The sequence below is a fragment of the Diprion similis genome, chromosome 3 (genome assembly GCF_021155765.1).
Source record: "Diprion similis isolate iyDipSimi1 chromosome 3, iyDipSimi1.1, whole genome shotgun sequence".
Taxonomy (NCBI): domain Eukaryota; kingdom Metazoa; phylum Arthropoda; class Insecta; order Hymenoptera; family Diprionidae; genus Diprion; species Diprion similis.
Window position 1 is genome coordinate 16,207,970 of NC_060107.1, and position 140,139 is coordinate 16,348,108.

General features: G+C 35.8%; 18 protein-coding genes and 1 long non-coding RNA gene across 26 annotated transcripts in view; 10 read left to right on the forward strand and 9 right to left on the reverse strand.

The window, feature by feature from the left end:
- The first annotated feature begins 406 nt into the window (after window positions 1-406).
- Window positions 407-4,984, forward strand: LOC124403999 (voltage-dependent anion-selective channel-like). The gene is made up of 6 exons (XM_046877794.1): window positions 407-544; window positions 1,926-2,248; window positions 2,528-2,649; window positions 2,753-2,861; window positions 3,121-3,329; window positions 4,250-4,984. The coding sequence occupies exons 2-6, from the start codon at window positions 1,929-1,931 to the stop codon at window positions 4,339-4,341; spliced, it is 852 nt and encodes a 283-aa protein (XP_046733750.1). The 5' UTR covers window positions 407-544; window positions 1,926-1,928; the 3' UTR covers window positions 4,342-4,984.
- A 646-nt stretch (window positions 4,985-5,630) lies between these two features.
- Window positions 5,631-9,442, reverse strand: LOC124403998 (COP9 signalosome complex subunit 4). Its single transcript, XM_046877793.1, has 8 exons — window positions 9,182-9,442; window positions 9,038-9,117; window positions 8,782-8,900; window positions 7,969-8,105; window positions 7,782-7,896; window positions 7,363-7,552; window positions 6,887-7,264; window positions 5,631-6,527 (listed from the first exon to the last, which is right to left on the reverse strand). The coding sequence occupies exons 1-8, from the start codon at window positions 9,298-9,300 to the stop codon at window positions 6,394-6,396; spliced, it is 1,272 nt and encodes a 423-aa protein (XP_046733749.1). The 5' UTR covers window positions 9,301-9,442; the 3' UTR covers window positions 5,631-6,393.
- A 723-nt stretch (window positions 9,443-10,165) lies between these two features.
- On the forward strand, window positions 10,166-18,089 carry LOC124404306 (protein lin-54 homolog). The gene is made up of 12 exons (XM_046878338.1): window positions 10,166-10,264; window positions 11,159-11,579; window positions 11,937-12,257; window positions 12,435-12,674; window positions 13,234-13,455; window positions 14,094-14,210; window positions 14,527-14,664; window positions 14,981-15,220; window positions 15,717-15,916; window positions 16,968-17,211; window positions 17,404-17,603; window positions 17,712-18,089. Exons 2-12 carry the CDS (start codon window positions 11,187-11,189, stop codon window positions 17,893-17,895), a joined length of 2,499 nt encoding a protein of 832 aa, XP_046734294.1. The 5' UTR covers window positions 10,166-10,264; window positions 11,159-11,186; the 3' UTR covers window positions 17,896-18,089.
- Window positions 18,090-20,745: 2,656 nt separating this feature from the next.
- Window positions 20,746-23,564, forward strand: LOC124404305 (erlin-1-like). 2 transcript variants are annotated; one of them, XM_046878337.1, is made up of 5 exons: window positions 20,746-20,801; window positions 21,064-21,179; window positions 22,033-22,222; window positions 22,322-22,580; window positions 22,719-23,564. In XM_046878337.1, the coding sequence occupies exons 2-5, from the start codon at window positions 21,072-21,074 to the stop codon at window positions 23,188-23,190; spliced, it is 1,029 nt and encodes a 342-aa protein (XP_046734293.1). In that variant the 5' UTR covers window positions 20,746-20,801; window positions 21,064-21,071; the 3' UTR covers window positions 23,191-23,564. The 2 variants fall into 2 exon arrangements, with proteins under 2 accessions (XP_046734293.1, XP_046734292.1); XM_046878336.1 differs by having other exon boundaries at window positions 20,772-20,898.
- Window positions 23,565-24,260: 696 nt separating this feature from the next.
- On the reverse strand, window positions 24,261-28,319 carry LOC124416832 (SET domain-containing protein SmydA-8-like). 3 transcript variants are annotated; one of them, XM_046877750.1, is made up of 8 exons: window positions 27,881-28,312; window positions 27,535-27,636; window positions 27,244-27,436; window positions 26,968-27,192; window positions 26,304-26,591; window positions 25,747-26,034; window positions 25,143-25,353; window positions 24,261-24,683 (listed from the first exon to the last, which is right to left on the reverse strand). In XM_046877750.1, exons 2-8 carry the CDS (start codon window positions 27,615-27,617, stop codon window positions 24,400-24,402), a joined length of 1,572 nt encoding a protein of 523 aa, XP_046733706.1. In that variant the 5' UTR covers window positions 27,618-27,636; window positions 27,881-28,312; the 3' UTR covers window positions 24,261-24,399. The 3 variants fall into 3 exon arrangements, with proteins under 3 accessions (XP_046733706.1, XP_046733708.1, XP_046733707.1); XM_046877752.1 differs by lacking the exon at window positions 26,968-27,192 and having other exon boundaries at window positions 27,881-28,319; XM_046877751.1 differs by lacking the exon at window positions 27,535-27,636 and having other exon boundaries at window positions 27,881-28,310.
- A 995-nt stretch (window positions 28,320-29,314) lies between these two features.
- LOC124416830 (SET domain-containing protein SmydA-8-like) lies at window positions 29,315-35,737 on the forward strand. Its single transcript, XM_046898186.1, has 9 exons — window positions 29,315-29,546; window positions 29,644-29,825; window positions 30,402-30,630; window positions 30,816-31,066; window positions 31,440-31,607; window positions 32,041-32,267; window positions 33,737-33,947; window positions 34,048-34,193; window positions 34,995-35,737. Exons 1-9 carry the CDS (start codon window positions 29,526-29,528, stop codon window positions 35,225-35,227), a joined length of 1,668 nt encoding a protein of 555 aa, XP_046754142.1. The 5' UTR covers window positions 29,315-29,525; the 3' UTR covers window positions 35,228-35,737.
- A 2,411-nt stretch (window positions 35,738-38,148) lies between these two features.
- On the reverse strand, window positions 38,149-42,674 carry LOC124416831 (tudor and KH domain-containing protein homolog). Of its 2 annotated transcripts, XM_046898187.1 has the most exons (9): window positions 42,433-42,674; window positions 42,066-42,168; window positions 41,582-41,987; window positions 41,258-41,482; window positions 40,555-40,718; window positions 40,182-40,402; window positions 39,861-40,041; window positions 39,279-39,542; window positions 38,149-38,969 (listed from the first exon to the last, which is right to left on the reverse strand). In XM_046898187.1, the coding sequence occupies exons 2-9, from the start codon at window positions 42,159-42,161 to the stop codon at window positions 38,880-38,882; spliced, it is 1,647 nt and encodes a 548-aa protein (XP_046754143.1). In that variant the 5' UTR covers window positions 42,162-42,168; window positions 42,433-42,674; the 3' UTR covers window positions 38,149-38,879. The 2 variants fall into 2 exon arrangements, with proteins under 2 accessions (XP_046754143.1, XP_046754144.1); XM_046898188.1 differs by lacking the exon at window positions 42,433-42,674 and having other exon boundaries at window positions 42,066-42,240.
- Window positions 42,675-42,777: 103 nt separating this feature from the next.
- On the forward strand, window positions 42,778-43,940 carry LOC124403978 (COMM domain-containing protein 2). The gene is made up of 5 exons (XM_046877753.1): window positions 42,778-42,985; window positions 43,072-43,149; window positions 43,238-43,320; window positions 43,429-43,602; window positions 43,666-43,940. Exons 1-5 carry the CDS (start codon window positions 42,922-42,924, stop codon window positions 43,867-43,869), a joined length of 603 nt encoding a protein of 200 aa, XP_046733709.1. The 5' UTR covers window positions 42,778-42,921; the 3' UTR covers window positions 43,870-43,940.
- A 2,253-nt stretch (window positions 43,941-46,193) lies between these two features.
- Window positions 46,194-50,389, forward strand: LOC124404798 (rhodopsin). Its single transcript, XM_046879195.1, has 6 exons — window positions 46,194-46,408; window positions 47,698-48,033; window positions 48,147-48,394; window positions 49,095-49,353; window positions 49,426-49,592; window positions 49,999-50,389. Exons 2-6 carry the CDS (start codon window positions 47,704-47,706, stop codon window positions 50,135-50,137), a joined length of 1,143 nt encoding a protein of 380 aa, XP_046735151.1. The 5' UTR covers window positions 46,194-46,408; window positions 47,698-47,703; the 3' UTR covers window positions 50,138-50,389.
- Window positions 50,390-50,611: 222 nt separating this feature from the next.
- Window positions 50,612-51,316, reverse strand: LOC124404799. Its single transcript, XR_006929029.1, has 2 exons — window positions 51,133-51,316; window positions 50,612-51,098 (listed from the first exon to the last, which is right to left on the reverse strand). It is a non-coding gene; the product is annotated as an uncharacterized LOC124404799 (long non-coding RNA).
- A 3-nt stretch (window positions 51,317-51,319) lies between these two features.
- LOC124404797 (rhodopsin-like) lies at window positions 51,320-55,222 on the reverse strand. 2 transcript variants are annotated; one of them, XM_046879193.1, is made up of 9 exons: window positions 55,076-55,222; window positions 54,706-54,920; window positions 54,163-54,401; window positions 54,001-54,107; window positions 53,527-53,633; window positions 53,285-53,432; window positions 53,062-53,172; window positions 52,525-52,691; window positions 51,320-51,464 (listed from the first exon to the last, which is right to left on the reverse strand). In XM_046879193.1, the coding sequence occupies exons 2-9, from the start codon at window positions 54,918-54,920 to the stop codon at window positions 51,320-51,322; spliced, it is 1,239 nt and encodes a 412-aa protein (XP_046735149.1). In that variant the 5' UTR covers window positions 55,076-55,222. The 2 variants fall into 2 exon arrangements, with proteins under 2 accessions (XP_046735149.1, XP_046735148.1); XM_046879192.1 differs by having other exon boundaries at window positions 54,706-54,938.
- A 1,613-nt stretch (window positions 55,223-56,835) lies between these two features.
- On the reverse strand, window positions 56,836-58,452 carry LOC124404403 (DNA replication complex GINS protein SLD5). The gene has a single exon (XM_046878499.1). It carries the CDS (start codon window positions 58,303-58,305, stop codon window positions 57,652-57,654), a length of 654 nt encoding a protein of 217 aa, XP_046734455.1. The 5' UTR covers window positions 58,306-58,452; the 3' UTR covers window positions 56,836-57,651.
- Window positions 58,453-61,254: 2,802 nt separating this feature from the next.
- Window positions 61,255-66,972, forward strand: LOC124404143 (transient receptor potential channel pyrexia-like). The gene is made up of 7 exons (XM_046878041.1): window positions 61,255-61,542; window positions 62,488-62,812; window positions 62,914-63,101; window positions 63,181-63,658; window positions 63,733-64,755; window positions 65,459-65,707; window positions 66,037-66,972. Exons 1-7 carry the CDS (start codon window positions 61,283-61,285, stop codon window positions 66,877-66,879), a joined length of 3,366 nt encoding a protein of 1,121 aa, XP_046733997.1. The 5' UTR covers window positions 61,255-61,282; the 3' UTR covers window positions 66,880-66,972.
- Window positions 66,973-67,769: 797 nt separating this feature from the next.
- On the reverse strand, window positions 67,770-72,121 carry LOC124404144. The gene is made up of 4 exons (XM_046878043.1): window positions 71,840-72,121; window positions 71,168-71,668; window positions 68,198-68,462; window positions 67,770-68,004 (listed from the first exon to the last, which is right to left on the reverse strand). Exons 1-4 carry the CDS (start codon window positions 71,919-71,921, stop codon window positions 67,800-67,802), a joined length of 1,053 nt encoding a protein of 350 aa, XP_046733999.1. The 5' UTR covers window positions 71,922-72,121; the 3' UTR covers window positions 67,770-67,799.
- A 2,885-nt stretch (window positions 72,122-75,006) lies between these two features.
- On the reverse strand, window positions 75,007-76,168 carry LOC124404690 (small proline-rich protein 2H-like). The gene is made up of 2 exons (XM_046879022.1): window positions 76,010-76,168; window positions 75,007-75,237 (listed from the first exon to the last, which is right to left on the reverse strand). The coding sequence occupies exons 1-2, from the start codon at window positions 76,166-76,168 to the stop codon at window positions 75,007-75,009; spliced, it is 390 nt and encodes a 129-aa protein (XP_046734978.1).
- A 7,585-nt stretch (window positions 76,169-83,753) lies between these two features.
- Window positions 83,754-140,139, reverse strand: part of LOC124416793 (protein numb) — an 87,644-nt gene continuing 31,258 nt past the window's right edge. For 2 of the 3 annotated variants that reach the window (XM_046898126.1, XM_046898125.1), the window contains exons 3-10: window positions 92,653-92,817; window positions 91,803-91,874; window positions 90,153-90,371; window positions 89,517-89,703; window positions 88,994-89,251; window positions 86,655-86,837; window positions 85,841-86,280; window positions 83,754-85,526 (exon numbers count right to left, since the gene is read on the reverse strand). In XM_046898126.1, coding sequence (XP_046754082.1) covers window positions 85,236-85,526; window positions 85,841-86,280; window positions 86,655-86,837; window positions 88,994-89,251; window positions 89,517-89,703; window positions 90,153-90,371; window positions 91,803-91,874; window positions 92,653-92,790 — 1,788 coding nt within the window. In that variant the 5' untranslated portion in view covers window positions 92,791-92,817 and the 3' untranslated portion in view covers window positions 83,754-85,235. Of the gene's footprint in view, window positions 85,527-85,840; window positions 86,281-86,654; window positions 86,838-88,993; window positions 89,252-89,516; window positions 89,704-90,152; window positions 90,372-91,802; window positions 91,875-92,652; window positions 92,818-114,875; window positions 115,570-140,139 lie in introns of those variants that run through there. The other variant, XM_046898124.1, reaches the window with a different exon arrangement.
- On the forward strand, window positions 122,423-124,209 carry LOC124416797. Its single transcript, XM_046898131.1, has 4 exons — window positions 122,423-122,467; window positions 122,565-122,747; window positions 123,302-123,571; window positions 123,994-124,209. The coding sequence occupies exons 1-4, from the start codon at window positions 122,423-122,425 to the stop codon at window positions 124,186-124,188; spliced, it is 693 nt and encodes a 230-aa protein (XP_046754087.1). The 3' UTR covers window positions 124,189-124,209.
- Window positions 131,200-134,016, forward strand: LOC124404692. The gene is made up of 3 exons (XM_046879023.1): window positions 131,200-131,244; window positions 132,289-132,564; window positions 133,742-134,016. The coding sequence occupies exons 1-3, from the start codon at window positions 131,200-131,202 to the stop codon at window positions 133,940-133,942; spliced, it is 522 nt and encodes a 173-aa protein (XP_046734979.1). The 3' UTR covers window positions 133,943-134,016.
- Window positions 137,722-140,139, forward strand: part of LOC124416796 — a 2,854-nt gene continuing 436 nt past the window's right edge. The window contains exons 1-3 of the mRNA XM_046898130.1: window positions 137,722-137,811; window positions 138,989-139,048; window positions 139,206-139,478. Of these exons, the coding sequence (XP_046754086.1) occupies window positions 137,767-137,811; window positions 138,989-139,048; window positions 139,206-139,478 (378 nt within the window). The 5' untranslated portion in view covers window positions 137,722-137,766. The remainder of the gene's footprint in view (window positions 137,812-138,988; window positions 139,049-139,205; window positions 139,479-140,139) is intronic.

Consider the following 140,139-nt stretch of genomic DNA (forward strand, 5'->3'; position numbering starts at 1 on the left):
CATAATGAGTTTGAAAAGTGCCGGTATCACCCGCTAATGTTCCACCATAGTCAAATCACAACTAACACATTCGCAATTGAATAATACAAAGGCTCGTGTACACGACAAAGTTATCCATCGAATAGCCAGATTGTTAAAAACGTATAAGAAACGTCCTATCATTGATAAACAATCAAACAAGGCATGACTGTAAAATTCTTGCCCCCTGCCGGAACTGAATACAACCGTCACGCGACGAGTGAGCAGAAACATCTACTTCGAGACTATGGAAGACTCGATGAAAAAAATATAGTCTTACTTAGAATGAAAGTCGATAAAAAAAAAATTGTAAGATTTCTACACGCAATTGGAAATTTTTATGTTTATTATTATCGATAAAAAAAATATCGAGAAAATCGCAGTGCACCGGTTGTGCGAAGTAGGCGTGATCACGCGCACGCGCTCCGCCAATATCCCCCCTGCCTACTGCTTGGTCCGCTGAAAGTATCTCATCCCGATACAGAGTTCGATATTTTTCCCGGTTCCACGCTCTGATTCCAGACTTGTAAGTACTTGCAATATGTATAATTAGCCGCTATTTGGGTGCGGAAAATCTGTTATTCTTTACGGCTGTTAGCAAAGTGCAAAACTTCGATTTCAAACTCTTTTCCGTTTTCGAATTCGTTCCAATTCGCAGCTCTCGACGTCGTCTGCCGTGTGTTCGCTTCGCCGACAGAAACTCTGTCGAAGGCAGACGGCAAAGATGCTCCGACGTCAATTTCGTATGACTGGTTAATTCGAAAGTTGACTACCGTCGTCAATGTGTCTCTTTCGTTATGCTTCACGATCAATCGCAGCCTAATTTCATTCTTGGATATCAATTCCCGTTCGGCTCAGGCTTAGGTTAGGGGGTCGTCCGTCTTACGTACGTCAGGCATTGGCGACTTACGTATTACGTAACACGTAGGTATATTTCAGAGATGGTCAATAGCCAGATTCGCACCGCGCTGAACCGGTACAATGCTGCCAGTCAAATTAAAATTGCGATATTACAAGTAGCGACCAAGAAGAGCTGATAATAGACCAAATTAGACCTGGTTAAATTGTATGTAGCTTATGCTTATTGGCTAATTTGGTTACTGCAACCGTTCAACATTTCAAAACTTCTTATCTTGTAGTGGATTTTTTTTTTTCTGTTATAGCAATCTATCAGCTATCAATAAATTAAATATTATCAAATACCCAAATTTCGTTGCCACTTTTTACTGTATCGTATTGAGAATGCTTAAATCTTATCTTGCTTAATGAGGGAAGATATTTCAAACTTAGTTTGCTAAACAATTTTCCTTCCGAAGAGAAGAGCATCATATATTTTGGATAACTGCCACAAGATCATCTTGAGTTAGACATGCCAGAAGAAAATTTAACTCACTCTTTGGCACTCGTTGTAAAGACCAGAAAAATCAAAATCTAAGCTACTTTTTATAATTAGTTTTACGACTGCTCACCAAAGTTTTTCCGAAAAAATATGGTGTTCCATTTTAACGCAAATCGCTTACCTTGAATCTTGTGCCAATAAATTTTTTCCAGTTTTTAGTCCAAGTTAAGTTGTATGCAAAGAAAAAAAACAAATTCTCCCATCCAGAGCAAATTGAATTCCTCCAATCAAGTTCTTCTAGAGAATTTCACTGAAATTCCAAAGTTGTTAAATTTGTCAATATTTTATAATTTTTTGCCATTATTTTCCTCAAGAACTATAAGACATTCTAGAAATGGGAACTTAGCAGATTAAATTACCAAATTACTGTGAAATTTGTGGGAAATGTTTAATTTCATCTTCGTCACCGAAATAAAAATCTCTCATTCTCGATATGTATAGAATGAAGAAAATACTTTTGACTAAATTGCAATACCGTGTATAAAAAAAACTATGATTTCTCCTGCAGAAAATGTCTCCTCCTACATACGGTGACCTGGGCAAAAGTGCCCGTGATATTTTTGGTCAAGGATATCACTTTGGCCTTATCAAGTTAGATGTAAAGACAAAGACTGAGTCTGGAGTCGAGTTCTCCAGCGGAGGAGTGTCTAATCAGGATACCGGCAAAGTCTTTGGTACTCTTGAAACTAAATACAAAGTCAAGGAATATGGTCTGACCTTCACTGAGAAGTGGAACACGGACAACACTCTTAGCACGGACATCAGCCTGGCAGACAAACTTCTTCAGGGATTAACGCTCGGCTACAGCTGTACTTTCTCACCTCAGACTGGGTAAAATTATTTCTCTTTATTTTCCGAATTCGAACCAAATACAGATTTTTGAACTCTTGCTGTGTGTCATTTCAAAACCACATATCTCTAAATAAATATTTGTCTAATTCTATTTGAGAATCAGTGTTTCAAACTAAATTCTGTATGATCAAGATACACTTCATAAGACTAAGATAACTATAATAATTAAATCACTTTTAAAAATTGCTCTTAATTAAGTCCAGAATGATCAAGTTCCAAGCAAAAATTTATTAAATCCATCTATATTTTATATTACAGGAGCAAGACTGGCAAGTTTAAGACCGCGTATAAACAGGAGAATGTCTCGGTAAATGCTGACTTTGACCTAAGCCTTTCCAGTGGACCGCTTGTCCATGCGTCAACAGTTGTCGGGTACCAAGGTAATTTTGTTCAGATGTAAAAACCATCCTCCCATATTGAATTTGGATATCAATGAAAAATAATGGAATTCGGAGTGTTCAATAATTCATTTTTTATTTGCAGGTTGGCTGGCTGGTTACCAAGCTAGCTTTGATTCTAAGCGAAGCAAACTATCCAAGAACAATTTCGCTCTTGGATTTACTGCCTCTGATTTTGCTGTTCACACTACTGTGTAAGTTTAAATTTCATAACCACCATCTATTTCATAGAAAAGTTCTCAAAAGTTTCTGTACGAAAACTTTTTCGATTCAAAAAAAGTATGGAGGATTCAATAACCAACTCTATTTTAATCACCAATTTTTTAATAAACCGATAGAAAAACCTGAAGTAATATTTTACATTTTCAAGATTTCTAAAAAATTACGTCATCTTCAATTCAGCTTTGTAAAATTTTTAATTCTGTGTAACAAAATGAAAAATTGTTTTCTCAGGAATAACGGTCGTGAATTCGGAGGATCTATTTACCATAAGGTGAAGCCTGGTCTTGAGGGCGCGGTTAATCTCGCCTGGAACTCCAGCGACAATGCAACTCAGTTTGGCCTCGGCGCCAAGTATGAGCTGGATCGTACCGCCAGTGTGAGAGCTAAGTTGAACTCCCATCTCCAAATTGGTTTGGGATATCAGCAAAAATTGCGCAATGGTAAGAAATGGATCATTCATTACACCACATCAAACAATCTAATATTCCGAATTCATTTATCTCAATTTTGTAACATACATCGTGACCAAAGGACGAATGAGCTGCATCATCTAAATTAAAATTAGAAAAAGAGAGGAAACCTTTGAAAAAATCGCCGGCAAGGTTATTTTGTGTCAATGATAGTGAACGCGAATGAAAGAACATCCCTCCTATATGATAGAACTAAATCTGAGCAAATTAGAACAGCACAAGCTATCGTCAATTCACAAATATGTTTGTGATTAGATTCTAATGTTTTTGAACTTTTATTTCATTCACCGTGGAGATTTCCAGAGATCCGGAGAATGCTGGAAAGAATTTTTACTAATACTTATCTCTGGAGTGGATGAAGATATATTGGTTCAAGTAACGTCATAATTAGACCAACACTTGTCAACACTTATATTTGCCCCAGTTATAACTGTCATAATTAATCAATTATCTCGCGAAAGTTCTATGAACAATTTTTGAGGGTCTATTCAGTGAGCGAAATGAGCCCGAAACAGTAAAATTCGATGAAAAACGCCAGCGTTTGATGAATTTAATGTTTTAATTATAAAACCTTTTCCCAAATTGTGGGTATCTTAGCTTGTATTCATACGAAAATCTTCAAATTCAATTATATTTTATAGCAGGGATGTTGTTTCATTCTTATTTACTATCATTAGCAGGAATATCTTCATTGGAGAATTTTTAAACAGTTTTTGTTTTTTTCCTGGTTAAGATTCTAACAGCCGGGCCGAATAGGAGAAATGATATAAATTCTTCAACATTTTTCCAAATTGCGTAACAATCTTGTTATCACACGTACATTTTATAAATGACACGAATTTTGTTGATGAAGATGGAACCCTGTATGCCTAATTTTTTTCACATTTCAGGTGTTACTTTAACGTTATCCTCAAACATTGACGGAAAGAACTTTGGCTCAGGTGGGCACAAGATTGGCTTCGCATTAAATCTCGAGGCTTAAGACAGGTGCAGAACGACGAACTCTGTTTGATTAGTGTATACCATGCCTGTATTTCTCGTGTCGTTTACGAACTACAACCGAGTAGTGCCAGCTTATCAGAAAAAAACAAATATTATCATTATAATATTGTAATGTAGATAGAAAGTTTTATTTGTTAAAACCGGAGCCCAGCGGTATCATCACGTTCATGTTTATTTGCATACTGTAAATTAAACAGCAATAACTATCACGAGCAGGATGATCATTGAAGCACTCTTAAACTATACAATATTGTTGTTCCAGTTATGAAAATAAACATCACTATTCTAGAATTTTCAAGTTATGATTCACCGTTTCGACTCTGTGATTAAATCAAACCCTGCCGAAGGCGAAAATTTTAATTTGTTGAGTAGACGATGTTTGAATTTGTCGCATCATAATTTACTGCCACTATAGTAGTATGACCAAACACAGTCACATTCAAATCACAGCTTTACAAGTTATGGCGTTTCAGTAATAGCGTGTACGTAACAATGACGATATTTAATTAAGTTACAAATCTTGTAATAATAAATTATGAGAACAAATGTTAAAAGACAGCAGCTATTAAAGTATGCCGCAGTATTCATAGTAATCGTCAATAAAATGAATTGATTCAATTCAACATAGTTTTCAGTTAATTGTGATTGTCATTATAACTAATTGTGAGAGTGTTGAAAGCTCAAGTCGGAATGCAGGACAGGAAGACAGATAAAAAAAAATAATAACATTCACTACTAAATAACGCAACAAAATACGAATCATTGATTATGTTCGGAAAAATTACTATTTTATTTACAATAATAACGTGATGGCCAACATCCTTCTTTCAAAATGCGAATGGTTTAAACAAATTTTGGTATCGAGTAACGCTTCCTTACAATAGTGAATTGCTATTGATATAAATTGTGAAATTCACAATATACATATATATGGTGTACCAAAAAAAAAATCGACATTTTTTTTATCGCCCTCCGCTCAAAATATCACAGAAAATGACCACACAAACATCCTGTCCAAAGCGAAGCCCATAATTTTAATTTTCAGAGTTCTTACATCGAACCTAAAATTTTCCTATTGAAATAATACAGAAAAGACGAATTTTCAACATGATTTCCTCCTGCAAGCCATGAAGAAATGCGGACCGTATTGAGCATTAAATTTTAGATAGAAAATATCATTGAGCCAAATTTCTTTGGACATGTTTTGTCCAAAATTCAAGACTGAATACGGTCCATTTAGTAAATTTATGAGAAAAAAATTTCCGCATGGGTTTCAGGGGAAAATAATTTTGAAAAATCCTCTTTTGTGTGTTAATTCAATAAGAAAATTTTAGGTTCGATGTAAGAACTCTGAAAATTGAAATTATGGGCTTCGCTTTGGACAGGATGTCCACATGGTGATATTTTGAGCAAAGAATAAAAAAAAAAATCTTTTTTTTTTTGCTCACCCTTGTGTATATATATATGTAGTATTACATGTGGCGAAAGACTTGCTTTTCCATAACCAAAAGACAAGGGTAGTTGTTGTTGGTTTGAAAGTAACACACATTATTTACCACCAATTGTTATTTCCATACAGAAATTCGATCCGATCGTCGTCATTTTCACGGATGACACTGTAATTATTTAAGAAGTCATCTATATTTTTCGTGATTAGTGAAACTTTGTTTGTACAATGGCAGCTGCTGAGACAATTTGTGTTTTTAATGATATTACGGTATTGTTCGGAGTATAAATTGAGCCCACATAAAAGACGACCCCAAATTCTGAGATAGTATTTCAGAGTGTTTTCTTAGTTACCAGTACATAAAAAGGGAGAACTGTTAACGGCCAAAAACCTCTGCTTATGTTCGGAGCAATATGGTAATTTGACGCACAGCGCGTTTCTACCAAATCACGGCACCGGGAACAATTTTTCACATCACATTACCCCCGCTTATGTTTTATTTTTAATTTTTTGTTGTGTGGTATGTGACAAGCTGTGCAAGATTACTCGCTCAGACACTGGATAATCGGCGGACACAATTTAATATTAGTGTACCATCTGGTCTTCTGTAGCTTTGGCTATCCATTCAGGTTCAGTCTGAGCTATTTTCTCTATTATTTGATTCACCTGGTAACAAAGAGACTGTATTTGCTTGTCCCAAGTTGGCAAGATTTCACGGGCTGTAAAATAGAAAAAAAAAAGAGTATTTTTAATGAGACTAATTTCTTACAAGTCTGAAATCCATTGCTAGAAAGTAAACGATGTTATTGTAAAGCTGCTATAACTGTGTTTCGATCAATAGAATCGTAAAAAAGATAGCAATAATTAGAAATTATCAGAAATCATGTGAGTTAGTTAAATTTCAGGACTTGGAAAGCAATTTCACAAGTCAAATTTACCCGAATTACAACGTTTAAGAAGTTGCCAATTCACCTCATCTGACGGATTTTCAATTAGCCGCAAAATAGATTTGTATAACAAACCATGAAAATGAAGTAACAATTTATGATTACAGTGTGCAGTTGATGAAAAAACTTACTTTCAAAGTGTACGATTGAATCGATTTGATCAATGTATCCGTTCATTCGGCTCTCTGTAATCATTTGACTGGCAATTTTTTCTGCATTCGTCGGAGGAATTTCGAGCAGAGCCCCCAACTCCTCAAAGGTGATGTTATTGTAGAGTTTGCTGGCAGATAAGAGATTGTGTTCGATGACAGCTCGGTCTAAAATTGTTGAACCCAAGCCGTCTATGGTACAGGCTTTCTGATGGGGCTGCAAGAGCGCCTCGAAACCCTGTAGCTCGGTGCGTCGAATGATACGATCCAAGTACATCTTTTCAAGAATCGAATATGCCGGCAGCTGTTGGCAACGTTCATCTTTGAACAGGGTAGCCAACATGCGACTTCTCTGTTGGCCTGTAAAGAAAATGGTAATTTTGGATTTTCACGATTTTTCAAAGCTTGAAAACAAATTTTAAAGTATAAAGAAATTTTTTCTTGAATCTTGTATATACCTGCGGATGCAAGTACAGTACATATCAATGCATTTCTAAGCGCGGTCATACGCTCATCTTCGTGTATAATCGATCTGTACGAGAGTTCGTTGTACCGCTGAGCAGCTTCGATGAACTTTCTTCTGTAATCCAACACCCTAGCGTAGCAAACTTTGTAGTAAATTTGCAATTGCTCATTTTTTGACTCTGCCTATAAATTGGAAAGATTTAGAACATGATTAGCATTAATCACAGTAAATTAGTTTTATTTGACATCCTTAGAGTTGTTTCAAATATACTGTCAAGTCTTTAGTTAATATCTAAAATTATGAAAGGGTTCTTCAGAAATTACCACCATGTGGTACTAATTAAAGGGCTCAAATATCAAATATCGATTATTAAATTACTAATAAAATTTTTTGCACCTATTGTACCAGTACCTGTAAAAGTGATGCTCTGTTTATAAATGCTTCTGCCTGAACCGGATCGTCATCTTCTAAATAGAGCCGCGCAATTTTGAGGTAAGTATCGAGCTTGTAGTCGACAGTATATTGCCTGAAATTGGTAATATATTTGTTAAATTTGCCACATTAAAAGTTGAAAACTAAATTGTCTGTGCAATCTTACTTTTGTCCAGTTTCTAACGGTATACCAACGAGAACATTTGCCGCCTCTCGCCAATTTTGATTGCGCTCATAGATGTCAGCCAAATGCTGCCTGATACTGGCAACCTGTTCCTCGAATGATATAACACGCGGTTGAACCTGTATTGAAGAAAACAATATTCTAGATAATTTACAATTTATAAGCGACTAAATTAACAAGTTCAGTAAGTTTGCAATATTGCCATAATTTCCAACAAAAAAGATCAAAGATAACAATATTTGCATTTCTTCAAATGACTCAGAAATAGCTTGATCGGTTTTGCTTAAAATTCAACCAGTTTTAAGCCAGAAGCAAACAAATCAATTAACACTAAAATCAATATCTGTTCACACGTTCTAGAGATATATTCAGTTAAATAAAATATCACAATATCTAAATCAGTCACAAAGGGCTTGACAAATGTCGCTCAAAATTTAACCAGTTCCAAGCTACAAGACCATGATCATTGAAATTAGTTTGTTTGTTTTCAAAACATCGTTGGACAAAAAGTTCACCACGCAAATACATTCACTAGGCTGGTTCATTTTAAATTTGTATATTTTTGTTTTGCCTCCCACCTGACACAATGATCCCTAATAGTCAGAACGAAATTCTCCTGAAAGACAGCGCTATAAACAGTTTATTATAAGGTTGCTACCGATGGTTAAATATCAATAGGGATAAAGTCATTTCTGTGAATTACTAAACTAACTAAATTAGCCATAATGTACATTTTTCATAATCATTAAGTCCAATGCCGAATATATAATAGTGAGAAGAAGAAAAGAAACAAACCTTATCGAGGGTGTAATGAGAAACAGCCTTTGAAATTTCATCAGGTAAGGCAAGCAGCCGACTACTAACCTCTGTCAAAACTTGTCGCGATATAACCAAACTTACGTTCTCATTGACGACTGAAAATAAAAATGATTCATCGTTAGTTTCTTTAACCATAATAGTTTGTTTTTGACTATGGAATGATTGCGTGACAGTAGTTTTGCAGAAAGGAATCGGTTGTAAATAATTGGTACGTTGATTAATGTGTACATACTCGCTTCGATAAAGACTTTCAACGCGTCAACCAACTCCTCGCCCGACGACGTTAGCAGAGCATCCAATATCGCTCGGTACCTGAAAAACCATTCGGAATTAATATCCAGACGACATGAGACAGCATGTCAGCAGAGAAACGTACCTTTCTGCCTGGTCCTTGTGAGAACCCCCCGAATGAGCTAGATTACTCAGCTGTTGCCGAACCGAGGCCATCATCAAGACCACGTTTTCTCCCAAATTTACAGTAATTCGTCTTTGCATCAATTTCAATCTCTTTCGATCGGGTTCTTCAATTTTTGCAATGACCACAGACGCGTTGAACACGCGGCGAAGACGGTAGACGTCGTTTCCAAATCGAGCAAATTGAAGGGTGCTGTGAAACACGCAGGATGAGAGTTCATTCCTGCGTTCCGAAATTAGATACCAGTATCGACGGTTAGACTACATCTCTGTTTCACTATCGAATTCATGGTAAGCGCTGTCTTTATTTGATGGAATTTTCAGCGGGTGTAGTGTGCATCCTGTCTATTCTTTCGAAAAATAAAATAACCGCGTGTCAACGTCTGTCAAATATATTTTCAATAATACAATACGATATTTTGTATGTGTTATTCATAATTATATTATGCTAAATAAATTGTAAATTGCATTACATTTAATAATGGAAATAATTAACAATTGCAATTTCGTAAGAACCATGCCATTTCTTTATTTCTGCGTCAAATGAAAATGTATTGGAGTGTTTTGTTGAGAATTGTGTATACAATGAGATGCGCGGCTTGGATATTTGGAGATATATACTTCAACGTCGAAATCGACTAGGGAACCTTCTTGAATCTAAAATTTGTACATACATACATCTGTATCTTGGGAAATATACAATAATATACTATCAACTATAAATACAATTTGGCCTATCACGTTTGTTATTATAATTTTATGCCGTGCACTGGTTTAAAAACGAAAAATTCCCTAGGACTGAGACATTCATCGATCAAATAGTGCAACAAAGATAAGAAATTGCTGTGAGTGGTGCCAGAACATTACGGAACATATCCCAAAAAGCAATGCAGCAAGTGAACGGTTGGAATTTCTTCCACGTATAGCGCGACGTTAATGACTTAAGGTCTGTTCGTATATGGAATAGAAGCGCGTGGTGCATCTTGGGATAGTAATGGTGGGCGCGTGATTTTGAACAAATTCGGGATGCCAGAAAAGTACACAGGTGAGTTCAGAACATTCGGCGGTACTAATTTAGAGCACGTTCGAATCGCGATTATTCAAACCTGTGCTTCAGTTGGAAAGTGATTAGAGTCGTTGCTCAGTCAGAATGTCAACCATCGTATTCGCGCAGCACGAACTTTCTGCCAACAACCGAGTTCTAGGTTAACTTCAACTTTCTGTAATTTTGAGTTTCTTTCGTGTGAATATTTCGATCTCAGGGGCGTTGAATAATCCTCACGCATTAAACTCACAAACTAGGTAAAATCTACCACTATTCACTTAATTTAAATAGACTTGAATCCACGTCGAATACTGTTTGTGTTAAAATGGCGCGTTGATGTAACAAATGGCGCTAATGCGACCGTCTGTCGTCCAGGCTTCGAAACATTTAGCATTGAGATTCAAATTTGTTCGTTCTATTTTTCAAATTTCGAATCCCTGCTCGTTATTGCTCCACCGATTAACGCTCGATTCCACGCCTTCGCTTGTTTATCGCTCCTAAAACACTCGAATCATTAACAAGTATTTGAATTTTTGAATTTTTAAAATCACGCCTATCTTCAGTATTGAACTATAGTACAAGCAACGTCAACAAACTATACTGCTATAGTGACTACAATCATTTCGTTCTTCTCCTATCCCAATGAAATCTTCAGCTGCCCAATTTGAGATGACGTTTTTTGAAAAAATGTCCAACTACGACACTTTGCTGCTTATTTATCTTCTGCAAGTATATAAAGCACAGTTATTTTAGATCCATCAACTGTGCAAGTAATAAAAGTCTACTTCTAATCGCTAGGTGATCATGCCTGTAAAACAATTGGACCTTTCGATATGTAAACTTATTGCTTTACAAAACTGGCTTATAAATCTATCTTCAATTTGGTAATTTCAGATAAGGAATAACAAATTTTTAGCAGAGTATGGCTGCAAGTAATAAAAGTCCAGGGGCACGAGCCTTGGTTGAGCCCTTGGCGTTGGATTCACGAACGTTGAGCGATGGGGATTTCAGCGCTTTAAGTTTGTCGCACAGTTCAGAACAGTATTCGAACAACGACTTTGAGGCCCTGGCAAGCATTCAGGCTGAATTTGAATGCATGAACGCCGAGGAGGTAATGACAACTGATGACGAAACTATGCTTCTTGATCGAAGCATTGAGTCTACAACTACGGCATCTGACATTGAAATGACCGATCTATCGGACAACGCTCAACCTGAGCAGATAACTTACTCGTCGTCAGCTAATCAGAATAGCCAGAATATTGTATTCCAGACTAAACCGACGCTGCAAAGAGTGCCTGTGTCAGCAATACAGGTAATCTCTCGATTTTATTATTTCTGAGATTGAGGGAGCTAGTGAGATGAAAATCAACACATTTTGTTAATTTAATTATAAGGTATCTGTACCTTAAGTACTTCAGAAATTGATATATTTGTAAACTCCGATATTTTCCCAGAAAGGCTTGTGATCTTGGAATTTGCTCCGATCTATTTCCATCAAGTGTTAGGAAAGTTGTTTTATTTGTACTCACGATCAGTTACAAAAATAACATTGCATTTAGTTATTGAAATGTTTTTCTCTCTTGCTTTCTACCTTTCGATTCAGACGGTAAAGCCCATCACCCTTAAACTTGAACATCGCTACTTACACTAGGGTAAAACTTTTTTTCAGGTCAAGCCAACCGTGCCACAAGTATCTCAAAGCCAGTCAATAATGATTGTGTCACCTGCAGGTGGCCAAGGAACAAGTCAAATACTGAAAATATCTCACCCATCAACAGCATCACCTGGTCAGCTACAGTCGCTGGCTCAGACTTTGATAACAGCCAAGTCTGCGGACGGCAATATAGTACAGCTGAGATCGGCACAGGGCTCAAGACCCATCGTGACGACTAGCCAATCTGGGACAATCACTCTGAGCAATATACAGAACGTCAAACCCACTCAGTCGGCGATAAAAAGGCCCGCTCAGTCTGTACAGCAAAACAGAAACGTGAGTCTCACTTCTTGAATCATGAGCTATTGAATAGTGGTATTTATCACCTGAATAAGAAATAGAAATCGAATTATTTCACACTTTGCTAGTGTAGTAACTGTTTGTTATTGAATTCTCATCGATTATCGTTCCATTTACTGCAAATTCCTAATGCAATTTGAACGAAATAAACAGGTTTACACGAAAATGATTCTGACCGGTAATCAGAGCCAGACAGGTCAACAGGTTCTGCTTGCCAGCACCCAACATGATAATCAGCAGCCGCAGACTATCAAGTTTATCACAAGCAGCGGAGCCAGTCCGAGCATCGCAAGCCCAACAAAAACTATAACTTTTGCACAAGCTCAGCAGATGGGACTTCTCTCCTCTGGGAAGATACAGCAGATATTGCCATCGTCACCGCACAAACAGCAGGTATCGCTACTTCACAGAAAGATTGGTCAGACTATTGCGGCTCATACTCGTTTCATTTATTCTACTAATATTCAACAGATTTAACAGATGTTGTTAAGAATGTCTGGGAATTACTCATATTTTTTTAAAACTTCCATTCGAACTGAATGTAGTACCAGGCATCTGGAATAATTTTAGATTTGGTGTTTCTATGTATTATTAACTGGTATTGCGTACAAGAAAATTGTGATGAACATCTGAGAGAGATTTGAAATTTTTAATTCAACAGCTGAATCACATATCTGAAGCAGAATATTTTCGGTAAAACTAGAATTATAAAAAGTTAAAAAAAAATTTTAAGAACTGTGCTGAAATTAATTTTCTGCTGTGGAATTAAGATATTTCTATTAAACTTCTATAAATGATTAGAAACGGTGAGAGATTAAAAAAAAAAAAAAACCTGGGGAACTCAGAAATTTACATTCTGAGTGAATTCGTGCAAATTTCTAAACTTTCCTACACATAATTTTTGCCAGGGGTAACGTGACTTAGTGTATTAAGTGTTTAAATGTTCATACAGGGTATAATTGTGAATAAGTTGGTCACATCAACTTCAGCTCAACCGTCCAAAATGACAATTCTCCCAGCTACGACTGTGAAGCCCCCTGCAAAGATATTACCAGCCCCTACTTCTATGACTAGCCACGCCAAGTCATCGATAGTCTCCAACCCCCAAACGACAACTTTCTCCAGCACTGGAAAAAACATGCAGCAGAATTCACAAAAAGTCATCATAAGACAGGTAAAAGCCTGTAAAAGTATTTTATTTTTCCATAAGTAACATGCATAAATATTATTCTCTGGATAGATAGAAAATGCACGTTTGCAGAACAAAAAATGAGCGTCTGCAGATTTTTTTTCTTCTCAAATATCATTTCAATAACTGAAATCTAGAAAATGTTTAATGGAAATCCAAAGATTCCGAGTATTTTTGCTCGTAATCTTTCTTCGAGTATTCAAACTATTGGTAAAACGGTATGCAAAAAAAAAAGAATCAACACAGCTAAGGATTTTTGCAGTAACCTTTATTTTGCACCGGATTTTTCTTGACATTTATTTCTTTTCTTTCTTTTGAGTAAATTTTCAACTGGCACATTAAGCGGCAAAAACTCGTCTAGCCATATTAGAAATTCATTTAAATGAGTTTGTCACATGTTTTAACATAGAGCATATCCTCCCGATGATGGTGATGTGTGGAAAGCATGAGGCACTGACTGGCCAAGAAACTTCCGACAAGCTCTATTCAAAACTTTGAAGATAATTTGGGATGAAAGCAAAAGTACCGTAGCAATGGAGGGCCAAAGGAGTAATTTGCAGATAATCTTGCGAATTCTGTTCTGTCCTTCATTCGTATATTTTTCGTTCTCTTTTTTGTTGCAGAGTTCGCTGAAGCCAGGCACGCTTCTTGGTAACAGTCAAGTAATCAGAATACCTGCCAATCAAAATATTGTTAGTGGTCCGAACCAAGTACATCAGATACAAATGCCTGGCCGACAGGTAATCAAACCCTATAACTCGATTCTTTTACCATTAATGTAAGAAGTTTCAATTCTGTTTATCGAACAACATTTTTTTCACACGGTTGAATCACAGAAATTCGTTGTTATCACGATTGCGAGATAAAATTAACACTGGTCTAAGTAGCAAGAGAAGATAACGTGCATATAGATGATACAATTGATGAATAAATACTATACGCAGAGACAAAGGAGAGAGGAATGAAATTGAGAGAAAACACCAATGAAAATACAGATGTATTCGCTGTACAGCGATTGCCAAAACACTTGTGATAATTTGTATTAAAAATTTTCAGGTTCAATACGTCCGATTGGTAAGTACACCCTCGTCTGGGACGAGCAACGTGGTGACTGTTGGGAAACCAAAGTCTCAAACAACACTTCAGACTGTAGGAATGACGCATAAGCTTGGAACTCAACAGCAAATTGTCAAGGTATGGAAAGCACTGCTATCGGAAAGCGCTAAGGAGTCTCTGGTGAAAAAATTAGCAGCATGTCTTTATATAGTTCTGAGAAATCTTATAACTTCTTAGCGATTTCAAGAAACTCTTAGAGAGTTTTTGCAAAGAACTCATATTCTGTTGGGGCGTTTTATAGAATTTTGAAAAATCTAGGGTTCTTAAGTTACTGACTGTACTCGATTAATTCTCATCATTTCTTAGGGACTTGTCGGAAAAATTCTCAGAAATTCACATTCGAAGTAATTTCCAAAATATTTCTGAAAATTTCTAAATTCGTTCCCATGATCAGGTATTACCGTTGAACACGAGCAGTCAGCCGTTGAGAACTGTTGTGCCAAAAACTACGTTGTCTACGAGTAATCAAAGGCTGTTGATTCCTGCAACGGCAGCAGTCAGCGGGCAGTCAAAAAGCGCCGTTGCCATACCCGCATCGGCTTTGAATCAGCTCGCCACTGGTCAGGCTGTTTTGTCTGCAAATTCTAACGTTGGAAACATTGTTGTACTTCCAGCGCAGTACATTCAACAACAGGTAAATATTATATAAGTTTCTAGTACCCTTAAAGAGAAAATTTGGCTTAATGTTGATCGAATTTATAAGAGTTTTAGAATTTACGACCCTCTAAGTGTATTTGGAATACCATTCGAAGAATATTTACTGAATAATAATGCTCCTACATGTGTAGATTCAATTCATATAAAATTTTCACGAGCAAAATATGTCACATAAGCGTCACGAATTTTATTCATTCATCTTCTCTTTGGATTCATAACTATTTTTAATAATTAGCTCGAATTTTCGGCCAAATGTAACTACTGGAATCAGTCTAATAAGGCATTCACCAGATAGACAAATTTTCTTCCATTTCGCGGCAAATGAAACTAGAAAAAATCTGCAGCTTTGTTAAAATAATTTGATTGTGAAATCAAGAGATATTCTTAATTTTAGCTTGAAAGTGAAACGAAAATGACAACTAAAGAATCAAAATCGAGTACGCAATTTCAACTACATACTAAAAATGTTTCAGCAACAATCAGAAGAGGCTAAGGGAAAATCTCAGCAATCTACCCCAAGTTTACTTACCACTTCTCAAGGTTCTACTGGGAACTTGTCGATCGGATCTCTTTCCGAAGGTAAAAGTTCTCAGAGGACTTCATCTAGCCTGGAACCCAACGGTATACGTCCAAGGAAACCATGTAATTGTACCAAATCGCAATGTCTCAAACTGTAAGTGAAGCCAAGTTTCATCTACATTACAAAACAAGCAGAAATATAATGTTTCGGAAATAACTCAGAAATGATTTGGCAGATTTTTGTCAAAATCTATTCAGTTCTAAATGGAATTAGGCTAAACCAATAGACCAAATCTCATCTCAATTGGTCCTTTCGTTTTGGAGTTATCGTCGTCCAAAATCTGTTAAATACATACACACAGACGCATCCACAAATCCATTTCAATATGATCAGACATGATTTATTTTATTTCTGAGCGAAAAGTTGATAAATACTGGTGAAGTTAAATTCTTCTCTTTCAGGCAGAAATGATATGAAATAAATTGAATTAGTTGATAGCTTATGAGAAATACGATAAAAATATTTCTTTCCCCTTCCACAAAGAATATACAATGGTTTTTGTTTTTTTGTAGATACAGATTGAATCTTGTTTAGTAAGTTCTTCTGACTTGAACATTATATTTTATTTTCAAAATAAATTAGACGAAGGGTAAGCCACAGAATTCTGAAAACAAAAGCTGAATGCGCACCAAAATGAGTACATATTTTTTACAACTGAATATAAAAACATATGAATTTTCATTATTTTGTAATATCCGAAAATTTGTTGAAGCTTTCTAACTAATAAACACGTTTGAAATGCGAAAATATCAGTTACCGCAAATTAATAAAATTTAAAATGATAGGACAGTTTAACACGTAATAAAAAACAAAAGATCAAAACGAAATAGAAAACAAATGAAAAGCTTAGTACTTAATAGTTCAGAATCACTATTCAGAATATACGTGAGGAATACAATATTCTGCTGATTTTTATGAATATTGTAGAAGGCATTGATCTCTGCTGTTGCTCTCTTGTTAACATTCTATTTGAAACAAATGAAAGTCTGATATCCTTCTAGAAAATTGTAGCAAAAGAATAAATCAGATTTAGTCAATAAATATCGAGATATTGACATAATTCTATTGAAGATTGTGGTGTTTGTAGTATAAATAAAATTCAAACTGTTCCCTGTTTGATTGTATTTAAAAAAAATTTCTCCAGCTATTGCGATTGCTTTGCAAATGGTGAATTTTGCCACATGTGCAATTGCAACAACTGTTCTAACAACCTCGAAAACGAAGAGGAACGCCAGCGAGCAATCAAGTCTTGCTTGGAGCGCAATCCCAACGCCTTTCGCCCCAAGATTGGAAAAGGACGTGAAACTGGCGATGACATACGAAGGCATAATAAGGGATGCAATTGCAAGCGCAGCGGCTGTTTGAAAAACTATTGCGAGTGCTACGAGGTAAGAATGACAGATTCCACTGAGGTAACAATAGAATCAAGTAAATCTATATTAGACTGCGAAAGTTGTTTCATAATTCCAATCACGTAGAGTCACAGTTGGAAAACGTAAAGAACAAGTAGTCAGGTTTTTAAAATGATGAATTGAAACAGTTTTTCATGAATGAGCTAATTACCTGTCTCTTTCTCTTAGGCAAAAATACCTTGTTCTGCTAACTGCAAATGTATGGGTTGTCGTAATGTGGAAGAACCAAATTTGGAAAAAAAATCGTTGAAGGACTTGGCAGAAGCGGCCGAAGTCAGAACAGCCCAGCTTACTCTAAACAAGACGAAGCTGCAACAATTGTCTGACATGGCATTCAGGCCACCAGCGATGTCAAATACAGGAGCGAGGTAAAGATCATGCGCTGCATTATGGCGAAGTTTATATTTTTCGACAATTTTATTTTACCCTGAACGATTCGTCTTTACGAACTTTTATTTTAAAATCCTATTTTTTAGGCAACCGTTCAACTTTTTGACTGACAAAGTTGTTGAGATTACATGTCAGTGTTTAATGGCACAGGCTGAAGAGGCTGAACGCAGCATGCTAGACGATGAAACATCGCAGCGATTAATCATCGAAGAGTTTGGCCGATGCTTAAAGGAAATAATTGAATCTGCTCATAAGGCTGAAACTACCTAGCAATCTTGCGTACGTTTGGTATATGCTGCGAATACCAGAATGTTACAAATATATTTATATATTGCTGTGGCAAGAGAGAAAGTTGCCCTGTGGGTACAACAATACAGAAAAAAAATATTGTACATATACATATAGATATAGATATCTATTACAGAAAAGGGCGTTAAATACCAAATTTATATGCATACATATATGTATTTTTGCATATATATGTAGATGTATACCAAATTTATATGTATACATATATGTATATTTGCACATATGTGTATATGTATACCAAATATATATGCATACGTATATGTATATGTACAGGCGTTTCAGTTTAATTCAACTGTTGCAATATTTTTAAACGTGAAATAGGCACGGAAAATTTACAATTTTGAATCCCGTGATGTTGGTATCAGGTTTGATCAATCGAGGGAAAAAAAACTTGTTAGGGATTCAGCTAAAGAAAACAAATTAGTTAATTTTAAAAAGTCAAAACCGAAGAATATTGAGTTTCACTGAGAGATTGCCTTTATTTTCAACACCCCCGAAGCAAAACCCTGTCTGTACACCATTTTTCATATCTCTACTGGTATTTCTTTTGGGATATTGTGGTCAATATTGTACTGTGGTTATAGATAATTCACCAAAAACTGTTTATTTACAGAAAAGGCGAATAACCAGTTTTGTTTGTATATTCAAGCAGACGGAGTACTGAATTTGAATCGCAGGCAATTTCAACACCAGGTTGTCGATGTAATGACTAAAACATTGCGCGATCATTATCTGAATCCGTGTTTTAACTACTCCATGCTGTCCACCACATGTAAATTTATATACGCTGGTAAATTTGAACTTCGGTATATAATTCCAAGCTTATCAATGTAATAGTGTGTCAGATTTTCATTTTATAAAGTGTATTCGGTGTTTTGTTAAAAGTTATCAACATCTTCTGAGTTGCAGAAATGACAGAGCTCAATTTTGCAGAATATACTGCAAACTTTAGAATACACCCCTTGAAAACTATCCAGAGTAGACTACCCGAGAATACATTTGACTAAAAATTGAGTAACAATAAGAAAGTATATAATAAGTTTCGTTGTGCATTGAAATTTTATTCTGTTTATTCTTACTCATGTGAGTTCCGGTTATGTACTTGTGAATCGATGAAGTGTCACTCTGCTGTGAGATGAGTAAAAATGTGCTATATTTGCAAAGATGCCAGAAATAATTACTGCAAAAAATATGAGTTATATATTTTTAAAAAGCAGCATTACACTAATTGTAAGGCAGAAAACGAGTAGACTTATGGAAGATGTGTTCATGTACAAATGATATTTCATTAATTTATTTTTAAACTATGGAAGTACTGTGTTACTTAATATTTTTCTGCATCTAAAATGTAAAAAATTTAACTTCGATACACACGCTACAATGTTGCAGCAGCTAAATCCGAAGTTCATGATAAAAACTTATTTGAAATAGCAAAATCTTGGAGAGAATCATATTCGATCAATTACCTGGCCACTATTCAAGATTCTGGTGCAATTATTTGCCCTAATTGCTAATACTTCTTGAATAAATTTAAGAATTGCACATCCGAACTCTGTGTTCGTCCTACAGAATTCTAGCCTAGTCCCATTACGGCGTACACTTATGTCGAATTTGCATTTTTACCACACTATAAGTGAGATATTGAATATCATATGGTTCCAGACACAATTTCAATGATCATAGGTAATGATAATTACAACACTGGCCAAGTGAAATCAGGATAACTCTCAATATATACATATATATATAGGTATATATAATATACATATATATATATAAACTAATATAAACATAATAATAAGTAGGACTTATAAATCTATACTATTGTAAAGATAAGTGTAAAGTAAGTAATTGAAAATACAAATACATGTTATATATTCATAGATTTGTAGTTTATTAAGAGTGAAACATAGGCGTAGGCGATTTCTTTTCACTCCCCCTGGTAGAAAAAAAATTGTCAGATAATTCTTACAAAATTTTTTTTTGAATTTTCTCAGAAATATGCAATGTTGCCGAACAGTTCTGCGATGTATTCCGTATTAGTTCTGGACAAATTTGAATTATTCTGATAATATCTGGGGAATTTTTCAAAAACTCATGACATTCTGAAATAATCAGAGTTTTCAAAACTCTGATTATTTGTGTCGGAGTCTGATACCAGATAAAAATCGAATGAATTTCCGGGAACAACTCAAAACCCTTTTCAAACTTGTTTTCCTAATAAAAATGTGAAAAACTCCAATTTTTTTCCTTTCTCTCTATTATCATTCAATAGAGGTAAAAATCGCACTGATTTCACGAAAAGAATTCCATATTTTTCTTAGGGTCAGTGGTTCTGTGTATTTATGTGACGTCCTGTCTAGAACCAAGCCATGCCCGCGATATTGCGTGATATTACCTTCCATTCTTGTACCATGGCAACGTGGTGTGAGTGTGTGAGTATATACATAGTGTGCCTAGACTCCTACGACACGCCCCTTGCTTCGAGGTTAAAGCCTTTAAGTAAGATGTGTGCCAACTGTCTAAAGAAATTCCCACATCATTAGGGAATTATTTTTCTGGCGAACGCAACCCTGCTCGCTAATACCATCATGTGTTGTCACTGTGTGTGTGGTGTGAGTTATTTAAAGTTCCGCTCATTTTTTCCCCACACAGATACAACGTCACAAAAATTAATTACCACAGATCTAGGGTATTTTTGCGCTGTTGGTACACATCTTCCTTAACTCCTATCCAGCGAGAGAGCAACTTTTTTTTGGAGAAAGAAACTGCACTCCTAGGCACACCGTGTATATTCACACCACGCGTGGCACTCATCATAGTAGCCATGGATAGGACATTTGTAAACACGAAAGGGTGAATGTAGCGTTAGCTGGATATTCCATAAAAATCACCTTAAACCCGATTTCCATCCTTGTAAATGTAATTAGTGAAAATTATTCAATCCGAAATAATCAATATAAGGTGAGAATGTTCGAGATTATGTTCACTTTGTCACATAACCTATTTTCATTTGCTTTAAGGTTGCCAGTGTACGCAAACACATCGATACATTCAATGTTATTGAATCTTAATTTCATTAAATAATTCATTATTCCGTCGTATTATAAACGACTCTTTCGTTTATAGGTAAGGAAATGTCCGATCAAAATATTATCGGAATATGTATACTAGTCTGCTTGGCTGTAGTGTTTAATTTTTCACTTCATCGAATTGAAGAGGGTCATGTTGGTGTATATTTTCGGGTAAGTCTTTATTATTGTACTCTGTAATAAGATTGTTAATGGCGAATGAACCGAACAACCGAAATTCAAAGTTAAGGAAGGAGAAAAATCTGTCGAAATAATTTGCAGCAATGTTATTAGCTGCAATGAAAGTGAATTCGAATACATCAACATGCCTATTATGCAATAGAAATAATTTCGGATAACACAAGTTAAAATATCAACAATTTAAAAAGAAGTGCACGAATTGGACTGTTCAAAATTCTTCAACTTTGGTGTTTTTTTTTACCCCGTTCTAATATCCTTCGTTCTAGTGGTTTGCTTAGTAGAACCATGAAATTCAATTATCTGGAAAAAATTCAAGTAATAGTACATCAAAATATGATTACAATGCTCAAATATCATTGTTGACAAACATCTGTTCTACCGTATTTATGAATATCTATTTGTATCCTCTCTGTAGTTGTAAAATTTTTCTCGAGTGATCTCTAGAGATTTCTATGATGAATTGAATAAGTCAAAAAACGTTGAAAACAGATGAAGGTAAGACCAGGCTTTCATCATTTTGAACGTTCTATTTGTGAAACCTAATCTTAAATTGTTAGTAACTTAACTAGTGTTATTCGAATTTGTTCCCAATCGTTTTCATTACACAGAAGACATATTGTTTCACTAGTTTTTACTGTCACTGGTATTAATAACAGTCCCAAAGATTTTTTAAACTGTTTTTTCTCTTTTCCTTAACTGTTGGTTCAGGTGATGAAGCGTATTCATCCTTAATTTTGATGTTAATGTAACAAATGCCTAGAAATAATTTTATTAGTAATTCAAACACATTACTGTACAATTTTGATAACAGGGTTGTCAATTTTAGGGTGGCGCGTTGCTTTCACACGTCAGTAGTCCAGGATTTCATATGATGGTCCCGCTTTTAACTTCCTATCGTTCGGTCCAGGTAACTTTACAAACAGACGAGGTCAAAAATGTTCCCTGCGGAACAAGCGGCGGTGTTATGATTTATTTTGATCGAATAGAAGTTGTGAACATTCTGGATGCAAACAGTGGTAAAGAAATGAATGATACTAAGATATTGTCCACATATTTTGTCTCCGCAGGTACCTAAGATGGAGAGGTATGTTAAAAAATGTGCTTATTTTTTTCAGTTTACAACATGGTGAAAAACTTTACCGCAGATTACGACAGGACTTTAATATTCAACAAAGTTCATCATGAATTAAATCAATTCTGTTCTATGCATAGTCTTCACGAAGTTTACATAGATTTATTTGATCAAATCGACGAAAATTTAAAGTCTGCTCTACAGACTGATCTCAATGAATTGGCTCCAGGGCTCAGCATCCAAGCAGTTCGCGTTACAAAGCCAAAAATACCAGAGACTATTAGGAAAAATTACGAGTTAATGTGAGTATCAAGGGTTGAAGAATTATTCGAAACCTAAATCAACTAATATTTTTACAGTCATCATGAAAAAAGTGAGAAAATTTTAAATTTCAAATAATCAAACATTTATGGTAACATTGTAAATAATATGCTTCACAGGGAAGCAGAGAAGACGAAGTTACTTATATCGATACAGCATCAAAAAGTGGTGGAAAAAGATGCAGAGACAGATCGCAAAAAGGCGATAATCGAAGCAGAAAAAGAAGCTCAAGTGGCAAAAATTCAGTACGATCAAAAGATCATGGAGAAAGAATCACTGCAGCGAATGGCGTCTATTGAAGATGAGATGCATTTAGCTCGACAGAAGAGTCGGTCAGATGCTGATTTTTATCAAATGGAACGGCAAGCCGAGGCAAATAAGTTACTCTTATCCAAAGAGTTTCTGGAGCTCAAGAAATACGAATCTCTAGCTCAAAATGCCAAAGTGTATTACGGAGCTGACATTCCAAAAATGTTTACACTTGGAGGCTGTTCCAGTGATCCCACTTTGGGCTCTGATGCAAATACCTCGAAAAAAGACGCGACCATTGGAAAATCGAGTTCATATGGTGATTTCGAACAGACAAAATAATTTTATTTAAAGTTAGGAAGAATGAGTGATTATTCGCAAGTGCGCTTGTACATACCTATATATATATAATATACTAATTACTGATTTTTCGAATACAAATAAATCACAGTAACTTACCTCGATAAAAAGTGATGTGGTATAAAAAAAATGTGTACGTTTTGAGTATTGTCTATATTGCATGGATGGTGACGCTCATCTTATGAACAGTGTTCAAGAATATTATTCATTATTTCACCATTTTCATATTGAATGGGGCCACGCCGTCCGAGTCAAAGGTTAGGAAAAGAGTATCAAAGAACACGTGTGAAACTAAGTTTAAACTATGCAGGTAATAGTAATAAATCTGCACAAATTCGAACATTTCAAGCTAAGGTGTCAACAATTTGAGAAAAGGTTCTGTAATTAAAATGACCAGAACGAATGAAATCTGATGTTTTTTATTATCCTATTCTAATGTACTGGGCTTATTTTTTTGTTCATTTTGTTCACCATAGAAATCTTCAAAGATTGGCTGAGAAAAATGTTATAGTTTCATCCAGATGAATGAAAATACGTTTTACGGTATAACAGACATTCATCAACAATTACATTTGTGCGTTATAAATACACTGTAACGTAAGATTTCTTGAATATTTTTCCGGAACGTTTTTACAAAAACATTAGAATTAGACTAAAAAACGCCAGAGATTATTTGTTTTTACTGTTAAAAATGATTGTGAATTTACGAAATCAGGTTACAAATTTACAAATTCGGTGCAGTGATGTAAATTACTAATGAAATTTCTTGATTTCACGTAAATTTATTGGAAAAACACAAAAAGTAATTCAAATTATCTGAATTCTGTAGTAAATTTATTGTATTTGTAAATTGAATAAACAGTAAATGTATGGTGAATTCACTGTTGCGTATAGAATAAAACTTTCGATACAGTATAGGAAGTTTCATACAGAAATTTTTTACAGTGTTAAACGTTCTAATTACAAAAACTATGCAATATCATGAAATGAAAGTTAGACTGCTGGCGCCGATTTTTTCGATGCTTATATATAATTTTAGAAGTGCAAATTGTTTGTATATTTTAGTATATTCGTATTACATTTAGATCAAAGCACAATCAGCAATGTATGTCTCGCTTCCATCAATACTCCAGGTTATGGTTGAACAAAAGTGATTGCTCTCTTGGAATTAATCTCTACTATACACAAACATCATTGTTTCCTTGTGCGAGTCTTCGGCTTTTGACCTGGTGTAGCTAGAGCCTTGGCATCGGTTATATTTTCCCGTAAAAGTTTCATTTGCTGCAAGGCAAGCTTTGCTAATTGGCCCTCCGGGGTTCCAGTTGGTTCCAAAAGTAGATTTGACAATGCCTTTTGCAGCAGATCTTGAGCTTCCTTTAATTTGGAAGCCAATTCTAACGGTGATATTTCACGTGCGGCGTAATTTTTTTTCGCTATCAATGCCGTTGCCAAATACATTTCGTACAGTCGTATTCCTGCAATAAAATATCGACATAATTAAATAGATTACAATAAAAAACATAAATCTGCATTAACCTGCCGGAAATAAAAACTTAAGTAACTTCAAGGAATCTTTAAGTGACTGCTTTTCAAAATGGTTTACGATCGTTCTAGTCTTGGTTTCAGCTAATTTGGACGAACATAAAGGGCCAGAAGACTTTGTACAAGCAGTTGCACCTTTTTTTTTATATATCAAGCCAATAATAATTAAAATACTCGTGGAAATACAGGTCTTGTAATGAAATACGTTGAAGTAAATTTAATTAGTATGTTTTCTGCCGCTAGATGAGATGATTTGACATTTTGACGTCCATACTTTGGATCGTAGCAGGTTGATTACAAAAAAGATTACGCCGGTAAATTTCTGCAATATTATTATGAATAAGGCTTCATTGAGTAAGTGAATACCGTACATCATTGGGAATGAAATTGACCTTTTTGACGTGAAATTCCTGGTTCGACGATATCGAGAACGGCCAGACCTTCTTTGTGAAGGTCCAGTATGCGCTCCAAAATCTTTTTTTTCGGGTTAATAGATGACATCTCTTTTCTGTAGTTGACCAGTAATTTTTCCTTCAAATCCAAGGCTAAGTAATGATTGGTGTGAACAGTGAGTAATAATTTCTTTAGCAAAGATTCAAGTGCCTGTAACCGTAATATGATGAATTGTACTTTTCGTTGAATCAATCGTTATCTATACTTGTGTATTCAACGATACTGAATGAACTCATTTATCACAGTTCACTCATTCTAAATCTGTATAACAGCTACGTGTTCAACGTCTTATAAGTAAAATTGAGCAAATTGAGAAATTAATTTTAATTGATGAAGTCGGAAGTACAAGTCGACAGCATGATTGATTATATGTTTATACAATAGTCATTTAAAAAAGATAAAACACGAATTGCAAATGGTGAGGGTCAGTGGCCAGTCGATTTCGCATAAAATAGTTCGATTCATAATGATATCGGAGTACTAAATTTCCAAAGAGCAATACACTTTTTGGAACTTCTACAGAAACGATAGCTCGCCAAGTACCTTTGTATCGAAGTTTTCAGTGTTCTCAATGAGAAAGCGTGTTAAATCCAACGTGGTCTTGATCATTTTGCCGCTAAGGAGTGATTTGCATCGTTCGCATTGCCATTTTGTTTTAAGACCATACGGATTCGATGTTAAAGGATTTTGAATCCCAACGTATCCCTGACGACATCGAGGACAAATTATTGAACTCAAGTTGGACTTTAACTCAAAAGGATCCCTACATAATGTACATTCACATTCGAAGTATTTCCCTTCTCGAAGATTCTCACGTCGCTTTGCGCTGCCCTGAAAGTACAAGTTACGAGTAAAACTTTTTATCCTTAATTTAGGGGTTGTAAGGGCAATATATGTGATCAACTCATCGGTTTTGATAAATTCAGTGAATATCACTCCACAGAAAACCTCGCGCTAGCTGTTGGACCCTCGTATAAGGTGACATTTTGTAAAAGTGTCAAATATGCGACAAAAGATCGCTTTTTCAATTGAACAGGATCCAGTCGGTGCGTTATGTATTCATTGTCTCGAGATGACGTCTACCGAATTTGAAAACTTACCAGTAAAGAACCTGTGTAATTGAAATAAATAGTTGCCCCTTTCTTGATGTCAACGCTAGCGTAAATTGCTAGCTCATCGCGTTCGTCCACTGTGAGATGCGTGTTGCCTAGACAGTTATGAGCCATGAGTGCAGCGTTCGTGTAGAGCCCTCTCAAAAGGTGGCTTTCTAATTCTGAGACGCCTGAGGACCTCAATTCAAAAGTGTTTACGTCCAAAATCCCGCAGATTCGTTGCATCAACTCTGAAGTTTCACTATCATCCGGCACCAATCGAAGGTTTTGCAAAACCTATCGTAAAACGGATTCAAAACCGTACTTAGTCTTGAGATTCTTTCGTGCTTCAAAAGGAAACGTTGAAACGACAAGGATAATCTTATTAATCATACATACGATCGTGTTATTTAAATGTGAATTCGGCCGACATGATGGCCTTGAAAATGATAATCAGTTGATCAGGTTGGGTAAATTTCATGAATACAAAAATACAGAACTCGGCTTGCGAACTGTTGAACTTTCATTTTTTGACATTGAGTCAATGTAGCTCAGAATATACCAAAATTAATAACTATTACAATTGAATACGATGGTCAGGACAGTTAGTGTAGTATTATCACTGCGACAAGGTGGTGTCTTCTGAATTTAATAGTCCAATATTATCACTTACTTGAACAACAGTCTTTTCTCTAATACTCCAAATATGGGTTCCCCTTCTTTCTTTCAAGTGATTTTCCATTAGGTCAATATGTTTCCATAATTCTGGCTCAGTTTCCCTGAGAAGCCAGAGACGTAGTGGTAGCAGTACCGTCGAATGAATCGAGATTTCGGATGAAGACAATTGATTTGAGCGAAAAAGTGAACATTCGGCGTTTTTGTGATACCCTGGAACGAGCTACAACAATTTAACAAAGTCACGGAATTTCAGTAATCAATGTAGGCTTACCTCGCAAGCAGGTTGGCAGAGTGGAGCAGCCTTACACTTCGTACAATTGTAAGGTTTGGACTCTGTTTGCCCGATTGGTTTGTGACAATTAAAACAAAGTGAACCTTCGAAGAAAGCGGTTGGACCAACGCTCACTGGACTTTCGCGATGAATTACTTCTCCAGCAAGCAAATCTTTCTCGGCTATCATATACCTGGAATTCAATCATCCAATTCCTGATTTCGCCAAACATTTTAACGCTCCAGGATCATTTTTACAAAATATCGTGTATAGTATGAAAAGTTATGGTACCTTCCGAGTTTCTCAGATTTTGCAATTCGATATTTCACAGAAACTCGCGCAGGCGCATCCGGCGATTTTCCATCGTTCACCATCCTATTTTTTATGCTGCAGCTCGGAATTACATTCAAATAAGATACTGTAACTGTATATCTTAATTTCAATCTTTATGATTCGCATTGTTTACCGAATTTGCTAGTCACACAATTGCTTACTTGCTCTTACTATTCTGAGTATATGGCGACAAAAGTAATTTCCTTGTAAAGTTCACCATTACCCTGATATTCAAGAGCCAATATATAAATAACCAAGATGCAAAATAATATTTTCAAATGTATGGGATAATTACTGTACACACCAATGATGCCAAAACCGGATCTCTCGAGGGAATGCGAAACTATCCAATCCGATTTTAAATAGTTTAAGTGTAGTCCTTTTCAAATTTTGTGCGCAATCAATGAAGCGTTTCAAGATGAAATTTACGAATGCTCAGAATGAGTTGATATTACAAATGAAGCTTACTTTCAGCTTCTCGTATCCACCAACTGTACAATCGCACAATTACACACCATTTCAACACATGCAGTAATAATTGTGTAAAAACTCAACTGTCATATGCGAAAAATGCTCAAATCGACAATCGTATTTTAGTTCTCGAATCAAACTGACTGGATTGTAAGCTATTATAGCGCCAAGCTAAGCTTCGGCCTAACAATAAGCCTAGAGTTCTCGAGATCGACTTCGCGGTGCGGGGCTCGAGTTGAACTTACTTAGTCTATAAGGTGTCTGGATTTTGTGCCGAAATAATCCGATGGGGAGTTTATTTTAGGCAAATCATACTCTGTGCTTTTGCATGTACATATGTATAGCTATTAGCTATGCATTCTAAACAGGCTAGATTCTTTTTCTTATTTCTAATTTTTTTTTTTCATTCGACACAACAACATACATATATATTCAAAGATTAGAGTTCAAAACTTTATTCAACCATAAAATACATTACATTACTGGTCGTTTGCTAAAATTAGACCTCTTATGATAAAACTTTTTCCGAGGTCTCGAATGGTTCTATTTTTTCCACAGCAATAGTATTAACCGCGAGGTCGAAGAAAGGAGAAAAGAAAAACGGGAATAACTTGTTCCCTATTTCTGTCAGCACCATCTCATAACTGTTGCGGCAATCTCTTAACACAATCTTTAACCTGTTCGCGCTTCTTGTCACATGTCGTCACAGATTCCGGGTGTTCTTGAGCAAAGCACGGTTTATATAAGATGTTTACTGCACGGAATCGTCTATATAATGTCGTTACAATGCGCAAATATCTGCGAAGTTAAATTGACTTATTTTTCAGGAACATTTTAAGAAATCAAAATCCAATAAAGCTCAAAGTTAATTTTAAACCTAATAGTGATAATCAAATTAGCCTATATAAGGGATAGAATTTTTTCCGATTGGCCAAGTTTACGTATGAGAAAATCTAATTGGCGTAAAATAAGAAAGTTTCTATCTGTATAGATAAAAAATGTATAAAATATAAAATAAAAACTAATTTAACAAATATATATATATATTTATCAATGTTGGTCTAAACAAATAATTTATTTGTCATACGGATTACACACGGGTTACTATAAATAATACGATACACATAAATGTGTGTTCACTATTGATTCTGCAAGCTTCTTATTGTTACTGTACAGACTGATGATGTCTATGTAGTCTAAAATTAACCCGCGACAGTTCATCAGTCGCTTCTGAACTACTACAGATGCTTCTAGAGACCGACATCTCGAGATGTAACGAGATTTAGCTGCACTGTTCTTTGGCAGGGATAGCGCGAATATATTTAAGATGTAGATTCAAAAGAGCGTGGAGTGTGCTTCGTTCGAACAGTACCGAGTTTTCCACGGCAAGAGTCGCAACAAGTAGCGCAACTTACAGTTGACACTTCGTTTACTGTTCCTTACAAATTTTTCGCTTCGAAATTTTTTGGCGCCAAATAATGTCTTCGCCACCTGAACTCGTAAGTTCTTTTCTTTGTAGACGTTTTCACGCATGGTTGTTACATGGCAAATATTTTAATGGATACATAACATCGTCCCCCATGTGATCAACTACAGGTAGCAGCCGGAGGCTCTGGAGGACCATGTGCAAGTTGTGGGGCAGCAAACTCCAAGTTTAAATGTTCCGGTTGTTTCAAAGTATGGTACTGTTCTGAAGATCATAGAGCCGGTGATTATGAGAATCACAAAAAACTATGCGATAAGCTATATAAAATTCTAAAGAACGACGAATTTGGAAGGTAAGTACGACTGTTTATCGAAGTTCAGGTCAAAGTCATTGTCTCTACTTACGCTTGTAATGCGCAATTGATCTTATCAGAATCATTAAATATAGAAAACGCCAACTTGTGGTAGTGAATACTCTACAGTAACAATCACGGTTGTTGTATTTATAAAAGCGGTTTTCTCGAGCATATTTTACGCCTAATTCACTCAATATCACCAGACCAAAATCCGAAACCCCGTAAGACTTTTTATGTCCCTTATTAATGTGAAATTTCACTCAAAACAATCATCTGATTCCGGAACGTGCGATACACTGTTGCTCAAACTACGCCCACATTCAGAATCCTAGTACTGTTGCTATTAGACTGCATCACTATTATACACAACATATATGTATACATCTTAATTGCGTATAATTCATATTATAACTTGGTGAATTTTGCACATATATTCAAATCGGCAAAGGTTTGATAATATCTTTGAAACTTAAAGTGGAATAATTGTTTTGATAACAGATGAGCCTATTTATGAAAGTCTGAACAGGATAATGAAATGCACTCGAGAGGCGGAAATATAATCTGATATTGCAGGTACGTTGTGGCTAATCGTGATTTGGAACCTGGCGAAGAGTTGTGGTCTGAAACACCTTTTGTCGTTGGCCCGAAGGCGTTTAGCTACCCGCTTTGCCTTGGATGTTATTCGCCCTGGCCACCTACGGGTCTCGAATCAACGGAGCGACCACTTTGCTCAAAATGTGGATGGCCAGTCTGCGGGACGAATTGCGAACTTCTGGCTTGTCACAAAGATTACGAGTGTCAAGTGAGCATCACTTGATTTTTTCATTCAATTATTTATCGATATTTTTTTTCTGTAGAAAAAACCTTTTTCTTCCTTTTGTTGAGCAAGTGATTCTGTTTTTTCTTAAATATTTGCCCTACATGCCATTGCCTTTGAAATCTCCATTTTCGATTTTTCCGATTCTGTAAACGGAGACATTTTCGCAGGTTTTCGCAGCCTCGGGGGAGAAATTTAATATCACCGCAGCAATTGATAATGACACCATTAATGCATCCCCTCAGCTAGACTGCGTGACTCCATTGAGGCTGCTTATTGCTTCTGAGAAAGACCCGATAAGATGGAGGACCGAGGTGAAAGATATGGAAGCACACAATTTGAAAAGGTCACAGCAACTCGACTGGAAAAGATCTCAGGTTAACGTAGTCGAATACCTTCGTTCTCGCTGTAAACTTGACAGGTAAAATACACACTTTTGTAATTTATAAAATGTATGTATCAGTGGTGAACAATAATAGGTATATGACCCTTTAAAAAGTTGAACATAGAGAGAACAATGTATTGAGCACAGTTGCTTATCCCAATAAACCAAAATGAATTGAATAGAATTGCATGTGTCCAAAAACGGAATTAACTTGAATTGAAGCAAATTGAAAAGATTTGCGGGGCAATTCTTTTGAATTTGTTTTAAATTGTTTTAACCCGTGTTAATTCCGTTTTTGCCGTTCTCAATTCGATTTGGGTTACTGGAATTTAAAAATGATGACTGCTTTCGGGATCTACAGATGCCCATGGAGATGAGGTTTTTAATACTTATGGAAAATTGATTACAGATTTTCAGAGGACGAAATTCACACCGCTTGTGGTATCCTCGAGATTAACAGTCACGAGGTCAGATGCCCGTCAGGCTACAGTGCCAAGGCGTTGTACCCGATCACGGCCATGATGAATCACTCTTGTGTTTCTAATACCAGTCACAGCATTTCGCCTGATAATTACAGGTAATTATCGATAATGAATATTAATTACATTAATGAATATTGTAATTAAGGAAGTAGTAATAGAATGCAAAATTTGGAGTTATTGGTACCTGACGCACATTTTTCTGCCGTTTTGCGACCTAAAACATTAGAAGATAACATCTGGCGGCACAAAAGTCTATATGAGACTAATCATGTTGTATTTAATTATGAAATTAATCTTTTAACCGACGTCTCACTCGTTATTAATTCAATGTAATACATTAAAAGTGTATTACCCTCTGTATGTGTCAACATTACGTAAAACCGAGGGTGGAACTGCAACCAGCTGATCACCAAGTGCCCCGCCATATTGCACAGTTGCGGCCATATTTTGAAAGCTATAGAAAATTATAATTAGCGATTCCTCATTTAAAAACCTGTCAATTTTCAACAATTCTCTTTCTGCCCGTAGAATTTGCGTTAGAGCAATGACGAAGGTACAACGAGGAAGTGAATTGTATGGCAGCTACACGCATAGCTTATTACCGACAATTTTGCGCCGTGAGCAACTCCGCGAGAGCAAGTACTTTGACTGTGCCTGCAGAAGGTGTTCTGATCCGACGGAGCTCGGTACTCACATGTCGTCGTTGAAATGCAACAAATGTGATAATGGAGTGATTTTGTCCCTCGATCCACTGGGTGAGTTTACAGGATCCCTCAATTCAGAAAACTTCGTATTTACATGCTGGCAAAAATTATTTTCAGAAACTTTCAGCAGCTATTACGAATTTACTCAGAAAATGAATTATAGTTTCCAGTTGATTTAATAAATATCAGACAAATTCTAATAACTCTTAGGAATTATCTGAGCTTATCTCAATTTCTTATCATTATACATCGATAAACGTTGATATTTCTTTAACATTTCTAAAAAGATGTCGTAATTCTAGAAGTATTGAAAATATTTTTCTAGTGAAATACCCATATTTTTTAATAGCATTTTCGAAAAATTAATCACAACTGATTCCTAAAAATCTTTGATATCTCTCAGAAATCCCCATCCCTGCAGTTTTTCATTACGCGGTACAGTAAAAAAAAATATGCAAAAACACCAGAATTTTGATTTGTTCAGATCTGGACACCGTAGAAAATGTACAATAGAAAATGAGTACCTACTTACCAGAACCTGTCTAGAATTTCTGGAAATCTCTCTGGCATTGTTAGAATAATTCGAACTCTTACAGTAATAATTCAAAATTTATCCCAGAATTATCAGAAAAATGGAATACTCTTTGAAAGTTTCTGAAAAAAAAAACACATGCAAAACTTCTGAGCATTTTTTTTGTACCAGATTCGATATTCTGCACCAACTGGCATATTTAATTATAAAAGGGAATTAAACAGAGGAAGTGAAATTAAAGTCCCACAGTTTATGCACGGTGTTTTGCGTGCTTTAATAATTATTGTAAAATTCATCCAACACTGTCAGCTATAATCAGCTTTGTTAACTCGAGCCTCACATCTTTTGTTTTTGACGAAATTTTAGTTGATGTGGCAAGACCTCAAGATTACCTAAATACACTTTTTTAAAGCATTTTTTTGAAAAATGCTCTGCAAGCAATGATTGTTGAAACTTGTGGAAAAATATGTTATCGAAGATTCCGAAAAAATACTAAAAACGCTACATTTATTCTGATTACTTTGGCATGAGTTTCACGATGGTAAATGATCTCCTTCTCGATTGATAGTCACTTACAACATTCTTTATTCGACCAATACTTGAAAAGTGTTATTTTGTATGTGAATTATCAAAATTAGGTCTTAAATTTTTTTGGTCAGCAAAAAATCTTGAAAATTTCCTTGAAAAGTGAAGTTTCTGTTTTTTATATTTTCAAACGAGAAGTTTATCGACTTTTTAAACTGTTTTAAGAAATCTAAAAATTATAAAACTTCGCGTAACAATAAAAGTGGAAAAACATAATAATTTCATGCTAGAACGACTTTCAACAGTCATGGCTCGCAGGTAATTCTCCAAGGAAATGTAATATAAATTAATTCAAGTGCTTTCGAGGCCCTATTACCGATACCCTCACGATAAATTTCGGAAAAAAAAAAACAAATATGAGTGTCAGCCTATCCATTGACTAATGCTAGGGTACTTTGTACAGATCCCGAAAGTGCATGGAAATGCACGCATTGTCCGTTCACGACGGGAGGACAAGCGATTCGGCGAGTGTTGAGTATTATTCAGGCGGAAGTGGACGAAGTTGAACAGACAACTGGTAGTGACGGCGGTTCTGCGATCGAAGCAAGAGAGTCACTCTTCAGAAAGTATCGCTCTGTTCTGCATCCGCAACACGCGTTTAACATGATTTTAAGGTAAATATCCTCATAGTAGTAAAAGAACATCGGTAAAGTGTTTGCCTGCTATACCGTTAGACATAGCATGATGCAAGCTGGACGTTCCAACTATTTACAGGTATTCTTTGAACCAACTTTACGGACGATGCGAAGGATATGAATTTGACGATCTACCAGATGTTGTTTTGGAACACAAGGTAGATATATGCAGATCTCTTCTACGGGTATTGGATGTCATAGAACCAGGTTACTCTCGATTTAGAGGTCAGTATAAGCAGCGTAATTTTGTAGTATGTACACTTTGCTGGAAAGCAGGATACGAAAACTTGTGAATTAGATTCATGATTCCAGAAGATATATTATTATTCATTGACATAACAAGTTGATTTGATCACGATCAAGCTCGAGATAAAACGTAAAACAAGATTAAGAAGCACTGATCGTGTCAGAGATTTTTTCTGCCTCCATTGAATAAAATTTGAATAAGGGGTAAATAAGAAACGGTTTGTTAGTGGAATATGTGGATTTTTTGATACCCTGAAATGCTAAATCGCTATTATTTTTTTTCCAAAACCTACTTGGAAAGTTCGATTTTCAGAGCCGGTGCAGCGTGCGGGTATTGCCCGATTTTCGAATAGTTCAGTAAAACGACGTTGACGTAAGCGTGTGATTAAAATACAAACTATATTGTTAAATAATGGCGCGCTTCACACGTGCAGATGGGCAATATCTAACACATACAGAATAATTCTAGAATAAATTGAATTATTTTCTTTCCTCAAACAACTGCTATCTTTTACTCGATTCACTTCCAATTAACAATCCTAAATTTTTAAATTTTTGAAGCAAATTATAATTGGGATCCGCTGACTCAATTTTATAGGTTTTGACGCGCAGCATTTTGTCGTGCGTCACTATGCTACGTTTCCATGAGCGACTTTTGCTGTTGCGGCGTTATGGTATTACTGCAATTTGCCGCCCATGAAAATCAGCCTTAAATAAGAAATCGTTTTTTTCGTACAGGATGATCTAACGATGCAATAATTATCGATATTATGCATTCAGGAATGACTTTGTACGAACTACATGCACCGCTGCTGTTTCTGGCTAAGAATTTGTTTCATACTGGGACGATAGATGAGGCAAGTCTGAAGAGTAAGATGATGGAGGCAGCCGAAATTCTGAAGGAAGCAGCACGCATTCTAATGTTGGAGTATCCAAACACTGTCGAAAGGCAGATAGGCGAAGGGGCAATTCAGTCTTTGGAGGAATTGGAAACCTCTATAAAAAATATGTAATCATGCGAAGCCTATCGTCGCTAATAAGCGAAAAAAATTGGAACGGACAATCTCCACATCCGAAAATTAATAATTGCTTCTGACAATTATTGCATTTTAGATAACTTTGCTGAAGGGATAATGAAAATAACTATACTTGTGAATTCAAAAATTTGATAAACTAATTACTATTAACTAAAGAAATGGTAGAGGAGTAAGTCATATTTGCTTATTTGAGGGAGCAGCTTCAGAGCAGTCAAGTTAGAAATACAAACGTAATCTGCGATCATCTTACTGAAAAAGATTGATTCGAATTGAAAAAAGCTCTGCCCGAAAGGCTAATGCAGGATGCTGTGTAAGCAACGCGCGAAAGACTGATTTGAAGAACTTTTGGTAGAAATCTTGCTAGAAATATGTGATTGACACGTAACCACTGAGAGGAGATGTAGTCATGTAATAATGTATTCAGTTTTACAATAAACATAGTTAATCAGTTTGTTATATTTACAAAATAAAATTACATATATATTTCAAATTTCTGATTCCTTTTGCCAGTATATTTGCAGCAGAAAAATGCAAAAATACTAGTTTTTCGTAAAATTACGAGCGTTTCAAAAACAAAGTAGTTAGATGTTGCATACGCTATATCCACATACATAGGTATGTGTATCTACGAGATAAATCAATTGCGCTTAGTTTGCCAATGATTCTGATCGACTTTGTATGCGATAAATGCGAGCGTGTGTTTATTCTGCTGTCAAAATTCCTGCTAATCGCAGTAAAGTGAGGTTAAATTTTGCAACAATTATGAATTCTGATGACCATGTTTCGAAATTATCGACACGCTAACATTGGATGAATAAACACTTTATTTTTTTGAATCGTTGTTGTCACTGTGTTTCATCGGCATGGAATTGCATGTATGTTCCTAGTTTATTAATAGAAGATGAAAATATTCGATGTTCTGTTTACTTTAAATATTGTGTTTATGTCGATTCTGTTACCAGTAGGTATAAAATGTGTATAAATATGTTTGCATCCTGGTTACTAATAAATGCAATGTAATCTACTATAATGTTCATTCTGTACCCTCGTAACTACTTCTTCAATACCTCCGTATAGTTATACCCTGTCTAATATCTGTAGATTGTTTGCTCAAACAAGTGAGGCTAACTTCTTTGGATTCTTTTGGTCAAAATTTGAAAAATTTCGAAAAATTGTTGGATTAATTTTTTGATGCGCTATGTCGACGTAATTTTGCGGAAAGGATAGATTGCGCTTCAAGCAATCGATCAAGAGTTTCAGCTGAAAAACGAATGATTTCCTTTGTAATTTCCCTGATATTTATCGTACGTTTTTTCACATTCCTTTTTTGCATTCCTAAGGGTCCAATTAGTGGAAAAAGAATCCTGCGAAACGATTCTGAGGTGAAAAGTTTCAGAGTTCTGAATATTTCAAAAAGGCCAGGCTAACCGCTTTGGATTTTTTTGGTTGAAATTTGGCCAATTTTTGACATAAATAGATTCTAGGACGAAAATTTCTTCAGCTTAAAAAATCACAAAAACGAATCCTAATTCAGCTCTTTTGAACTTTTTTGATCAATTCTGAGAAATTTTGGGAAATTTATTCGAATCCTAAACAGACTTAATTTTTCCAGAGAAGACAATTCAAAGTAGTCCCAAATCTCTGTAATATCACCGTAGTTCTGTATTTCCTACAGTTTCCTGATTTTCATATAAATCCGGCAACCCTGAAAGAACACGGGAAAACGAATAGCAGAATTTTAAAGATATTTTTTACTTATTCTTGAGCTATGATATTTGAAAATATCAGAATACAGAGTTCATATGGCAAAGTTACTGGTGCCTTACTGTACACTATTGGAGATTCCAATATATTTGCACATTTTGGAAAATTGAGGATTTCAGTGAATTTATATAGCAGTGCAATTATCTTGAAACACAAAACACACAGTGTTTCCTTGTACAGTGTCAATTTTGACTGTATTGATAACAAATATTAGATATTTGTTGAAATACAAGGTAATCATCTTGTTAATCACAGTGAATTTTTATTTTAACATGCTATGCAATTTCACATCACCCAAAAACTGATGATCAGATATGAACTGCGATAGTATTACTGAACTTATACTACATAAGCATGTTTCTATCGATCAGAAAGAATCGTCATAACAATAATAACAACCATAATAATTATTGTAATAGTAATAACCAAAGCAACATACTGTACACATATATAATATGGTATAAAGAAAAATGGAAAATACAGATTTTTTATAAAAAATATATATAATATATTTGCACTAAATCGGACTTTATCGCTATAATATTTTACTTATGTTCACTTTATAACATACCTATGGCTATGTAAGCTTTCCATTATGCAATCGAATAATACGGCTCATGGCCAATTATTAAGGCACACTTTCGGTTTGTGAAAATATAATTGGTAAATTTATGTCCCAGATTATTTTGAGATTCTGCTAAGATATTAAGAACAAATTAACCAAACTGTCTTAATCAATGGTTAGAAAAAGAGTAAAAACAAAATCTCCAATAATTTTATATTTGCCAATGATAGCAAAACAGAATCAATAGGTCCTGATTAGGGATCCTGATAGGGATCTGATTAGCGAACAAAACGAATCCGAACACATCAGAATCGTATCAAAAATGCATGAGCTTAATCATTTTGAACGATAAAACTATAAAACATTCTTTCATACTGTTGATATGGTAGCTTCTGTTATTGGAATTCACTCAGATTCATTTCATTTACGTTACAGGTATGTGGTTTTATTCGTGTTTATTTTTTTCAAATTGTCATCATTGTCACAAATAACACTGGTGGGGATTTTGCAAACGGTTTTTTTTTCTTTTTTCTCAACTTTTGATTCAGACGGTCCAGCCGATTCATTATCAACCGCCAGAGTAAATATTTTCTACTTCAGCGAGTGATAAAATATTCACAGTCAATCGCCACATAGCAGTATATTTGCACTACGTGGTCAAGTACGAAGTGCGGAAATTTTCGCATTAATTAACAAACATGTGATTCTACACAGAAAATGGAATCAACGGTTTGACTCAACATGAGTGAGAAGTTATATCAATAGAAACTAGCTATCCCAAGCAATGAGACTGTTTTCAAATCTGGTAGATTAATCAGAGTGTGAAGCTTATACTCAAGAGCACAGCTAAAGGTTATATTGAATACTATTTAAGCTAAGTTTGAAATCAGCTAGTTTGACTTCACTAAAGACTTGGCCTACGAGAATAGACACTCCAACCAGAAATAAATGATTAAAATAAAAGTACAGTTTTGATTACTAGTAAATCAGCAAATGATAATTAAATGATAATGACAACTTTCGATCGTTTTACATTTATCGATCAGAAGAGTCAGATGAAGATCTAAGGATTCAAATGATTTCAGTGTGAATCATGATTTTCGGGGCTGGTGGTTACATAAAAAGATTAATTAATTAAGAAACTAAACCAGCCCAATAGCAGATCGTCAGTATCTTCGAGATTGCTGTAGTAGCCAGCAGGTCGTATATTCGTTGATTTCGTTCAAATGCCATCGGCTTGATTGTGAAGTCACAGCCTCGACGGGAATGGTCCTCGCAGTAATTTTCTTGAGGATATCACTACCATTTCTCATTTTTCCAACCATTTGTTTCGTCTGTTGTCTTCAACGGGGTCACCAAATCGATTGTTTCTACAGAACTGTTCTGCTTCTGTGGATTATGTAGACAATGGCTAGTAAATTCAACTTGAAACCTAGGGTTAATCGTCCATCAATATGTGTACCAAAGTTGTACACCACATTTCAAGACTGTACAATTACAAAGGATAACGAAGGTTTGCAAAAGATTTAATAGAATTTCAGGGACTTTGTGTGATGTATCCACCATCGAGCTGCAGAAACTAGAGTGAGGAAATAGAAAAGTCTTCCATTTTTTTCAGGGTCGAATTGTGAGAAGGAAACCCAAAAACCAAGCGGATATCTTCGGAAAAATTTAAGTAACAGGGTAATAATAACAAACCTTTGGTGTAGTCAAATCAATCTCAACAATTGTTTTATTCGAACTTCCAGGAAGATGTAAAGTCTGCGGAGAGTGAGCACCATTTTCTGAGAGCCGCGTTGTTGGGGGCGGAGGTGATGGTGTTTCGGAAGAACTAACTCTTCGCGTCGTTGTTGATTCGTGAATGTCACGACGGGTCAAGGAAAGGGTAGAACTGGCTGACGACCAAGGCCCTTCTTCCTCAGCTACAGCTTCGTTTACCAATTCTCTTCCAATGTTGATATCCTTCAAAAAAAAAATTTGCTGTTTAAGTATATGAGTTTATTTGGTGAAATGGTTGTGTCTGAGAAATTTTATTTACTTTATCCTTAGAAAAATGAATATTTCTTCCACAAAGTACCAGAAATTCATTTCATGAAATATAAAAGTTAAGAACCTTCCACGAGAACCTGATCATTCCAATTTCTGTGGCATTGGAATCGCTGATTTCTCACCAATAAAGAATAAATTTATTTACAAGATTAGAATGGAACACCTTATCTGTTTTATTTGTATATTCGATTGTATCAAATATCCACGTTACCATTGCCTCCAATAGCTTACCTGGTTATCAGTTTTATTGTAAAGATCAACACAAGGAATGGGTGAGCCTTCTCGGCGAGAGCTTCCACCGGCTAGAACACGTTCTTTGTATCCTCGAACTTTGGCTGTCAGTGCTTTCCACTGGGCCACCCAGCTGAGCTCGGCAAATCTGTCACAAGCTTCTGAACTCCATTCGTTATCTCTGTAAGAACATAGAAACTAATTTCATTGTCGATTATAAACACAAAATACCAAGGTATGAAAAAGAAACGTTAACGCTCTCGAATTTCCACTGAAACGGTTCCATTATGGATAACTCCATAGATGATGAGCAAGTCTTACCGAGGTTTTACATTTGCTAGAGAGCATTCAATTGCCTGTAGACGTAAGCTTAAAAAATCTGTTCGAAGTTCCATCATCTCTTTAATGGTTAATGCTTCATGGTCGCCGTAATCCACGAAATACACCTCGTAACGATTGTCTTCGAGTTTGGCGACAACTTCAGCACGGTACCACCGCTCATCAAAAGGAAACTTTGCAGCCACCATTTGCCCGATGCTTACCTGTGTCCGCAAGCATGAGATTTAGATTAAGATACAGATTTATTCTAGAATCGACTGATAGAATGTTGTTTATATTTCAGTTGCTGTTACAGTTGCGAATATATTCAACCGTGATTGAATGTGATTCGAAAATTGAAAATAAAAAAACTCACATCCTTGAGCATGTGTAACTCCAAATTTTCTTCATTGCGGTAGTACTCTGTCATTTCTGCTACTAATTCATCCAGTGCTACTGCGCCAGGACCTACAACTTGAACCCAGAATTGGCTTGGGTTCTCTACAGCGCTAACGTACACCTCCATCAGTACTTCTGGGTCTGAAATGCATGTATTAAGAGTTTTCCCAATAATTTATGAACTTGCCTCAGCAAAAATTATTTTTAGAAACTCTCAGGGATTGCTAAGAATTTACTGAGAAAGTTAATTTCCGATAGTTTGAACAAATTCTATCAATTTCTCAAAACTTTGTACAAATGGTTCAATTTGTATGCGAAAAACTAATTCAGGCAGATTTGTAGAAAAATAGTGATATTTCATGAAAATTTATGAAAATTTATCACAATTATAGTTCCAGTAAGAATATTCTTTTACAGATATGCAGATTTTTTCAGCTGTACACGAAAACATGAAGTTATTCAGATTTTCAATACATGTTTGTTGTACATGAGTTTTTTACAGGAACTTCTCACAATTTTTTAAGATTCCTCATATATAATCAGAATAATTCAATTTTTTCCAAGTCCAAGTCCAACAAAACTATATACTCAATACGGAATTTTAAAAAATAGGATACATGTAGTTCTTTTGCACATATTTGGAGTTAAGAATAGAATGGAATATCGTAATAAAGAACTACCTTGTGTTTTTGGTATCTGGTCGGAGTCTGTAGAATTTACGTGATTGTTGGATGCTTGAACGGGAGTCTTCCGTGTTGAAATTTTGCCACGAGGTGTCCTTAAAGACGAACTGACATCCAACTTTTCTCGAATTTCGTTCTCCTCGCGAACTTTTTCCTCAATCAATGCCAAAGCTGCAGCAATGTGTTCGGCAGTTCCCTTTATGATAATTCTCTGATTGGAATCTAATGAAACAAGGAATTCTACTACTCAGAAAATACAAAGATTGAGGATAATTTTTAAGAATCATTCCACAGAACAATCGCAGTGCCAACATTTCGTACCTGGATTCTTGTAACTGGAAGACTCAATCATAACTTTTGCTCCAGATGCTGCTTGTATGTGATTAATCGTATCGCCACCTCGCCCAATGATTCGCCCACAAGCTCGCTGAGGTACATATGTTTCATAAACTTCAATGATAGGTTGATTGGCAATGATATTTTCTATCATGACCTGGGCCAAGTGAACGCATTCCGGTTTACCGCGTATCTTGCAAATTCTATCCGGCAGTTCCTTATCCTCGCTGGAGAAGTTTATTCTAGTTTCCGTCTTGTCTTGAATGTCCTTAATCATTGCTCCAGCACGGCCGATTATAATTGGCACGTGTTGTCGCGGCACCTTTAACTCCACCTCATTTTGTCTGGATGTTGCCAAACGTGTAGTTCGAGCGTCATTCGGATCATCATCCTGAAAATCAATATAATTACTTCATTATCTTTACTTTCATTTCATAACGATGGTAGAAATGCCTAGACAAAAACGCACCTTCTTGTAATACATGTACAGCAAAGCTGCGCTGGCACCTGTGAGCGACAATCCAATTGCAAAAGTGAGCACAAGCTGTCGATCTAGAAGTTTCATTTTTGATCTGAAATATTAATGCAAGTTTTTTTTTACAATTTTTATTTCATCAGTATCGAATGTCGTTTGTTGCAACGACGCGAATAGTCGCGTCCATGACGCATGAGCAAATTTGGAACCTGCAGACGAAACATGACATAATAGATGTTAGCATGGATGATCACAACACCACAGGTGTTATATACATGTGTAACCTTAAAGTTGAATAATCATCGTATCATGTTATACACGATTTGAGTAGTACAGAGATTTCACCATGCTAATAACTCACCACGAATATCGATATTTTTCAACTTCCGAGGAAAACGTGATTTTTTGTACAGACTTTCGGCCGTTTGACGTGAAGCTTTTAGTACGAATTCCATAAAATCACAGATATTGGGGCACAACTTTCTTTTTAAATTTAATCGGCATTGCGAAGGGTGAACAGGTGTTCCAACCAAAACATCCAATGCCCTTATTTTGTCCCAAATTTGTGGGTATTTTGTTACTACCAACCACTTGCATACTTTGCCTGTGTGTTCCAAAAAAAGATAAAAATTCACTACAAGGATAGAGATGGAAGCGGACGTGTTCTGAAATTAGATAATTTAAAGTGCGAATCCCTCATGAAAAAGAGAAGACTTGAAAAACCTGCTTTGCCATTTCGGTTCTAGGTTATGCCCATCTGATATCCTGAAGTAATTACCACGGACTTAAAATTACCAAGAACTGGATTGAGTTTAGTCTTCTAGTTTTCTTAATAATCTAAAATTCTAATATGCTTACGTTAAAAAGCGAGCATAAAAAACATATTCTTTTTCTAGTAGAACAATCAACAAATGGTAATAATACATGGATTTAAAATAATCTTTTATGCATTCATTCCACGATTTAATATATATACACAAAGTTGAACTATTCTTTTTAGTTTTACAGGACTTTTGTAAATTAGCATTGGATTATTTGCACAATGGACCAAACTTCAAGTTGTATAATGTAGCTGCTCGTAAGTTTGTAATACATTGATATTCAGTCTGCGTTTGTACATACTTTATAATACGATTAGTCACGTGTGCTAAACCTTTTTCTAACAGAAAAATTAGATGTCCAGCCTGAGGATGTCAGATGCACTGTAGAAGGACTCATCAATTTGCTAGTAGAAAGCTGCAAATGCAAGGTGATTGTGGCACAGATACATGAAAGTTTATCTTCAACTTTGCATCCGGAATTACAGTATCAATTCTGTCACCTTTCTGAAGTCTCAATAATAATCTTTTCCTTGCAGTTGAGCACTTCTGATTTTCGAGATTCAGTAATTGCCCTGGGCTTCTCTGAAGACCACGATGCGCTACTCACCAAATTATATACGACAAAACAGTCTGAAATATCAGAAATACTATCGACACTTGGGGTCAAGTTGCAAGAATACCAGAGCATGGAATGGAGATTCGAAACACAGGTGAGATGTGCATCTCAGCATTCAGCCATTTCATCAAATTCTAAATATTATTTTCAATTGTAGATTTCATCCAGATCGTTGTTGAGTCAAGTGACACCTTTGGTAATCCTTGATTTCAGTCTTCGATCTAATGTTCACCGAGAAATTGAACATTTCATTGTTCAAACTGACCCAAATAATTTATTGCACATCACTGAAGAATTAGAACAAGCTTTGCAGGATGGCCGGAGTCAACACCTACGTAAAATTGCAAGGAGTATTAAATAGATAGCGTTTAAATTACTTTTACCAAATAAAATATTTATGTATATATATAATATAGCGTAAGTATATAAAAATTCTCATTTTTTTAAATAAAACTATTTAACCTGAAACATATTGGTTATGCAATCCGCGTTCTTTGGTAGGTACACAATGTCGTCGAACTGTTTACCTCTTTTATTCAGGGCGACTGTGATTAGAAAGATTTATAAAAATTTATCGCATTGCCTAACCCAATGTTTTGACTTTTCAAATTTTTGCTTTTCAGCCATTCTGAAATTAATTCGGCAGTATTGTCCGGTACAAATTATAGAAGTTTATAAAAAGAAAACCACATAAACGAAATGTAATGCAAATGCGGTATAAATAATCGATTTGAAAAATTATATAATTTATCTAATTTCTAATGATTATTGTTATTATCGAAACAAACAATAATTATAATTCCGTTCTATAACTCAGTAAACCAAGACATTCGAAAACGGGATCAGAATAATTCGATTTGAACGGCGAATGTTTGACACTCTATTCGTTAAATATAATGCAAATTAATGTAGATAGGAATCGTTTGGTCTTTGATTCAGATCTTAGATCAGTAATTAATTTACTTCAGCTTTGAGACAAATCAGGTCTTCAAATGTTATATAAGGCTAATGATTATTTCAACTTTACCTTTTGCTGCTATAACACACATTCCCAAAAAAATCGGGTTGAAGCGATTTAGTACAATTTGTTTTGAAATAGAATATTGAAAAATTACTCAGCGATAATTTTTATCAAGACAAACCTTGATTTAAAGTTTAAAAATTGAAGCTATAAAATTTGAAGATACAGCCATGATATACAGTATTTTTATAGTCATGAATACAGTATTTTTTTCGTATTTATAAAATTTATTTGATAATCTTATTTTTGCCCCCCTTCAATCTGACTCGGCTTCGCCCCCCCCCCCCCCCCCCCCGTGCTCCAATTTTTCCTCGATCCGCGCCTGAATAGTGAATCTTTGAAACAGAGTATTGTACTAACAAGTCATGACGAATAGAAAATCTTCGATCTTCTATGAACGTCTTTAAATCCCGGAATTATCTTGAAACATATAAAATTGCTCCTTGACTCCTGGAAAATCCTGGGATATTTTGATTTACCCTGCAAAAATTGATATTATACTGTTTTGATTAAAAATTGTGCCATTGTAATTGTCATATGCTGTCTTGAATGTGTTAAATTTTAGCAGACGATGGACAATGCAGGCGTTAGCAATTCACTGTGTATATAAACTGCTATATAAAGGTTAAGCACCTAACCAACGTATCCTATTCATAAAGATTCATAAGAAATCAAGACCCTGGAATTTTTCAAATTTTCAATTGGCCCAAAAACTCCTGGTATAGTCCTGGAAACTAAATTCTCGATTGCACTATAGACACCCTTGTTACTGTCAGGGTCAATGTGAGGAAATAGAAATATGGCTGCGCCTTGCACGGAGTTTTCTGTCCCTTTATATTCGAATCGTTAGCTTGTAAAACTGATTGTAAAGCACGTACTTGGGATCCTGACAATCAAAGTTTCTTTAGATAAACTTAAACTTGGCCGATTGCAGGTTTTTGGATTAATTGCAATTAATATCGAAAACTCGTTAAAAGAATAATTAAGCTCTAGGAGTGATTAGTCCGGCTTTCACCTCTAACTCAACTTGATCGGAAGTAAATAGTCCGCGACTCAAACTCAGTTTTTTTTTAGCCGTTGAATAAAAAAGCGTGTCTGAAAAGATATCTGATTTGTTCCCAGAAATTAATTCGATTGTTACCTCGAACTTAACTCACTGTTGGTAAAAAATGATCTGAAACTTAAAAACTTGTAGGTTTGCAGATTTTTCATAGAAAATGAAGTTCCAAAAGAGAATGAGTTCTTATCAGAAACTCTCGTTTAGAAAGTTTGGAAATCTCTTAGATGTTACCATAAAAATTCAAAGTTTTCTATAAATAATTTAATATACAGGATGTAATCCAGGACTGTTCGGAAATATGAAATATTTTTTAGAAGTACCTAAAAAAAATTCCAACGATTGCTGAGATCTTCCCTAACATTGCAGAGAATGGAATTATTAAGTTCACCTTGCTTCTTATTTCGTTTACCGTGCTTTATTTGTCTTGTTTTATGAATTTATAAGGGCTCTGTTTCCCATCCTCCAGGCGATCGTAAGATGTTCAAGGTATTCTTAAATCCCCTAACTCAATAAGCGGCGTCTTAAGACTGTTTGGGGTCTTAAGTTTGGTTGAATGTGATCGTCGGTGTGATATACGGACAAGAGTACATATGCGACGACACTGAGTTCAGCGTTGTGCATATTTAAGCGGGCCCCTGAGGAACGCACCTTGAGCCGCATCCAACAGTGGACGAATAGGCTCCGATAGACCTTTCCTCGTTCCTTTGTTGTTTTCAACCTGTGGCCGCCCACGTTCGTTCATTTCCGGCATACCAACAGCCCATATTAAACTTACTTGGATTAGTTCGTTATCAGACGATTTTCTCCAAGTAATCGAAGGTAATAATTAATACCAGGTGAACCAACTCTCAACTACCAGTGCCAAAAATTAAATGGTGAAATTTAACAGCATGAATTCTTCAGTTCTGAAAAGGAGAACGAAGATCTCAAGTGATTGCGGTGTGATCCAATCCTGCATATTCTCAAGAGTCTTATATACTGCCATTTTGTATTAGTGTCTACCCCCATTTTGAGTCATCAGATTCGAAACTTGGATTCAGCGGAGATCGGCATAATCCGATTAATTGTTTTGGTTTTTGTATACTGTCATTTCGCATTAGGTTGCGCCATCGTTTTTTATTGGTGTATACTGCCACTTTGAATTGTTCAGATTTCGGGATTGAACACAAAAAAATATTACAGCTTATTTGAATAGATTCGTTTTTGTTTCCGCCAAGCGGAATTTCACAGAAAAACTTGTATGATGCTAAAATGAATTCGAATCTGTCGTTTTATTGTCTTGAATAAGTGGCTACTGCTGTGGTTTGTTTTAATTTTTTTCGTATTCGAATTGTACCGTAATTTTACTTCGAATCAAATTGCAATACACAATACCATCTCAATTCATTTCTTTTCGAGTCATTTGTACAAATTTACCTTCACCTGGAATAAATTTATTGCGTCTCGTTTAGATATTGTCCTAGACAGCACAAAACTTGAAGTCGTCAAAAAGCCGTCTAAAGGATGTCTTATGCGCCATATTCTGGTGCCTAAAAGATGTATTTATGCCCAAAAGATATCTTCATGCCTAAAAAATGTCCTCGGGACCTCATAGACATTGAAAATCGCGCATAACACATCGTTTAGACGTCTTTCTGATGACTTTAAGTTTTGTGCTGTTTGGGGTCATAATTTTAATCCAAGTTAATGCCTGAATAGTATTGCCCTTTCATCGTTTTTCATTAGATTCTTCTTATAGTGAATCAAATTATCAGAAATTTATAATTCAATACGTAATGAAAGTTATATGAAATATTTTTATTGTTTGAAACGCACTTTCTTTATAAAGCACTTTGAATTACATTCTATAGACATAATATATTCATTCGAAAATCTGCAACTGTAACAATATTTGTCAAATTAATTATAATCGTTGGCCATTTATTAGTATAGAAACTGTTTAAATTAATCATCTAAGCTGTTGTTTTCAATCGTAATTTTGAGATCAAACTAACGGATTTAGTCGGATTGAAATGCTTTATTTTCAGTTGTTTTCAATCTTTTTCCGATTTCTGGACTCCGATCCGTGTGTGTTGCACGTACTTACATATTGTAACCACTCATTGCAGTTCAATATGACCGTGATGTCGGGGCCCAGTTTTGCGGCCTACTCGTGGTCGGCCCAGGCCGGCGGTTTCGGCAACCAAACAGTTGTCGACAAGGTACCCGCCGAAATGTTACACCTGGTCGATTCTCATTGGTATCAGTTCCCCCCCATGAACCCTCTGTGGCACGGAATCCTGGGGTTCGTCATCGCATGCCTAGGGTTCGTATCCGTGGTTGGAAACGGGATGGTCGTCTACATATTCTGCTCGACGAAGACGCTCCGTACCCCGAGCAATCTTCTCGTAGTCAATTTGGCCTTTTCGGACTTCCTCATGATGTTCACCATGTCCCCACCGATGGTAAGATGACAAAAAAAAAAAAAATCCAAACAAGCGTTAAACTCGGCGAATTCTACTCGTTATAAATCTAAGAAACTAACCGATCCCCAATTTTCTCATCTTTGTTATCGCAGGTGATCAATTGTTATTACGAAACTTGGGTGTTTGGACCGTTGATGTGCGAGATATACGCGTTGTTCGGTTCCCTGTTTGGATGTGGCTCAATCTGGACAATGACAATGATCGCTTTTGATAGATACAACGTAATCGTCAAGGGACTGTCGGCCAAACCAATGACCATCAAGGGTTCGCTACTTCGCATTTTGGGTGTTTGGGCTTTTTCTGTTATATGGACAATCGCCCCCATGTTAGGCTGGAATAGGTAGGTTCAATTAGACATTAACATAGAACGAATTTTTTTTTGTATCTCGCGATTGAGTGATTTTATCTTGTAGAAAATACTCGAGTATATAAGTGGTCTTTTTAGCCTCAAACAGATAATGAATATTGTAGAAATTATTAGGGGTTGGATTTTGATGTCACCGTGTCGAATTATAGCATCACAATGGCGGACTGTGATATCACAGTCTTGTATGATAATATCATTATGGCGGATTGCAACGTCATAATTCAGTAAAACATCTAATGGGTGACCCAGAACTACCATCACATAGGCTACCAATGTGTTCTTCGTGAAAATCTGCGACTGAAATGTTTTTTTACTTTTGATAAGAATTTGTGGTTTGCGAATTACACCCGTTTGAAACAGGCCAATCCGTCGCGGTAGCATCTGATGGCTCTTAAGAAAGCAGTAGAGTGCATGAGGGTCAAATAACGATTTGCCAGTCCTGTTCTGAGCCATCAGATGTTGCCGAATTCGATAATTTTAAATAGTTATCATTCGCAAACGACAAATTCCCTGCTTCATCTCCGATATTTTTCGATATATCGTTGAAGAAAAGTGGGTTGGTTATTTATCGGGATATTCAGAATCGAAAATATTGGTGTTTATGCCTAATTGTGGTTCGCTTCTGATGAGAAGAATTATGATTGATGCGATTAATTTCTGTTCTTAAACCCAGATACGTGCCAGAAGGGAATATGACCGCCTGTGGCACAGATTATCTGAGCAAGGATTGGCTGTCAAGGTCTTACATATTGGTGTACAGCTTCTTTGTCTACTATTTTCCACTCTTCATGATCATCTACAGTTACTATTTCATCATATCAGCTGTATCAGCCCACGAGAAATCGATGCGCGAACAAGCTAAGAAAATGAACGTGGCATCGTTGAGATCTTCTGACAATCAAAATGCAAGCGCTGAGGCCAAACTTGCCAAGGTATTTATAAACTTGTTGTAGGTCAGAAGTTTCACAGTTTCACTCGACTTTGATTAATCTGTTCGATCACAGGTCGCTTTGATGACGATCTCTCTTTGGTTCATGGCGTGGACACCTTATCTGGTCATCAACTACGCTGGAGTTTTCGAATCCGCCAAAATCACTCCTCTCTTCACTATCTGGGGCTCCCTATTCGCTAAGGCAAATGCTGTTTACAATCCAATCGTCTATGGCATCAGGTAAGCCTTCGATCTCTTTTCCACATCGCGATCGAGGATCTCATCAAGCCCTCCTTTGTCGAAATAGTGTTTTGGTAAAATTGGCTCACAAGGAAAGTATTTGGCCTTTGGATCACAGGTTCTGCTAGCACTTCTAGCGTTGTTTCGGAAACGACAAAAGAAACGACCCTATAAGCTTGAGCAGAATTCATAATCCATAAGCCTGATATTCTCTTCGTCAGATTTTTATATATTTAGTAACATGCGATCACAATGAAACACAATTTTACAGATAAAATGGGTGAAAGTCATGAAACTTTGTATTCAATAAGCAGGAAAAAACTTGAGTGATCACTGAAATTTTACTTTTACTTAGGTCTTTGAATTTATAGATTACATAGTTCATTTTATCGAAATGCACTTACAGCCATCCGAAATACAGAGCTGCACTCTTCAAGAAGTTCCCATCATTAGCCTGTGGTGGTGATGCAGGCCATGGCGGAGACGCTACCTCAACCGTTTCTGGCGTCACAACACTGACCGATAACGAGAAGCCTGCCGCATAAGTTGATTGCGATGGAAACTAAATTCGCCGGACGTGATAAAGGAATTCAAAATTTCCAAAAAAAGAGGGTAAAAATTTTGCAAATGATACAATTTAACACGCGTAAAACAAAATGATTATAAATAAAACGAGAGCCACGTACTTCAATTGATATACGGGAATTCACGCTCAGAATTGTTGATTGTAAATATTAAAGTAAAGTCGCGAGAAACTTCCAAATACACTGAATATTGTTAATGAAACCGTGGCAATTGACTGAGAACGAAATGTTTATAGTGGCGTTGAGCAATCGATAAATTAGCACCTTAGCAAAGCAAAATCTAGAGACGAGCAAATTCTTTGTGCTTGTTGCTCAATTGAACAACTGAGGGTGGGGAAAAAGTCTTCTGCTGAAAGTGACAAGTGGGAACGAACGCGAAATTGACGTACGGAAAAAGGAACGAATTCCTGCCAACTTTTTGGTCTCTTTTATTTCTTACAATATGGCCTTGGCGATAAATTCTTGTTTGGCATTTATCCTTGAACTTGTTTCTCGAATGCCACCACAATTCGAGAGGACTTACAGTTCACCGATTATCCGATACAAGAAGTCTCGTCGCCTGTGTTTTGTAAACTTATTTTGGCTTATTCTTGGCACTAAATACGACTTCACCTTGAAACTGGCACTTTGGCTTTATGACCTTGGATATACTGATTGGCAAAGGCACCGTGTGTGTTTTATTTTTAAAGTTTGAATAAATCCTGCATGAAAATTAAACAGCATTGACATATCTCTTTTACTAGCAAAGAAAAGCAGAACCGCATCCTCTTTACCGATCCTTTACCGACGCTAGTCGTTACTAAAATCATTTTTTGAAGCACGTTTGGCTTTTTGTTGACTCGACGCAGCAAAACGAAAGTGTAATCACTTGCACGAAGTTTTATTCTCATGATTTATGTAACACCAAGACTAAAATGATCAACTGATCGCCCAGTGCAGTGTCTTGTTCAAGCCACGTGATTTGGATTTCGATTGCATTTATGTGTTTTGTCGTTTCGCACGCGTCGAGGCAACAGCGTATTTCCGCAGTCATCACCACGTATAATTACGTAAATTGCTTTGAGTGTTCAGGAGGTAATTTATTGGTCAATATTACGAACATAAAAAGGTGAGATTCGCGGGAATTGTACCTACTATTGATTTCTAAGCCTTCGCATCAGCTGTATTCGTAGATGCAGAATCGGAATTGGCTGGAGGCGGTCCAGCCGTAGGTGCTGCCGGTTGTTCTGTTGATCCGCACACCAGGAATGGTAACTTTTCTTTCAGCGCCAGTCTGTACTTGGGATGGCTGCGAATAAAGAGCAAAATTTTCTTCTCGTCGTTTCAGTATGTGGCAAAAATTATTTTCGGAAACCCTAAGAAATTCACGGTTTTTCTGCAAAAATTCTTTAACAAATTCTAATCATTTCTGCGAAGTTTTCATTGAACTATCTTACAATATCCGGGCAGCATATTTACGGAAAAACTTTGATATTTCACGAAAATTTCTGAAAAGTTGTTATAATTCTAGTTTTACTAGAAATATTCTTTAATAGATATTAGCATATTTTCCAGACAGAGAAATATTTTTTTTCGTCGCAAGCATGACAACGTCACTTTTTCACGTCTGGGTGTCAAAATGACTTTTCATGCTGTGGCAGAAAAAATATTGTATGGAATGTGCTCCTAAACTGTTTTTGTCTCGAATAAGGACTTCAGTAGTCGCTTTCGGCTAACCTTTAGGTCGTAATGAAATCATTAACCCCTTCTAAAAACTCCTACTTTGTAAAAAGTATTTTAGAATCACCCACGGCTCGTTTGCGAGTGATGAAGAAAATATTTCATTTCAAGAAGGCAGATTTTTCTTGAGTCTGTAAAATGTTCTTTTGCGGAATACCTGAAGTAAAATATTTTTTTTCGGCGCCCACAAAGATCTCTCTGTTCATTCAAACAATCCCTTCTCTCTGTGCACCTGAATTTTAGAAAGATTAATTTCGAACATTTCTCAGCAACATGTTCTAATTTTTCATCATAAGGGAAATTTTTAAGATTAGTAATTGGTCTTATTTTCATCTCTAGCTCTGTTTGATCAGAAATGGTTAGAACGCCGAAAACAAAGAATTTTTCCAATTTTCAATAGAGAATGAAATTTGGAAAGGAAATGAGTGCCTTCCACAAACTCTAGAATTTCTCAAAAACACTGAGGTGATCGGAATAATTTAAATATTTCCTGAAATAATACAAAATTTTCCACAGAACGGCCCGAAAATATGGCATAATTTGAAGAAATGATAAAACAAAAAATAGGACATTTTTGTTATTTTTATTCACCAGGAGTTAAATTGTTAGTTCGGTAATTGTTCGTTTACCTGATGCCATAGACAATTGGATTGTAGATAGCGTTTGTTTTGGCAAAAAGTGATCCCCAAATCGTAAAGAGAGGGCTTATCTTAGCGATGTTGAAGACGCCCACATAGTTAATTACTAAATATGGTGTCCAGGCTAAGAACCATAACGATATTGTAGTCAATGCCACCTGTGAAAATGTAAAAGAACAAATTTATTTTCCGAAGCTTGAAGAAATTATTTTTCCAACACCTGCTCGAAGAGTCCGATTTTCGATGCCTATGGAGTGTGAGTGTAGTCCCGCATTTTCGAGCAGTGCGGTAAAACGATGGTTGCGCATGCGCACAACTAAAGTGCTCGATTTTACACACGAGGTCTTTTTTGGGTGCATGCGCACTTTCGAATAGCTCAATTTTACGCACTGTGTCATTGAGCGTGTTACCTAACTGCAATGTTACGCCCTGTCAGTAGCACCTGCAGTGTTTCTCAACCTAAATTTTCCTTCACAGGTGTTGAAAAAAATAGCGCGTGTCATACCAGATATAATAAACAAATATTACTTTTGCTAGTTTGGCTTCCGCACTGGCTGCTTGATTATCACCAGATCGCAAAGAAGCCACGTTCATCTTTTTTGCTTGATCCCTCATTGCCTTTTCGTGCGCTGCAACCGTCTACATTATAAAGAAAAAAATGTTTCTCATCAATCAACTACGGCACTGTACTTCTGGATAAAACCTAAAAATTAGGTGCGTTCAAAGCTCAGAAATCTCGTCAGCAACTCACCGAGACAATATAATAGTAACTGTAGACGATAGTGGAGAGCGGCAAGTAATAAACGAATAGAGAGTAAACCAGAATGTAGGATTTGGAGAGCCATTCTTTACTCAGATAATCCGTTCCACAAGCGGTCATGTTGCCTTCTGGGACGTACCTATACGAGAAAATTGAAGAAGATACGAGGACACAGTATTGAGTTACTGAATATCTACACAAGGATATATAATAGAGTCCAAGCATCTTGATACCTATTCCACCCAATCATAGGAAGTATACTCCAAACTAATCCAAACATCCAGATCAGCAGAATTTCTAAAACTGCTTTTTTGATGGTGAATGGAGTGCCGGACATTCCCTGTAAACGTATACGTGTGTTTTTCTAAGTCACGGCAAGCCTATCCAGTAGATTAAGCAGACAATGTTCGTATCAGGTCGCTTGATGATCGGTTATGTACTCAAACTTCAATGCGATTTTTCGTTTGGCCTAAAATATGGGGCATTTAATACGATATTTCGATGGCCTCATCGGTTACTATAAATTGAGCGAAGGAAGAACCATTAGACGAAACTATAACATATCAGGATTTTACTGATCAGGAAACTAGTAATATTATTTAATACCAAAGAACCATCCCTAGAAGTTTGAGTCGAAATCAATGATCGAGAGACCTGTAGATGATCTCCGTGTGAGTAATACATGGGATTATTAAATGGCTGTTGACCTTCACAATAACATTATACCGATCCAGAGCAATGGCAGTCATAGTCCAAATAGAAGCGCATCCGCAAAGTGATCCAACCATTGCGTAAATGTCGCACATCAGAGGTCCTGAAAGAATTGGAATCTTCAGGACTAACTCCTTTGTCGAAAATGATTCACTTACCAAGCACCCAAGTTTCGTAATAACAGTTAATAACCATTGGTGGGGACATTATGATCATCATGAGGAAGTCCGAAAAGGCTAGATTAACGACGAGTAGATTGCTTGGAGTCCTTAACGATGGTGTAAGCATGAACACGTACACTACGACGCCATTACCGCTCCAACCCATTATCCCCAGGACGATCATCACAAGACCAAGGATCTTGTGCCACAGCGGGTCCATGGGTGGAAATTGGTACCTATAAGAGTAAATCTGCATTTTTATTTTTTAGATAGTACTTTTCATATTACAGTTGGTGTAAGATATTCACTGCCAGCAGATGGCGTCTTTTAAATTTAAGAATCCTAATATCGGAATAGTGAATGCGGTAAAAACCTCACGATAGTTGCATATTGGCATGATACTATATAACTATAATAAAATTAATCTAGCTTTACGTTTACGTTTACCAGAGGAGTTGACTGTTTGACGGAAATTTTGACTATTGCTAAGGGTTTGCATGGAAATTGCATTTATGCCCAAGCAGCCGACATAGTATTTACCAATGTGGATCAATTAGATGAAGCATTTCAGATGGGACTTTGTCAGCAACCGTTTGATTATTGAACCGCATCCATTGCCGTGCAACCTGCGGCCCCATAGTGGATATGACCTCAAGAGCAGCTCTCCCAGTTGTGAACTCTGATACGTTTCGAACATGATCCAACGACATGGGATGGAAAATTTGCTGTGTATCAGCGGATATTGCTGCTTCCATCTGAGGGCAGACACACATGTCTACGGATCAATTGTCGCACAGCGTTCATTGTTAATTGTGGTTTCATTCAGCAGATAATTTTAATTCACCCACGCAGACAAGCACATACAAAAGTTGGTATATAATAATTTTTTCATTTTCCCGTGAGCACTTACTTTTGACGTTATTGCGTCTGCAGAATTCGTTTAATCACAATACAACTAGAAATATTTTTCCTCTGATAGTAGGACGGTAACCAGGGTACAACGTACAACATTGGTGCATCAAATATTCGCCATTACTGCAGTGGCTGTGTAAATTTGATCTTGTATATATATTGAGAGTAAGAAGACCTTGCTTGATAAATTATTCAAATATATTCATCTATACTTCAACTAAAGACTCGTATATGCCTGCCGATCTACAGCACAAGCGGGCACAAGGGTTGTACTTTAGGTAGTTTCAACTGGCTTCTCGAGACAGCTAGTTGAACAATAAATTAAATGATAGTGACAGCTGTCGTATTTCAAATTGGTATTGTAGATTTTCAATTGAATTAGCTTTAGCATATATGAGTATATGGTTTCAAGGGCATGATTACCAATTACTTTCCCAATTTTTTATCAACACAATTTTGGTCCAGAGATCAGTATTACCACTGAAAAAATCGGTGACATATACGTAGGGGAGGTTGGAGCATGGCATAGTGAAAATTTTTATGAAAAAATTTAACTTTTTACCTTTATAGACTAAATTTGTGTACTACCTCAGTGAACCTCGTCTAATTACAATCTATAATGACTGGGGAATGAATAACAAATTGTGTCCGTTATTTTAATCACTTGGGAATTTTTTCAATCTTATCCTAAAAATATGTTCAAATTGTAGGAAAAAAATTCCTGCCAAATGTTATTATTTCCGTATAATATCAACACATCCCACCGGGCGGTGGAAATTTTTTAATATAATATACATTGATGTTTTGGATCATTTTTTTTCCGTAAATTAAGTGGATTAAAAAAATTAACTTGATGCTTGAGAACAATGTTCATACTTCAAACTAAACGTGGGATCAAAAAAATTTGGGATGAGATCACTTATTTCGTAAATAACTACACTCAATTAAAACGAAATAACGTTTTTGTGAGATATAAGAGAATTTTGAGATTCAATGTATTATTTCTTCGATATCTTCTATTAATTTGGTGTAATGTTTTTATTACAACGTACTCAACGAAATAATATCGAATTCAAATATAAGGGCAGAGGAAAATGGTGAAATGAGCTCCCTGAGAAAGAATCACCAGCCATTGCAGTTTTATTCGCTATTTTGAATTGTAAACCTAATAACGGACACCCTATTACACATATATGTAATGATCAGTGCAAATACATTACAAATTACATTGTCATTTCATGATTACAAGCAAATAAAGTACAAATTATATTTGTAAGGTGAGAAATCGTTGAGAATCTTTCGAATGTTTATTTTTACACTGTGTAAATAAATAAATGAATAAATCTAATAAAGAAAAGAGAACTGATTTTGTTGAGCATTGAGCATAAGGTGGTCGTTATTGTGATACCTAACAGGAATAAACTACTAATTACAGTTTTTAAAATATTTTATTCTCATTACAAAAGGGAAACGTAATTTGTATTTCATTGTTGCCTTAATTACAAAATGCAATTGCAATTGTTAGCTAATTACACTTTTGTCCATTTTGGATCGCACCACTTTGTACCGGTCACATCTATGATTAATAACCGACGACCAGGGACTATTCACCAATTCCGTTCCAAAAAGATTAAAGATATGGTTTGATATTTTATACAATTTATTGTTTGTACAAAATTCTCAAGATTTATATACTTTGTAATGATTTCATAATAATATAACTGGTATCGCAAGTAGTCCCTCTAAAAATATCATTCCTACAATTGAATTATATAAGGCACAATTGATGATTAGAATATAACAGATTAGAAGATACAAATCACATAAATTATATCAAAGCTACGCTAAGAAGTTGTACAATTAAATGACAGGCTTTGGACTTTCTGAAGCTGGAACATTCAAGTTTCACTTACAGTTTTGTGAGACGGTTATAGTACATGTAGCCAAAATTATCTTGTGCTTTTAACCATTTCTGATCATCCTTAATCATTCTTTACGGACTTTATTAATGTATATTGACATAATTGATCACAGTATAAGTATCATTATGATACAGCCCAGGTAGCGGAAATATTGGAAATATCAAATAATGAAATACATTGAATTAATAAAATGCATCTACTTAATCTAATTTGAAGAACAGAAAGTTACTTCACAACTAAAAAAATATACTAATTTTAATGTTTTGTATCTCTTTACGGTCAACTGTATTGTGCATCTTACACAATATTAATAAATATTATAGATGTGCAACCTAGCAGAAATTATGAATGGAAAATCTATATTTTCGAATAACGAACACTATTATTATTTGAAGTTTGTAAAAACAGTGAGCTTTATTCACTTTAAGGATGCTATGAAATTTTATTCTAGTAAAATACTTGATAACTAAACTTCTGAAGTTTTAACTCTCACGGTAGTGATTTCATTCTACTTTATTCACAAAAGCTAACGTTCAAAACATTAGTTGTAGTGTTGAAATTATTATTTGATCATTTTTCTTTTCAGTATTGTTATAACTAGATTATCTATCATTTTCAACTTGAAAGTCCAACAAGACGTGTTATGTGACATCTATATTAATTGAACTGCTCCTTCTTTGACTAGGCTTGCGATTGGCTGGTATTGAATAAGGCGCTGCGCACCAACCGTCAAATCTATTTCATCATTTGCCGATCCAGGTAAGATGATTCCTTGCACAGGTTTGTTAACTCGCAGAAAGACGTGACTGTTCAAATTTGGTTTGACAGTAAGTTTGTCAATTTCGAACTCTTGAAAATTAACAGGCATGTGTTGAAGCGCGACCGTTGTGAAAAGTGTTTCAATACTGGCCAAGTATTCTTTGGCAAACTTGCGTTCGCCTGGAGTTAGGTAAGATTCTTCCGGACTCTTTTTGTCATCTTCCGACAAAATGTGTATGGTGTATTGTTCAATTTTTTCTAATCTCGTTCGCAGGTAACTTGTTATAACAAATCGTATTCTATCAATTTCCATCTTATGAATAGCTAGCCTGATGTCACCCTTTTTCAGTTTTGTCATGTTTTGTTCCATGTGCGAAATCTGTTCGAGCATACAATCAACGAGCTCTGACTGATGAGGTAATATCTCCGGTGCAAATTTTTCGTTCAACCAAGCATTTTCAATGTCTTGAAGTACTTTGCCGGGCGTGAATTCTTCAGTGTCGCTAGAGTCCAAGTGCTCTGAAACATCCGCAACGCTATCGTCCATTGCAAAACAGAGTGACGACGGTTATCGGGGCTGCAATCTAACTTCGGTGGAATGTGAAAAATGTTTATAAAAACATGAACATGTGAAATTATATACAGACGATATGTCACCAATTGACTATGCAACAACTGTACTCGACAGTTTCGACTGATGTCAACAATCTTTACTCGACCGCAAACTGTAACAAGTTAGAAGAGTAGATACTCTGTTTAACTGATTTACACGAGTTTTTACGGCCATAAGATGCGTTCCGAAATTAGCTGGCAGTGCTAAAAACTCCCTAGGACAGAAGCAGAGCTATCCACGAATTTGAGAGTGCAAAAGAGATTGTTTAGAGCACCGGGAGCTAATATCGGTACGCATCCAATTAGAACCGGAATAACAGCCAACGTGTAAATGTAATCAATGACGCGATGGACGATTGTTCCGATATTCGCTACAATTTGCTCAGCGACGAGTTTTCAACAAAATAAATAAATAAAAAACGCTGACTGAATGCGCTTCAAGCTTAGAGCATAGAACGCACCCTAAAGGATGGTTTACAATGGGCGCATTCTTTTTACGTCAATTTTCTGACACAGCACGACACTGTTAGCTCCGGCCAATGACATCACTTGTGTCGTTTTGGGTCAGGAAATTGATTTAAAAGGAAAGCGCTCAAAATCTATAACGGTAACCGTAAACGCTTCAGTAGAGAGTTGGAGGATAGGGAATCTATGCTATGGTTTACAATGCCAACTGGTGACTCGTTGCAAACTATAGCAGAGATTCCCTAACCTCCAATTCCTACTGAAGCGGTTACGGTTACGGTAACGGACGTTGAAAACTATCTTTAAAAGTCAACTGCCTTTCATCTCTTTTGCTCTTTTCAGTTGAAGACTGGTTTTGTCTCTGTTCTAGGCATGTTCTAGCGCTGGTATTTATTATATACACAGGTCTTATAATTTTCCATCCAGGCTTATATCATGCGATGGTTTTCCAAGCACGTGCAGACACAAAGGCACAAAGGTAACTTCAGCCGTTAAACTGAAATTCTTCAGTCAACGCTTCAGCAATCCACAGGCAATGGATGACACACGCGTGATACAAGACTGCTGACGCGCTGGCGGCTAATTTCAAAACTCAGCCTGAGTGGGCACATCTATGAGTACATCATTTTCCAATTCAAGACTCACAACAGTAGGAGATGTGTTTGCTATAAATAATGAAATAATTTTTATAAATATGTAAAAGATTTCTTCTCAGCAAACTAGTCAAGTTCATGAAAATTACACAATTTCCACTACTGTCAACACTGCGGTTAATAAACAAATATTTGACAATGCCAAAACAATGCTTTTTTCAAATGATAGTGTGAACATTTTTTACAAGTCGTGAAATATTTCATTATTTTCTAAAAAAAATGTTGGCTTTCTTGTAGATTTATACAAAGTAAAAAGTACAGTTACACTTCTCCAATAGAGGCTTAAGTTCCCGCCAAATCAATCCAGAGTTTTCTGTAAAAATTTGTGGTATTTCTCAGTATCGTATAGTGAGTAACGGAGACTGGGCTAATTTATTTATCGTAAATCCAGATTCCTATGTCTATACGATTCTTTATACATATATATTATTGCAATTGTGAATATCAGGTTCTTGAAAAATAAATACCTCAAGCCATAAAAATTATACAAACATCATTCTACGGTAAACGTTCACATAGACATATAACACATCGCAAAAAAACTTAATGATATTCAAGATCAAGGATCCGCTATTAGTCAATTACCTTGAAGATAGACTCAATGGCAAAGGATTTGAAATCAACTTGATCCACCGATCACTGAGAGCCATTTCAGCGAGATTTGAGTACATCAACTTAGAATCACTTGGTTGTAAGTAAAGCGAAAAACATTCTATGAGCTGTCATGACGCTGATGAATAGCCTGATAGCGATTAGGAGATATTGCTTCTAGTCCATGTTAGATTATAAGTCACTAGACTAGAGGCCTGCAGCGGTAACCGCCTTAAATATGTACGGTTATCGTAATCTTTAGTCGATCAGCGTATCGGGTGTAACTGTAAGAAAATATAATTCCAGCATATTTGAAAATACGTACTGTCAACATCCATTCATTTTAATACCGACGAAAGTTAAACTCGGTTACAAAATTCATACCCTGGCGGATTCGGTTCCACAGTGTTATTAGTGTTTAATCAGTGGATCCTAAAGTCAGTGATGTTAGAGTGATATTCCAGATAATCACTTAAGCTCCATTCGACTCTTCGGTGTATTTGTGACAACTTTCCACTGAGGTTTTACCAAAATTAAACTCGGAAAATCCTCTCTACTATAACATAAATATCACTATTTTAATCCACTGGCGATCTCTAAATTATAAATTCAATACTTACGAATTTCGCTAACAATAAGTCCCATCAAATAATTTCTCGCAGGAAAATTTTTTTTCTAAAAATTGTTTAAATTTGTGGATTGCAAATCTTTAGGATATAATTCATAGAGTATCGTCGAAATTATTTGTTTCTATAATTTTTACGAGTTAAAACTTTTTTAAATCAAATTTAATTTTTCACTTTTAAAGTTTAATTCTTACTCATTACAATAAGTTGCTGTTACTTTTATAAAATAAAATTATTTAATAAATTACCCATAATCTGAATATTTCGTAAAAATAATTTCTTTTCCTTTAAAATTTACAAATAAAATTTCTTGATTAAAATTGACTAATTTTGAAATTTGCGAAATTAAGGATTAAATATAGAAAATCTTCATTTTAGTCACTTTTCGGTGAGATTTTTGTATACTTTTAATGCAATTGCAGTAAAAATACAATGTAAAAAATTCGTAACTATACCGTGGAATCTAAGTGTAACTGCAGTTCAATTCCAGTGAGACGGAATCCGCCAGTGTATGCCTTTATATTTACGTATAATTGATTTTGGCGAGTTTACCGATCTCTTGGATTATACATAAGAGATGTCAAAGTATAACTACAACAGTTTGCCTACTTCGGAACCTGATCCGGAAGATAAAATGCAACTTTTGTTACCTCCGTTAATGGTCACGTTAGCCGTACCATCAAGTCCAAGTTATCCGATGTCTCCGTCACCGATGGGATCATCGGAAACGCTACCAGAGCATCAAAATGCGAAACGGAGAATGGATCGCCGTCTTATGCGACTGAATACGGAACTCCTTCAAGCGGTTGTTGACGGAAATTTGGCAGAGGTTGAACGGTCCGGTATATGCTAATCTTGAAATTATGCAGCCTTCCTCAGTATATAAAAAAATAATAGAACTGATTTATTTTAATGCCGTTGTCTATCAATATTGAAAATGAACGGTATTGAAACTGATTTATATTAATGTCGTTATCTCTCAATCCAAAATTCTCAAAAAGACGCATTGCCTTATGCGACGATTCATCCAAATCAATCGTTCGATTGTTTGAATATGTATCTACAGGTTTGGGTTCTTTATACTTTGTTATGTTTGAATTATAACGCAATTTTAGTTTGATTCAATGTGTAACGCACAGTTTCGTTTCTATCCATAATTCCTATTCGATTCTTTTGAAAAAAATTTTAATGATCTGAAATAGAGTTAATGCGTCTCAAACAATTCATTTTCTATTCAGTCATTTCTGTTTAAATTCTGCAACGATTTGAATTCGTGTAAATCTGTCGATGGCGAAAGGCTACTTTTTCGTCTCGAACCACTTTCCACAGAAACATATTGCACACGACTTTGAACTTTTCCTGTCAATTCTTTGTCATCGTTAGACACTCATTGCTATAGGAACAGATTCAATTAGACATCTAATCGTTAACTGTAGTTTTGCGATCAAAAAACAGATTCAGCTGGATTCAAATTTTCTATTGATTTCTATTATTTTGAATCTTTTTTTGATTGTCGGCCTATTTATTGGGTGCAGTGATCACATTGTAATCAAGGGGATCATCATTAATACTCGACATACTTTGTACACAATCTTCCCATATCGATACACATCTATCGTTGTCAGTCAATTATCTCGATGTTTGATTAATTATCTATCTGATTTTTGTTTATGACCCGATTCTCATGGCATAAATCGGGTAGAATGTATGCAACTCTCTTTCTTCAGTCTATCTTTTTGCACTATGCATTTTGTGATGACACTTAGAATTCATAATTTTTAGTGGCCTCCAGCATGATGCCAGTGCAAATGCGACATGCAAGCCACATCGGATTTCGAGTTGTCACATCGCGAGCTTTTTAGGACATACCGATATTTTGCAAACTCTATTGAAGAATGGTGCCCAACTCGAAGGAACGCGTGACGCGATGGGACGGACTCCTTTGCATCTCGCGGCGTGGGAAGGCAACCCGGATTGTGTAAAGCTTCTTCTCGAACATGCCCCAGAACTGGTAAATGTAACAATAGAAGAAGTCGTGATAAAAGATAAAATTCGGCCAGAGTGGATCGACTCCTGGGATCACGATCATCAGTCGGTGATTGACATGGTGAGTACAGACTGCGAAAAACATGTCTGATCAGTACAGTCCGGCAGATCTTTGGGTATACCATTTTCAAGACACGGTAGTGCAGTAATCTCAATTTTTAGCTACCGGTCTTAGAATTCGGGAGTTCACCTCTTCACGTAGCTTGTAAACGGACAGAGTTGATATGTGTGCAACATCTTCTGGCAGCTGGAGCTGAGTTTAATAAAGTTGACAGTCGAGGTATGAGGCCACTTGATGTAGTAGGCGAAAACCTAATCGACCACCGTGAAGAGGGCGACGTGGAATTCAGGTAGATATATAACACATTGATTTTGAGCTGTGAATTTAATCACAGAAACTTAGTTAAAACAGTCTTATCAATAATTCAGGTACCCAGGCGTAATCGCATCATTGATAGCCGCTGGCAGCCGGCATTACCTCTCTTCGGAATACAGGAATCAAGGTCACATTGTGACACCACTACATACGGCTGTTGAGTTGGGTTCCTTGGACGCGATAACAGCTCTTCTGAATGCAAATTTCCCTCGCTCTGTATGGAACTCGATTGGAGACACTCCGATGCATCTGTGTATCACGAAAAAAGCGGTGGAACCGTTGAAGCTGTTGATGAACACAGCCAACAGTGAAGACCCACCGAATTACCTTGATCCTGTAAATTCCATTGGACTGACTCCTCTGCAATTGGCAATGCGTCAAAATTGGATTCCAGGGGTGAGCATTATCTTGGAAGCTGGTGCAGACGTCACGATCACCTCGAGAAATGGATCCACAGCCTTGCACTTGTCCGCTGCAAGCGGTAACCTGGAGATGATGCAAGAACTGCTGAGCATTCCGGACTCACAAACGGTAGATTCAATCTTCCATTTGCTTCAAAATTTTTTCTTAATATGCGGAATAACACCCTTTATTCTGTTACACAGATAATCGAGGTGGAAAACCAGCTGGGAGAAACTCCTTTATTTTGCACGATCGCTAGTGGTAGAGTAGATTGCGTTAAAGAGATTCTCAACGCCGGCGCGAGCGTTCAGCACAAATTGCACGGTGAGGTGACGGTGTTCCATCGTGCAGCCGAACACGGCTATGCCGACATTCTTCAAGTCCTGCTTGACAGAGACTCCTCGACGACGAAATTGATGATCAATGCCAGAGACAAGTTGGTGATTTCTGGAATGACGCCATTGCACATGGCCGCGAATTTCGGACACGTTGATTGTGTGAGAATTCTTCTTGACGCCGGTGCGGACATTATGGCTACAACAACAGAGAACCCGCACAACAAGGCGACCTCTTTGCACCTAGCAGCTACACATAATCACTACGAAGTCGTGGCTGTTCTATTAAGTCGTGACACTCACATCCTTGACATACAGGACAGTCACGGGTGGCTACCGCTGCATGTGGCGTGCTATCACAGCAACAGAGAAAGCATTAGACTGCTGTTGGACGCCGGCGCCGATTTGTCCGTCGTAACAAAAGACGCTGACCGCAAAAGTATGTCTGCGATGGATTTCCTCGTTTACAACGTTCCCAGGCCCGTCGAATTTCTCGAATCGGTATTCGACTCTGCCATCACTATCAACGAGTACACAATTAATGAGCCCAATTGTGTAATCACTCTTGATTACAGTATATTAACACCTCGTGGCGTAAACATGGAGCAGATGAGAGTTGTCAATGCCCTCATTAACAGCGGGAACCAATTCAACCAAAAACGCCTACTGATTCATCCCCTGATCGAAAGTTTCTTGTACTTGAAATGGCGGGCTCTCAGTCCTTTTTTCATGATCAATCTAGCACTCTACGCAGTGTTTGTCGTTGCTACGACGCAATTAATCACTGGAATTTATTACTACAAGGATAAAGGAGAGGAACCGCCAGTTATTCTTGACACACAGATGAGCAGTTATGTCCTGCTTTTCAGCCTTGTGCCTATCGCCATTCTGGTAATTTTACAGCATACTGATAATTACCAACATTATCGATAATGCTTGAACTTGACGATTAACTTAAAAGAGAACCAAAAATTCTCAACATGTTTGACGTAATGTAATACCATAGTGACGAAAAACAGGGATTCTGCGTTGGGTGTCTTCTTTTCTACATTATACAAAACTCGACGTCTTTCTGTTTGTCCGCATGTTAGCTTATAACTCCAGATCTACTGAATCGATTTTGATTCTTTTGTTTCTGCGGATAGCTACAAAGCTACAATGTCTGGACAGGTTTGAGACTACATTTTGTTACAACCAGATCAATAGTTTTGAGACATAACGATATTTGTAAGTTAAGTAGAAACGGGATTACACTCTTATGCGAAGGCTGACTAAACTCTAATAGACAGAGGAAAGTTATGTTCAAGAATTTTCAACGTCTTAATAAGCTCTGCAAAAAAGTTCAGAGTATATGGCTATATTTAATAGTTTTGCTACAAAAAGGATTTGAAAATAATCGCGGGCGGAGCCGCAACGGGTTGCTAGTTGATGATAAAAATGGATCTATCTTCGAAGCTTAGTGATGGGTGGTTGAAGACTGAGAGAATATGAAACGTTAGTAAATAATTTAGTCAATCCAAAGAGATGTATGGAATTGAAAAAAATACCATGATAGGAATGTTGGTGAGTATTTGAAGTAATTTATCATCTTCAGGAATTCTTACACGGGCAGCAACGTTCTTGGACCTACTTCCACGAACTTGAATCCTGGGTCAAGTGGGGTTCTTTCATCCTTTCGACGCTGGTTGTATTCGCTGATCACAACGCAAACGAATGGACTCGTCACGTGGCTGCCGTAGCCGTCCTGCTAGCTTGGACCGAGCTCATGTTTTTGCTGTCTCGTTTCCCAGAATGGGGTTACTACGTACTAATGTTTTCAAAAGTGGCCACCAACGTTATCAAGGTACAGGCGTGCATTTGGTACTGGGATCCCTATTATGCAAATATCGATGCACGGAGAACACTGGGCAATTGTGACAATAAATCGATTTAAAGTCAAATAGGTGGGATAAGAACCACTTCTATAATTTTATTTGACGCCCATGGTAGTTACGTATAGAGTCTAGTATATTTACTGCCATTAGATGGTGTCGCCTGTATGTAGGGTCCGTATGGTCAAAACCCGTGTAAAAAAAATTTCCATAAGCCTCCCGGCATTTCTATGAATTTACTTAAAGAAAGTATCGGAAAGTATATTACAAATTCACGAACAATCCATTATCTTCTTCACAGGTGCTATTGACGTTTGGCTTTCTTGTGATTGGTTTCACCTTCAGTTTCTTGGTCCAGTTCCGGAGCGAACCTCCATTTGGCTCCCCGTGGCAGAGTTTCGTAAAGACCATGGTGATGATGACTTCGGAATTCGATTACTCGGATCTCTTTACGGGACAGGAAGACTACATAGTGACAGTGACACTTGGACGGCTGGTATTCGTCGCCTTTCTGGTTCTAGCTGCGATCGTTCTGATGAATTTAATGGTTGGTTTAGCGGTTAATGACATCAACGACTTGGAGATACGAGGAAAAACTCAGCGCCTCTTTAAGCAGGTCAATTTCCTATGCAGCTTGGATTTGGTGGTCTACAATAAAATGATACTCCGCCTATTTCCAAAAAGCTGGCGCATCAGAGTCGAGAAGGGTAGATGCGTTGATTCGAAACTTTATCTTCATCCGGGTAGACCACTCCGCACTATTTTTAAGATGATACCTTCTACGATCAAAGAAGACATCATACAAACCGCTAGGGCCGGTCAAAAAACGTCAGAACCAACCATAGTTGACATTCTGAACCGGTTAACTAATCTGGAAATGGTTCTCCAAAAGGTTTCCCAAAAAGAAACTCTCGTGCCATCACAAAGTAATACAGAAGCCACAGCTACTTCCGACTTGTCGCGTCTCATTGAACACATTGATAAATTGAAAGACGACTCTATTTCGAGGTGGGAAAAAACAGAACTTACAATTGAAAACGTAGCTCAGAGCTTTAGAACTTTACAGAGACAGTTACTCAGATTAAACGCGAACATTGCTTTCTCAGGAAATGCGCCTCATGTAGTGAGCGTAGACGAAATGTAAGATACGGTCTTACTTCAAGCATTGGCTGTGAGCAATGATAGACAAAATTCTAATTAATCAATAACAAATTCCATTTTTATTTCGTAACTAGGACATAATAAAATCCATTAGTTTGTAGTAGTAAATTCCAATTACAAAGTACGAATGTATCTTCTAATTTAAAATGCACCAATCAATACAGATGTAATTTGTAATTAAAATGTAATTAATTACAAATTGTAACTACGCGGAGGCCAATACTGGATGTGAATTGCTGTCTATAGTTAGCCAAGGACATTGATTTCAGAATTTATTAATTTCTATCGAGATCCAATATGGCGTCGTATTAGGTTATCAGCTGATCGTTTCAGCCGCACGGTTTTACTTGAATTATATGATGGTAGAAAAAAAAATGCAAGCGATTATACTTTTTCTGTGTTATATTGAGTTAATAAAGGCCGTAAATGAACGTTCAAAAACATTTTTATAACTAAATATGGCATGATTAGCGTATTGCAGTACTTTTTTCAATCTTTCGATGTTCTGAAGTCCAATCGGATTCTTTTGCTTCCTGTACACAAATATTCTACTTTCATGATTCGATTTGATAGAAGTGAAGGTCTAATAAGAAATTGCTTATTTTATATATGTTAGCAATCCAAAATTCGACGAATTATCTGATGGTATCAGAGCTATTTAGAAATGGTTATTGTCGGTTCTAAATCGGTTTTTACTGGTTTCTTAGGTTGGTCGATGGCTAGAATTATGGGTTATTTCATAAAAATGTAAGATCAGTTTTGGACAAATGTTCTTTCAATACAGGTCGTTCACAAATTAGTAAACGAATTCTTTAGCGTTGACACTGGTGTGAAAAATTCAAAGGAAAATAGGAAACAAGAATTTCTCGTCCGTTATAAGTTTCTTTTATAGAAATGCATTCTTTATTTGTTCTTCAAAACACCAATTTTCCGTAGATATTTGACTAAGAACGGTACGGTTGCCAAAGTTACTGATATCCTTACTGGAGCCAATAATTTGTGGACCGCATATGCAATAACAAATGTTGATGAATTCGATACGATATTTTGAATCCTTGCATCGTCCACAAATCCCAGGTAGCTAATCAGTGAAGGCACATCTACACCACTGAAAAAAAACATAGTTTCTGTAAAAATTGTACTTTGTTTACTAAGAACCTTTAGTTACCTCAATTTATAATAAATATTTTTAACGAGTTTTGTGTAATTTTATCATGTACAAGAAAAGAGAAAGAAAAAAATTATTCTTGCGTGAAACACTCTCAGTTTTTCAATAAAGACCAATGAAACATAAAACAAACCTATAAATTACTACGTAACAGGTACCAAGAGACATCAATGATATGCCAACATGGAATACAATAACCGTGCTTCCGTAATCTTTAACTGCTCTTTTGAGCTTTGCTGCTCTTGATTCCTTGTCAGCCTTAGGTAATTCGTTTGATGATTTTTCAGATTCATTTGGTGTGGTACCAGCGCCTGTCGAATAGCTCATCACGTGAGCAGGTTTGGTACAGTACAAATCTTTGGAGAGTAAACTGTTTGCAATGATGTTAGTGACAGCACCTAAATATCACATTAAAATGCCTTTAAGTTTATTAAGGCGGTCATTTTACAAGAATAATATAAGTAATAACGATGACGTGCAGATTTACTCAGACTCATACTCATACTCAGACTTTTCTCATTTACAAATCAGCTGTTCAAAAATGGAACTATATTTTAAATTTATGGGTAAAGAATGGACAGTTTTTTCCTTATGCTGTTTTTGTATTGGGGACCAGAGAATGTTTCACACAAAAAAAAACATTGCCTGAAGTTTTTTTGCTTTGATTAATAAAAAACTGCCAATAACAGTGGGAGTAACCTATGGTCTAAAATTAATTCATACCAAAAATCATTTTTACGATAAAAGTCAAATGTCAGTTATCAGATCATTTTACAAAAATCAGAGGAGAGAAATATGATTCATACATGGTAGTGTAAGTTTTAGTTTCTGATTGTAAAAAAAAAATGGTAATAATCCTTTACTACTCATTTCAATTATTCTTTTACTTATTGTTAGAGAACATGTTAATTTTCAGAGGCTGGTTTTATTGTATATGTTATCGAGTGAATGTAGTGGATAGTCGTCAAGGACGACTACATTGTAACATATTCCATGAAGCAACTAAAGTAAAAAAAAAAACAGAATTTAAATCCAACAGGTATTGTACTATATACAATATGATAATCATCCCGTATAAATAATACCATTCGAAATCTTTATTACGTTTTTGCTTTGTGAATAGTCGGCAAGGACGACTACATTGTAACATATTCCATGAACCAACTCAAGTAAGAAAAAGTTGTAACTCAAGTGCGGCAGGTATTATGCTACATGCAATATGATAATTATCACGTATAAACAGTATCATTCGAAGTGTTTATTACATTGTTGATTTTATGCTGCAATGCAATATGTTACAATACTCTCATGTAGAGAATAAAACTGATGGATTAAAATCTATAGAAATAATTTGATATCCTGGATGTCCGCTATGGTTTACAAGATTATCAATAAATTAAAAGATTTTTTTACAGGGTGCCGAAAAATGTTTAGGAAAGAAATTCCATGACATTTACAAGTTTTCCAGGTTTTCCAGGTGTACGGCCATCCTGTTTTTACATGGTAATTAATAGTATGTATGCGGGACACACCGGAGGAAAGTGCTGAAATCGCATGAGTCAGATATCGCACATCAACATATGTGACACGCGATATTTTTTCCAACACCTGCGAAGGAAATTTTGATTTGAGGATAACACAGATGCCACTGACTGCATGTAAAATGTGGGTTAGCTAACTTATGTTCAATGCCACAATACGTGAAATTGTGTTATTCAACTGTACGTGTGTGCCAATGACGTTTAAGATTACTGGTCAGAAACAGGGCACTTTACGCACGCTCTACAGGTTTGGAAAATCGAACTTTCCAAGAAGGTGTTAGAAGAAATATAAGTAATCACAAGTACTACTTTTAAATTACATGTACATATAGAAATAGAAAATGTCTATGCTGATTTTTGGCGAACTGATATGAAACAGATTCGAGTCGGGATCTGTTGCTACAAGCTCGCTTGCAGACATATGCACCATTTTTGGTTCGTTAACGTTCCGTATGTAATCAGCTAAATCATCCTGCATCCATTCGTTCAGACAACAGAAGAAACCATGTTGCTGGACCGTAATTTAGAACCATGCAACCAAATACACTTCTTTCATCAACAGTAGCTCAGAGATTTGAATATCCTGTCTGAAGGAGTATGAATAATTGTTTCATCAGTGTGCATGTCGTCTGTTATTCAGGATGGATAAGCCGTACCATGTGAATCAACAGTTAAGAAAAGGGGAAAAAACTTATCAGAAATTTTATTGATGCTAATGCCTATGAACGTGAATAAAACAACAACAAATAAATCTGAGCGAAATCCGACATGATGAACTAAGATCTCAACAATTTGGGAAACAGTTTTATAAATAGAACATTCGAAAGGGTTAAACTCTGGAGTTCTTGTATGTGTTTTGTTCACCATAGAGATCTACAGAGATTGACTAGAAAAAAAGTTATAAACAAATATTTTCAGAGTGGGTAAGAACATGTAAGTACAGTGCAACAGATGTTCATTGATAATTAAAAGTGTAAACTATTACTATTCTGGAAAGCAAGACTTCTTGAAATTTTTTACGACAATTTGTGGCAATGTAATCAGCAAGAAAAATAAGCCCTAAAACATTAGAATGGTATTAAAAACAGCAGAGTCTTATCATTTGAACTGTTCTGATTATGAATTCTATTCTTTAATTGTTAATATTATGACATGTGTTATGCGAATTCCCTTTGAATAATTTCAATAACATAGTAAGATTAGTGTTTCATTCGTGTTCACCATCACTGGAGCAATCAACAATGCTGAATAGATTTTAAATGATTTTTTCTCTATTCCTAACTTTTGATTCAAATCGTAGGGCTCATTTTTCCTTAAACTTCACATTGTACTCCATTTTTGATGTTTATCATCATGATTCAGTACTTTATCGAACTTTATCTGCTTTTATCTTGACTTCATCAGATAGTAGAACCTGATATTTATTTATTGTTAGGATTACAAAATGATTCTGAGAAATGAAACGGATTTTAATATGCTGCTATTAAATCGCTAGAAATTTTTTTAGGAATATTTCATATTGATAAACTAAAGTTTTGAAAACTGGTGTCTTTATCACAAACCTTTGGTAGTGGCAGTTCTGTTCTGCACACATGGTTCGCTCTTGGAATAGTGTGAGATCTGCATATCATAGGCGATGTATTTATCATCCCTGGAACATGCACCGCCAGGCATATTCAGGTGCATAGATTTACCCTCGGAAGAAAACGGCTGCGGAACGTTGCTCTGCATAGATCCATTGAGGCTCACAGCACCGGTGCAGTCGTATGAATCAATGTACAAGTTTTCTGAATTATCTTGGGTCATGCAGTTACCAAGATTAAGACCTTCTGATCCAGTATTGGAACAAGCCGCTGGCCCATTTGCCTGGCAGAACAATATAGGTCCCGTTATATCTCGCACTCTCTCTGAAGTAAAACGACCCATTTCGTTTCCAAATATCTGGGTCATGTTCTGGGGTAACGGTATTGCAGGAGCATATGGGTAGGACTTTACCGCAGAGGCGTGAAGACTTTTCTTCTGATTATTTTCATTGCTATTTCTTAGGTCTCCGCTAAGTACAGCTGAAAATTAAGAGTCTTAATGTGATAATTAAACTCATTTAAATTTAAACTTTATAATTATACTAAGGATTCAGGTGTCAATCATTTACAGATTTCTGTAAGCCATAAATTGGAAAAATAACAATATAATAACAATAAAAATAAAATTTGTTAATAAAACAGAACAGCAACCTGTGTGTTTATGACGCGATAAAGCCGTTTGTAGGATATTTGAATATCCTCCCTTAGCACAGTTTCCTAATTTCAATGCCATACCGATGATTACTTTTACTCGCGGAATTTAAGTGTGTAGTTAAATAGCCGAACGCTGTTCTTTACTTGTTTAATTTCATTTGAACATGTATATTTAAATTGCGATCGTCGATGATTCCGTAAATTGAAAAACTTGAATGTGAAAGAACACGTTTTACGGATTTTCACGGATTTTTTTTTTTTTTTTTTTCGTAAATACGTTCCGGTTAAACTTCCACAACTGTTCACGCCGATTGACTGACTTCTAATGCTCTAATCTTATTATTATCAATATTATCATTGCACAGATGATACATCAAAATATCATTGGTTGAAGTTATGCTACTGAACTCCATACTGATTTGTCTGCTTGTGCGCATGACCATTAAAATGAGTTTAAAATATCTGTGGATAAGTCAAGTAAGCGAATACACTGCTGCGTAGACTGAAGTAGAACTAAAGAAATCTTCAGTCATCGGCTGCTGTGGTGTTCGGTCGATAACAGTAGATTCATTGTCTTTTGAAGAGGTCAGAGTATCGTAACGGATGAGATCAACGCTTCAGTCAACGCATTTTGACAAAAACGTTGACTGAAGATTCTTACTTCGTGTTGAAGATGTATAAAGGATGAGCATATACAGTAATATGCTCTGAGCTGTCAAAGCTAAAAAGTCACGAATTCGGCAGCGTAAAAGAGATGAAAGATTCTTGGGCTATTGCTCGACGGGACAGTTGTCTGTCCCCTGATCACTATTCGCAGTTTCACGAATTATCAACCGAGTAACTAACCGCGCCGGTAAAAGAAATTCTTCATAACCAACAACTATCGCGTGCAAATCATTGCTAACATACCGTCGTCGTTGTAAAATTGAAAAGTTGAGAAAATCTCGCACAAGAAATATATACGTCGCAATTATACAACGGAAAACTAAATTTCAATCAACCACACGAACGTGCATCGTTTATATTTACGTGAATACATCACATATTTTATAGGCGATGGTAGTATTTCTAAGAGCTCGACTTATTTTTTTTTTTTAAGTTTTTTACACAGTCACTTTGAACAGCAAATATTTTGGATAAATTTTGAACAACTTCATTTTTAGTGTCAAAAGTTTCAAGAATGTTCCAATGAAGAAATTAGTATAGTAAGAAGAAAACCCGATAATATCTTTCCACGTATTTATAAAGGTTTGCCTATTTCACTAAACTTATGGCCTGCCTTTTATGGATAGCAATCCTGTAGAGTTATAATTAAACGTGCAGATCACTTTGTCACAAACCATAATCATCATTATCATATAAAAATATCTTTTTTGGAATATTTATTACTGTTAAGTGAAAAGCGTGTCAGCTCAAAAAGTACAAATGGATGACTGGAATTTGATGAAGATGTCAAAAAAAGTCCATGATCGATTGCAAAATCCTCCGAAAGCTTGGAGTCTTTTGTGTCAAATGACCCATTGCTCACTTCGAGAAAAATGATCAACATTAGCTATTACCACCGATATGTCGCAACGTGTTTTTGTTTGCAGAACTACACGAAAAATCTGAGAATCATCGAGAACTTGCACTCTAAATATGATGAAATTAAAAATTTTGAAAAATTTCGAGAGACTTAGCTTCCAAGTGTTTATATGTGTAAGCAAGACAAAAAATATAGCCCGAAATTCGTAAAGAAATCGCAAATCGCATTGCTCAACTCGCTGTAACCACTTTTGGAGTCTTAGAATTTCAGCGAGGCTTTTGTGAACTCGTCGTCAGCCACTGCAGCAGGCTTAATTCGCCCAACCACTGAAGTCGGCTCGACGGCCGCATCAACTCACATCACACTGTCGTGACATACAATATATGTATGTATTTCCACAATGGATATCAATTGCTGACTGAAGAAATAAATTTTTACAAACGTTCTCTACAAGTATGTCAATCTATCCCACTCTCATAAGTATACTTTTATTCCATACTGCAGCTAGCCAATTTATTACTCATTCTTTATCGTACAGTTCAACTTCTTTTATTTTCTCCGTTGTAAGTACTCTGGAAGGTTCGAATCCAACATTAAGCACACATTAGGATCGATTTTTTACGAATAAAAATTTCACACTCAAAAGTGTTTTCTTGAACGTTAAAGATAAATCATTGTTATTAATTTACCATATTTTTCTCCTTCGATTGCAATTCTTTTTCTGAGCGTTCATTCTCTGCGTAGAGAATTAGAGACTAAACATTTTTTGTTCGAAAAAGTAAAGCTAGCCTTTTAGATTTTTGATTTGACTTTTTGAAATATCGACGTCATCTTGCGAGAGGAATCGATTCTGCGCAATCCGAGGCGCAATCTGAATACGCTGCGAGTAATGAATCAAGATTTATATCGAAAAAATTGAAGGTTTCATTTATAATTTCTCTACTTTTGAACCCACCCTCTTTTTGATATCTTTTCTGCATTTGTAGGGTCTAACTACTCTAGAGAGTGTCAAGCAAATCGATTCTGAGACCGAAAATTTTAGTCTTTTTGAGAAACAAAAATTTACTCGTTTTTAGCGGAAGACTAAGAAAAAAAAAATCGACAGTCAGTTGATTAGCCTTCATCTTAAATTTTTATTTCAAGTGGTGCCGCGTAAATTTGGTAAAGTCAGTTGAAATAATGATGGCGTATTTTTTATTTTCTATTAAAAGTAACAATGACGAATCAAATTTTCAGTATTTTTACTGTTTGCAGAGTGCATTTCTAACGACTGCACGTTATCTGCCACCGACACAGTCAAAATTTTTGAGGTTACATTCATTGCGGCGACCTGTCGTTTAAATTTACGAAGGTTATTGGCCGCCGTGGCAAACAGCTGTTCTCGGATTATAACGCGTGCATATTTAATTCTTTTTTTTTCAATTTTAACAGACGACGGAGCAGGCAGTTGTTAGGAATTCACGCTGTATGAATTGTATATCTTAGCATAGTTGACGTCATAACTCTGTCGTTTTCAATTCGTCGTCGTATTTTATGAAGATGGAAAAAGGAGAAATATGGCCTAATTATATTTTCATCAACTATTCAAATACGTAATGAAAAAAAAAAACACAGGATTCGATCCAATTATTTTGTTTTCTCACTCTTTACAGAGCTTAGAACTGCAGCAGGGCATTTCCGCCTCGTAACAAGGACAGTAGGTAGATCCTTCGCACGTGTTTTGGATACAAAATCTCACGCTTGTTTTTGGCGGTTTCATTTTCGGGGGCTGCGGGAAACACGGGGGTTTTATCCCGGACGGTTCTGGACAAGGTTTAGCGATGCACAGCGTCGGAGGCGGCACCGGTTTTCCAGGAGGCTGACGACACCGCTGTAAAAAAAAACGTTTTTCGTCAAAGAAATTCAAATAAAAACGTTTGTGGTACCCTACTGATTGTAGAGACCATTTCATTTCTTGCAGTTACTAAAAAATGATAGTGAAATCATTGTCGATAACAATAACAATTTGAATATCGTTTGAATTGCAAAAAAAATAAAACATGTTGTAAGTAACTATTTAGTGCAACGTTCCAATCCGTCAGTATAGTTTACCACATCTCTTTGGTTGATTAATGTCATAACATCGATTTGTTGTCGTACCAACAAAAAATTATCACATGCAACAGTTTCCGCAAAATTACAAACCAGATTTTTTTTCTACAACTATAAAACTCTGGTTCTTCTGGTTTTTACAACTACAACTCAGGGTTTTCGAATTTGTTATACAAAATAAAGTTCTACATAGTATGGATTTCTACAAAAATTGGTCCGCTTGCTACCTCTAATTCGAATCTGTCAGAAATAGTCAAAACGACTAAGACTCGGAGTTTTTCGTGTCTTTGTCAGAAAAATGTTTAGAAATTGACTTGAGAATCCCTCGTAGGAAATTTGACACAAAATTATTTAAAATTTTCCAAAAATTATACAGAATTTTTCTCAGAACTTTCGAGAAAAATAACAGAGATTACTGAGAAATTTTTAACAATGTTTTCTCATCAGGAACATAATTATTTATAATTTCCTTATAACAAATAAGGAAATAATTTAGTTCAGGATTAAAGACGGGCCTGAAAAAGTATAGTTCAAGATAATTTTATACTCGCCAGGGGTTGGCAGGGTTCTGGACAAGATGGCCACTGTGGTGGACAAGGTTCCGGAGGAGGGCAGCCGGAAGTTGGGCAATGGAAACGTGGTGGCCTACAATGGCGGCAAGGTGGTGGTAGGGTGCTAGTTTTTTTTCCATCGTTTTCTTCGCACAACATTTTTCGGTTTTTAATTTATGTCCCCCTACCCACCTGCGATAATAGGAGAGAAGTTTTTCTTTAAAAATTATACGTCGCATGAACATTTGACGTATTTTTCTTTCTTGAACCTTTTTTTTTTTATTCAAGCATAATGCTGTATATTGTATTCAAATTTTGGTCGGCAATGAGTCGAACAGCTGACTCAATATAAAACACCTGTTTATCATGGAGATTCTAACTTTAGTAAAAGCTGTATTTAATTCAGAAAAAAATCAATTCAATTATGAAGCGTATACGTATGCGAAAATGGCGTACGTACCTGTAATTTTATATGTTAGCCTTATCTGTCAATGTTCAGGTTTCACCAGATATTGAATTTTTATATACATAACTTGCACTTATAAGTAATATATCATATTTGGATATTTCAAAAAATACGAGAACTCAGTGTTAGAGGTTAATTTCTTACGGAAAATTTTAAATTTTGCTTTTTGACACAGTATGTTTTATGTAGACTAGATGCTCAAACGAAAGTTTACAGTCATTTTCATAAAACATCTCGGCATCCTTTGTTTCACAAATCACAGGCAACGTCGTGTTGTATTGTCAGCAAAATTTTTGCATTCACAGCGGTGTTAGTTGAAGAAAAAAAAAAAAAAAAAAAAAATAACAGATCTCTGTTCAAAAATTCACCGAAATTTATTTATTTATTTACCTATGAAAATATCAGGGGCATTGAAAACTGAAAATTATCAACTCAAAAATTGAAAAACGATTGTTTTTTCGATTTGGTCATTCTTCAAACATCAACTAGATATTAACTTAAAATTTATTCACGGTTTCGATCTCATCAAATACAGTTTGTAACTAGTTGATCGTCATAACAATTAGGGATTTTTACAAGGTGTTAAATCTCGAAATTTGTCATCTTCTGCGAACCGATTTCCCGCAACAATTGACGAATTTAAGATCACAGCATATCGGTGGCGGGGGTGGCGGCGGAGGAGGAGGACAGCATGGGATAGCCGGAAAATAGCAGGGCTCATACGTTGATCTTAAAGTGTAAAGATTAGCGATTAGGCTTGTGTTGATAAATTAGTATTTTCATTGGAGGAAATGTCCTGAATCCTTGTCTATGAAAACTCTAAAAAGGATTTTGAAAGATCTATGTAGCGAACAGAAACATTAATTGTAAGTAAGATGGATAAGTTGTTTAAGATACAAACAGAAGGTTCCCCAAACGTTTACCGAATCTTGGCATAATATTTCATTAAATAATGAATGAGCATTTAACATTCCTGTGGACTAATATTAGCCCTAGAATGCATGTATATTTTTTCTACCTTCTGACGCACGAATGGGATTTTTTACAACCCCACGCGTTTCTCGATCGTAAAACCGTTCTGAAAGCAATCATGGGACTTGTAAGTGCATAAATCTCTTTATTTTTCGATAAGGAAACTAATGGCGAAGAGTAAATGCAATTTTGTTGAAGATTAGTTGGTGAAAAATTCAATTAACTAACAAAAAGTGCAAAAAACCGGTAACAACTCACTTTTCGAACAAAATATTATATGTTTTTTTTTTGTAATGAACCGATTTCCAAATTTCTTTGAGCGAAGTCGTATCTTTAAGCCATTTTCTGCGTAAGAAATAGCATACGTTTTATAGAAGGCGCCGAGTTCACGTGAAAAAATAAAGTAGCGTACATTTTTTACAAAGCGTTCGCCTTCACGGAGAAAATTGCTTCGGCATGTGAAATATATGGCTTTAGATAATAAATGTGACGTAATAACAAGTTAAATATTTTGACTAGAGTACATTACAGTGCAGATACAGGGCGGGGTAGTTGGCGACCCCAGCTGTTCGTCATTGTTCTTTTCAATTGTTTTGCGCAATGACCAACGAGCAGTCAGATGGTGAAACTGAATTATGCTCACAGTCCCCAATCAGCAATACCAATTTTTAGCTTGTAGTAATTGCGTTCTAGGGCTAGATCACTTATTTTAGATACTAATCTCTTTCTAAATGTCGAGGCATGTCAGAGCATTTTTTACTTCCGCAATATTCGATTATTCTGTCAAGAATTGATAAGAGAATTTTTTCACACTTCTCTCACATTTTTAGAAATATTGCATAAATATTGCTTCGATGCCTTTGTATAGCAATTAATATGAAGAAGTTGCAGGCATTTTTCAACAATATCGCTACAATATTTTGATACTACAGTTGTGACTGTAAGGCTACTGAAATATCGAAATAATGTTACAGGAACATAGCTATAATACTTTTGTATTTTGAAACTACTAAGTTGTAGAAGTATTGCCGGAATATCACTATAATATTTCTATTTTGAAACGGTATCGCATTAATAATTCAGCATTGCCAGAATATTGCTATAATATTTACATTTCAAATAATAATGGCTATAATAATCCTATATTCCAGCAATATTGGTACAATATTTCTGTATCGTGGTTTTATCATCAACGTAATTATAGGAACGTAACAATAATATTCCTATATTGCTGCAATATTGCAACAATATTTCTCCGTATCAACAAAAATAACCAATCTTTCAGGCCGAATTTACCTATTACACGTGTAGGTGAGCTGATATTTGACTTTCGACTCCCCTGAGAGCGATGTTCCAGATGCTGGACAAGGTGGACAGATTAGAGCACTCCGAGGCAATTTTTGCCGACAACGTGACGGCACGCTCGGAGGATACTTATTGAATATTTCCAGCAACGCAGACATGATATCTTTCTTATTATTAATAAATCGATTCAATATTATTCAAAAACGGAAAATATTTTACACACTTTTGCTTTCATTTTCAAATAATTTTGTTAAAAATTATGTTTTCAAATTTGGCTTGGTTATTAATTTTGTAGGGTTGATTTATGGGTTACTCAAATTGAAAATCCGTGAATGTCAGTTTTGCGATCATAACCGTTTTATAAGTCAATAGTTGAAACTCACCTAAAATTATAATTCTGTATACTGGGTGTTTTAGAACTGTAATATCAAGCTGCAGGAATTTGTCGGGGATGCAAAATGCCCACACAAAAAAATTTTCATGACTAAGCCATAATCGGTTTGACGTGGTTTGACCTCATTCGGCGATACACACAGTCAAAGGGTCGCGCAACAACGGTGGCAGGTAGGCAACCCCCCGTTCACGCCTGTTTGTAGTATTGCCAGCACTGTGGCTGATGTGCATATGGTTACGCAGGCATTGACAAAGAGTAGCCTACCTACAGGCGTCGATTCGCAACCATTCGGCCTCATGTCCACGGCCTGTAAGGACGGAGTAAGATTGAACCATAAGACGTGTTTACGAAAAGTTTCTTGACACAGCATCTCCTACAACCTTCTAAAGCTTGACAGAATAAAAAAATGAACAAATAGTAACTTTTGCATTATTTACAACATATTACTTCAATGGTCAGGTAAGCAACACACTGAACTCTCATATACTTATATGTAATCACAACAGATATTATTATCGATCGCAGGTATTTTTATACAGAGGCAGCTAATACATTGCGATACAAGGTATTTTGAAAAATATTATACACGTTTGTTAAATCATACATTGCTGATTTCAGTAAATCATTGTATTCTCTGTCTCTTTTTACTCTTAATGTCTCTCTCTTTCTCCCTCCCGCGTATTCGTTTCTTCTACGATCTGTCGTATTATTTACACGCACCAGCTATACTATACAAGCGGATCCAAAATGAATCCAAGATTCAAAATACCCGCTCGAATAATCGAATTAGATGTAACGGCTTGGAGTTAATTATTCATGCAGCATCGCAGTGTATATATAGAAATCTGTGTGCAGCATGCCGCAAAGCATCCGACATTTTGCCCTTGAATTTAATTAACTTTTCAACACTGCATTATGTTTATAAAAGATCAAGTACCATAATTCTGTTTATATCTTTATCTTTTGATTTTTATGTTATTGGTCTTTTTGTAGAATATAGCAATTATTATAGGATAATTGTTTCTTTCACCTGTTTCTGTTCTTATATTTCATGTTACACCAACTTATAATCGTCTTTAACGAATTCACTTTTAACAATTTCTACAAATCAGGATTGATATTGATGTAATTATTCGATCCGTCAGAGTAGACAAATCAAATATAGACCGAATTCTGAATATTATAGGTGCCTATATCATTTTCCAATCATTATACATAATACATACGATATAATTAATAGTTTATATACCGTTATATCATACATAATCAAAGAAATAAATTGCATATTTTATATATTATGAATAATAATATATAAGATGTTAACAAATAGCAATCGTAATATATTATATTATCATTCTTATATCATGTGTGTGGTATAACATGTATGTATGTATATATTTATTTATAACCCTAACGTTGATTTGGAAAAAGAAAGACTTATTTCTCCAATGGACGTTTTCCGCTAGACAAGCTATCCTGGTATAATATATTATTTAAGTACATATTCTTTCATGTTGAATTAACGTTCGATATATAGGTAACTTAAGTACCTCAAATAAGTACACTAATTTCATTTGTGCTCACGACTCTATAAATATTATCAATTGTATTCGTACATTTCCTCAATCGAATATTAATGCAGTTGTTTAAATTCGATTTAGAATCGAAAATATTGTTTAAATATTTGAAAAATTTCTTTTTCTTCCACTTGATCGATGTGCAATTATGACTTCATCCCAACACCTATTAGAATTATAGTAGATAGATATTTTTATGACATCAATAATCATAATAATGATAATAATATTAATAATAATTATAATAATAATAGTTGAGGCAGATTTTTGCGGTGAATAAAAAAGAGTAGAATGAGCAATTATGAAATGAAAACTAGCATCTATTTACAACGATTATCAATTTACAATCGGTTTTCATTGATTTTACCAAAGATTTTTGTTACAGTGACAGATTTTTTTGTTACGTAAAACTTAACGATTATAATGAAAAATAAATAGAGAAATCGCCGAAATATCGCAGTAATGATAATGATGATGTGTTAGTAATTTGCGCAAAAACGTGCCTCACGAGAATACTATTAGGAATGTAATACTATTATATATATTTTCGTGAGCAGTGGAAAAACTGCTATAAATTAACAATTGCTCTATTTTCAAATCTATGTTTCTGTTGGTTTGTTTCTTTGTGTTTGTGTAACACGAGCAATGATCTTGATAATCAGCATTATAATATGTATGTATATTAATTAGAAGTTAAATTTGTTCACTTATTTGTTAATTGCTAATAACATGTATAATACATTAATGTGTTAATTAATTTTAATATTAACTATTTTTGCAATATATTATAAACAAGTATTCTATTTACAATGCATACATCGCTGATATATGTATAATATAATAATGTATATATATAGTATATATATACACAAAGATTCGTTAAAAAAAATTCTCATATTGGTAATAATCAAATTAAGTTCTTGCCAATTTTCCCTTCAAATCATTTAAGTAATTCAAAACCGTTTCCCTCGTAACTTGTAAATAATTTTTAATCATTACTGCGTTCCAATTATTAGTCGATCACTCAATTGTTATAAATGATACGTTTTCCGAAGTTGCTGTTATATAAAGAGAGCAGATTAACACCAACATTTTCACTAATGTAGTTAATATGGTAATATTGATACGGTGCGGCTATGTTGTGCGATCATCATTAATCATCTAGATTCTAACAGGTGTTACATTTATCTTGAGTTAACATATCTCATAAAACTATTTATTAATGAATTTCGAACAACTGCAAATTTGCAATAATTATTATTTATCATAGTATGTTATAGCCACAAAGGTACTGTTATACTTTTTTTTATTAGAATTGAAACAATGCTCAGTGATCACACTACCGATATTCTATAATAGGTATATCATATCAAGTATATTTTGCTCAAGTTTGAAAAACAATATAACATGGTGAGTCACGGAATTCCGAATAAGCATAGTCCACCATTTCAATTTTATCGTTTATAAGTACTGGCCTGTTATTATTTTAACGCATCATGGTTGTTATAGCGGATTAATTGACAAACTCTTTGTATTCAACAGAATGTCAAAATGTCCAAGCAGAACGTAAGGTTGTTGAATTTTTACTAAGGCACTATCAAAAATATAACGACACTAAAAATTGTGTTTGTCGACTTTGTATGTCGGATGAGAAGACGGTTCCCCTTTCTGTACAACATATTATTGGGTTTTGAATTCTATAAGTAGCATTTACTTTTTTAACAACGATAAATTCAAACTACAGCATCAAGACAGTCTGTCAAACCAGTATCGCAATGACCGCTGCATCGACTTCAAGTTGTCAAATTTTTACGATATTATAAAAAACAGTGTCTGTTTTGAAGTTTGAGAAAATAGATTGTTTCATCTTTTGATTGAACTGTAAAAACTTCAAAAGATCAGTTGCGCAGCACTGTATATTATATTATTCTTACGACATTTAATTTGGTGCGACATTTATAATATTCTTTCTTTGTTCACATCTAACGATATTGTTATTAATGTTTCTATATCGATGCATCGTAGCAATATAATTATTCTTCAATTCATGATCTAACTGTTATATAAGACTGATCTATACATGACTTATTGCTATGCGGTGCACTTTCATTAAGTAGGGTACCTAAATTTGACAATATTCTCGAGCTTTTCTATGATAACAATTATTCAAACAAAAATACTGCTGTCAAAATTTCATCTGCTGCAATTATTCAAATCCTACATCACCAACAACGATTTTTTAACAATTTTTTACTAAAATTAAACACGTGTTTCATATTTACTATATTGCAGTTTTATTCCCTCAATTCTACAACCGTGTCTGCTGTTCTTTACAGTATTATCTTTACGCTTGGATCGGCTATTAAAGCTTTTATCACAGAAATTATATCGGTAATGAGTGTTGCAAGATAAAACCGATATATTCTGAATAATATTCTCTCTTTCTTCAATCTGCAATGCGTGACGTTAGGTTTGAATGGGCCACGCTGTCAAAATCAAAAATTAAGAATAGAAAAAATCTTTCGAAAGATTATTAGCAATCTTACTTGTGCCAAGGATAGTGAATGCAAATAAAAAACGTTTTTACTATATAACAGAAACGAATCCAAGAAATTTCAAATAATACAGGCTAACGTATCCACAATATGAAAAAAGGTTTTAAAGCTAGAACGTCTAGAATCATTGAACCGGTGTTTTTTTCCATTCTAATGTTTCGGGCTTATTGTTTTCACCACAGAAATCTCCATAGATCTCTTGTAAAAAATTTTATGAAAAGTTGTCTATAGATAAAAATATATTTGCATAAGCATGGTAATACAGATTTTCGTTAATAATTACATTTGTGCGTTATAACTGTACTATAAGGAAGGATTCCTTGAATTTTTCTCGGATAGTTTTTGGATATCTGGTCAGTGAGAAAAATGATCCCGAAAGCACTAATATTAGATAAAAAACAGCAGAATTTCATTATTTTCAACATTCCGAATATAGAAGTATTTCTCAAGTCTTCAAAATATCTTAGCTTGTTCGATTGGAATCCGCTCAGAACCATTTCTATTGCACAGTAAGAGTGTTGTCTCATATGCGATCAGCACCATCAACGCAAATGACTTCACTAAAGACTTAGAAAACGATTTTTTTCTCACTTCTTAATTTCTGAACCAGACGATACGAATCATTCATCCTGAATAATTGTCACGCTACTTTTCATTACATCGATATGATAATTAAGACTTGGAGATACGACTCCCATTGATAATACTAAAACATATCGCAAGTGGCGGGCATAAATATCCGCGATGAACTTGAATCAGCCCGCGGAATTATCACCGTGATATACGTTACTAATTATTAAGTTTGCTTTAATCCTGCAATGATATAAACATCAACCCTGCAACCCGTGAGATCGATACCTCACATCACGATATTATACCAAAATAAACGAATGGTAATCCGTATGAACGAGGTTGAAAATATATAAAATTTAGGCACATAAAAATTGCGAATGGAAAGTTCGCCATAAAAATGGACATAATTGAGCCTTAGAAAGTCCCAACATTGAATAAACTAAACCGTTCATAGAAAATTGACACAGACTGGATGGCGTCAACCAACTTTTAACAACGAAAAATATGCAGACTTTTATCATTCCTGGCTTCTACACTGTTTCGCTGTCTGATTTGCCATAATGTATACCCTTTACTTGTGCGCAAACATTTATAAACTTTTCAAAATTACATGTTACGTCGATATATATGCATACGGGGTATACCAGACAATTTTGACCTGGCACGACCCTCACCATTATTAATTTCATTGATACCGTTGGTATGTCGTAGGGCACCGTAAAAAACACTATTTGTGAAGCTTTAAATTCTCTAACATATCGGCTTTCCAGTAATTGCACGTCTGTAAAAATCACTGTGAGCCATAAGATTCATAAGATTCACAATCGGATCGCCAAACCCCAAGGCTTCAGATTTTTCACCTTCTTCTGATCTTTTCTTTGCTTCCCGGTTTTTGAATTGAATTTCAATTTTCAATTGAATTGCTTGTAGCTCCAGAACTACATGCTCGCTCAAATTTACTCTGAACTGAAAATTTTAGTTCATTGATATTGAATGTACCTACGGTAGAAATTTCATCGAAATCGAACGTGGCTAAGAGAGATTTCGCATGACCGATCTATTACTGGAAAACTGAGTTTTTAAAATTCTAACTGCCTACAAATTGTGTTTTTTGTTTGTAACGCCTTTCAACATATCAAAGGCAAAATAAAATTTAAATAGTGAGAACCTGTAGACAACACAAAATTTGTTTATCAATTTGGCATTCACGATTATTCGCGAACTGCGTAGCAACAGTAGCAGAAAACCACCGGTATAAGTACAAGCGATTAATTTACGTGTAATACTTTCTATCGCGCAGCCGTTCAGAGTGCGAACGCACAAGAAGCCGTCACTACGTGTTAGTCTGATAGTATTTAGCGACGCTATCAGAAAATTCTCGACGCTACAATTGGACTTGGAAAGCTTGCGTTGCATTCGACATTATGAACGGATTTGTTGTCGATTGTTGAAGATTCCGAGCTGCGATTTCGGCCCATTCAGCATCAAACGGATCCGCAGGGCCTCCTCGAGACGAGAAGGCCTGACTTCCAGCAGCGGAGCCCAACGAATGCGCCCTTAAATGAAGCGCTGGTGCTCGTCTAGGACTTGTCGGTACAGGAGAAACAGCGCCAGTCACACTTCCCAACCACTGTTCAGGCTTAGGAAGATTCGCCGCTGTGGCGACTGGCTGTAACTGCAACGAAAGATAATCGTATTTTTAAAGATCCAAAAACCATTTCAATAAGCGATTAAGTGAGCGTTGAGGGATTAAATTGTCGAATCGATAGAGAGTGTTATTAATGCAAATACATACACAAGTTTTAATTACTTCTGTTACCTACTGTAGCTTCTAAGCGAAAAGCTTGCCCACATCCATCTTGGTCTTAAAATTTTGGTTTGTTATTTAATTTTTAATTTTGGTTAGACGTAGTTAGTTTGAAGTGGAATGCCTCATATCCATTTAGGATTAAACAAAATTAACAGAAATTGTGATTCGAATGGACATACCTGTGAAACAGATTGTATGGTATTGGTGGCGGCGATCGGAACGCCAGTTGTGGGAATGGGGGAAGTAGACGGTAGGCTGGAATTTGGCGACCGATTCAACGGTGTGACCGAGTTTAGAGGTACTGGAGATCGGTTCAACGAAGGAGTGGTTGTGTTTCCACCAAGTGACGATGTCGAGGCTGAACTGAACGCAGGACTGGCGTTTGGTGGAGTTCCGAAGACACCCACAGTGGACGTCGAACCCGGAGTGCTCATCATCGCTGGTGCGACGGAAGTCCTCGGAAGAACTGGACTCAGGTTGCAGCTTCTATTGAGAATTGGCGTAAGTCTAGAATTGGTGAGAGTCGGTTCGTCCTGCCAACTGGGACCAACATGGTTGATGTTGTTGTTGTTTATGTTATTGTTCAACTTCGTGTCTTCGAATGAATTGCTGTTGCTCACTGTACAGAAGAAAGCGGTATAAAGGTAAGAACAATGCTGTATAGAAAGAAGATGTGCATAACTCAAAAGCGGAAAAAATCGAATAATTTTATGGAAATGCCCTGTTTTGTTTTCCCGAATTTTAGGAACTTGGAAGAGTAAATTTTACTGATTATCGTTTGTCTTACGGATGATTGGTTATGACGATCAGTAAAATGTACTCTCATTTCCTGAAATTTAGGGGAATATCGGGTTAAAATTTTCCTGAAGTAACTCGGAACATAGCAGGCAGCATGTTATGATAATTATGTTTCATCACTCTGCACAAGAGTACTCAACGGAACCTTGCGTTTATGGTCATTTACTCAAATATGGCATCGCTTCGAGTACCAACCTGGAGGCGTCATTGTACTGAAGAGCTGTTTTGAGACGGAATTTGAACTGATTCGGGAAGATATGTGCGTTGACCCGTTGTAATCGTCGTTGCTCGAGAGAAGGGAAAGCCCTCGAGAGAGCTGCTGACACATCGCTGAGACACTATCTTGACCTCCGGGCGATATCTCCGGGATTGGACTCACTGTAAACAAAGATTGCATATTATGTAGAAAAAGCTGTGCAGGTTCAACTGGTCAGTAATATGCAAAGTAGGGGATATTGTATCGTATTTAAACTTACTATGCGAATTGTGGTAGTTAACATTCTACTGTACAATACTTGTCGACTGATGGGAAACATGGGATTGCCTATGAGGTTGCAATATAAATTAAAACGAAGTGCAGAAATCGATAGAAACTGATAAGCTGGGATGAATTGATGAAATTGTATCTGAAATTTCAATTACTGGACGTGTTTCTGTTCAACCTTTTAAACCAGTTTCTAATAATTTTTTTCATGGTGGGGAAAATAAGCTAATTGATTATTACGACCACTTACGATCCATGTTTTCATAGTTACAGGGTTTTTTCCCAACTACAATTGGTGTATCGACACAATCTTAATAATTGCATTATGGGTGAACGATCCAAAGAACGTGAATTTACAACACCGAATAAACAAGCAATATCCATTATCTACAACACATGTGTATTAACCTTCATCATATCCCTCGAACTCTGCAGTGGCATAAAATTGAGATCATATTTTATAGTATTTTTAAAACTAACTAATTTGTATCACAACGTAACATGGAAAGTTATGTCTATAATATAGTTATCTCCAAAAAATGAGACATCTTCTGATTAAAGACGTCTGGTTTGCTCTTCGAGCTTTAAAAGACGAACGGTTGATTATACGAATTAAATAATATGTACGATAAAACGTCAATTTGTTAATTGAACCGGATGATAATTTACATGATAAGTTATTAGCATTCGATTAAAATACAGTAGACCCTTGGTAATCCAGTGCCCTCTGTAATCCGCCATCCCAATTATGTATGTGTAGTATCAATTTTAGTTCACCATTTTCATAATTTGTCGGATTACAAGGTATTCCTTTTCAAAAAGTTCAGGACTACAAGGAGTCGGTGGCAGTATTCTATAGTCCGACAAATTTAATAATCTGACAACACCTTGCAAAATAGTTCAACTGTATTCACAATTAAGAGTTTAATCAAATGTTGACTTCAGCGAAGTACTTTCTTTGATCTGTATTGATGTATACATAAATTGTCGTATTGATATAAATACTGATCAATAAATAATTCAATTTTTGTTTTTACACGCTACTCGTACTCTCAAGATAGCCGGAGACATTGCATTGATAATATTGTAACTGGAGTTGAATCATATATCTTTTCTTTACTGAAATCTGACGATGATAATTGAACGAATTTAAAAACACTATTTTCCACAGATATCAAGCGAACGTTTTGGGAAAGTGTACCAGTTATTGACACGTTTAGACCCAATTATTGACCCTTTTATTTTCCAAAATTATAACTATACGGTGCAGATTGCGAATTTCTCAATGACTAAAACCAATTGCTAGAGAGTTAGACAATATGAATTTATTTTTTGATGAAATTTTAGAACTAAAGATCACAGAGATACAACGATAAATTAAGGTCAATAATTGCGACAGGGTCGATAACTAGTACACTTACCTTAGGTTCCAGCTTTCTCTTGAATCCGTTCAAATCTCGTTCTTCGATGTTAAATTATTTTTTCGTTAATTCCAATTTTCCAACACCTGATTGGAAAGATCGATCTTGGAAGCCTGTGTATGAAGCGTTCATCATACGTGCCCTATATTTTCGAACATCGCAGTAAATCGACGTTGGCGCATGCGCACAACTGAAGTGCGCGATTTTACACATTAAGGTTTTCTTCAGCGCATGCGCACTTTCGAATATTTCGACTTTACGCGCCGTCATTGGCACATTCGTCGCTTCTCAAAACAAACCTTCCATCGCAGGTGTTGTAAAAAATAGCGTCTGTCACTATTGCAAATGGCCGATATCTGCCTGGATTAAATGCAGCACTCGCTTTTGTGGCTCTCGTTGCAAACTTCACGCTCGTCGGAAATTTCCCACTTTACACACTTGTAACACAATACATTATTACTGATTCGTACCCCAAATTTTTTCAAACTGCGCGTATTTCTCCTTTGATTTGGGAAGTATCCTTGGACTTTGAAGCTAAATTTGTGTTATTTTCCGTTCAGACGGCGAAGGCTGAAGTACGAGTAAATGATGATAACTGCTATCGAATATTGGAAACGAACAATATTCACCTGGAGGTTTTTGCGGTATATTGTGAGGAAGGGTGGGTGGCATTCGAGCGAGATCCGTAGGTTCGAGGCTGTGGCTTCGAGTGCGTTCTAGATTGCTGGGAAGATCGTTAACTCGAAGACTGAGTTGACGCTTAAACGGCGAAGCCTGGTTCAGCTGGGTGAAACCCCTGAAGGAACCTTGGCGTTCAAGCATCGAGGGTGTGGCGTGAGGTCGTTCGATCGCGAATGGGTTAAAGACCTGCTTTACCGGAGGAACATCTGCAAGAAAGCGAAGACATCACGTTACTGTAAAAATGGTCTGGTGCTGGGATTATTTTAACCACGATCTCTTCATACATAGAGAAAGGATTTGTCCAATTCACCAAATACAGTGAAAACAAAATGTCATTCGATTCAACAAAGAAGTTACCAGAACGATATTTTCAGTTGTAGCTGTAAACGAAGTTTATTTCAATCAGCAAAATATTTCATTGAACAATTCTTTATTTTTTTTTTATTTTTCTACACAAGATTATATACTGACCAACTGCTCGTTCGTGCGAGTCCTGCAACCGTTCGGTCAAGCTCGGTTGTCTGAAACTTCCACTCCTCGTGAATGTCGAATTTTTCGGATCAAACGTCATCGTTACTCCACATTCTTTGTCCCTACGCTGTTTCCGTTCCAAACAAGCAGCGAAGGCACAACCCACGGCATGACTCAAACGTTCACCCTGAAATTTGATTTGAAATATACAGGAAATATTCGATGACTGACAAAAGCTTTAAGCTTTTTGTAACGTTTTTCGAAGCAAGTCAATTCAAACAGTGCTTTATTGACGAAAAGAACGGAAATTATTCCCTGAAATCAGTAAGACTACTAATATAAATATATTGTAATCACATTTTTTTGAAAACTTGTAGCTTATAATTATAAGAAGAAAAAAGTATTTTTTACCGAATTTAGTTACTTTTACAGAAAATTCATCCAAAAATTTAGTAAAAATCCTACATACCTACATACTACGATACGATTATGAAACATAAATTTCGAATTCCGCTAAATTTTACTTTGGAGTATTACGTATTGCGATGCAGAAAATATCTTGTCAATAAAATATTTTATTCCAACACACTGTTCGTTATAAAAAATCATTTCTTTAAGCTGAGACAGAAATCTCACCGATTCCTTGAGCGCCAAGAACCCGTGACACATCCACCGCCTCGTCGTACCATCTCGACAAATGTAACTGAAGCCTTTATCGTGGTTACGATCTGGGGCACAGAAAGACACCTTTTCAATTGTCTGATCGACGATCAATCCCTTCGTTTCATCCTCAACGACTCGCAGTCCATCACCAGAAACGTGAAGCACTGCTCGAACCGGCCTTCGCCTAGAATTCTGTAAATATTTGCAGTATTATTCAGAGTTTGACAAAAAGCGCTGCTCAAGATCGTAGGATCGTTAAAAAATAAAATAATTAAGGATCAATAAACAATTAGACAAAAATACAAGTTGACAGAATTACAACAGTCGCAAAGATTACAGAATAGTTCAATATTGGCGGGATCATGAAAAAACTACGAAGATAGAAGTTGATTATATCTACAGGTTATAGAGATTAAAGAAGTTCAGAGAAAGATTGTAGCGAGATTGCATAAGGATTACAATGAGGTTATAATGAGATTACAACGATTACATTAAACAGAAATAACTATCGGCAAAGGTTCGTTACAGTCGGTAAATCAACGGTGTAAAAATGATTGACACAAATTACTAGTGGATACGAAGGATTACAGATTGCAATGATAGGAAAAAATGGTTGATTGCAAGGATTAGATTGTACCGATTGTTAGAATAAGATTACAAAAATTACAGGGGTATGAAACAAATTATTATACAAAAATTACATAGCGATTGTGCAAGTATTACAAGGATTACAAATACTTCGCACAGATTCCTGAGGAATTGCAGGGATTACAAAAAAATTAGTCTTATTGGCTGAATTAAAATAAGATTAAACAGGTTATTACAACAAGAGTACAAGGATTACAGGATTACACGAGGATTGAAAATGGCAAAAAGATTGTAAGGATTGAATCGATTGTTTAATGATTGCAAAGATTACTGTACAAATGTAAAATAATGTAGAATTTCATCACTAAGAATTCAACATCCAATTCCAGAAACGATTCAGAATAAAACAGCAGCTGGAAAATTTTTTATTCCTTACATGAGCCCCCGGTCGAAGCAAATGACACGGTCCAAAAATAGAATCGCGAACCCGACTACAGAGTCGATAAAGGTATAAGGTACAATGTTCCCATGGAACTGAATTCCCGGAGCAAAATGAAGTTGATTAGTAGATTTCTCCTAAGGATTCTTCGATCTGAATTCCGTATCAGCTCCACGAAGCTTCCTAACTTAAATACAATAGTACTTAGCAACGTAGTTCGATTAAACAACCGTGTCGAATTTACGGGACGTTTCACTTAATTACTCCAAACACGCTGTTAGCCATTCCCAAAAAATTTTTGCAATTCACACAATTTTTATCTTTTTGTTAGTCTAAGCTATTTTTGAACAATTCATCGATTATTTAATTCAATTGTTATAATACTTTGTGCACAAATTTTGAAAGAAAAAAAAATCGTCAACACTGCTATAATATTTAGCTACTAATTACATATTTGAACTAAAAGTAATCGAATTCCACGTTTATTTAAAAGTTTTCATGAAAAGAAGTTTGGCTAATTTTGGGCAAATATGAGCTGCTGATCAATAAGGTCCACGTTTGATAATTACGTTGCATATAATATTGAAATTACTTACCCTAAGCACTTTGAGAGCCTCTTCGCAAACCTGCATTCCTCTGGATTCAAAAACTTCGACGCATCCCAGATACTATGAGAACAGAAAACAGGGTTTTATTTTTTCCCTTGTCCTGTGTGTAACATGTAAATTGAAGAATTCATATAAAACAGATCGTATGCCTTCAATTCAAGTCATACATCGGCATCTAGGTGCAATCAATGAAGAAGCAAAAAATACGCCTCCGATTTAAAGTTTACCAGGATATGGTTACAACGACAAGATGGCGGTGCGTTGGGTAATCAGCTGACCGTCTTAGGTCAATTTTGCGAATATCAAGGTAAAAAAGACACTGTTCAAACCGTGAATTAATAATTTCGTGTCATTGAGTAAACGCAAAGTGAATACAGAGTGAAATATCGGATAAAAAACTTTTCATTGCGTTTAATTGGCGGATTAAGGGTGTGCCGTAGTCAATTTCGACTTTGACGTACATATCGCCAAATATCGAAGTCTATGTATCGCAAACGCGAAAAAGGGCTCAACAGCCTCATTCTTGATGCAATTTTAAACAAAAACACTCCAATACATTTTCTTTTTTTGTTCAAAATTGCGTACAGAATGGAGCTGTTAAACCGTTATTCGCGTTTGGAATGCAACGTCGAAAACGTAACAGCGATTAAAAATTATCTTGTTTTACCGCAATGAAAAAGATGAAAGCTTTTCTAAGGACTGTGAGAAACGCGAAGCCACTTGTGTAGGGTGGATAGGAAGAAAAATGGCGTCTTGATGCACGTGGCAGGAAATGCGTCGAGATGGTGCGCAGCATTTCACCGGTTGGCCGGGGGTTGAAAATTTCACAGAAACTAACCTTGACGTGGAATACGCAGGTGGCCGAGCGTACTGCGCTTTCATCTGCCTGCCACTGATGCGGTTTGCTCGACTCCGGGACGTGAGGGTCCTTTCGCCGCCGGAAACTGTCCCGGAAACTTCGACGCAGCCGGTCCATTCTCTTCCCTGGCGATCTCTCCCGTTTCTGAAAAACACCGAGAACAATTTATGAATTAAAAATCATAGATTTCGAGACACGATTGGGGTATGAAAGTGAAAAATAAGAGCTTTTGCAATGATGGAGAAACCGGGATGTTGAATTTTCAGGGATGAGATAATCCAGTTCGTTGAATTTTAAAATTTAGCAGGTCGCAATCGATGGCCCCTAATAAAATTCCCTCAACTTTAGAGAGGCTGATTATAAAAGACCTAACTCTGGCGTGAGGATTATAATTTAGGTAACTTTACGGACCCCAATTATAAAACAGTTAATTCCTGTGTATAAGCATGGAAGATAACTGTTTTATCATCGGGGTCCGTAGAGTTAATTGGATTCCAATCGTCACGCCAATGACAGATCTTTTATAATCAGCCTCTGTATAGTTGAATAAATTTTTCTATGGACCATCGAAATATAGAAAATTCAAAAACATCATCGTGGAAATGACTATATAAATGTAGAAAACTATTGACCTTGTGACAATTCTTACACAGAGTGAGAATCTAACCTTCAAATGGTCTAACACGCATGCGCTAAAATTCTAGAGCAAAAGCAGTTGTTTTGTCAGGTTGACCAACTGTCATCGCTTCAGATGACAAATCGCCGCGATGTATGTAACCTCAAAAATATTGGCCGCCCTGATAAAACAACTGCGTTTGCTATAGAATCTTAACGCATGCGCGTTAGACGATTCGACGGTTAGATACCCACTTTGTATATGCATTTTTAATCTTTTCGTATTTTCACGTTCTTCATTGTCGATCTTTGACTTGTTGAAAGTCGAAAATAAAATCGTCAAAATCCATGTAATATAAGAAATTGAGTAACACGTTGAAATTCTAACTATTCTGGATTCCAGCTTTCTACCTTTTCACCTTCTTACATTTGGCCCTTTCGATAATTCGAAGTTTAGAATTTTTAAATTCCACGGAACAAAATGTCGCTTTTTTGAATATTTTTTAGCGAGTTTATTCTCTGATCCCATTAGCTTAGTTATACGTATTACATAGTATAAGCTACAATATGTAATCCTCCTTATAGTTTGACAGGAGATTAATGAGATTGAAATTGATACTTTTTCCCAAGTTGATTACTAAATAATCTAACAATAGGCATTCATCAAATATGATACGATTATTTTTCTAAAAATAACCGGAAAATGATTACTACAATTATAAACTAAAGTCTGTATACTGATTTTTTAATTCGAATTGTTTTCAAATAAGAAACAATTCAACAGATTCGTTCGATTTCTATTCACTATAAATTACATCGTTGAAAAAAACTGTTTCGATTAACACAAGGAGGCGGTTTTTTTTTCTTATGAACACAAAAGGACCCAAATCGCAAAGTGAAATAGAACGAAAAAACTAAATTGTTCAGAATTTCAAAACAATCTGATATAAAAAATCGATATCCGAGATCTTATTTACAATTTTTGAATATGTTTTTTTCGTTTGCATGAAAGACTCACCAATCTGCATAAAATTTAATAACAAATGACGAATGAATAACGCGAATTAGTCAAGAGCATAAATTAAGATGTTTTAATGTAAAAGTATAGTTTTTCGATCTTCTTTTATATCCCTCCCAAATGTCTCGAACGCATTTGTCAATAATCACTTAATGTTCACCACATCATTCGCACTAGTTAAAATTCTGGCGCGCTGATGAAACTAATCGTCGTCTTATAAGACTGCAGCAAACAATTTGGCAGAGTGCCGATTCAAATGCTAATTTTGTACTGCAGGATAAAGTAACTGCCGTTACAAGAAGCCGTTGCACTTAATCTCGACATTATATACACACATTATTACAGAACGGTGATTTGGATCAATTATTTATAGATGCAAAAATTGATCGTTTGTCTCAAAAAATGATGATAAAACATCGTAAGGATAACAACGCTTACAATTTTCTATCCAATAAATTTTTTGATCAAAAGCTCTGAGCAAAAAATGGCAAAACAAATTCTATATTTTTTTAATAACGCAGAAATTTTCATTAAAACTCAACAACGAGTAATGACCCATAAGTTTGAAAATATTATATTTACATATTAGTTTATTCACCATTTGCAGGCAGAAGAAATTTTTTTTTAACAGAAGGTACGAAATTAGATCAAATTCTATCCATCGCCTTGAAGAGTAGATTAATCCCACTAAAACGAAGAGGAGAGTGTAAAAGCAGCCCTTCAGTTCTCTCCCTCCGCATATATCAAGTGGACGAAATTTTCCAAGCGAAAGCGATTTATTTAGGGTAGACATAACGCGCCCTAGCTTTTCCCGATCGTTTTCACACGAGATAACCACTCGTCGGTGAAGGTACACTCATACAATAGGCATTAGCATATGGAAAGAGACACGAGAGAGCCAATTGTCCAGTTTTAAAGGGTTTCGTCATCGCAGCGTCACGTGGCTTTGAGCAGCTCGGCAAACACTCGAAGCCAGATTTCGTTGGGATTTTAAATTTACCGCCATTGCAGTTCAAGTGCCGGAAGATCATCGCCTAATTTACCGGAGAAAAACAGATTGTGAAAATTCTTTGCATGGTCTAAGTAAGTACAAAAAGGAAATAAATGAACTTTATGGACGTGGAAAGTTATCACTAAAAATTTTACTCAATTTCTCAACTCACAGCACGTTTCAGATTATTATTTCATTATCATTATTTGAAGTGAAATTCAGGGTTACACCAATTTCTTTTTTTTTTTTTTTTTTTTTCATGAATAACGGATTAATGTAATTGAAGAAATTTATGAAATTGCGGAAGAAAGTACGTATCATTAAATGAGTTTAAAATTATTATATTCCTTTTGAATTGAGACAAAGATAATTTTTTTTCCAAACCCTTTTCAACTGGAAAAATTTCCGGTACACATATTTCGATTGCAAAAATTTGCCAGCTAATACTTGTATTCCATGATTTTTTGATACGGCTATAAACCTGTACAATATTTTAAAAGAAAATTTTCTTTCCGAAAAAAAAAAAGATACACAGAGTATGCGTGTGAAGAAAATATTCTTCACATAGGTTCAGGTGCAACAGGCAGCCTGTGATGAGATCTTCAAATCGGTTCCCAAGCTTTCTTTTATATCAGTAACCCTCGTCCGCGCGCCTTGCTTCCCCTACGAATGCAATGTGCGATCATGAATCGAGCCCCAAGTGGCTACCCCAGGATCCCAACCCGGTACAAAGAAACGGGAGTTACTAGCGACTATCCAAATTGCTCTAGAGACGCTTGAAGCGCGATGATTAGGCTTTATTATAGTCCTGAATAACGTATTTCAGCAAAAAATTTATAAACATATTCCAGTATTGACGTCGATTTTGGTTTACGGAAAAATATTTTCCGACTCTCGAACCGAAGATCAGTTTCTGAACAACGTTTGAAACAATATGTAACTTTATTATATCGCATATTTGAGATGTTCCGTTGATATTAAAGTCAGAAGCATTTGAAATTGTCTACTTTTCGCGCCATTATCATGACGTCACTGCTCGGTGTACCTAACCTAACTTCGCGGTAATATTCTAATCTACGAAACCGGATTTTGACACCTTGTTGTCACTGGAATACTGAACAATCACGGCATCACGATGAGGAAATGGCATAAAACTAATTGTATGTATGCGAATATCCGAGCTGAGTAAAGCGAGATTTCAACATCGATTAAACCGTTAAGGATATTCATTTGTTTAAGTCTATGTATGTATGTACAATCGCTAAAAGGCAGGAACAATTGCATTAGGATATTAATTGATTATTTTTATACGGACAAACATTTTTCAGACTCTGAATCTTCGGTTCAGTAATACAATCTACTTTAAATTAGACGTAAAAAAAACTTGAGCTAAGACCTAGAGAAATTGTTCATTGTTGAATTTGCTTGGAATAAATAATTTCTACGAATTAGTAAAATATCCGTTCATTTTATATGAAATAAAATTTTATTCATTTAAGAAAGAATTTTTCGCACACAATGGATGTATAATAAGGAAGAATTTTTTTTATTGTATTCATTTTATTATGACAAACGAATATTGTTCGTTATACCGAATCACGTGACCAACTTATGATAAAATAATGATCTAAAAATGATTATTATCGTTATTATTTTTTATCGATACAAACATATGAAAATGAGAACGATGACTTTCTACGCGATACACAGTCCGACGCAATCCGTAATAAGGATGAGGGTCAAGGCAGGACTGATTCCAAAAATAGCCTCAAGAAGAATGTGGATGCTCGGAACCAGTATGAGACACCTTTGAACGCGGCGGCGAATGTTTTTAACGGCGTGAGGAAAGTCTAGAAACTGTGCCAGCGAATGATTTACACGACGTCTGTGTATAAAAATGTTACATGTCAAATAGTATCTATGCGTATAAAAAAGATGGTGACGTTAATTTAAGTGTAAAAATTTTACTGAAACTGAATGAATTCCATTCAAACAAAACATTCTGATTTGAAAACAATTGACTTTATTTTTCTTTACACAACGATTGGAATAAAAATCAATTCAGATGTTGAAATAATTATTTGAATTTGTGTAATTAAACAATTTTTTTATTCGCTCGATTGAACCATACGAACGTGTATTATCCAAAAAGTCATTTGGCTCGTGAAAAATAATATTTTTTTATTCAAGTTGACCTGATTAGAATAAATTGTATAATATTGTTTTATTAGTGGTGTTGATAAGTTGAAATGAACAAAAAAAAACCTCAGCGTTTCTTTCAAATCATCGTGACAATCGATTTACGTTTTGAATCGCTGATGACAGACAGCAGTACGTCGAAAACGATCTTGCTGATGTCGCACAGTCACAGACGTGTGGCTTCACAGTTAAAAAATATGTGAGTATACATATATATATAAATATTTTACGAAACATTCGGTATCTCGGGATGAAACAGCGTTCAAACAACAAGTAAATGGAGATCAGCGTCAACAATATTTCGAAAATGTGATTTCCCATGACAAGAAGAAGTTAAGCCTGATATTTTTGTTTCTTTTTTCTCATTTCGAAAAATTGAATAGGAGAGCCGCAGCTATGAGAAAATGAATACCTACAATATACGAGGGATAAGAAGTACAGGAGGGCTGACCCGCTGCATTACGATGTTCAAGGGACCTCGAAAAGCCTGGAGTGAAATCTTGAATTTGGTTCCCAAGGTTTCTTTTATATAAAACCCTCGCCTCGGCGCTCTTGCCCCTTTGTCAAACCCGTGAATCGAGTCCCTGGCGAGCGTTATTGTCCCCTTGCATAACCGATCCCAAGTCACAGGATCGCAAAGGTTGGTCTCAAGTCAGAATCAAGAAGTAATCTCACTACATCATTCTCTTTTTATATTTAAAATCATTACCAAACATTGTAATTTCATTCTCTAATTCTTACAGTATATAATCGTTGTAATATTTATCTATTTTAAAGTCACAAACGTAAATTTTTTTTTTTTTTTTGGTATCTAACCTTAAATTTAACGATAAATTTGAAAAAATATCGTCAGTACATATAAAATTTAATGCAACTGTACATGAATATTCAGACAAATCTCGTTAACTAACAGATAATATCTTCCGAAAAGCGAAAGTTTAGTTCAGCAATTTGTAATTTTTGTATAGCCTGAAGAGGGCTCCACTACTACGACACGCCCGTTTCTTTGAGGTGAAAGGCTTTAAGTAAGATGTGTACCAACTGTCTAAAAAAAATCCCTATATTGTTAGGGAATTATTTTTCTGGCGAAAGCTACCCTGCTCGGTAATGCCATCATGTGTAGTTCCGGTGTGAGTTACTTAAAGTCCCGCTCATTTTTTCCCCACGCAGATTCAACGTCACAACAATTAATCACCACCGATCTAGGGTATTTTTGGCGTCGTTGGTACACATCTTACTTAAGTCCAGTCCAACGCGTGAGAGAAACTTTTTTGGAGAAAAAGCCGACTGTATAATGACTATTAATGACTATTTTTAAAAACAAATTTCAACTTAAAGAATCCAGAAGAATATTCGAGAACGGATATTAGGACCACATCGTATTCAAATTGCAGAGCACGTAAGTATATATTCCAGAATAATCTTACACTTCAAAAAGTGACCCTTCACAAATTTGCAAAATTTCTTTTTGCAGGTGTGAGGTGGTGAAGATAAAAATTGTTTGATGAATATTCGTATATAGAGGGAATTCCATGCGAACTCAACCAACTACGTCTGACCCTCACCATTTTTTATTCTGTTCGAAATTTTTTCTACAATTGTTCCAATTCTGAAACAGTATCCTGATTTTTTCCACATTTTTCTTCCAACTGGTCAATTATTATTTATAAATATTAAGAGTAATTTTAAAAACGTTCTTTTTTAAAATTCTCAAAAAATTGTATTTTCTATTCCAAACATTTCAAGATCTTTTTTTCCATTCTTCGAAGCGTTTTTCCCTTTTTTTTTTTATTAACTAAAACATTGTTTTAACATTCTGAGAATTCACAAAAAATTTTCAAAACTTCTAAGTTTCACTTAGGAAATGTCTAGATCGGTTTTATTATGAAGTTGATAGAAAAAAGTTGGATATGCCTAAAAAATAAATAAAAATCGCTCCATAATGGAACCAGTCTAGAAATAATCTAAGTGAAAGATAGAAACTTTGAGAATTTTTCGGAAATTTTCAGATCGTTCAAACAATAATTTATTTGACCAAAAAAAATTGAAAGTCATGAAAAGCAAAATCGGCCCGTCATGGGTCCAGTCTAGAAATATTTGAAATAGAAAATACAGTTTCCAGGAATTTTTTGAGAATTTAAAAAAAAGGAAAATTTTTAAAAATCTCTTCAAAATCACTTTAAATATTTATAAATAATTATAATCAAGGAGTTGAATAGAAAATTTGAAAAAATTCAGGGTACGGTTTCAGAATTAGGTAAATTGCAGAAAAATTTGTAACAAAATCAGAAATGGTTCGCATGGAATTCCCCACAGATATATATCGCTATATAATAGTAAATTATTATAACTGTTGTGATTCTTCACGCAGAGGTTAAGCGGTTTTCCATGAAAGTAAGCACACAAAAAAAACGACCCTATATAACGTAACTGCTCAACAAATTAATATGGCAAAGGCAGAGCGCAGGACGCACATGAATAACAAAACTATTGTTTAGTTCCGTAATTCCAAACCGACACATATTTCAACACCGGAAATAGCAAGTACAATGCAGTTGAAATTAGAGTTCCTACGATGAAATTGAACGATAGCAACATGTAACCGCGTGTTTTTACAACCTGAGTCAAATCGAAATTCGACATAAGGAAAAAAATCAATCGAAATAATAGCAACAATACAATATCAAAATGATGTACGTGAGAAATAATAAATTCACTCTAAGCTAATATGTATAATTACGTGGTAGGTAAGTTAAAAATCATGAGATTTATTGTTCAGTGTTTTCGGTCATATCTGAATATTTTTTTCAGTAAAAGAATCGCTCTTGAACAAATTTTTGAAATTCTTCGAAATTCAGTTGAACTGATGAACATCAAGTTTGCGAGAAACTGCCGATTTAATTTTTAAAAGTAACGAATAAACAGAGAAAGAAAGAAAACATCAATGATTCAGTAGCTGACAATTGTTTACAATTTCTACGATTTAAAATGTATTGAAATGAATGTTTGCTATTAATGCGCGAAAATTTACCAACGATAATGTTTTCGGAATCTCTTTACACGACAACTTCGAAACCATTTGTACAATTTTTATAAAATTTGGTATGAATTCTGCTCCAATACGCAATTTCCACAGGAACTAGAATAATTTAGAACCAAGTAAGACTATTTGTGAGTTATGAAGAATTGAAAACTTATTTATATAAATAGTCATATTTTCAAAATTCGATCGCATTTCGAAGAACGTACTGAATCTATCGAATTTTATCAGGATTTTAATTTATAATTTCTGCGGCGAAAATTACGTAGCCGAACGAAATGTACTGTGAAAACAAAAGAAAAGCGCGTTTTTGATAATTTTTTATCGGATGGAAGAAACGGTAATAAGATCATAATATTAACGGAATTTATTAGGCATATACGTTGAACTCTGCAGCACGAATTGTAACTGGTGCAAATTTGAATCTGTAAAAAATCACAATAAATACGTAGGGGATTTTGGAAATATTGATTTTTCTGTTAAAAAATGTTCAATTTTCGACCAAAGAAAGGGAACTCAATTGTTAACAAATATTGTTTAAATTATTGAAATCCCCCACGTATTTCCGTAACTATTAATATACAAATGGAACGATTTTTTTTCCAGATTCAAATTTGCATCAGTAACACGACTCCAGTGTCACCGTTTATTAATATTTGTTGATAATATATTTTTTTTTATTATACTTAAATTTATACCTAATGATTTCCTTAAATATTATTATCTTATTACATTTTCTTGCATCAAACTAGAAGAAGAAGAAAACAAAAAATGGTCAAACTTTTAGGTTTTTTTCAACGATGTTACCCTTTAATGAAAGTTAAACGATTACGAACCGTTTTTCACGTGTCAAAGCTCAAATTAAATATAGAATTGGTACCATTTCCGTATAATAGTTGTATCAATAGTAAACAGAAAATTGATGTAAAAATCTGAACCGCAAAAGGGTGTCCACCACCCCCCCTTAAAATTCACCCTCAAGTGTCTTATCGCGACCGCATTGCAGTCGCCCCAAATAATACAAGCATTAATGCGCGCATGTCGCCCCGCGAGTTAAATTTACCCCCTCACGTGTGAATATGACATGGGAACGAATTTTAGACGGAGCTACTATAGGGGATTGTGGATTTTTTATTTGGAACGATCTCGCAGCTGCGATTCCCGACGAATAAAAATTTCACGCCGATGCAAAAGAGGAAAACAGAATTGGCGATACCAAAGTCTAATTTATTCTGAAGATCAATTTTAAATTGCGTCAGACCGAAGAATTGATAAGGCAAATTACATAAAGATAAAAAATAAGGAACCATATGGTCGAGTAAGTCCATCATTTTCACATGCATTTTGTACAGGCAACGATTTAATTTTTTTTTTTTTTTATATATATATATATAATAAGTTATAAAGCTTTAAAATCATTCATTCATAAATTTTAGAATTATTTTTGTTTGTAACTGTTTTATTATAATAGTTGCAGAAAAAAGTTATTGATAATATTATTACCCAAAAAAAGAGTTTCATACGAAATTTTTTGTGAAAGCTGTAGTTTTCAAGATAGATAAAAAAAAAAACAACTAATTACACCCTTATTTTGAGAGTTAACGAGGTTGAAGTTAGTAACGTTATCGTAACAGAACGTTGAAAAAAAGTTACTACTTTCTTGATTTTACAATGATTTTTAAGGAACTAAGATTTCGACATATGAGTGTGTTTTGTTTTATTACGGTTTACTGAATTTCAGACAATTCCAAAATGGCGAAGTAACGGTTTTTCCTCAGCATCGATCGCTACGATAACCTTATAGGGCCAGCCACTCCCTAGCTCAAGCTATTCTTTCAAATACAATTCTCACTAAGGCCGCGCAGCAAATGCGATGTCTAAAATTTAGTAAGCAATAAAAAACAAAACATACTCAAGTTTTGTAAAGCCAAATCATTGACAGTCATCCTAAAATTATGCAACAATCCATTTTTCCTTACGTTTCGTTACGTTAACCTTACTAATTTCAGCTTCGTAAAAACTAAGAGTTAGATTTAGAATCAACCCTTTTACACGATAAAAAAATGAAATCTCTGCTTAACAAAAATGTATGATTGGCTTCTTTTCAACGCCAGATTTACTGGATTAAACCTAAACAATACAGGAAAACTTGGATAAGTTATTTTGTCTTTTGAATATTTTTATCCTCATAGATTTTGACTCTTCGATAAAAGTTCTTCGAGCTCCTACATTTTGAAAACCTATGAATTGAATTTTCGCACGCTGGTTAAACATTCGATGTTGTGACGCTTCTAGTGCATGACTGTTTTATTTTTTTACCCCCACCCAATAGGATCACGGGATCACCGAGTGTTTTCCTTAAATTTTTTTTTTTTTTTTCCTTTTTCTGTGGGAGAAATCGATGATCTGAGTAAGTGCGAAAATTAATGTGGGGTGTAAATAAATACGGAAAATTATCTTTTCATTGAACCTGAGACAACAATAATTCACTCGTTAAAAAAAGCACGTTGTGAAGATTTTTTAGCCTGAATAAACAGAGCCTATAGAATCTTAATCATAACAATATGACCCTTAATGGTCGAAACGTGGCGGACACTCGATGCAATCGGATTAGCCTATTTACAGAGCATTTAACACAGCCTCTCAATTGCACACGTGCGGTGTCTGGTACATAAAAAAAGAAGCCAATGCCACGTGATACGCGTACTCTGATTAAAGATCTCGATATCGCGATCTAGTTATTCGTCGGAAATTCGAATTTATCATCGGGATTCTCATGACCACAGAGTAGAGTTGCAGAATCATTTTTGACAGTTCGAATTTGGCCCGAAATTAATTTTCCCATTCACTAACAGATAATAATACTTTGACTAGTGATTACTAATTTTTGATATTGAAATTATTTTAAGAAACTTTAATCCTTAGAGCATTTTAAAACTAAATGTATGATTAATTTTTACATGTTCGTGGCTAAGGGAAATAGAAATTGTTCCTTTATAGACTGCCAAAAAAATATTGGTCGCCCGAACTGTGAATTATACAAGATTATTAAACACTCGGTGAATAAACTTTTGGAATCGAAATGGACTAATGAAATAGGCATTAAATGTATAAGATTTCATGATCGATCATCGAACTATCGATGATCGTTACTCTAAATTAACCAAGCAAATTTTCACTTTGTGATGATGAAGGTGAATTTCACGACTACAATACACAATAAAGAAAAGAGGTACTTTGCAGAGATGAGTAATCCGGAGTTCAGTGATTCACTGACTTGTCAACCGACTCATGCAGAGATGAACAATGAGCCAAAGTCCGAATTTATGCACCCGTCGAATCCGTTAACTCGACTTCATTGCCTCACAGATTTTCTTTTCGCAGTTTTCTTCTTTACCGACGAAGCTGACGAATAAAACAATAGAAAACAAACAAACACCAACCTTTCACGTAAGGCTTGCATTGCGCTCTTTACTTCAAGTCTTTCCACTTCAGCTGTTGATTCTCTTTCGTTGCTCTTCAGAGAGGAGGCGAGTTATTTTTAACGGTAATCGGTCCGGCGAACTTAGAAACGGATGAGCGAGAAAATATCTGAGAAGTCGGAGAACTCATCAGCTGTGTGTTGTAAAATGAATGCAAAGTAGTTAGGCTAAGGTCCGATGGATAAGTTAGACACACATGTGTGCGAAACGCCCTCTCTAAATAACAAACCTTCTATGGTCGACTCCGACCGGCATCATTTCGTAATGAGACTCTCAATGTAAGGAAATGTAAAAGTTTACCATTCATAAATAAACATTATTCTTTATAATTTAAACTTCTGTGGAACTTTATTTGGACCAGAAGGACGAATAACCTCTTAAATGATACCACATATGCAATCGAGTGTAACGGAAGCTGATTCGTCGACCGAAAAATCAAATCCACATGATATTTATTATTATTGTTATCACGTAGCATTTCAAGGTGGTCATTTCGGTTTCAGAGACATGAAGTTGGCCACTAAAACGAGATGCGAAGAGGCAAAACGCGCGGTCAACTTGACATAAAAAATTATAAATTCCATTTTGGTGTAGTTTTCTATTTTTCATAAGAAACTGACTTTCTTCCAGAACGATTCAACAATTTTTCATTTAAAGTTGAGGATAAATTAGACAAATGAAGACAGCCTTTACATTTTTTAAACAATTTGTTGGGGGTCGGTGAAGAAAATGAGCACAAATACATTAGAATCTCGTCTGATGTTTCGTTTCAATGTTGATCGCATAACTTTAAACCATATTGATGAAAAAAACGTAGTTGCTGAAAATCCTCACGAGTTGTTGGACCGATAGTCGTTTAATCATTTCAGTAACGCATTTTTCGACTCAATATTGCTATTCGGGAATTTTTAGGGTCGCTGGTCACAAATCTGAAGTCAGAATTTGATGATCTCTAAATCCAAGATGGTGGACGCAATATGTCCGAGGTAAAATCGAAAAATCTAGCAAAATTCGATAATTATCGCTGAAACATGCTACTCGGGGTGTTTTGAGGTTATACAGCTGGACCAACGCAGCGTTTGCTTGTCAGCGATGTTTCCTAAACATAAAACGCGCCTTTCCATGTGGTCGAAGCCAGTTACGACAGATTTAAAAAACTTTGCACACTTCACTAGTTTCTTGCCACCTGACTCGAGATCTCTCCTTTTCAGAAATGAGCATCCTAGATAGGCTGCAGTGAGCGTTGAATAACGTGCTCGCTGTGCGAAATTGTTACGAGGTTGGCATCATTATCCGTACAGCAGGCACTGTTGTCATTGCGCATACCGTGCCTGCATTTTTTCGCTCATTGTCATTATGTATGTACCATACATACGTGCAAACGCTGATCTGCATTCTTCCGACTCCGCCTTTCACGCGACGACAAGGTTGCGCCTGTAGCGTCATCGCAACGCTGCTGGAGACACTCGCAACGTAAACTTCGTAGATTTGTAAAGTCCGAGTGAAAGGATTCCACATGTGTTTTTTTATAATTTATTTTTGCATAATGCGATCATGAGAAGGTGAAATAAACTACTGAAAATGTCAGTTTTCTTTGTTTCTCTGTTTATTTTCACAAATTTTCTAACATCACTGACTTTACTTTTGATGAAGTCACTGAATCAATTTAGGCCCACTATTTCGATTTCTCGAATTCTCATTTCGGATTCAAAATCGGAGATCCGGGATATTTTTACTTTACAAAGTATAGCTGATGTTCATATTTTTAAATTCATAATGGCGGACCCAAAGCAGCTGATCTACATGATCTTAGTCGATTCGAATTCGACGAAAATTGGCTTCTCGGCGTTTTCCGTGTTGATGATCTCGAATCTGATTGTGAGACCAAACTCAAAAACTGTCCACAATGGTGAACTCTGAGTGAAACATTGACTATATAACAGACGGTTTGAATTCTTCGGAATCCCCGATTTCGAATTAGAATTCGGAAGTCCAGAATACAAAATTGCGGATCCGAAATGACAGGTCTACATTGTTAAAATTAGTTTGAATGAGAATCGTGGAGTTCGTAGTGTTTTTGACAAAGTCAACCAGCATTTTCATCTCAGATCTAAAATCAGCACTTCCAAAACCTTCCAGATACCGTTTTTGCAGTGAATTCGAATCGACTTTGATAAAGTCAATTTTCCATTCCAAGTCCGTCATTCTGAGACTTAAAATTCGAAAAATTACGCTACTTGCGTTAAAATATCTCGGATTATTATCGTTTGCGTGCGTTGGTTTGAGTAGAGGGGTTGGTTCCACCCTCTCAAGATGCAATTCCACGGAAATAAAAAAACACCGGTCGAATATTTTCTCCTACTTAGGGCTTTACAACCTTGCAAAGTTTCGTAATTAAACTCTGAAGGTATCACCTCGCTTCGAAAGAAGATGAACAACCGTTTCTACTTAGCATAATCAAGGGGCCACGTGACCCTAACTAGACCTCATGAGCTAAACTCACTGAAGCAAAGCGGTTAGATTAGGATTCTTTTGACAAAATGATTAACGTTAACGACCTACGACACAAAGTGAAACGTTTGTAGGAAAATCAAGTCCCGTTTTCATGTAATGTAACGGAATCGGCACACGAAATATAGAATTGTACAGACTGATGCTTACATACGCAGAAACTATCAAGCCTGCGGGATTAAGCCGCAACACTTATCTCTTCGCCGGTCTGAAGCTCGTCAAAGACACGACTTCCGGTTATCGTAACAGCAGCGGAAAGCGTTATTACGCATACTGATCCGGCGCGATAGACCAGACTGAGGTTTATTTTCAGAAGCCTTGTTCTACGTACAACTGCAAGTCCTTGAAAGAAAGTGATTTGAATTCGTAATTAGCCGCGGAGTATTTTCTTCCTGCATGGGGATCGTGTTCTAAAATAGCATAATGGCTGGTCACAGTGAAGCGGTGATGCCAAGTTGAACAACTGTGTTAGAGCCAAATGTTTTTGGTTATGGTAATATTTTTTTTTATCACACGTGCATGGAAAGTGGGCCTTTGCGTAGCAGTTTACCGGGATGAAAGTAGCCAATTTCATCTCAGTATTGTAAAGATATGTTTGCGCATGCGCAGTTCGCAATTGCTTAACTTTCATCCATTGGAAGATCATTTTCGCGTTTAGGGCAAAGAAATTTAAAACAAAACTACCACGCAAAGCCCCACAAATTTTCATCCATTTGTTAAAAAAAAAAATCGTGTGCGACTCGGGCCAAGAGACAAAAGTTGGTGATTGCCAACATCACCGAAATCACACAATACCATTACGTTCAAAATAATTTCTATTCTCTAAGAATATTTGTCAACAAGTATTTATCGTTGAAGCAGTTAAAAATCAATTTGAGGTTATGTTGACCTTTACTATGTATTTAATCCAAGAACATTGAGCTCTATCACTTGTATCACTGATATCTAAAGTGAAACGGCAACACGGATGACGAGAAACTAATGTTTTTCGGTTCAGGTAGTAGAGGTGACATAACCTTATCATTAGTTTCTAGTTGGTTTTTAGTTTAGTAGTTTTTCAAGCATTTTCAACGATCTTTTCGGTTCATACAGTTTATAAAATATTCCATAGTTGCCACCGTAAATATTTCATCCTACGAGTGTTTTGTCATGTCAGATTGCAGCAATCACTTTGTCCTGTAATCTGTTTACGCATGTTAAAATATTTGCTCGTTTCACTCTCCCATGATCGATGTGATACGGCACGCGGAAATGGGCGTAAAAATATAACCCAACCCAAAAATACTGCGATCCATCATTTGTATCACGGTTTCACTTTAACAAGTGATTACATTTCAGAACTAAGCTTCCGTTAGTTGAATCAGCTTTCAACCACGAGGGCAAAAAACTAATAAAAATAGGTGAAATGAGAATATAATAAAGAAAAGTGCAGCGATCTGTGCTTTGAAATATTAAAGAACCCAAGTGCAGGCTGTACCGATTCACCGACGGTGTAAGTCAAGCAAAGCGTCTGCATAATCTCAGTAACATGACGCAGACCCCGTTTTATACACAGAATTAGAGAGAGGGAGGTCTGGTTTCTTTGAGAGGAAGAGCAGTAGCAGCTTCGATGATCCGCATCAGGAGCGATAACTTTGCAGATAATGAGCGACTCAAATTATGGCCTCTCGAAGATTTGGACAGGAATCTTGAGTTTGTACCAAGCGTATAAAATGACTAGTATCATGTGAAGTGATACGAGACTGAAGTTGAACCGTGAAAAAAATTTTGGTTGTAGACCTTGACTAGGATCGTTGAGTGAAATCCTTGTTCAAGTTTTCGTTCAAGTTCGATCGATCAAAATTTCACATGGGTTGCATGTGTTGGGTACCAGTGCCAGGTGTAGGCTTACACACAAACATGGCCACTACCGTCTACTTCGGCTTTGGTGTAACCTACGGTCTGCCCATTGCATTCACCCTCAGGCCCCTCCTCTAGTCACCGTACATAAAGACCCGTAGAGTTCCTCCCGCGGGTCAAACGACGAACCAGGTGGGGTTCGACGACCGCCACCGAAACCAAGGATACATACTATAATTCATGCTTACGTACGCCGTGCGTCATTGTGTATATTACGTGTGTATAATACATGAATAAATATACATACACACGAAACCCGTGCGAAGTCAGCAAAACCGATGAATATCTTCACATCGCCTGCGATTCGAATGAACGTTTGATCGTGAATAACGCGTTTAAGCTTGTCTGCGAATTCCATTCTTTAGAGTTTAATCACGACTTATCGTCGCCTTTCAGATCCTTGGTTACACGATGTTTCGGTATAACATTCAAAGTGTACGTCAAAAGTAATTTGTAAATATTAAATTTTCAGGTAAATATTGTACCTGATGCACGAAAATCGCGACCACGTGACCATGCATTCAAATTTCGAACAAGTGTCGTTATCGTTGTTTACTTATCTCCATTGTTCGTCATATTCGAACCCAATGAACTTGGTGAAAATGTACAAGGTTGTAGATTTCACGCACACTTTTTCCTAAGTTCGAAAACGAGAAATTAGTCAAAGGTTTCGATTTCTAATTCTCCATTATACAGATGAGACACGGAGAGGTGGAATATTGGAATAACAAAGTGAGCAATATTCCTGGCTTCTCGTTTGCATAATGTTTAGCAAAGTAAGTAGGTATGGTAAATTGCAACCGCTTGTGCGAAGTGAGAACTACATTATGTATTATTCCTCCAAAGGTGAGCCTTCTAATCCTTTCACTGCACCGTTGCGACCAAGCGTGGCGATGCTTCTGGTACGGTTAGTACTGCTTTCGGTTAGGATATGGTGCGTTCGGTCTATAATCTATACTGCAGTGTCTCACACTTCAGGTTGACAGGCGATTCATTCACTACAGAGTATCTCATTCTATTATACGCAACGATTTTAGACCATGAGTTTCATCTTTCAAAATAATTGGTGGTCTTGAATTCCTGAAAGTTTATCTCAATATAATACCAGTATTTTCATTTCGAACGAATGTTTTCTTAAAAATTATTACAAATTGATAAATTTATTATTCAACTTGTGAACAAGTTGGCTGAAAAAAAACTTGCGTGATATCGATTGCTTCAAGTTTCATTCAAGTAAACTTCTAATTTATTGCGAGATCAACGTGCTGTAATACTTTTATACTTCTACTATTGTAGATGAAATATTTCAGTTTCATGCGTCCACTCACAATCAGTATAGGTATAAGTCAGTAATATTGCAAAGTAACGTTAGTGCATTCGAATTGAAATATTTCAAAGTTTGCAAAGTCTCGTTTCTGCAGTGTTTCAGCAATATTTCAAACTTTTCAAAGTAACAGCTCTGCAATTTTCCTATAACATTTAGCAACGAAACTGAAATATTTCAAAGCTTGCAGAGTTCCAACGATGCTGCAATGAAATTATTCAAAATATTTCAAACCTTGCACGATGAAATGGTTTTCTACAATGTTACAGAAATATTTCCAACTTCACAAACTTACATTCAAACAACGCTTCTCCAATATTCCGCGTTTTAACTGAAAAAATATTTCAAACTCGTAGATTTACGTTGCTGCAATGTATCTAAAATATTTCAAACCTTGCAACGTTGAATCTCTGCAATGTTTCAGCAAAGTTAGGTGCCGTGTGGATGAGTATAAAAGCATGAGCATTCTTCAACGGTCTAACCAACCGGTTACTGTGCTGACTTGCTTTGGCGTTCTCCTATGTATATGTATATGTACATAAGTATATACCGCATGTATACAACCAGGTAGGTAGAAATTATTATACCCATCTGACGTACACGTTGCGCAGGATTATCCTTGAGTTCGATATGCCTGTACTGAAACTAAGCCGAGCGTAATTCATCGTTGACAGTTCTTCTACATTTGAGTAATGCCTACTTTACAATATGAGCTAAACGAACATGGAAAATTGATCAAAATATCGAACAAACTTGGGCTCAAAGTGATGATCGGTTACTTGCATACGCAGCCATTATATTCGAGAACCTGACTTCCAAATATCCGAAAATATCACCTGATAGAATAGGGGGAGGGGGAGAGAGAATTCTTTTTCATGATATGCTGTTCAGTTTGCCTGCAGGTTTCATTAACATACATGGTGTCCCATTTTGATTGGTACAGTTAAATATGACAATGAGTGATTATGATTGAGAAATACACTTACTATAAATCCTATTTTTTCCGAAATATTTGAGAAATTCACTTGAAACGGGATACCCTGTATATGTCTTTGTCTTATAGCTTCAGTTGGTTACATAGAAACCAGTAGCCACAGGGACTGCAAGAAGGTTGAGTTGGAACCAAATCAACGAGTATGGTAAAGACTGCAAAGACTCGTAGGGATTTCTCGCAAGAAACCAGTCCCTCTCCTTTTCAATTTATGGGGGTAAGTCTACCATCGTTCGTTCGTTCGTCAAATGGCACCTGGAATTTATTATTTAATCCTATAATGAATGTTGGTTTCAAAAAAGATTTTTCAGAGCGAAGAAATTTTTCCCAGCATTTTCGACTGTTCGGAACAGAAGTTTCGATGAAATTACTTTGTCTTTTGTGTTCAATTTTCAATCGATAACCAAGTTATTTTGTGAGTAACCTCTTGCTGCCGGCTTTCATCAGGCAGTTTCGGAATAATAAAATGAAGCCGCCGTTTTTTACGGGTTTAAAAAGCATGGCTGAGAGACCATCGAGGGTGCATTTTAACTAACGTCGCTTCTGAGTCATTTAGACCATCTGAATCAAAAGTTGAGAAAAAAAGGAGAGTTTAAAAACAGCAATGTGTCATTTGGCCTATAGTCGATAACGAAACAAAACTCAACAAGCTAAGTTATCGACAATTTGAAGAAAAGTTCGAGATTGTAATGTGTAAAATTTGGTCCTTTTTAACCGACTTAATCGTCTTGTGGGACTCATTTTGCTTGCCGATCAGATTCCCACATTTTCTCGACATTTTTTGTTCAGAGAATTCAAGAAATTTTTCATTACAGTGCAATCATATCGCACAAATCCATATTCGCGATATATTTAGATGATATTCTGTCTGTTTTATTTATGATTATCGGGGATTCGATTTACACTTAGAGAGAACGTTTTGATTTTTTACAAAAATCAATTTGTCAAGGCTTTGTGTTGAAAATTTTTTCGTACGAACCTAATATTTTCTTGCAAATACCAAAATTAATTAAATGTAATTTAAATAAATGTTTAAAAATCGCAAAACATTTAATTCAATAAAATATACTTATAAATACGAAATCTCGATTTTAATTTAATCGATTTAGTGAAATAATACTTTTTTCGTGGTATTATCAAAATGTTTAATATCCTCTGGTAGATTTAATTCCGTTTCCAGGACCAAATTGTGGTCATTACGATAAAAAATTTTTTTTATAGTCTATCGGTTATTTTCTAGCTTCTCTGCTCCGTCAATTCATCTGCCTAATTAGCGCTGACGCTCGTCCTTCTCTGCTGAGGCTTCATCGTCGAAACTCTAATTGTTCTCAGAGGGCGTCAAATTCAAAGCAGAGCACGTCGTCTCGTTGCCCTCTTCATCATTGCGATTACGTCACAAGTTCACCGTGCATTGTTCAATGTGCCAATTAAACGCGAAATATGCCAGAGGCGCGAATCGTGGAATAATGATTGAACCCAAATTGGAGCTTTTCTGAAGCTTGACAAAGCAATTCGTTACACGTTTATACCTGCCCGTAAACGTGTAGTTACGTTATGGCAATATTAAACTCAAACCGGATCTTTTGGATGAGGTTTAAGTTAGTAATATTAAGGTAAGGAAACGTTTTTAGAAATGTCAGGATTTTGAAATTTCGGAATTTATTTTCGTCGAGTTGGCAAAGGAATTGGTTACTATAATACTCGTCTAGAAAAGAATAATATTTCAATATATTCAAGTTAAAGAGTATATTGTCATACGTGCAAAATTTCAAATCAAGTCCACGAGCTGATAAGTGAACAAAAATGTGCGAAAAGTATTCCTTGATACACAATCTTACTAAAGAACTGAAATTGAAAAGCTATGTTTGCGAAATAAATGTGTTTTCGAAAGACAAAATTTTTGCAAAGGCGATTCTAATGTTTCAAAATATTCCAAAAAATTATCAGATCATGAATTTGGATTTAAAGCCATTTTTTATGAAAAAAATATTGGCATCAGTAGAATTGAGAAGCTATAACATCCCAAAAGATGGGGAAATATTCCATTTAGGATCTTATTCAAGCAAGAAAGTCAGTTCACCAAATATCATTTCTTAATTCGATCATTATCGACAAACAGAGTCATATTTTAAATAAAGTTTTCAGAGTACCGAAATAATACGATCCTTCGTAATTTGGCTCAGAACATCGAACACTGGCCTAGAAGGTAATTCAACACTTGGTAAACCATAAAAAAAATCAGTGTGAACAGGTTAATTCGAGCTGGTCAGGTATTCCACTGATGTAGATAAATGCAGCGAAATTTTAGATGCTTAATTCTAACTGATCATTTCTTAAATTTAATTTTAACTTGAGGTTGAATATTCCGTTGCAAAATGTTCGTTTATTATTCTATCAACGCAGAATAGGTGAAACCTCAAGTTCTTAATCAAGCTTGATCGATAGAAATTTGAACCACATAACTGTAACCGCACTTGCAGTTGCATTTGCAACTGGTCGAGTGAGTTGTTCGGTTTAGAAATGGATGGCACTGTGTTTATTAGTTCCGCCTTATTCCCGTAGGGATAGAATTCACATGTAACAGCTCTTACAACATACTAACAGAGTTAGAGTTTTCCCCCCTCTTTTTACATCGATTGTGAGTTCATTGCAGGACATGAATCACATTTTTCAAGATACGTGGTCACTGTAGCGATCGAGGCCAAGCCCAGACCAACAATTTGATGATTCAAATTACTTCGAGGTAATGTTAAAACTATCCAGAGTTACTACAAGTAAATAATTATACGCGATTCCAGCAACTCTGAGTTATAAGGAGTGCATAATTAATGCACGTGATTCAATAATCCACCGAAGAATTCAGAGTGACACGAAATTAAATTACACTCTGATTTCGAATTCGTATTGTTTTGCGAACCTAATAATTCTTCAGAGTCTCTATAAACTTGAAAAATAATAATTTTTCTTCACGTTAAAGTTACTAACTTTAGCCTCTCGTTTCCATTTTTTGAATCCCTCTAGCTTCACGTTTCTTCAGAAATTCAACATACATGAAGCCCTTTCCAACTGCAGCTGCAGATCCCGGTTGATCCCATAGGAAGAACCCCGTGGGCAGATTTCTCGGTTCCAGAGAGTTTCTTTCTCTATGTCTCTCGAGAAACGTGCGCAGCTGGCGCATCTTTGGTCGAATAATATAAGCGGGTTAAAATCATTTACGTTCAGACACTTTCGGTGCCGTTTTGCAACGCACTTATAGAAACGGAACTGCAGAGATGCTCTCGTGAAGAAATTTGAGTGAAGAAGGTTTTTGGTACTCGCGAGGTAACAGAAATTTCCCAAGCTAACGTTTTATAGGGAAGACAGAAGACCCCATCTGCTCAGTTTCTTTTTTGTAACTTATATATATGGGACATTCCAGAGCATTCAGATTTGCCCGTGAACCTGACCATCTTCAATTTCATTCTTCAGTGAGTGTTTCATAGTGCATCGCAATATTGGTGTGCATTTAATTTGAAAGATACGAGCAAACTCATTTAAAAATAGAAGATTTAATCACAGACAAATATTTCAATATAGTTCATTTGGTTACATGTTCCAAACTAGATGACCACTAATTTTCGCTTTAGATTAAAAAGTTTCGTTTTTGCGGGGAAAAAAACTCACTATAGAAATTCCATGAAAATTAATCACAGTGGACAAATTGATGAATCACAGGAAAACCGATTTCTCTAAAAATTACCAATTTTGTAAATCTTGTTTTTCTGTTTCGTCCAAGAGGTGAAAAGAATTGAAAATAGTGAGGATCATGGCGGGGTCAAGATGGCCTGGAACTCCCCATAAATGTGCACAAACGAACGGCTTCCCAGGTTGCTTTCTACTGGCTCTCAGAGAAGCAGGACCAGTTTTGAAACCTAACATCGCTTCGCGAGTTCGTTGATGCGTTCGAATTCGTTTCCTCTGATCGATCGGATTACCTTAGAGTCACCAATAGATTGACGACGCCGTTTCACCGGCGATCATATAATATCGTAATCGGGTTTATCGCTTGGGGGTGAATAAATATTTCCCGAATGATTCGTCATCGCTCAATCCAGCTCGGAGTTTCGTCTCGAGTTGCTGGACAGCTACATACCGATATTCGGAGAGTGTTTCCAGCGTGGGTTGTGGCTCTTTCGAGCGGTTGGTGGGCGGACGGATGGTTCCCCATGGTGTCGATGCCTTTGGCTCAGGTAGTAAGTCGGGGCAAAAATCCGAGAACAGGTAGTCGGTCGCTTTTACGTTCGTGTCGATCCGTGTTCGAAATATATATTTTCCAGCCTTCTCAGGGACGCGAAGCTGCACAGGTGCGGCGGGTTGCGTTATACGAACGCCAACCACGATGATCACTTGTCACTTCGCAAAAACTGCAATTGCCGTTTCACGCCATCATCATCGTTGTGCCCAAGAGCCGATTTTGCAACTCCGATCCCGTTTCAGCATAACCACGAGCCTCCGCGATTCCAAACTCAATCTTGATCACTTGACCTCAACACTTGACCTCGTCGACCTTTTCCGGCTTCTTTCTCTGTCAACTACGCAAAAAACGTCACAACTTCGAAGCCATTCCCAACAGCCGTCCACTGCCTGGGCTTCTTCTATCCGTACTGACAAACGAGAAACGGTCAAACTCGGCTCACCCAACCTGCCGCACTTACAATGACGTCACTTAAGAGTCACTATGACACTACCGACTTCTTCTCACTCACGACGTGGTTCCACCGTTCGAAATTTCAAAATCGAATCGCGCCCGGCGTTTCAAATTTCGAAACTGGACTTGCTCCCTCCGTTCGAAATCTGGGTTAATCCTGTTTAAAACTTGGCTCAATTCCGCTGTAAGAGATATCAAACCTCGAGCCAATCCTGTGGATTGAAATTTAAAAACCTGACTCGCTCTCGCCCTTTGAAATTTGATAACTCGGCTTGCTCCCGAGTAACGGTTTTGTTCGAACGCCCGAAGCGACGTTCCGTTGTCATCAAATCGATTCAAATATTCGTCGCCGGTAAACAAACGAGTTTTAACGGTAGTTTTCGGTTCTCAAATTCGGGTGATCGACATTCCCATTCGCGTTGTTGTTCTTAAATTCGGTTTACGCGAGTTTCACTCGCCATTTTGAAAAACGAACCTCATTCGGTAGGCACCTGTATCGAGTTTATTAATCATGCAACAGCTGTCACGAAACCTCTGTTCTAGAAGTGTTCCCACGTTTTTCCGTTGGCGCAACGTTCCGCTCAGTTTATAATACACTTCCGGCGACCCCACCGGAACTTGGAACTCCGTTTGATCTCTCGCTGGATTGATTATTCAAAAAATCGAACAGAAATCGAACGATTTGTATCAGTATTCCCAAATGGCAAAGAATGATTTCTCCAAGTCTGCAGAAATCGTCTCCTCTTGACTTAGAAACTCGTTAATCAACCTTATATTATTTTCTTTCAAATCGAGAATTATTGTAAACGAAACCGACAACTGTAGACATTCAAATTCACCACTTCATTAACCACATTTGACGTTTATATTCCAACCGCATCCGTGAGCGTCATTTGTTTTTCGCTTCATAGTTCCTCGTTGTTTTTCTTTCCTTTCGTTACAACATAAGCGGAAAAAATAAAAATATAACAGATTCAGAGTTTAAGAATTTCACTCGATCGAACAACGAATATTGATATTGGTCAATCGATGAACGGTTGCCGCTCTTACACTCGGTGAATTCCGAATTCCGTATTCAGACACAACAAGAACGACACTTTTCGACACGAATATGACACGAAAAACGACACCTTGGAAATTGAATGATATCGAATCGTTGAGGCCGTTTTCGATGACGATTAACGGCTGAACCACTGCAGCCGCCGCCGCGTTTTTCCCCCCAAACCGAATGCGGTACGCGTACCCAGAATACTACGCGGTTCGTTCGACTCGATTCAAACTCGTACCTACTCCACGAGGCGTTCTTTCTGCCTGCTGCCCGCTTCTCGCTGTAAGAACTCTCGATGGTGGGGCAAAACGTTGGTGAGGAGGGGTGGCGAGGGGGGAGGAGGGGGGAGAGGGATCCGCTTAGAACGAGAGGCCTGATCCTATAGCCTCTCTTGTTCCCTCCACGAGGGCTATTTATAATATCATATACTCGCATTTCAGTTACGGTTATATACATAGGTATATCTAAACTCTCTCGGCATGCATCGTGTGTCTACCTATCGGTAAATATTATACCTATAATCTTATGGTAACGTAACGAAGACTTACGGAATGCAATGCAGAAGGTGAAAGTATAGGTAAGCTGTGAAATTTTTTTTTAACAAAATCTCAAATTAGTAAAATTTATCAGGTTTCAAAAACGAATTGGAGATTTTTAAATTTTTGTTGCATTTCATATAACAATAATAATGAATTAGAAGATTACGAATATTCTTGATAATTGTCAATAAGTATATTATTTATGGTGAAGTTTTGATTGATTCTTAGATTTTTTTTTGTCCAAAATCTCAATTTCTCCGTGAAATTTCATACGAATTATAAATTTAATAAGTTTTACATGCATGTGAAACTGTTTTCGTTTATTTTTATCCGAAATTTATAACTTTAGTATTTCATAAAGTAACAATATTATTGGGCAAGAATATTGATAATATTCCTGAGATCAAGGAGAGCTTTGGAACACTTTTTAAAAAACTTCAAATATTTGAACGGCACTTAGTATCTAAACTAAAGTGTTTACCGCAGATTTTAAAGATGAGACAGTGAAAAAAAAATTCTCAATCGGTGTTTAATAAAATAATCATAATAATAATACGGAACAAGAAATTTGCGAATATTCGTAAGAAATATGTAATTTTGAAGAATATCGATAATGGCAAAAAAAGCTTCTTACAAACTTAAACTTTTGGCACGTGTATTAAAAAATTTCTCGGGTTTTTAAACATTTTTTTGGTGACTATTCTGTAAAATTTAAGCAAACTCTCATTCACAAGAATCTTGTAAAACTTACAGCAATAGTCTTCAAAGATCTCAGAGAAGTTCTAATAAACATATTTTCTTAGTATGCTAATTAATTCGTCGGTTCTGCTTTGATCTCGAGAAACATTAAAAGATGAAGAAGCAAAGAAGGAGAAAAAGGGACAAAACAAGTACAATAGAGTCACAAATCCTCTTCGTTATTTCATATTTGTGCATTGTTTATTTCTTGTCTTGTCTTTTTGTATTGTCCGTTTCAAATTTTTTGTTTGATTTTTGATTTTTTTCATCTTATGCAGAGACCGTCAATCGAGGGTTTTTGCACAGACTCCTAGTGAAGGTTTCACCGTCGGTGAAGGACGAGGTGAGCCTGCCACCGTTTAATGATGGAGAGAGAGAAAGCGAGAGAGGTAGAGAGAGGGAGAGAGAGAGAGAGAGAGTCGAGCAGCTGCCACGGCAAATGGTTGTACATCTGCTGAAGAACAGAAGAACTGCATCCAGCAAAGTTTAGCTAGGCGAGTGACGTTAGTACCCAGCTTATAGACGTGCCGTACTATCTAGAATTTCTTAACACGTATTTACTTACCGAAAAAAAAAGTCTAACTCTTCAGGGGTAAAAACCCGGGTTGAGGGACGGGAAACGAAGCCAAAAAATGTGAAACAAAAAATTGTAAGTGCGAGGAGTGACGAAAAAATGCAAAGAGGATAAAAAGTGAGGGAAGAAAACCGCAACTATTATACTGAAAAAACTATCTGTACAATTATTTCGCATGACAATTAGAAACGTGTTAACATTATGTTATATAGTATTAAGTTAAAACAGAAAAAAAATACTAGTGGAAATTCAAATAATTCGATTTAAAGAACAAATTTCTGTTGCGCTAATTATTAATAATAATTTGAGGAATATTTATCTTTTTGTATTTACATTTTATTTGGTCGATCAATAAGCTGTCAAATATTTAATTCACTATTGTCAGATATAGTAATTAAATATTCAAATATTTGAATTAAATAATTAGAATACTGCTTGAGGTTTTCTTTGAATTTTTGAATAGCAAATAACTGTTATGCAAATTCCACGTAAAATCGATAATTTTAATAAAAAATCTTAAAAATTCGGAATTCATGAAATTAAATTATGTGTACATTGTGAAAAAAAAAATTAAATATGTTTACATTTTGGTATACAATATTTTATTGACTGACAATGAGAGTTAATCTTCAGTACGCAACCAAGAACGCATGAATGTAAACCTGATTGCCTACCTGAGGCGCAAAGTGGCCAATTCTTCGTCGCCAAATTTCGGTATTCCTCCAGCTATCGATTTTAACAGCTGTCATGTTTTTGCACTTCACCGCACAACTTTTACCGACCGAAACTTCTCGAATGATATCTGTCTTCAGGATAGAAGAACGAGTGAATAAATTAAGTACAAGTGCCACGCAGCGTGGATTTGCATTTCTGGCAAAAGCGCGAACGCGATTGACAACAAGCGTTTTAGTTACTCGTTGCTCTGCTGCGCTTGCGTAATATTTCTCTAAAATAACCGGTAACCATCGGGTCAGAACCGGATTTAATAAGCCAACTGGAAAGATCAAGTTATGTCCTGACAATGAAGACGATTGTCTTTTAAAGCAACGGACTCGAGTGCCAGACTAATTGAAATGCGCAGGCCGCTAGTTTAGTAATTATTATGCTTATGGAGTAGGCATACATTTCGATAATTACAATTTTTCTCTGGACGAGTGAATGAGGAATAATTGTTGTTACTAAAAAGGTCTCACTTGGTTTCAAAGTTTGTGAGAGTAATGATGAGAGTAATTTTTAACAGTGCAGAATGTTTCTAATTTCTGGGTAAGATTTTTTATTGATTGATTTTCAATTCGTAAATTTTGAAGTAAGCTCACAAAACTTTGATAACTGCAACAAGTAACGAATAAAAAATATTGAATTCAAAGGCTACGGTCAGCTGGGACTAAAAAATCTTTTCCTTTGACATATAGCTCTTTTGAAGGAATGTTTCATATTCGTTCGAAAAATAGTGGCAACCAAATGGTAACCAATTTATTCTTCAGAAACAAAAAAAAAAGATTAAACCTTTGATTACATTTGCTGTAGAATTTAAGAATTTAAGATTTTAAGTCTAGAAATTAAAAAAAAATCATTCTCTTTTGCGAACTAATGCAGCTTAGAGTGTGCCAAGGAATTTTTTTTTTTCTTATTCAAACGCGCATCAAAATTTGTGCTTAGTTTTGATATTTATGTATTATTTAAATGCAAAATGGAAAAAATTAAATAGGCATCTCTAAATATCAATATTGAGAGCTCATATTTGAGATGCTCTACCGAAATTTTAACGCACGTTTGGAAAATAAACTTTTAATTTTTTTTGGAACACCCTAGCGTAACTACATCTTTCTACGTCTACTCGCTTATCTCGATACCGCATTTTGCAACTTGCTTGTTATAAAATTTCCAGTTCTTTTCAACCGTTTGATTTAAAATTTGGTATTGGTCTTCAGTATATGTCCCTCGATATCCCGAACCTCGGGTGTTGCAAAATTATTATTACCACTATTTTTCAAAAATGAAAAACTCGGAAACTTTTTTTCTAGACAGTCACCATTTTTTCAACCGTCAATTATCCAGAAAATTCATTTAATTCTGTTTCGAATGAATGGGAGCATTAAAATCACGTCAACTGTCTTAACACGTATTTTTTTTTTACGGCCATATTTAGGGGTCCAAAACTTTTTTTAATTTTTACTTTTATCTATACAAAAAGTGTTTTTGTAAGTTTTTGAAACATCAGTAAGAAGGTGTAAAAGATCGTAAGGTATAAAAAGGTCGTAAAAATGTTGTTGGTTAATTTTTTATTTTCCTAAAATCTCCTTAATGTGTTAAAACTTAGAGTGAAACTGGTTTTCCAGAAGGGTCCTAACACCCATCAGTTTCTATAATATCACAATGATTTCATAATATCTTATAGGATTTTAAAAGATTTCGGAAGATTACACGTGATTTCAAAGATTTCAGTAATTTAAGATGACTTTACAAGGGGATTTCATAGGATTCCAAAAAATTTCAGAGATTCAGACACTTCGACTGGTTAGATAAGATTTCATGAGTGGTGCAAAAAGGATTTCAAAAATGTTCAACTCCTTAGATTTTCTACTCTATCTCACTGTGTGTGCATGATTCTTATTTATAACTTATAATGTCTCCGAGAGCTTTTTACTCAGATGCGTTGTGCAATTTAGCGCGATATTAAACCTAATAATAGCCTCGCCAGGTTCTTCCATAATAGTTAGTCAAAGTCTGATGGGAAATTGAATCAATGAGTTCATAGAAGCGGCGTTGAGATTGCATAACAAAGCGTTCATGCTGTAGGCTGCAGAGAGTTACAAGTACAAGCTCAAAGTTGGCGAAACTATTAATATTAAACGCAAAAGCGATCTACATGCAAAATTTTGCCTCCCGTATAGGATTTTCTCAACTTTCAAGCTCATGCATTCACGGATTTTTCAATTACTGACGATAATTGCATCGCTGTCTAAAAATTTCAGCTAATTAAGACAATGTAAGTTAAGTCAGATTACAAAATTCTTATCCAATTTTTACAAGCACTAGTCCGAATTCTTTCACTTCTATTCATTTCGTCATTCGTTCGATTACCAATTTCAAATTAGAATGATGTTTGTAAAGCTTCACCCCATGGTAACCCCATCGCATATGGTGCGCTGTATCAAATTGCCACATGGTGGTGAATTCCCATAAGTTTCGTCCGACAGGTAAACTAACATGTGTTCCATATCGAAGCCACCCCATGTTATCACCACTTTGCTTGTGTCCCATAAAAGCAGTGCAATTTTGATGTATTTTAATAAATTTTAAATCGCAATGTTTATTTTAAAATTGAGTATTTCAAACAAAATTTATCATTCAAAGTTTTTTAAACTTATTCTGAATATTCTGAAGCGGAAGAAGATTTTCAACATTTTTCGGTATAAACCGTAGGGAATAAAAATTTAGGGTTTTGGAATGAATCCTTCAAAGTTTTTTAAGTTATTAAACCTAAGATTTTGTGAATATTACAGGTTTTATTATTTAATTGAAAACAAAATTTTCCGCCGTGAAAATATGGTGCAGCAGATTCCGCAACTTCTGTTTCATTTTGATGATTTGATTACTGAAGCGTATCCAAAATCGCTTGTCTCTCTCCCCCTCTAGAATCCCAAGATTACACAAGTGTGATATTCCAGCAACTCCCTGCGCGTGTAAGAAATATTTTTCCATTTCCGATGGCAAAGAGGTAAACTCCATTTTCACTATTCACAATAAATGACAAATAAATAAATAGGGTTGAATAATTAGATCTCGGGAATTGATTATATCACAAATTTTATTACGATCTACTTATTATTTTGAGATAAAAATGAAATAGCTTAATTTCGTCAAAGTGGGAAAATAACACGTTTTAGAACTATTAACATTTGCTTTGACGTCATCACGCGCATGATCGATTTTCAGACTCCTCTTTCCTTCGAAAAATTTGCACAAGTGTAGATTTTGTCTGTTTTTCGACTATATAAGCGGGAAACTGGAAGCTTGTGAGTCACAGTTTAATTCCAGAGTCGAAGTTCTGATTGTCAGTCTCACTGAATATTCGCAGCAGCTAATCGCGATGGCAAAGTTCGTAACTTTTCTTGGGCTGATTTTCGTCGTCTACGTAAGTTGAATAATACAAATTTGCACGAAACTTGAATTTTCTGTAAACAGGTAATGGAAAATATTAAAAATCGAACTCTGATTAATGCGATTTCCAGGGCGTTCACGGTACAAGTTACGATAAACTGTATGCATATGCTAACGAGAAAGTGGCGGAGTATTTCGAAAATGAAATCGATCCAGCACTAGCGAAGCTGGAAGGTGTTGTGGTAAAAGCGGTTTACATCGTAGAACTTGTCCAAATAAAGCTAAACCAGACCTGGTCAGAAACGGCTGAAAAGGTGAGTCGATGGCCACTAAGTTGAAAATAATCGATGCATCGATTAATCGAGTCCGAAAAAATAACCGAAAACGACTCAATTGTATCGGTAAAAATAAATTGATTATTTTGGTTTTTTTTTTAACCGTATCATATGAAATCCGAATTTCGTAAATTTTAGTATGTAGTCTTAACAGCAGAAGAGTTTTTTTTTTTTTTTTTTTTTTTTTAATATATACAGTTTTATTGAAAATATTTTTCAATTTCAGGTGAAAGTATTCATTTATCTTTCACTTGTTATATCGAATAGGTACTCAGTAAGTAAGACAATGATAATAATTGATAGTTTAATCACATAAATTGATATTCTATTGCATTGTGCATGGAAGTAAAAAACAGAAATTGATTGTGAAGGAAAATAATCGATTATACTCGATTAATCGAGAAAAAATAGATTATTTTTAGACATTTTTAAACGACTGCTGAAAAAACTGCAATTCAGACGATGAAAGACACAATCTGAATGTCGAAAAGTTTGACGAAAGTTTTAACCAAAAAATTTTTCACCTTCGACAGATAGACACAGATGTCGATACGCTGATAAATGGAACCTCCGCTGACGTTAGCTCCTGCCTGTCCGAATACTCGAATGAAAAAGCGAAAGCTAGCGAAATTTTGGCAAATGCAACCTCTTGCGTGAATGCAAAAAAAACTACGATTACCGAGGTGTACAGCACGATCAAAGCCGACATAAAATCATTCATAAATGATCTGTCGGAGGACACGAAATCCGCTTGGTCTTGCAGCACTTTCAACATATGGAAATTGTGGAAATGCGCGGAAACAGTGAGTATATTCAAATTTGAGTAAAGTTTTTAGATTACTTTTTGACATTTCATTTGTAGCTGCAATATATTAGAAATGCTGGAGGAATGGTGCAGCAATATTTTTATATCCCGTAATGATGCAGTAATATTTCTGCATTGCAGTGCTGTTGCTACAATAATCCTATATATATTGCACAAATGTTGCTGCAGTACTGCAGTATGCTTAAATTGCAATTTTGAAATAGCGGTAATATTGTGGAAATATTGCTACAGTATTTATATACTGCAGCAATGTTTCAACAATATATTTTCCCTCAAATTGCAGCTACAATGTTACAGGAAGAATAAAGCAATATTCCAATTTATTCATAATGAAGTGTTATTAATATGACAAATATTGACCATATATCTGACTATGGTGTATTTTCGTTGTGCTTACAGTACATCAGCAGCCTTGAAAACAGTGCTCAAGACACCTACAGCAATTTAACGAGTCAAATAAAGAATTTCGAGGCTACATACAGCGATTTTGGAAGCTCATTGGAAGATTGCGCCATTACTACCGTAGAAGCAACTGCTACTACTCGATTGACTGAGTCTTACAACACGCTGAAAGATTGCATTGCAGAATTATAGAATTATGGTTCAGCTTGAAATTGAAATTTTTTGGAATAATTACCCTGCATTGAAAGATCTATAACTGTATCTATGAAGTAGATCAATAACTATACGTACATATGTGTTTGTTTTAATTTTTCGGGCGTACTTTCCTGTACAAATCAGTAACATATGAACAAAATCAAATTCAGATTGGCATTGGATTAGTTCACAAAAATGTAGATGATTGAAATAAAACTATTAGCAAAATGCTGTTTTTTATTTTCACCCTTTTACACCAGTTGTAGTTTTTGTGTGTGATTTATAGGAAATGGGTTAATAATTTCGTATAGTGTTCTGACAAATTTATTAGGTTTTCCTTGCTTGAATTATTCGGCAAGATGACGAATTGAGGCGCTGTATAAGAATCGATAAAAATTGATGTGGCAAAGGTGGCAAAGTTTTTTGATAAAAAAAAAGATTCTTTTGGAGCTGAAAGACGTGGAGTTAGTATATCATGTTGGTCTAAATTTGCAATATTTGGTTGATAAATTGTAGATTCTCTTTCATACAAATGTGTGATTCTGTAAATTTTCAATAATTTACGTCATATTTTCGAAAGTGCATCATAACCTCACCGATATCGGCTAAATTTAAGTACGATTTGGGAAGAGACTTGATTCGATATTCGTAATAGCAGGTTTTGCGCCATTTGCTACGCATCACAGTATCGTTTACGGTGAAAATCCAATTTTGTTACGCTTTGAAAAGAGAAATAAGATTCCCTTCGACCTTCCCTCTCTCTCTCTCTCTCTCTCTCTCTCACATGCGACAGTAGAGCGAGAAAGGTGATAATTTTACATTCTCTTTGTTTCTACAGAACTGCTTTTTCCGGCGCTTATCCGAAACAACCTGTTACTTACTGTACATTTGGCAATAATGAAAGATAGAAAGTAAGAGTTTAAAACGGTAATATTTCTCATTAAAAATAATATAAAAATTTTATTTTTTTCAGTTCTGTTTGTTATACTGCAGTACTAATGTAAATTAATAAGAATTAACACGAATTAAATGGAATTGAATTGCATTGCATAAATCGAATCGATTTTAATAGAATTAGAAAGAATTATTTGAAACTCACGGAATTAATCCGAGTTAATTCGAATTAATCTAAATTAACGTGGATTTGTGTCAGAATTACTTTGATTTGAGAGTAATTCCTGAATTAGTTTGATTCGAAATTTCTGGCCTAGATGCCTAAATTTTAGGCATTCTCCTAAGTGAGATAAAAAAGAAATAAAAAACATTTTTACCATACATTTTTTTACAAGATCTTTATTGATGACTCACGAATACAAAAAAAAATAAAAATTATCAAAAAAATAAATCAAAAATACAAAAAGTTACAGGGCGGTAAAGTGGTGTCTATAAAAAAAAGGCGCGTTCTGGTCGACATATTTTTGACTCTGGTAGTGTTTCGAAACAAAACATCCAAAGAAATTCTTTATTGATAAAGACGTCTCAATAGCCCGAAATACGGAAAGAGAAAAAAAAAGAATTTTTCACAAAATCCCGACGATTTGAAAAAAAAATTTTGTTGTGCCTCTGTTTTTTTACCTTTCCGAATTTTTTAAAAATAGTAATAAGTTTTTCATTTCCAAATCCGTACTTCCAACCATAGAGGGATCTACAAAGAACATTTCCACCAAATTTCAAGTAAATCGGTCCATCAGAACTTGAGATATAATGTCAACTGTACCGAAAAATAGTTTTGAGAAAAACGCGTTTACAGATTCGTTCTGGCCGAACCGGTTTAGTTAGCGCATCAGAAAAGTAACTGTAACTCCAAAAATAATTTGAATATCCAAAAATTCTTTTAGAGGCTTATTCTAAAAGGTCTAAGCTTTGAAAATATGGAGAAAAAAAACTTTCGCGAAAGATTTTTAAAAATGTATTTGTAAACTTTCTGCCGTATTTTCTGTAGAGATAAATTTTTCAAAGTAATTTCTTTTTTCCAATTTTGCGATCAGAATTCTGAAACATTTCTATGAAATATCTTAAGATACGTTTTAAAAAAAGTTTCACGAATATATTTTTTAATAAATAAAACTAATATGTTTTAAACATTTTAATCTTGTGTTTTGTAAATTATTTTATTAGTCTTTCTGATATCTTTCCAAACATAATTCTTGGCAGATTTTTAAAAGCTTTTTTGAAATATTTTGTGAAATATATCTGTGAACTTTCTGCCGTGTTTTGTTGAATTAGTTTTTATCATGCAAAATAACACTTGAATATAATGTGTTTGAAAGTTTTTTAAATTATTTCATTCAATATTACTGTGAAATATTGCTATAAGATTTTATAAAAATGTAAAAAAGGTTCTCATAATCTTTACGTAAAATATTTTATTGAAGGTTTCTTAGAAAGTTTTCATATTATGTGGGGGAAACGTCAAGTTCAATTCAATCAATTCGCAAAAATGCATGGTATTAAATTGGTTGATGGAAATTCACGCCTCATTTGCCAATTCAACACCTCGACCGCAATTTGTCGGCATCTGTATAAATACAAAATAAAAATGGCCGCGAGTTTTCATGTTTCATTAAATCTAAACGTAATAAAATTTACTATTTGTTGTACATACACATGGTTTACTGGAATGACAACAGTTTGAATAGTTGCTTTCGAGATTTCCGGAACAACCAAATTGCTTGAGTCATTGAATTTCAAGTTCATTCAGATGATAATCCGAAAGAAGTTATAAGATTCATCTCAATTTTTATCCAGCGTCACAATAATATCTATACGAATACTTGTGCAACAGTCAGAAGTATTTTTCGATCTTGTGGTGACGAATTTCTTTGTGAACCTTACGATTATGTTTCGTGCCATTTTTTGAGTTTTTCAAAAGCACTCACAGAAGAAAAAACTTATTTCTTCTTCAATTTTGCATGTATAACCTTTGCTTTACTACACGTAGAGACTTTTGGTATAGATTTTTGCATTATTATTTATCCATACTGACAATAGAATGTGAAAATTTATGGATAATCGAAGTATGTACAAAAAATAGTCAATTTTATTGCGTCTGAATTTAATCAAACACGAACACTTGCGGGAATTCTTATTTCATATTTATACAAACGTCGCAAAAATGCGGTCGAGGTATTAAATTGGCAAATGAGGCGTGAATTCCCATCAGCCAATTTACTACACACTTGGTTAAATAAAAATCAAAATGTCTGAGTGTCTACGTTTGATTGAATTCACCTCGACGCTTCACACTTCATGGACCAGCTTGATTCTGTAATTTTGTAATACTATCCAAATGAATGTACACGCAACGCAATCATTCAATTTCAATTCATTCTTTTATTCATCTGTATCGTCGGCCATCTTTCCAGTGTTTTGAATAAATACTACAAATCCGTTTGCAAATTGTTTTTGAGTGCCAAATCTTGCTAGTCAAGATTATAGTGATTCATGCAAAAGTACTACGATCTCCTATCACTGTAGGAATGACTATAACAGTACAGTGGATTCTCCAGACATTGCCACGCGGTATATTGCCGCGGCGGCTGGGAAAGCCTGACACAGATTCTCATTCTAAATACTAGCGTCCCCCACTCCCATCCGCTGGGTGTCTAGACCAAGCCGACTCGGCTGAGCACCAAGGGCTGAGGAGTGGGGGCGATGCGTCGAGAATTTCCTCTCCTACCGTCCTGCGCACAGCGATATACCGAGATCCACGATGGATTCTTTTCTTCTGCGATAAGCAATTACCTACGTGAATTGCAAAGAATGCGCGACAGACGTCAAGTTCGATGAACTGACTACGCGAGGACTGCATGGGATTCAAAGTAGCCATTTTGTTCGATGCGAGAGAAAATACAAGCGGAAATTCGTGTCCTTTTATAAACCGTCGTCCCTATGAAGTAAATCGATGCTTCAATTTTGCAATGCGATTTTTCGGAATAGGACTCCCGCTGTTGCTTTCTCTTTCTACGTACCGTGCAGTCTATCTTTACAAGTCTATGAATTGTTGATCTTCCTAATAAAGAACAAATGCCAGACATTTATTTTTATTTTTTTTCCACCCCCCCCCCCCTGCAGCCTTGGCTCCAGGATTTGACCCTGAAAAAATGTGAGAAGCGATTTTCCTTCGGCAATCGTTGAGGGGGTCACTGGCAGACTACATTTCGTTTTCGGGATTCGCATCCCATTGCTTCAGCCGCCATCTTGAGTTTACTGAATAACTCGTTTATTGTCAATTTGATACGAAAAATGGTAATTGCCAATGTTGTTTAGAATTAAATTTCATCAATTTTTTTGTTCCTAGTTCGAATATTTGCCACAATAATCGTTAAAGAATTTCCATTTCCAATAATAGCTAGTTCAAAAAAATTTCTAGATGAAATTTTCATGGGATCGAATCAATTTGTAACAAAAAACATGAACATAAAATTTTTTGCTCATAAATCTTACCTACTTTCTTTTTTGTTGAATTTGTACGATACGAGCAAAGATAACACAGATTTGGATTCAGCGACCCCAAAAACGTACAGACACGATGATTGTAATTTCGAAAACTCATACAACTGTGTACGACTGTTTTCTTATCTTCAACAGCCATTTGCTGAAAATCACCCCGGAAGACCGCCATTCTGACTTCAGATTCGGTTTCAGCGATAAAAAGTACCTAAGAAAACTCATTTCGTATGCCGAGTTGTTTGAAACACTTTTTTTAAAATGATAAATGAAATATTAATCATTTTGAAATTCAAGAAAAAGATGAACAAAAAGCTAGCCATTATTGGGCCCAGTCTTAATTTTTCATTTTTACGCTCAGAATTTTCGAATATTTTTGCGAAAAAAATCGAACGTGTTATGCTTTGAAAAATTGTTTTCCCAATTTTCGCGTACGCTATTTTAGTCGTAAAAGTGTTGTGAATTTTTTTAGTTTCACCACAGAGAATTTGAGTATTTAACTTTGATAATCCGATTTGGTATACAAAAGATATAAACAATCGAAAACATTGTTCTGAGCGAAAACTGTCAACGTTAAGAATTTTATAATTCAAAAATCGTATTAGAAAAAAAGTATGAAAAATATCTGGTATCTGTAGCTAGTCTCCAGGAGTATTTCGGAAAATTATCAGAGAAGTCGGGAAGGTGAGGTTCAAACGTTTATCGTGTTGGTATGGGCCCGATAATAATGGAAATAATCTGTTACCCTTGTGTCTTTTTTTGAAATCATTAAATTAAAGAATTATTGATCATATCATTGGTAAGTATATTACTCAACTTGAATATTGCTTCAATAATTGAGATTCGGCGAGATTGAACATATTTTTACACTTCGAAAATCGATATTTAACAGGTTATTTTTAGTGATTGCATAACCGTACCTTGTTCAACTTATTTCTCATATCTCAACTGTGGTTTCAAGCACGCAGCCATTCTAGACAAAAAACTGTTCACGTAGCACGAATTTTAGCTGCGAAGCGCTGACGTCGTTAATTAAATAGATGGTACCAAATTTTTCATCAAGCTCTGCACACCTGTTTAAATAGCGTAACATTTGCCAGCTTCGTCGGATATAGACGAAGGCCGATCAAGTTTCAAGAAACTCACACCTCGTCTGAAAATCAGCTTCCGAACAGTTTTCACGAAAGTTAATGAAAATGGAAAATTTGAAAAATGAGTTGTGCTTGCAGCTCATCGCCTACACGAATTTGATCGATAAATACACAAACGTCATCAAGAATATAGTTTTCAAAATGTGAAAAGTGACTTGGTGATCAGCCTCATTCACGTATGAAAATTAGATTTGGGTATTTAAATACTCTTTTTATCCAACGACTGAGAAAATAAGCTCACTGACTGTCAAATCTTATTTGAAAACAAATTTCCAACCAAAAAGTTGAGAATACGAAATTTCCTTGAAAGTTGTAAATATGGAATTTATTGAAAGGTCTTGAGAAATTATCAAATTTCCCCTACAAAAGTCGATGGCAAATCTTTGGAGCGCAAGGTTTTACAAAATCTCTCAACTGTACCCCGAAGAATGCTCGTACCGAGTGATAAAATGTACTATTTGTTGTATATACATGAGGTTTATTGAATTACAAGTTCATTTACGTAATAATCCGAAAGAGGTAAAATTCTTTTTCATTTTTGTTCAGAGTCACAATAATACTTATACGAATAGTTCTGCAGAGTCAGAAGTACTTTTTGGCCTCAAGATTGCTTTGTAAATATTGTGACTTTTAAAAGCATCTAGACGGGAAAAAGAAATTTTCCTTCTTCAATTTTGCGTACACAAGCTTTGCTTTTCTACAAGGAGAGACTTTTCGTATCACTGTTTACTTTATTGTTTATCCACAAGGACGATGGAATATAAGAACTTAGATCGTAGTACTTCTACATGAATTATTATAAACGTGACTCGCAAGAGTTACTACTAAAAAAGAATTTGAAAACGGATTTGTCGTACTTATTCAAAAAACTGCAAAGATTGCCTCGGATATAAGGGAATAATAGAATGAATGGAAATTGATTGATCGCACTGAATGCATCTTTGTTTGGACAGACAATTGAAATAATCCAATAACAGTATTACAAAATTCCAGTACCAAACTGACCCATGAGGCGTGAGGACTCAACTTGGATTCAATCAAACGTGTACGCTCAGACATTTTGATTTTTTATTTACCCAAGTGTTGCAAAAATGCGGTGTGTTAAATCGGCTGATAAGAATTCTCGCTTCATCGGCCAATTTAATACCTCGATCGCATTTTTGCAACATTTGTATAAATACGAAATGAAAGTATCCGAGTGTTCATGTTTGATTGAATCCAAATAGAATCATCGTGTTGAGTAAACCTTAGACTATGCCTAAGCCCAACACTGACAAATGGCTGTTCTTTGCAAAACCTGTGTGCAAGACCGTATTGGCGGGTATATAAAGGGGCCAAAATTTCGACACATTAACTCTTCGTCCTCAGTGATTCGCTTCTGAATACTTCCCGAGAACATCCGCAGAAAATGGCTAAGCTCCAAATTGCCCTCTGCTTCCTGCTCAGCGCCTGCGTAAGTTTCATAAATAATACATAAGAATAGTCATGAATTTTTCTAATTTTCCGAGTTTCAAATCTTTAAAAGGGGATACAATTATCGACGTTTATTTACCTGAAAATGAAAAATTTCTCTTCGGCTAGTTGTTTTCTCTCGTATCTGCAGACATAAGCTTAGAATTATTGACGAATGTTGTAGATATACGGAAAAAAAACACTGTGAATCTGTAATATAAGGACACATTTTTTTGGAGAGTTGAAGTTGTCACATTCGCGAAGAGATATTGGTAATTTTTAACAACATACACAGAATTTATAAAAAATCGATTGCACATCTTTTTAGCACAAAATTTTATGCTTTTCCTCGTCATTCCAGAAACAATTGAACCCCGGCATTTCCTGATATTTAGAGATTCCCGGAATTTCACAGTTTATAAATTGAAGATCTTTAGACTAATAGATCGCCCAATTTCTTTGCATGGTTGAATTCCTTTTGAGATGTCGGTATAAAATTAAATTTTGTCTGAATTTTTTCTGTCAGCAGCCAAAATTATGAAACTTTCGTCGCAAATAAATGTGAATTTTCCAATTCAAGATTCATCAACACACTTTAATTTGGAATCATTTGGAAATGTTCGCAATAATGCAAACACGAGTAGCTTTCGGATATAACGATATTTTCATAACTGTAACTACGATGCATTTTACGAATTGGAAAAATCACTTGGAAATCACGAATAAAAAATTGTACAGGAATAAAGGCACGATTAGCAGATACGCAAATTCAACGAATATTGTATATTTTTCATTGTCTTGTTGGTGTATTATTATCGATAACCTGATGTTGAAACATATAATTTCCAGATCTTCCAAGGCATCAAATCATTTGCGTGGGATTCCTTATTGGAAGTGAGTATATTCGAAGTTTCCAAGTTTCGTATTGTATATTTGGCATGGTGCTATGTATAGCTGAAATATCAAACTTACTGCCGTTTGTGCATTACGGCTGCACCAATTTGGTTTTGCACATTTTTTTTACGAAGTTTTCACGCTGTTGTAACAGGAATGGAATGAAATACTAGAACTTGTCCAAAACACGCCTATTACCAACCAATCGTGCGTAGACGAGTCTTGGGACATAGAGCAGCTGTCTTCTACTATTCAAATGAATAGCAGCGTATCATGCCTCACGGAATTGAAAGCCGCCGTCGAATCCGGAAACCTGGACGATACTGCGCTATTGGAAATTATTGACGAACTAATAGCAATTTTTACGGAAGGCGCCACGTGTACCAGTACGGAAGATATCTGGGACTACGTCGAGTGCTATATAACTGTAAGTATATTTGGATTTCATAGATTATATGCTCATAGATCACTGCGGGATATCTTAAAATATCGATTCATCGTGATTAAATACCGGAGAAACAATCCTAACGGTACAATTTACAGGATAATTGCAATTTGAACCAATACTGTAGCGATACGCTTGCACTGAAAGAAGTGCTGACATATGGCAGGAATAGATCAAGTTCCTGCGGGGGGTCGAAATATCGCAGGAGATACCGCGGTGATGCAGCAAAGTTACGTTGCTGCAATGTTTCTGAAATATTACACAATATCCGTGAAGTATTTCAAAATTTGCAAGGCTACTTGGCTGCTACATACAGGGTGATTCAGTACCCGGAGACCACCGGGCACTGACGGATTTCTTGTGAAAAAATAAGACTAAAATTTCTCTTGACAATTTTTTTTTAAAGCAACGGTTTTTGAGTTAGACCTGTTTGAAGTCCATCAATCACAGCGCAGATGGGACCGAGCGCACGAGCCTAGTGCGAGGCTAGCGTACGCTGCATCCGGCTCAACTACACTAGCCTCGCACTTGGCTCATGCGCTCGGTCCCATCTGCGCTGTGATTGATGGACTTCAAACAGCTCTAACTCAAAAACCGTTGCTTTAAAAAAAAATTGTCAAGAGAAATTTTAGTCTTATTTTTTCACAAGGAATCCGTCAGTGCTCGGTGGTCCCTGGGCACTGAATCAATACGCAATGTTATTTATTGTATGAGGTAGCTGGCTTCTATACATTTCCAGCTCTCACAATTAGAGGCACCAAAAACCGACACTAGCGCTGCAATACCAGAAGTTGAACTAACGGGTCACGTGGATGATAGCCTATCAGAAACAGATTTAGTCACACGGTACAGCGTGGGAGAGCTTGAATGCATGCGTCCATTTCGTGAACAAAATTACAATTCTTTTCTCTTTTTCACTATACCTATCCTTACTTGGAGAACAACAAGACCCCGTGTCTGTAGGAACGTTGACCTGCTATCAGTTCTAGTGAGCCACGTGATTCGTTAGTTCCATTTAGGCTATTAAAGCGCTGGTGTCGATTTCATCTGCTTCCAATAAACTCGGGCCGAGGATGCTAATCAGTCATTTAGTTAGTATAGATATAAGTGATGAGATTGTATTCGGTTCGAGGTGGAATTGTGTAAACCATGTTTGCAGATCATCGTAAATGCTATCAAATACATGTTGAGCGCCTGGACCACCGAAGCATCCGCAGCTTGGGAATTATGGCAGGCCAATAGTACCATTAAATCCCTGGCAGAGTCCTGCGTCGCAACCATCGTCGAAACAGCTGTGGCCGCGAACTTCAAAAGCGCTGTCCAAGAAACAGTTGAGTGTGTCGAAAAATGGACGAGCTAAAATGGCGCGCCTGACCGTATCTTACCTGTGCTCTGAGCTCACGCAGGCCAAATACTACACGTGTACCAAAGTTCTTCAATAAAATATGATCTCCAGTATTGAAATCAAGTTTTTCAGATTTACACTTCACTTTTCATTGAATTTCGTTTTCACGTCATATTTAACGCGGTTTGTGTATCATCGACATCCTTCGTTTTTTTTTTTTCGTTATCTAGGTTCAACGTGCGAAAATTATGGCAAATTAGCCTCCATTTTCATGGAAAAACGTTATTGTCAGATTAGAGGAAGTATATTGAATTACAGGAAGTGATAAATGCTCCAAAAATTCGTCTCTTTTTCTCTTTCCAAAAATTCTTTATTTTCTTATCACTATCAAAGAAATCTTTTGCAAAGGTTTTCCTCAAAAACTTTTTTTCGTCGATCAAGAATCTGGAAATATTTTTCAATATTTCCTAGACGTGTCACTGTTTCAATCTTCAAGTTTATACTCAGTTGTAAAGTGTACTATGATATGAATATTCACGCTCACAGCTGTTTATCGCCTCACATATTTCTGTTGTCGTAAACTTCACTCCCTGGGTAGCCTATTGAGAAAAAATTCTACAAGGTTGACGATTTTTTTACAGCATCATGTTTCATTCAAAACAAGTCTAAAATTCATCAATGAAAAGAAACTCTAATTTGAAAAAGGTGAATTTTTTATGTTTATTCTGATATACCTATGAAAAAACATTCGACGCGGTATTTTTTTTCGAAATACCTTTCGCTACATGAGAATAAATCAACATCTTCATATAATTCACTTTTGTCAGCCAGATTTCGAAGTATTATATTTTATACGACTTTTTTCTTTTTCCGATTCTTATTGTTAGTTTATTATTCAGCTGTTCAAAACAGGGATTGTTAAAAGTGGCTTATTCGCTTTATCCAAAATTCTCGTTCTACAGCCTACAGCGCAGAACTCAACGCGCTTCACACGCAGTCAAACAATACTCTTGATGACTTCCCATTTCCGTTAACGTTGTTATCACACAGTAATTTGTCGATGATTGTCTCCGAGACTCCGATTCCAAGTGGAACTGCAAATATTGTCAGCTTATTCCAAGTCATCTCGTACGTCGTTTCAAATTCCATCTAACGATTTTATTCAAAAATAATGTATTCAACAGACAACTCAATACTTATAACAGCTAATGAACAAGATAAAAGATAACAGACAAACGTAAAATCATATTATTCGAAGGGTAACACGCGAGATTATTCACTCACGTACAAGAATAAATTCACAGAATGGATGAGTTTTTATTTACTGATATGCTTCAAAAGGTGCTCATACGAAATTTTTTTTTTTTACAGTATTGTAAATATGCATAGCTTCTCATAAAAACTAGTAGATTATCATGAAAGTTAGAATCTTTCTTCAGTACAAAAATCTACAAGACACAAAATGTTCTACTTTCTGTAAAATTTCGAAGTCGAGAAAATTTTCACTAGGCAATATTCTGTTTCAGCGCGGTACTTTGCCCCCCCCCCCCCCCCCCCCCCTGATGAGTCATCGGTAGCAAACGTGTTAGACGTGGTTTTCAGAACGCTATAAACCTTTCGCACGCTGACGCATGAAAAATGATGCGATGCTAAAGATCGAGATACGTGTGTAATATTTTTTTCTTTAACTGGTCGGCGGAAGAGGTCGAGCATCCCGTTAAGATTTTTGAGTCCAGAAAACGCCTCCTGCTGATAGTAAAAATAGTATGCCAACCACCACGAGCACCGAATTCAATTACAAAACCGGTTTTTTGTTGTCTATTCTACTCTACATTGATTTAGTGTCACTGACAATGAGTGGTAGTTCAGAAGCTTGCACGATATTTCCTGTGGCTTACAATTGGTATTTAAAAAATTAATCTGTATCGATCAGCAGAGTGCCACTTTGGATGGCAAATTCATTTAACTGCATGCTTCGATTCAGAATCCCATTGATTGAATTACAAGTGCGGATAAAAAATTTTCATTTCCTGAAGGAGGAACTTCCCTGAAATTTTGATGTTGTCGAGCTTTTGTGATTTTAAAATGACTAAAAATGATGTAACTAAAAATTCCTTTCAACAAAATTTATGTCGTGGTAGTATGGTTCCCGAAAAAAAAAAACTAAATTAAATCACTTTCATTTTCACTTTCATTGCAAAAGATTGAAATTTTTTTCAGGGTACGTACCACCACGATCTAAATCTTGTTGTAAGGAATGTTTGTCACATCTGTTTTAGTCATTTCAAAAAACGAAAAACTCGATTGTATCGAAATTTCACCGGAGACCCCCCCTTCACCGCACGGCGTACCAACTACCTATGTGGATGGTAAAATTCTCTGCCGATTTTTGTAGAGCTTGTCGAGACCTTAAAAACCCTTCAACATAACTTTCCTCTATCTGTTAGAGCTATTCAGTCCGAGCCGAGTTCACATAAGTGTGTGATCCCATTGCGATTTAGCTTATAAATATCTCCAAGACTATGGATGCGGTTGTAACGAAACATAGCCTAAAACCCGACTGGACGTTGCAGCTATCCACAGGAAAAAAAATATTCAAAATTGATCTCGGAGTTTGAGAGTTATAAGCGAACATGTGGGGACAGACAGACAGAGAGACGTTGTGTTTTAATAGGCATGCATAGCGATATTCTTTTTCCGACGCCTGCAGGTTGTCAACCGCGCAAACTTTAGCGCCATGCGGACGCGCTATATTTAGGCGTTTTACAGGCAAATATTCCTATCCGTATCAAACGATTGTTAAAGTTTCGGATTTCTTTACGATTTGAAAATTTATTTCTCTCATTTGCTACGACCCGGAAACAAAACTTTGAAACAAAACTGCCCTCGTCAAAACGAAAATGACAGGTTTCCTTCATAAAGTCAGTCCCTGAAGTATGGCCCACCTATTTGGTAATATTAGTGTTGTTTGTTGTTGGAATCTTATCCGAATCACAGGATATCGAGGATGATCCACCCAAATCAACTACGAGTCTTCACAAACCTCGCATACCACGAGAGTGTCAGAAAGGTGATTGCAATTCGACAATTTTGGATTTTCGGAAAATCAGTTTCTTGATGACCTTGACTTAACTCTCTCAGAACGGTTGTTCGTTAAAGTGGACATACATTTGAAAACTTTCAAATAAAAGTTCTACTCATCAGATTGTTTTCATGGGGTGAGTTTTGTCAACAATTCAAAAACCTATCTTGAGAAAAAAAATGTATTGACGGCTGCCCCTTGATTATGTTTTCTAGTCGAAAAAGTGCAGTTAAGGTGAAATTCGAGTAACCTTCGTTTAAAAAAATCAGCCATCTTAGTTGAAAGATGCAGAAACGGAAGAGGTTGAAAAAAAATCTTTTTCCACTGCCAGATTTAATTTAATCCTAAAAGTGTTATATTGTGGTTTTTTGCGACAAACATCTTTTATGGACGCTACATTCACGATTTTTTGCAGTGGATAGATAACATCGTCACTTGTAATCGTGCAGTACGTGTACAATATACAGTATTATGACTGAGATTAGAAAATTTTAATGTAGTGCTTATCTAGTTCACAAATGTATTCATGGTTATGTCAATCTCCGTTATTAGCCATAAAGTTGCAACTGGCGAACGTAGGTGTAACATTTTTAATATTTCATTTCGGATTTAATTTCTAATTCGTGGTCGGTTGACCATAATATTTTATTTAACAGACTTCCGCCATCACGCCTCTTTTTCACGCGCGTTTAGGGGGGTATAAAAGTGTGCGAAGTTCAAGAAATAATCAGTTAGTCCGAAGATCAACAAGTTCAAGATGGTCAAGTCCTTAACTACCCTGTTCGTTTTGCTCATCGCTTCCGTAAGTTTTATTCAATAATAAACCAGAGTAATCATGAATTATGAAAACTCCCGAGTTTTCAGATATTGCAGAATGTTTTCACGATTGGCCATGCCTACATCAAAATTTGTTCGATATGTTATAACTGAAATGTCTCGTCTGAAGCCTATTGTCTTATATAAAATAATTGTTGTATCTTCCAACTGCATAAATAAGCTTAATTTCTGGGACATACTTTTGTGATGAAAACCCAAAATCGGAAAAACGAAAATGTAAAATCTTCCCCGAATATTTTCCTGGATTGTAGCACTGAGATTCACGGATAGATCTTACAAACTCTTTAATCGATCCAACATATTTTTCCAAGTTCTCCTACGACTCGGCAGAAATTTGTTTCTCGTAATTCACTGTTTTTTGAACTTTGGGATTACGAGGATCTTATTTTTTTTTGAATAGGCAATTTGTAGATATTGAGATTAGCGAATATTCCAAGTCGCTGCATCCGTGAATTCTTATAAGTACAATCATGTTCTGCGTGCGTAACATTTCACCAGCTTCGTCGAATATAGACGGATGCCGATCGAATTTCGGAAAACTCATACCTCGTCTGAAAATCGGGATCTGAGCAGCTTTCGAGAAAAGCTGCCAAAAATGGAAAATTTCAAAACTTCCTTGTGCTCACAGCTCAACGCCTACACAAATTTGATCGATAAATACACAAACGTCATCAACAATACAGTTTTGAAAATGTGAAAAGTAACTTAGTAATCAGCCTCATTTACGTATGAAAACTAGATTTGCGTATTCAAATACTCTTTCTATCGATCGACTGAGAAAATAAGCTCACTGACTGTCAAATCTTATTCGACAGCAAAGTTCCAATCAAAAAGATGAGAATACGAAATTTCCTTGAAATTTGTAAATAACCAATTTATTCAGGAAATGTTCGGAGCTTAAGATTTTTCACGCAAGCCCGAGCAAAGCTTTTAGATATTAAAATACTTCCGTAACCGTGACGACAATGTCTTTTATGAGTTTGAACAATCAGTTGGAAATCACGAACAAGAAGTTACATTGAAATAAAGGCACGATTAGGAAATACGCGATTCAAACAAATCTCCTTTATTTCTTATTGTCATTATTTTGTATTATTATTATTATAATAACGAACTGATGCTGAAGAACGTATAATTTCCAGAGCGTTCAAGGCGGCGGCATATTTGGTACCAGTCGTTCTGTCTTCAAATCCATGTCGGAAGTGAGTATATTGGAAATTTCCAACTTTCATTTTGTGTATTTAGCATGGTGCCATGCATAGCTGAAATATCAAACTTACTGCCGCTTGTACATTAGGGCTGCACCAATTTGGTGTCGCATAAGTTTTTGTTCATAAAGAATTTACGCTGCCCTAACAGAACTGGGAGAATCTTCTAAAACTCGTCGCAAACACGCCTATTACAAATCAAACGTGCATGGAACAGTCTTGGGACATAGAGCAGCTGTCTTCCGAAATTCAACTGAATAGCAGCGTATCATGCCTCACGGAATTGAAAGCCGCCGTCGAATCCGAAAACCCGGACGATACTGCGCTATTGGAAATTATTGACAAACTAATAGCAACTTTCACGGAAGGCGCTACGTGTGCCTGTACGGAAGATATGTGGGACTACGTCAAGTGCTATGCAGCTGTGAGTATATTTGGATTTTATAGAATATATGCTTATAAATCACTTCGGAATATCTCGAAATACCGATTTCTCGTTATTAAATACCGGAAAAACAATCCTAACGGTACAATTTACAGGATAATTGCAATTTGAAACAATACTGTAGTGATACGCTTGCACGGAAAGAAGTGCTGACATATGGCAGGAATGGATCAAGTTCCTGCCGGGGGTCGAAATATTGTAAGAGATACCGCGGTGATGCAGCAAAGTTACGTTGCTGCAATGTTTCTGAAATATTACACAATATCCGTGAAGTATTTCAAAATTTGCAAAGCTACGTTGCTGTTACATATTACTTATTGTATGAGATGGCTGGCTCCTGTACATTTCCAGCTTTCACTATTAGAAGCACCAAAAACCGACACTAGCGCTGCAATACCAGGAGTTGAACTAACGGGTCACGTGGATGATAGCCTATCAGAAACAGATTTAGTCACACGGTACAGCGTGGGAGAGCTTGAATGCGTGCGTCCATCTCGTAAACAAAATTGCAATGTTTTTCTCTTTTTCACTTTACCTATCCTTACTTGAAGAACAACAAGGCCCCGTGTCTGTAGGAACGTTGACCTGCTACCAGTTCTAGTGAGCCACGTGATTCGTTAGTTCCATTTAGGCTATTAAA

Bases quoted from the DNA above. Each gene is read 5' to 3' on its own strand.
- LOC124403999 (XM_046877794.1), top strand. From the start codon at position 1,929: ATGTCTCCTCCTACATACGGTGACCTGGGCAAAAGTGCCCGTGATATT. The intron at 2,249-2,527 runs GTAAAATTATTT...TTTATATTACAG, and splicing joins ACTTTCTCACCTCAGACTGG to GAGCAAGACTGGCAAGTTTA. The intron at 2,650-2,752 runs GTAATTTTGTTC...TTTTATTTGCAG, and splicing joins AACAGTTGTCGGGTACCAAG to GTTGGCTGGCTGGTTACCAA.
- LOC124403998 (XM_046877793.1), bottom strand. From the start codon at position 9,300: ATGCAAAGACGAATTACTGTAAATTTGGGAGAAAACGTGGTCTTGATG. The intron at 7,897-7,968 runs GTAAGATTGCAC...TACCAATTTCAG, and splicing joins CCGTTAGAAACTGGACAAAA to GCAATATACTGTCGACTACA. The intron at 7,553-7,781 runs GTACTGGTACAA...TCCAATTTATAG, and splicing joins ACAGAGCATCACTTTTACAG to GCAGAGTCAAAAAATGAGCA.
- LOC124404306 (XM_046878338.1), top strand. From the start codon at position 11,187: ATGGCTGCAAGTAATAAAAGTCCAGGGGCACGAGCCTTGGTTGAGCCC. The intron at 14,665-14,980 runs GTATGGAAAGCA...TCCCATGATCAG, and splicing joins CTCAACAGCAAATTGTCAAG to GTATTACCGTTGAACACGAG. The intron at 17,604-17,711 runs GTAAAGATCATG...CCTATTTTTTAG, and splicing joins ATGTCAAATACAGGAGCGAG to GCAACCGTTCAACTTTTTGA.
- LOC124404305 (XM_046878337.1), top strand. From the start codon at position 21,072: ATGTCCGATCAAAATATTATCGGAATATGTATACTAGTCTGCTTGGCT. The intron at 21,180-22,032 runs GTAAGTCTTTAT...TGTCAATTTTAG, and splicing joins ATGTTGGTGTATATTTTCGG to GGTGGCGCGTTGCTTTCACA. The intron at 22,581-22,718 runs GTGAGTATCAAG...TATGCTTCACAG, and splicing joins AGGAAAAATTACGAGTTAAT to GGAAGCAGAGAAGACGAAGT.
- LOC124416832 (XM_046877750.1), bottom strand. From the start codon at position 27,617: ATGGTGAACGATGGAAAATCGCCGGATGCGCCTGCGCGAGTTTCTGTG. The intron at 25,354-25,746 runs GTACTTGGCGAG...TTACGGTTACAG, and splicing joins CTGAAAACTTCGATACAAAG to GCACTTGAATCTTTGCTAAA. The intron at 24,684-25,142 runs GTCAATTTCATT...ATTTTATTGCAG, and splicing joins AGGAATTTCACGTCAAAAAG to GAATACGACTGTACGAAATG.
- LOC124416830 (XM_046898186.1), top strand. From the start codon at position 29,526: ATGTCTTCGCCACCTGAACTC. The intron at 29,826-30,401 runs GTAAGTACGACT...CTGATATTGCAG, and splicing joins AAGAACGACGAATTTGGAAG to GTACGTTGTGGCTAATCGTG. The intron at 32,268-33,736 runs GTGAGTTTACAG...TACTTTGTACAG, and splicing joins TTTGTCCCTCGATCCACTGG to ATCCCGAAAGTGCATGGAAA.
- LOC124416831 (XM_046898187.1), bottom strand. From the start codon at position 42,161: ATGAAACTTCTAGATCGACAGCTTGTGCTCACTTTTGCAATTGGATTG. The intron at 41,483-41,581 runs GTACGAAATGTT...TTGTTTCATTAG, and splicing joins TTCCAGTTACAAGAATCCAG to ATTCCAATCAGAGAATTATC. The intron at 40,042-40,181 runs GTAAGACTTGCT...ATGTTCTTACAG, and splicing joins CTAGCAAATGTAAAACCTCG to AGATAACGAATGGAGTTCAG.
- LOC124403978 (XM_046877753.1), top strand. From the start codon at position 42,922: ATGCTTACGTTAAAAAGCGAGCATAAAAAACATATTCTTTTTCTAGTA. The intron at 43,150-43,237 runs GTAAGTTTGTAA...TTTTTCTAACAG, and splicing joins GTTGTATAATGTAGCTGCTC to AAAAATTAGATGTCCAGCCT. The intron at 43,603-43,665 runs GTGAGATGTGCA...TTTCAATTGTAG, and splicing joins AATGGAGATTCGAAACACAG to ATTTCATCCAGATCGTTGTT.
- LOC124404798 (XM_046879195.1), top strand. From the start codon at position 47,704: ATGACCGTGATGTCGGGGCCCAGTTTTGCGGCCTACTCGTGGTCGGCC. The intron at 48,034-48,146 runs GTAAGATGACAA...TTGTTATCGCAG, and splicing joins TCACCATGTCCCCACCGATG to GTGATCAATTGTTATTACGA. The intron at 49,593-49,998 runs GTAAGCCTTCGA...ATGCACTTACAG, and splicing joins CCAATCGTCTATGGCATCAG to CCATCCGAAATACAGAGCTG.
- LOC124404797 (XM_046879192.1), bottom strand. From the start codon at position 54,938: ATGTGTGTCTGCCCTCAGATGGAAGCAGCAATATCCGCTGATACACAG. The intron at 54,402-54,705 runs GTAAATACTATG...TTACTCTTATAG, and splicing joins CATCTAATTGATCCACATTG to GTACCAATTTCCACCCATGG. The intron at 53,433-53,526 runs GTATCAAGATGC...TTTCTCGTATAG, and splicing joins CCTATGATTGGGTGGAATAG to GTACGTCCCAGAAGGCAACA.
- LOC124404403 (XM_046878499.1), bottom strand. From the start codon at position 58,305: ATGGACGATAGCGTTGCGGATGTTTCAGAGCACTTGGACTCTAGCGAC.
- LOC124404143 (XM_046878041.1), top strand. From the start codon at position 61,283: ATGTCAAAGTATAACTACAACAGTTTGCCTACTTCGGAACCTGATCCG. The intron at 61,543-62,487 runs GTCCGGTATATG...CATAATTTTTAG, and splicing joins AATTTGGCAGAGGTTGAACG to TGGCCTCCAGCATGATGCCA. The intron at 63,102-63,180 runs GTAGATATATAA...TCAATAATTCAG, and splicing joins GAGGGCGACGTGGAATTCAG to GTACCCAGGCGTAATCGCAT.
- LOC124404144 (XM_046878043.1), bottom strand. From the start codon at position 71,921: ATGGCATTGAAATTAGGAAACTGTGCTAAGGGAGGATATTCAAATATC. The intron at 68,463-71,167 runs GTTTGTGATAAA...TGTGATATTTAG, and splicing joins CAGAACTGCCACTACCAAAG to GTGCTGTCACTAACATCATT. The intron at 68,005-68,197 runs GTTTGTTTTATG...GTTTTTTTTCAG, and splicing joins TGTTACGTAGTAATTTATAG to TGGTGTAGATGTGCCTTCAC.
- LOC124404690 (XM_046879022.1), bottom strand. From the start codon at position 76,168: ATGTTGTGCGAAGAAAACGATGGAAAAAAAACTAGCACCCTACCACCA. The intron at 75,238-76,009 runs GCGAGTATAAAA...TTTTTTTTACAG, and splicing joins CAGAACCCTGCCAACCCCTG to CGGTGTCGTCAGCCTCCTGG.
- LOC124416797 (XM_046898131.1), top strand. From the start codon at position 122,423: ATGGCAAAGTTCGTAACTTTTCTTGGGCTGATTTTCGTCGTCTAC. The intron at 122,468-122,564 runs GTAAGTTGAATA...TGCGATTTCCAG, and splicing joins GGCTGATTTTCGTCGTCTAC to GGCGTTCACGGTACAAGTTA. The intron at 123,572-123,993 runs GTGAGTATATTC...TTGTGCTTACAG, and splicing joins TGTGGAAATGCGCGGAAACA to TACATCAGCAGCCTTGAAAA.
- LOC124404692 (XM_046879023.1), top strand. From the start codon at position 131,200: ATGGCTAAGCTCCAAATTGCCCTCTGCTTCCTGCTCAGCGCCTGC. The intron at 131,245-132,288 runs GTAAGTTTCATA...ACGCTGTTGTAA, and splicing joins GCTTCCTGCTCAGCGCCTGC to CAGGAATGGAATGAAATACT. The intron at 132,565-133,741 runs GTAAGTATATTT...CCATGTTTGCAG, and splicing joins ACGTCGAGTGCTATATAACT to ATCATCGTAAATGCTATCAA.